At 39.8% G+C, this 144179-nt stretch overlaps 5 protein-coding genes across 24 annotated transcripts in view; 2 read left to right on the forward strand and 3 right to left on the reverse strand.

Annotated features, from left to right (window-relative positions):
• Window positions 1–588: 588 nt before the first annotated feature.
• On the reverse strand, window positions 589–2661 carry LOC117595865 (interferon tau-like). The gene is made up of 5 exons (XM_034298646.2): window positions 2539–2661; window positions 2133–2207; window positions 1648–1794; window positions 935–1018; window positions 589–856 (listed from the first exon to the last, which is right to left on the reverse strand). The coding sequence occupies exons 1-5, from the start codon at window positions 2659–2661 to the stop codon at window positions 749–751; spliced, it is 537 nt and encodes a 178-aa protein (XP_034154537.1). The 3' UTR covers window positions 589–748.
• A 1952-nt stretch (window positions 2662–4613) lies between these two features.
• LOC117595866 (interferon a3-like) lies at window positions 4614–10761 on the reverse strand. Of its 3 annotated transcripts, XM_053228232.1 has the most exons (6): window positions 7058–10761; window positions 6454–6562; window positions 6190–6270; window positions 5570–5719; window positions 5290–5382; window positions 4614–5169 (listed from the first exon to the last, which is right to left on the reverse strand). In XM_053228232.1, exons 2-6 carry the CDS (start codon window positions 6529–6531, stop codon window positions 5065–5067), a joined length of 507 nt encoding a protein of 168 aa, XP_053084207.1. In that variant the 5' UTR covers window positions 6532–6562; window positions 7058–10761; the 3' UTR covers window positions 4614–5064. The 3 variants fall into 3 exon arrangements, with proteins under 3 accessions (XP_053084207.1, XP_053084205.1, XP_053084206.1); XM_053228230.1 differs by having other exon boundaries at window positions 6454–10761; XM_053228231.1 differs by having other exon boundaries at window positions 5262–5382; window positions 6454–10761.
• A 151-nt stretch (window positions 10762–10912) lies between these two features.
• On the reverse strand, window positions 10913–43545 carry LOC128317230 (interferon tau-6-like). Of its 10 annotated transcripts, none has more exons than XM_053228241.1 (9): window positions 43407–43440; window positions 35944–36034; window positions 21719–22376; window positions 18366–18458; window positions 16545–17898; window positions 16126–16200; window positions 15413–15559; window positions 11352–11435; window positions 10913–11257 (listed from the first exon to the last, which is right to left on the reverse strand). In XM_053228241.1, the coding sequence occupies exons 5-9, from the start codon at window positions 16662–16664 to the stop codon at window positions 11150–11152; spliced, it is 534 nt and encodes a 177-aa protein (XP_053084216.1). In that variant the 5' UTR covers window positions 16665–17898; window positions 18366–18458; window positions 21719–22376; window positions 35944–36034; window positions 43407–43440; the 3' UTR covers window positions 10913–11149. The 10 variants fall into 10 exon arrangements, with proteins under 10 accessions (XP_053084216.1, XP_053084214.1, XP_053084215.1 ...); XM_053228239.1 differs by having other exon boundaries at window positions 16545–17901; XM_053228240.1 differs by having other exon boundaries at window positions 18366–21051.
• On the forward strand, window positions 25288–70127 carry arhgap27l (Rho GTPase activating protein 27, like). Of its 6 annotated transcripts, none has more exons than XM_053228229.1 (19): window positions 25288–25971; window positions 34038–34954; window positions 52678–53118; window positions 54029–54208; window positions 55924–56004; window positions 56164–56244; window positions 57526–57612; window positions 58233–58310; window positions 58836–58903; window positions 60131–60218; window positions 62320–62421; window positions 62719–62817; window positions 65206–65290; window positions 65600–65722; window positions 66018–66116; window positions 67201–67278; window positions 67403–67537; window positions 68108–68213; window positions 69286–70127. In XM_053228229.1, exons 2-19 carry the CDS (start codon window positions 34124–34126, stop codon window positions 69461–69463), a joined length of 2940 nt encoding a protein of 979 aa, XP_053084204.1. In that variant the 5' UTR covers window positions 25288–25971; window positions 34038–34123; the 3' UTR covers window positions 69464–70127. The 6 variants fall into 6 exon arrangements, with proteins under 6 accessions (XP_053084204.1, XP_034154286.2, XP_034154285.2 ...); XM_034298395.2 differs by having other exon boundaries at window positions 34078–34954; window positions 52681–53118; XM_034298394.2 differs by having other exon boundaries at window positions 25289–25971; window positions 34078–34954.
• Window positions 70128–81991: 11864 nt separating this feature from the next.
• Window positions 81992–144179, forward strand: part of wnk4b (WNK lysine deficient protein kinase 4b) — a 70998-nt gene continuing 8810 nt past the window's right edge. The window contains exons 1-18 of one of the 4 annotated variants that reach the window (XM_053228332.1): window positions 81992–83084; window positions 111243–111415; window positions 111753–111973; window positions 114105–114262; window positions 127767–127855; window positions 130563–130782; window positions 132797–133205; window positions 135344–135546; window positions 135796–135869; window positions 137236–137371; window positions 137801–137917; window positions 138228–138401; window positions 140270–140324; window positions 140724–140843; window positions 141283–141411; window positions 141595–141723; window positions 142546–143333; window positions 143984–144062. In XM_053228332.1, coding sequence (XP_053084307.1) covers window positions 82449–83084; window positions 111243–111415; window positions 111753–111973; window positions 114105–114262; window positions 127767–127855; window positions 130563–130782; window positions 132797–133205; window positions 135344–135546; window positions 135796–135869; window positions 137236–137371; window positions 137801–137917; window positions 138228–138401; window positions 140270–140324; window positions 140724–140843; window positions 141283–141411; window positions 141595–141723; window positions 142546–143333; window positions 143984–144062 — 3910 coding nt within the window. In that variant the 5' untranslated portion in view covers window positions 81992–82448. Of the gene's footprint in view, window positions 83085–111242; window positions 111416–111752; window positions 111974–114104; window positions 114263–127766; window positions 127856–130562; window positions 130783–132796; window positions 133206–135343; window positions 135547–135795; window positions 135870–137235; window positions 137372–137800; window positions 137918–138227; window positions 138402–140269; window positions 140325–140723; window positions 140844–141282; window positions 141412–141594; window positions 141724–142545; window positions 143352–143983; window positions 144063–144179 lie in introns of all 4 variants that reach the window. The other 3 variants (XM_026946022.3, XM_053228333.1, XM_053228334.1) reach the window with 3 other exon arrangements.

Consider the following 144179-nt stretch of genomic DNA (forward strand, 5'->3'; position numbering starts at 1 on the left):
AGAGTCGGACTGCTGCTTATTTAGGCTGTAAACTCTTTAAGCTACAGACATTTCCCGCGTTTAAAAAAAAAAAAAAAAAAACCTGCTTTACCACGTGACTTGCAAGTCCTGGTGTGTTTGTGGTGACACAATCCGCATGCCCTGCTACTGGACACTGGAGACCCACTGAATTCATGTCTGGAAATAATAATCCACATTAACTAAGGGCTAGAGGATCACTCTCTTCTCCAGCTGATGTTAAATGTGTTTTTCAGGGAAGCAAAATGGAGGGAGTTTAGCCCACCATGCTCGATACTACTCGTAATAATAAGAGACTTTTTGACATTATGCTTTTTATGTTAGGAGAAAAGCTCTTATTTGCAGGGCTTGCTTGCTGTAGAGCTTTCGTTATAACCATCACACACAGGTTTCTCAACGTTTTTGCACATAATATCCTAATTTCAGTTAACCCCTTTCTTCCTCTAGCCCAATTTTACATTATTCAAATAAGAGTAACTGAATAGCATAGGACAGACGTGTGTTGTAGATGAAACGATTGGGTAGGAAACACACACACACACACACACACACTCACACACACACGGTCTGGATTGTGAAAACATTTATTAGTGGTTATATGATGATTATTATCATGCTGTACGTAAGACTGATTCTGTACCATGAATGAATCAATAAATAAACAAATAAATAAATAAACAAATAAACTAACTAACAAATAAATAAATAAATAACATTGTGACAGTAGACATTAACAGCTTCTGATGGGTCTTGGGGATTTTGTAGTGGATCTGTAGAAACTGCGCATGACCTGTAGAATGACAGGGCGCGCGCTTTCCCACGCGCACGAGCTGAAACTCTGCAAAACAGTTCAAACCAACATGGTGAAACTGAGTGAAATCTCGCTGGTGAATTACAGCCACAGAGACACTCTCACCTTTTCTGACAGAAAATCAGCCAGACTGCTCCAAAAAGCGCTCCACTTTTCCACTTCAGCAGGAGCAGAGCTGGCAACCGGAACCTGCAGCACAAACAAAGCAAACCTTCAGCAGCAGTTTCAGAGCACATCTTCATTTCAACCAACAAACACAGCCGAGCTCTTTATCACCTCTAGTGAACAGAGTAAAGGAGTAAATCTGACTAAACACAGCCTCCCTGGAAAGAAAAAGAGTCAGGGGGGGTTTTATTGTTATTCCTCTGTATAACTCCAGACCCATGGAGCAACACATAACAATAACAGCACTGAGATTAGACAGCACTGAGATTAAACAGCACTGAGATTAGACATCACTGAGAGTAGACAGCATTGAGATTAGACAGCAATGAGATGAGAGAGCACTGAGATTAGACAGCATTGAGATTAAACAGCACTGAGATTAGACAGCATTGAGATTAGACAGCACTGAGATCAGAGAGCACTGAGATTAGACAGCATTGAGATTAAACAGCACTGAGATTAGACAGTATTGAGATTAGACAGCACTGAGATTAGACAGCAATGAGATGAGAGAGCACTGAGATTAGACAGTATTGAGATTAGACAGTATTGAGATTAGACAGCACTGAGATCAGAGAGCACTGAGATTAGACAGTAATTAGATTAGACAGTAATGAGATTAGACAGTATTCTCCAGGTTTGGAAGAGCTTACACATGCTGTGTAGAATTGTCTCTGCTGTCCGAGTGAATCCTGTAAGTGCTGCAGCTCACTGGACTTCCACTCGGTGGACGCGTTCTTCAGCAGGAGATCAGAGACAATCCGAAATGACATTTCCAACACCAGCAGCCTGCTCTCCTCCTGTCCTCCCCCAGACACCACACACACACATCACACACTAATGCTCAATCAGTATTAATTAATTAATTAATTAATTAATTAATTATCAATTTAACGGATTTAATTTGTTAACTAGCTGATGAAAAATAAAGAGAGAGTGATCCCTTCATCCACGAAGAAAGTAATATAGCTCCATTCCAGTATAGCCGTATTTTTAGGATGTCTTTTTCCTCCAATCTAATTTTTTTATTTTTATTTTTTTATTTTATTTTATTTTATTTTATTTTTACAGGTAACTGTAATCTGTCTCACAGTCCTGTTCGGTCTAGAGAATAAGAGAAACTCTTCCCATTGCTCACCTGTTTCGGGAATTTTGGACTTTGGAGGTTCATATTTTCCGCCTCGGTCTGACATCTCACAGGTCGCGTTTTACCCTATAAAAAAGCACAAAAATAATCAAAAATATTAATTTATGTGGTTATTAATTAATATATTAATAAATATTAAAATGCATATGAAAATTAAGCCCTAGATAATGGCTTGTTTAAGTAATTAATCATTATATTAATGAGCAATTATGAATTGGTTAATTAATTAGCAGAAGCTCTTATTCAAAGAGACATAAAATTAAGTTTTAAATTAATTATTAATTATAATTAATGAAGAAATTCTACAATCAATACAGAGTAGGCGCGGACCCAGGACACGGCTCTCCAGTGTATACACACACACACACACAAAGTGAGAGATTGTATGAGCTCTTACCAGGCTGCAGAGTTTCTGGATGATTTCTCGTGTTCTTTTAGACTCCAGTTCTTTGGAGCATCGTGCAAACACAGCTGGGCAAATAAGAAGCCACAGAAACACACATCGCAGAGTAATAACCATCCTGTCTGCTCTCAACTGCTCTGAACTGCTCTTGTATTCTCACCAAGAGGTCAGCTGAGGAGTGAGGAGAGGAGCTACCTGCAGAGGGTTTATATTCTCCCAGCAGTGAGTGCTGTGTGTAGGGCACGAGCAGAGGGAAAGCCCAGGTTAGGCTTGTATTAAAGGTTCTGCCTTCTTCTACAAGCATGATGACATAATGCTCCTACTTTTGGATTTTATCTGAGTGAGGGTTTTTTTTTTTTTGCTCCTTGGTGTTTTGTGTTTGTGCATTTCTCTTTGCTCCGAAAAAAAAACTGCTTTTTAGGCATGCGAAAGTAATTATCCCAGTGGAACCTGTTCTGAATTTCCGTCATCCCGCAGTGATGCAACGAAAAGGCGTGGCTCGAGGGAACTTTCATTTTCGCAGAGCCTGATGACGTAGTGCAGCATTAGCTAAACCGCACAATTCCCGTGTAATGGTCTGTCTGTGATTTTTTCTTAGTCATCCAGGTCTTTTTTTTTCAGCAATATTAAAGCCGACTGGACGAGTTTCACTCGCTCCTGAGTCAGTGTGTGCACAGAGAGGGTTACAGCCTCGCTTATTACTGTGCACTCCACTCAAATAAATACCATTCACTTTTCACAAAACATGTAGAAAAGTAATAAAATAGTTACTCATTTTAAAATTGTTTTCACTTGTTTCACCAAATATCTTTCCTCACATATCTATTAATCCTAACCAGACTATTCTCTATAAAATGAGGTCAGACAATGCAGAAAAAAATGGGTTATTAAAATTTAACTAAATTGCGGGAACTGGAAAATCCTGCTGATGTCATCCTCCTTCCCTGTCACACTCTTGCTGTTACACTCTTGATCCGATACTCTTGCTGTTACACTCTTGCTGTTACACTCTTGCTGTTACACTCTTGATCCGATACTCTTGCTGTTACACTCTTGCTGTTACACTCTTGCTGTTACACTCTTGCTGTTACACTCTTGATCCGATACTCTTGCTGTTACACTCTTGCTGTAAGCACAGTGATCCACTGAAGCTGAAACAAGCTTTTAGTAATATTTATTGTTTTAAAGCCAAAAATGTTTTAAACATCTGTTTTTTTTTCATTTCGAACAAACAAACAAACAAAAAAAAAATCCAAGAGTGACCCTAATAACGACCTGAAGAAATCCAAAGTTATATCATTAACCTAGAAACAGCATGTTGTTGTGGTCAGAGGGTCCAGGGAAGAGCTCTGCTCTGTGTTAGCCTGCTAAACTATTAGCTAGCTGAGACATTAAACTAACTGATCATCCTCGTGGTTGGAGTTGGACTGTGTTTACTACTACCACTACTACTGATAATAATAATAATAATAATAATAATAATAATAATAATAGCTACTATCACTACTACTACTGATAATAATAATAATAATAATAATAATAATAATAATAATAGCTACTACTACTACTACTGATAATAATAATAATAATAATAATAATAATAATAATAATAATAATAATAGCTATTACTACTACTACTACTGATAATAATAATAATAATAATAATAATAATAATAATAATAATAATAATAATAATAATAGCTACTAATACTACCACCACTACTACTATTATTACTACTACTACTACTACTACTACTACTACTACTACTACTAATAATAATAATAATAATAATAATAATAATCATAATAATAATAATCATAATAATAATAATAATAATAATAATAATAATAATAATAATAATAATAATAATAATAATAATAATAATGTCTTAATGGAGTGGCCAGAAGGATGCTGGAGAGGCCAAGATGTTTTTTTTACTTCCACAGTTACAAAATGTGATTGCCTAACAGGGAAATGAACATGGACTGAACTACATGACCCATACTATGAGTGAAACAATATTGTGTGCATATTGTTTGGAATGCATTACACATTTAATAAGCAAATATTAATATAAAAAACATTTTTATTTTATTTTATAAAATGTTTCATTTAAAAATAATAATACAGCATTCCTAATGATGGTGTTAACAGACATACTAACAATTACATACACATAAATACCTAATGTCAACAAAAATGGCTTATATGCAAATTACCGTGAGATATGTTATGAAAGAAATAAAAAAAAATAGGAATAATTAAATCTTTAAAACTATATCTTTAATTGATGCCTACTATTAATGCCTCCAAAATGCACTTAAATCCCGATAAACATAAATACAATATACTGTTTTTAAAAAATGGACCTACATATAAATAATTAATACTGCCAGAATTTACCGAAATCCAAAAAACCCATGAAGACATAAATAAAATCTAAGTTATGAAAGGAAGGTGACAGGGATATGATGTGTTTTGGGTATTAAGAGGAATCTGAGCAGGTTTCTGAAGAGCAGTTAATCCTGAAGGTCGCTTTTAGTTTTGGTGGCCAGCAGGTCGAGTCTTCTCAGGTGTTTCAGCACCACTCCTGCGAGCTCATTCCAGCCCTCTGTGCTGTAATCCTGCAGGGAGAAAAGGCACATCAGAAAGCAGTACATTCTGGTTTAATCAGAAAAGGAAACTCAAACTGCAGCCTGGGGAGCTCCTGGCTCACCACACCACAGCTCCTCCGGGATGCGCACTGTGCTCTTCAGGCGAGAAACCAGACTCCTGAAGTGCAGATCCATCTTTTTAGATATTCTCTTCTGCACGTTGGTGGCCAAGATATTTTTTTCCTTTAATGAAAAGAGAGGAATTATTATTATTATTATTATTATTATTATTATTATTATTATTATTATTATTATTATCATCATCATCATCATCATCATCATCATCATTATTATTATTAATATTATTTACAAATCTCTTTATGGAAAGCTTTCTGTTGTCACTTCATGCTGAGGAATGAATCTGACTCACACATTGCTCCAGCTCCAGAATCTGACGATCCACATCGAGCAGGAAGATCTGCAGCTCGCGCTGGTCGCAGTCCACCTTCTCATATTTCTTTATATAGATCCTCCTGATGCTCTTTAGAGTCCGCAAAATGAACAGAATGTGATCCTGTGCCTGTTGAGCATAAGCACCATGTCGAGCACTGTGAGCTGCATTCATCAGATCTTCCTTTCATTTTATTTATTATTTCATATTCTTCTGTCTATAATAATTAATGTCTTGTACCTGGGCTGCTCTAGTTAGGAGCTTCTTGCTGTAAACCCCAACACTGGCTCACTGACTGTCGTGGGATTTGAGCTTATAACTTTCTGATTAGCACAAAACACCTACTGCCCAGACACCACCCGCTTTTTTTGTTTGTTTGGTTTATTTATATTTATATTATTCATTAATTATAGATGTAAATTTAATTATTGTAATGTAATTGTTTTTAATCGTTTAATGTAAATGCATGAATGAACGAATAACCTTCAGAAAGAATATTTTTCCTACCTGATTGGTGCATTTCTATTCATCATTTCATATTATAATAATTCAAAACTATTACTGTTCAAAAAGTAAGCTTAACTAAAGCGGTACTTTACCTGTAGCTGGTGTATGAGGTTGTACTGTTTGTGTGGAAACTCCATGCTGAGTGTGTCATGACTATGCACAGAATCTTTGCACTAAAAAAAAAAAAAAAAGAAAAATTAAAATAGAGGATACAGATCAGCTCACAGTGATGAGTTATATCACACACTGTGCTCTTCCAGAAGTCCAGCTGAACGCACATAAACACTGTATGAGTTAATCACTGTAACATTAATCAGTTGCTTTGAATAGCAGTTTGTCTCTCTGTCTTTACTCACCGCCTGCTCAAGGTGAAAAATGGAGCTGCTGCTTAAAACCTGGAAGCTGCTTAGAGATGCTCTGTTCTGCGTCTTCATCCATGTGCATCCAGCTGCGCAGCTCCAGCTGCTGAGAGTGAGCATAATAAAACCCCACACATTTACCACTGCCATCATCCTGAAGCACGCAAATCAAGCAATGCAGAATGATCAACAGACGTTATCTGGAGGACGTTCAGTGCACAAGTGCAGTGCAGTTTTCTTTTCTTTTATAGGAGACCCACTGAAAAGCGAAAAGACGAAGCGCTTTCCCAGCTCTTTCACATTAAAGCCAGCATTGAAAGGTTAAGCACATTTGCATTCTTTGGAACTTGGATTTACTTTCTTTTTTAGCACGTTCCCATGTCAATCATGCCTTCAGGCTAGGCAGGACGGGTGATTCCAGGGTGATACCACCGAACTAAAATTGCCCAGGAGAATTAAAACGACAGGTGATCCCATGCTGTTACTGAGATCTGATCTAATGCAGTATCAGATCAAACTTCACACAATTAGACAGATACACATCAAAATCCCCAGTGCTGAAGTAACGTCCACACTCTCAGAAAAAAGGACTAAACTGTACCTTTTCTTGGCGCTGCTGCTGGTGGTGGTGCTCTCTACATCATTTGTAGCTTTAGTGTGTATCTTTTACCTGGTGTAGTGTATGCAAAATTATCTTTACATCATTGGTACTAAATGAGAAATTCACTCACACACATAGAATTGCCTATGAAGGAAATTTAGATATACAAAACCCCAAAGTTTGTTTTTTCTTAAAGTAGAAAAGTTACAACCATTTCATATGAGAATGATTAGAGATGATGAAACATCCAGGTGATGATCCAGATGCTGTATGGTGTAACACACTGCAACGCATTCAGGTCAGATCACATCACTTCAGAAGATCACTGAAGAAGGAAGATGAGACAACTTGTAAAAACTTGGTAGTTTTATTGGATAAAATTTGTAAAGGTAATTTTTTGACACCCTATCACTCTAAAAGTTAATTAAAGGTTCACGATGGTCCTTAAGGTTCAATTTTACATTAAACTGTTTTAAACATACCCTAAATGCACCCAAAAGATATGCCCCCTTGAGGGTACCACCACAGAGACAAGGAAAGGTTAATACCCTCTTTTTCTGAGTGTGTGTGTGTTAATGTATTTTTTTTTCTGAGAGGGGAATTTGTGTCATCTCATGAAGATTTTGATTTATTGGGGGAATTAGATCTGGACCATTAGCTCAGACTGGTTCTCATGGACTATAGAAAGTACCAGGGGGTGAATTTCCCAAAAGTTATCAAACTTAAGATCATCTTACCTGGGAGAGAGAGTGTTCAATACGATGCTAGCTCCACCATGTAACAATGACCGCTGTGCTGCGATGCTTTGGAGAAACCCAACTACTCACTGTTCAAATGTGTTCCTCTACATTTAACCATGTCTGACAAGCAAACAACAAAATCATCAACAGTACTGCGTTCCCTGTCCAACACTCCACCTCAGTCTAACCAGCTACCCTTTGCTAAAACACAGGCTGAGCTGGTCCAAACTTAGTTATTACTTAGCAAACTTAGGACAGTCATGGCCTAATGGTTAGAGAGTCAGACTTGTAACACAAAGGTCATGGGTTCGAGTCTCAGGTCTAGCAGGGATTGTAGGTGTGGGGAGTGAATGACCAGTGCTCTCTTCCATCCTCAGTACCCCGACTGAGGTAAGACCCTTGAGCAAGGTGCTGAACCCCCAACTGCTCCCTGGGTGCTGCAGCCAAAAAGGTTGCCCTCTGCTCTGGGTGTGTGTGTGTGTGTTGGATGGGTTAAATGCAGAGCACAAATTCTGAGTGTGGGTCACCATACTTGGCCACATGTCACTTCATTTAACTAAATGTATCTAATAGTCTTAGTGTCTTCATAATAATGCTGGAATTCAGAAACGTTTTTTTTCCCTTTCTACCGGCACTTAGTTGACAAAGTGTCATCGTGCTGGTCACCAGTTTGAACAGCTCGACCTGTGTCTGGTAGCTGGTTGTTCAGTAATAAAGAATTGATCTTTGACTATGCTCACTCATAGAGTTGGTCTAGTTGGTCCAACTATTCATAAGCGTTAAAATCCAGCACTGAGAACTTTTGGGTGGTGTGTGAGGAGGCAAAGACTTGTGAAAACAAAAGCAATTGGTTTACAAAAAACAGTTAGGTTTGGATATAGTGTTATTTTTAAAAAATTCTGAGGTTGTGGGAGTTAAAATGAAGTGTGTTCCCGTTATTAGCTGAAAGATTTTTGTGGAATTCGTGTGAAGCTGGTTGTGGTTCTCAGTTCTCTTGACCTCAACGCAGTGTGAACGCTTCCTTCCTCCGTCTTCACTCAGGAAACTAATACTGAATTCAACTATACAGTAACCTTCACTTTGCACTTACACAAAAGGATGACTCAGAAGGGAATCTTGGGCCTTTTTATGTGGTCTGGTACAATTTTTTTGGAGCTTTGCACAACAATAACAACAAATCTGACTATCAATTTTCGCTTTCTTTTTCTTGTTCTAGCAACATGCTAGCAACTAACAGGTATACCATAACAACCTTTAAACATTTGTAAAACAAAAAATGTAAAATGTAACCATTCCAACCTTTTACCATTTCAGCCGTTAAACTCTTAGTTGTTTAAGGTTTTAACATTTTAATATCAGTAACAATGATAGTAGTATATTTTAACTCTTTTAGAAGCCTCTGTCAGGTTCTCTACAAATGTTCCACTTATTATTATTATTATTATTAGTAGTAGTAGTAGTAGTAGTAGTAGTAGTAATAATAATAATAATAATAATAATAATAATAATAATAATAATAATAATAATAATAATAATGGTAGCAGTAGAAGTAGGTACCAGTATACTTAGGTACATAGGTTTCTTAGAGAACCTTTTGACTGATGGATCTTTAAGGCCATGGTATTCAGAGTGGGGTCTGGAGACCTCCAGTAGTCTGTGATGTACACTCACAGAGCTCTTTATTAGGAACACAGTACTAATACTGGGAAGTGCTTCTCTTTGCTCTAAAAATAGCCTTGATTCTTTGTGACATGGATTCCACAAAATGAAACATTCCTTTGAGGTTCTGGTCCATGTGACATCATCGCATCATGCTGTGAATCTCCTGCTCTACCACGTCCCAAGGGTGTTCTACTGAATTCAGATCCAGTGACTGGGAATGCTACTGAAGAGCACTGAACTTATTGCCATGTTCATGAAACCAGTTTCAGACAGCTTTGTGACGTGGTGCATTATCATGCTGTAACCTGCCATTAGAAGATGGTAAATTGTGGCCATGAAGGGATTCACATGGTTAGCAACAATACTCCAATCAGCTGTGGCATTCAAGTGATGATTGATTGGTATTAACGAGCACAAAGTGTGCCAAGAAAACATTCCCTACACCATTACACCACCTCAACCAGCCTGGACTGTTGACACAAGGCACGATGGGTCCATGGATTCATCTGTGCGCCTCAGTAGAAATTGAGATTCATCAGACCAGGCTATGTTTTTCCAGGCTTCACCTGTCCAGTTTTGGTGAGCCTGTGCCCACTGCAGCCTCAGCTTTCTGAAACTTGTTTTCAGCAGTTATAGCAATACTCAAACTAGCCCATCTGGCACCAACAGTCATGCCACGCTCAAAATCACTCAGGTCACATTTTATCCCCGTTCTGATGGTTGATGTGAACATAACCCGGAAGCTGCTAGCCATATCTGCATGATTTTATGCATTGTGCTGCTGCCACATGATTGGCTGATTAGATAATTGCATGAATGAGTAGATGTACAGGTGTTCCTAATAAAGTGTTCTGTGTGTGTATATCAGATGAATATCACATGTATCATGTATATCATGGATATCATATACCTGACTGTATTGCTTTTTTTTAATGACAGTGAAAGTAATGATTATGATCTACTAATATCAAAGTTGTTATGATTATTATTTAATCACAATAGTTGTGAGTGTAATTAGTCTTGTAACATAAATGTTTAAATTGAACTGCTATCAGGAAGTGATGTAAATATGATACAGGCTGTTTCAAATCTACATCTGGATGAGTGGAAAGTTCTAATGGCTGGAATTTAAGATTATGATGGAACATTGTTGCTTTATTGTACTTAAAATTAAATCTGTAATATCATCATAAGGAGGGGGTTCTTGGAAATTCTTTTACATCCTAGGATGCAAAAAGTTTAAGAACCCCTGCTTTAGGGAACAAAAAAAAAAAGTTCTTTAGGGAAACAAAAATAGTTCTTCCACGGCATTGCTCTAAAGGTGCTTTTCTGGAACCTTTATTTTTAAGATTGAGTAGTAGATTAGATTGGCTAAGGGTAGATTAGATGCGTTATCACTTTATTCTCCCCCCACACACACACGCACACACACACACACACACACACACACAGATGAAAACACTGATTATATTTATATCATTTACATTAATGTTCCTATATTCATACATGTATAACATTTCAATCAGGAATTACACACTTCATAATAGTGCATATATTTTTTTTATATAAAATGAATGCATTAAAATTACTCAGGTGTAGAAACGATGTTAATTCAATCAGATAGATAGATAGATAGATAGATAGATAGATAGATAGATAGATAGATAGATAGATAGATAGATAGATAGTATTAACAGCTTCTGATGGGTCTTGGGGATTTTGTAGTGGATCTGTAGAAACTGCGCATGACCTGTAGAATGACAGGGCGCGCGCTTTCCCATGCACACGAGCTGAAACTCTGCGGGAAGAAGAAACCGCAAAACAGTTCAAACCAACATGGTGAAACTGAGTGAAATCTCGCTGGTGAATTACAGCCACAGAGACACTCTCACCTTTTCTGACAGAAAATCAGCCAGACTGCTCCAAAAAGCGCTCCACTTTTCCACTTCAGCAGGAGCAGAGCTGGCAACCGGAACCTGCAGCACAAACAAAGCAAACCTTCAGCATGACAAAAACTACCTACAACAACAAATGATCATCATTATTATCATCATCATCATCATCATCATCATCATTATCATTATTATTATTATTATTATTATTATTATTATTATGATACCTAACTGTACCTTTCCTTGTCTCTGGGATGGTACCATCAAGAGTACATCTTTTGTACCTTTATTTTGTGTGTTTTACAAAAACAGAAGCTTTATGTAGGCTACACTATATCCACATTTCCATTTGAAAGATGTAAGGCTATATATTAAAGGTATGAAGGATACCCTGGAGACAGCCTTGAAGAAAAAAAAAAAACAATAGAAACCATCACAGAGATTCTAATAGTTTCCACTACAGATACCATTACAAACCATCAGCTAACCATTAAAACCATTACCATCACCATTACTGGTCCTTAATGGTGTCCACTAGACGTAACATGCCACCAGTAGAAGGCAACAGATTATCAGTAGACACCCACAGGGTCCAATAAAAACAGTTTCCATTAAAAGCAATACAATTCCCATTATAACCATTAAAAGCATTACACTGAGGGTTTCTATGAGGGTATTCTGTTGTTGTTGTTTGTTTGTTTGTTTGTTTGTTTGTTTGGAGCAGGGAGGGAGAAGGGTGCTGTACATGGGGAATGCTCTATGTTTAAGAAGCACACATGGGGCGTGTGCTATGACGTCACCCCGGAGGAGAGTCAGATCATTTTTCTTTAGCAGAGATTGGGATTATTGATTAGAATAATTACAGCACGGCTGAAATCTCGGCTAATTTCCTGTAACAGCGCGGATGTGAATGTAGCATGAACAGCATGCGCAGTTCCACAGTAACAGCTCATTCACTGGGACTGCGCTGTGCGGGAAGCGCTCCGCACTCTTCGGGTAGAAATGCTTATTTAACGTGGAAAGAGTGTCACGTGTCAGCACTTTGTAAAAGTCAGTGAGTTTCCCGGCACGGAGGTTTCTGTTCCCACTTACATTAGATCTGTAGCAGCTACAATCGCTGGCAAATTTGCATTTACATGTATATCATTTGCTCTTATCCATTTACAGTTACCTCATTTTATTTCCTACAACAGAGCAGCTGAGGGCCTTGCTCGAGAGCCAATGCCAGCTTGGCCTCTAATTTCTACACATAACTCCTCACACTAACACGGTGTGTGTGTGTGTGTGTGTGTGTGTGTGTGTGTGTGTGTGTGTGTGTGTGTGTGTGTGTGTGTGTGTGTGTGTGTGTGTGTGTGTGTGTGTGTGTGTGTGTGTGTGTGTGTGTGTGTGTGTGTGTGTGTGTGTGTGTGTGTGTGTGTGTGTGTGTGTGTGTGTGTGTGTGTGTGTGTGTTCCTTTCCAAGGCAGCTTAGTTACCTCCTAACACCAGGGTCCTGGGTTCGAGCCCCAGCTGGGGCGACTGTCTGTGTAGAGTTACACGTCTTTCCCATGTTAGATGCACGAAATTTATCATGTTAGATGTACAAACTATGAGCATATGAAGCAAACTTCATTTAAGACTTTCCTGAAAAAATGCAACATGTGGTCAGTCAGATTTAAGAGAGCATAATGCATATAGTATACATAAAAAAATATAAGGTTTCTCATCAAAACGTGATTTTATTGCTTATACTAAACGTAATTTACGCAGGATTGAATTATGTAGAGTGAGTGTGATCAGGTCGAGTAGTATTAAGGCAAAACATTCTGAAATCTTGTGAGGATGCTGGAATAATGAAAAGACGGGAATAAATGATTAATAGTATTAACCGGAGCTGAATGAAGCGCGCGCGCAGGGAAAGTGCAGTGGAAACATGGCTGTGACCCCATGGCAGGGATGCAGGGTCACTTCTCAGCTCCAGAAACAGTCCTGGATCGGGTTTTATTCAGGGTTTTAATCCCTGAATAATCATGGATGTAGGGAAACAAACTGTGTAGCTGTAACTCAGTTCAATCTCGGGGAAGCGACATGCACAACTGAATTAAACCCACAATTTCAATTAATATTTTTTTTTCAGTCAATTCCCATGAAACTGACAAGTTAAGAAGTTAAATAAAGGAGATGAATTTATGTTGAATTAACATGTTTCATTTGTGTGGAATTGATGTATATATTGGCATCAAGTAAATTCAATGTTGTTTTTTTTGTTGTTTTTTTTTTTTTAGTGTAGCTTTTGGTCCTTGTCCTGTACCATAGAAAAACAAAAGGTTCGTTGAATTTACTTGATTCAGATGTGAACACTGATTCCTCGACAATGAACAGGTTTGCATTATGTTGTTCTACAGCCAACATGATTTGATCATAAGCTCTGGAGTAAAACTGAGCTTCATGCAGTCACAGGAGCTCTGTACTGACTGTAAGACATTTCAAGTTGATTAAACTTCGAAACAAAAGCTCACCTGCTGCCTTAAAGGTGAATAAACTCAACTTGAAGATAACTTTTGTTTCATCTCAAAGTCAAGCCAAGACAATGGATTACTTTCAGTTTAATTTTTGAAAACTTATAAACTTGAGTTCAGTATCTAAAACTTGTCATGCCTATTGGAGTTAAAGAGAAGAAATAAGTTCTCATAACTTAATGGGGCTCTCATGTATAATTCATACATAGATATATGTGTAGATTTCTGTTTACATTTAAATTCAGTGCAAGCAATGAAATCATGTTTTGATGAGTAATTAAATAGTTTTATGTAAACTATAAACTCTAATGGACAGTGGATAGGTTTAACAAACCGGACTTCATCTGAAAACTGTGATGAATTTAACGGTTACACAACTGCACAACTTGTCCATGTAGTACACAGTTACAGAAGGGAATTATTCATAATGGCACTGTCTGTTATCACCCAGATGAGGATGAGTTCCCTTTTGAGTCTGGTTCCTCTCAAGGTTTCTTCCTCATGATGTCTCAGGGAGTTTTTCCTCACCACTGTCACCTCTGGCTTACTCATTAGGGATAAATTCACATATTTACAATTTATTTTGAATCTGTTTATTTCTGTAAAGCTGCTTTGTGACTGTGTCCACTGTTAAAAGTGCTATACAAATAAAATTGAACTGAAATTGAACAATAGTTTCTCTTAAATCTGACATTCCCTTTTTCCACTCTAGCTCTTCCAAACTAATTTTGGTTGTAAATTGTTGGTTACTCTTGTGTTTATCATCTGCTGTTCATACATCCTGTCTCTCTGCGTCTGTTCCTGCTGATTAATTCTCTGATTCATCTGTTTAATTTACCTCCAGATTGTGAATCGATCATCTGACTCTCGACTCATGCGGCTCTGCTCCAGGTTCGGGGTGGGCGGAGCCAACAGAGACCTGATCCAGCTCCTTCATTAAGTGTCTGAAGCAGTTCCTACCTACCACACGTCCTCCTTCAAGCTGTTCACTGAGCTTCATCTTTATTCCCCGGAAACCCACCCCCGCAAATACAACGCAAAAACCGTGTGCGGGAAGAAAAACCCCTTCAGTCCTGGTTCGACACGACAGCGTTGAGATTAGACAGCACTGAGATTAGACAGCACTGAGATTAGACAGCATTGAGATTAGACAGCACTGAGATAAGACAGCATTGAGATTAGACAGCACTGAGATTAGACAGTGTTGAGATTAGACAGCACTGAGATTAGACAGCACTGAGATGAGACAGCACTGAGATTAGACAGCATTGAGATTAGACAGCACTGAGATTAGACAGTAATGAGATTAGACAGTATTGAGATTAGACAGCATTGAGATTAAACAGCACTGAGATAAGACAGCATTGAGATTAGACAGCATTGAGATTAGACATCACTGAGATTAGACAGTGTTGAGATTAGACAGCACTGAGATTAGACAGCACTGAGATGAGACAGCACTGAGATTAGACAGCACTGAGATTAGACAGCATTGAGATTAGACAGCACTGAGATTAGACAGTAATGAGATTAGACAGTATTCTCCAGGTTTGGAAGAGCTTACACATGCTGTGTAGAATTGTCTCTGCTGTCCGAGTGAATCCTGTAAGTGCTGCAGCTCACTGGACTTCCACTCGGTGGACGCGTTCTTCAGCAGGAGATCAGAGACAATCCGAAATGACATTTCCAACACCAGCAGCCTGCTCTCCTCCTGTCCTCCCCCAGAAATGAATAAAAAAAACGAGAGGAAGAATGATGAGAAAACATTTAACAAGTTTTCCTCACTGCCTGATGGTGAATGTAACTGCAGGATTGGGTTCCTGTAATCTCGCCTTCACATTTCAGAGAAGAAAAGGGTACTAAAGTGTACTTACTATCTTTTGAATATATTTTCACTAATCTTTCTATCTTTTGAATATTATTAATATTATTAATATGTATCATTCACCTGGACACGTGATCATAGTGTACACTTAAAAACATCCAAGGTTCATCACTGGACTTTAATTAAAGGATCAGGTAGCTCTGATTTGGACATTAAAGGTGTGAAGGTGTGAGAGTAAAGCTATAAAAGTACACTGGAGGAACTTTTCAAGGTAAAAGGCACTAAAGGTGGACGCTTGAGGGTTGAGAGTAGCAAAAAAAAAAAAAACTCTGGATAATTGCTATTAGGAATTACCTGTTTTGCTCAGACAAGATTAAATGGTATCACAGTCTTTTCTGGGCTGTATTCACTACACAGAGTTCACACTTCAGCTCTTCATCCGTATTTCTCACCTGTTTCGGGAGTTTTGGGCTTCGGACCTTCATATTTTCCGCCTCGCTTTTGCACCTCACCGGCCGCGTTTCCCCCTAAAACAGACAAACATGCAAAAGTTCCGACGATTCTTCATTTAAAATAGTCTTCTGTTATTTGTTATTGTGTTATTTGTATTTGTTTTTTATAGTTTTGAAAATTAATCCATTGTATTCGACATTTGTTTTACAAAATGCTATATAAATCTGTTTCTTCTTCATATTATTATTATTATTATTATTATTATTATTATTATTGTTAGTAGTAGTGGTAGTAGAATCTAATAAACTGTGCAGATGAATGTGATGATAATAAAACTGGTTCTTTGCTCAGGCAGTAGAATGATGCGCTGTTATAAAGCTAAACTTTGATTCTTTTAGATTTTAGTAGTAACTCTTACCAGGCTGCAGAGTTTCTGGATGATGTCTCGTGTCCTTTTTTGCTCCTGATTGTTGGTGCATTGTGAAAACACAGCCGGGCAAATCAGAAGCCACAGAAGGAAATGTGGAGTGATAAGCATCCTGTCTGCTCTGCTCTCGTGCCGACACCGAGGAGGTGTGATCACTGGCCTAAAGACGAATCAGGCTAACAAGAAGTACAGCAGGCTTTATAGCCTCAAAACAAGAAGCGGGACTGACATGGCACGAGCGCGGGAACGCGAGGGCGCGGGGCTGTCCCGGGCTGCTGGACCGGGCTGCTGGACCGGGTTACAGTACTGAGCTGCTGGACCGGGTTACAGTACTGAGCTGCTGGACCGGGCTGCTGGACCGGGTTACAGTACTGAGCTGCTGGACCGGGTTACAGTACTGAGCTGCTGGACCGGGTTACAGTACTGAGCTGCTGGACCGGGCTGCTGGACCGGGCTACAGTACTGAGCTGCTGGACCGGGTTACAGTACTGAGCTGCTGGACCGGGCTGCTGGACCGGGTTACAGTACTGAGCTGCTGGACCGGGCTGCTGGACCGGGCTACAGTACTGAGCTGCTGGACCGGGCTACAGTACTGAGCTGCTGGACCCGGTTACAGTACTGAGCTGCTGGACCCGGTTACAGTACTGAGCTGCTGGACCGGGCTGCTGGACCGGGCTACAGTACTGAGCTGCTGGACCGGGCTACAGTACTGAGCTGCTGGACCCGGTTACAGTACTGAGCTGCTGGACCGGGCTACAGTACTGAGCTGCTGGACCCGGTTACAGTACTGAGCTGCTGGACCGGGTTACAGTACTGAGCTGCTGGACCGGGTTACAGTACTGAGCTGCTGGACCGGGCTGCTGGACCGGGCTACAGTACTGAGCTGCTGGACCGGGTTACAGTACTGAGCTGCTGGACCGGGCTGCTGGACCGGGTTACAGTACTGAGCTGCTGGACCGGGCTGCTGGACCGGGCTACAGTACTGAGCTGCTGGACCGGGCTACAGTACTGAGCTGCTGGACCCGGTTACAGTACTGAGCTGCTGGACCCGGTTACAGTACTGAGCTGCTGGACCGGGCTGCTGGACCGGGCTACAGTACTGAGCTGCTGGACCGGGCTACAGTACTGAGCTGCTGGACCCGGTTACAGTACTGAGCTGCTGGACCGGGCTACAGTACTGAGCTGCTGGACCCGGTTACAGTACTGAGCTGCTGGACCGGGTCACGGTACTGAGCTGCTGGACCGGGCTACAGTACTGAGCTGCTGGACCCGGTTACAGTACTGAGCTGCTGGACCGGGTCACGGTACTGAGCTGCTGGACCGGGTTACTGCAGTAGCTACTCGGCTGCTGGACCCAGTATAAGAGAAGAAAAGAAAAGGTTTTACCGCCTGACGAGGGTCGAGCATGTATGCAGGACCAAAGTGTCCAAATTATTATAAACAAACAAACAAATAACTAACTAAATAAATCGTTTTACTTTAAAATTAGTTTATTAAATACATAATGTTAAGAGTAATGATATTATATTTTCAGTTGATAAAATTCTGCCTTCCAAAATAACGATTTTCATTTTACAAATTTATTTATGTATTTATTTACACTATAGTGATTGATGTGTGTGTGTGAGAGAGAGAGAGAGAGAGAGAGAGAGAGAGAGAGACAGAGTTAAGCGCGAGATGTGGAAGTCCCTGGCGTTTTGCGCGCGGAGTGCGGGACCATGGAGTGACGTCAGCGAGGCTGTGCGTGAAGCGCAAAAAAACGTGCATCTGGTTTTATTTATTTGTGGATCTTACGTTATATTTGTAACTCACCTACTGATTATTTGTGGATCTTGTTTCTTTGTGTAGACCTCCATGAGCACTCTCTTCTCTCTCTTCACCAGCTAAGATGAGTTTAATTTGCTTCTGAGAAATTGAGATTAGTTTGAACTTGTAGTTAGGAATGGATAAACAATACGATTTATTAAAATAAGCATCGGATATAAAAAGAAGGGAGAAACTGTGTAGTACCCCAGGTCCCTCCCAAAACCATATAATAATAATAATAATAATAATAATAATAATAATAATAATAATAATAATCAAAGATTCACCCCTTGTATGGGACCCTTCTATCCCTGCAGAAATGATCTAATAACCTATTACTATTGATTAAAAAATATGATACTCTGTTATAACCATACACAGTGTTAAAATGATTACATTTCCTTTTCAGAAATATTTATTTTTATTTGGTTGTTCATGTTTTTTCTCCCTTTTTCCTACTATCTGTACTTTGTTTTCATGTTCCACTCATACACAGTCCGTACTGTAGGTCAAAATTATACAGGAAATCAATTACATTCCATCATTTTAAAACTTGTTAGATACAGCTATTCATCTTTAATGTCAAACATCACGCTACAAAACCCACTAATGAATGCATTTCTCCAAACATGTCAAGCTTGTAAGCTGTTTCGGCCACATGATCACAGCTCTGGTGCCATCGTGTGGCAGAAGTAAGTACTGCAGCTCTGAGTGCACTCGAAACCACGCCCACTTGAATTCAGCCAATCACTGCTTAACAAGCTGGCCAATCCGTTTGGAGAGAAGGATATAACTGCATGGATTTTCATGCACAGCAGTCTCTAGAGTTCAGAATGGTGCAAAAAAAAAAAAAAAAAAACAACGCACACTCAGAGTGCATCAGTTCTGTGGTTGACGGTGAGAGGAGGTGAGAGGAGGTGAGAGGAGGATGGCCACATGGGCTCGTGCTGACAGGAAGGCTAAGGTAACGCGAATAAGCACTCTTTACAATCATGGTGAGCAGAAAAGCATCTCAGAACACACAGCACGTAGAACCCTGAGGTGGATGGGCTACAGCAGCTGAAGACCTCATCAGGTTCCACTCCTGCCAGCTAAGAACAGGAGTGTGAGGCTACAGTGGACATGAGTTCACCCAAACTGGACAGCTGAAGACTGGATGAAGATCAGACGACGTTTCTCCAATCTTCAGCAGCCTAGTTTGGGTGAACCTGTGCTCTTGATGCATGACTTCATGATTGGCTGACTGGATAGCTGCAAGAATTAACAGGGGTACAGGACAGGTGTTCCTATTAAAGTGGCCAGTGAGTGTATAGTGCTGATTTTAAGAACAAAGGAACGCAAGAAATTGTCCAAATTATTTTTGTTGCATTTTTGGTAAGAATAGATCCCAGTGTGAGCAGTGTAGTGAATACAGAGTAAGAGTTTACACTTCCCTTGTGTTCATTATGGAAAATAGTTGGTACTGAAACTGAAGGTCTTTATTTCATGTTGTGCCTGTAAAAGCAAATTCCTTTCCAAAAAGTGAATATTAATATTTTCTCACATCTCCCCTCTCACTGCTGAAACTTCTATTTTTCTGTTAGTGGCTAGTTGGTATTGTTTTCATCCCTTGTGAGAAAATAACTTTAAATAAGTAAAAAAAAAAAAAAAGATGGAAAATATATATTTTTTTGTTTCCTCCCGAAGTGAACATCATTCATTACATTCAGTACATTACGCATTATTATGCTTACTGTATCAGTGTGTGTTTATACTTGTTCTCTGATCTATTGCTGATTGATTGATTGTTTACATGACCAAAATCAATCATTCTAGTCACATCAGCATTAGTACTGAGGTCTAAAACATATTATTGCCACTGAAATTCCATTAAATCAGTAGCAAATGAAACAGGAAAATGCTGGCATAAATAACGGTTTGTTTTTATTTATCAGCAGGTGATTTTAGTTGGTGTTCATCCACTTCAGCATGCTCTTTAATAAACAGGTATGGTAGATTTGAAATCATATTTCAGGTATATGAGTGTGACCTGTAGAGAGCAGCAGAACCCCTCAGCTGGGAAAAAGACATTCCTGCCAGTAACAGAAGCTCTAACCCTGTTTCTAAACTCGCTCTTGTGTGTACTCATATCTAGGGGCTAGACCCAAGATTTTATTTTTAATACTTGTATTTTTAGAGGTGATATTTTGAGCTGTAATTACATGGCCACTCTCAAGCACACTTAAGAGTACTTTACTTTATGGGTTTTGAAACACAGCCAGTGTGTTCTGGTCAGTTTGACAGTAGACTATTTGCTTGTTTGTTTTGTGAGGGAAAAAAGTAATTGCCTAGTTTTCAGGGGAGTTTTTTTAAATAGACAGCTAATCACAGCTGTAGTTATCATATGAGAAATAGGTTATTTTGTTTGGAACATTTTTTTACATTCCCGAAATTCCTTAAATAAAGGGTGGTTTGTATGGAATCTGGAAGGAGCCATGTTCCAGAGTGAGCAATACTAAAAATAATATTTAACAAAAAAAATTCTAGAGAGAGTGATGGAAGTTTGGGCAAAAGTAAAGTTCCTCATCCATAACCAAAATCAGCAAAATCAGTCATTCATGATTCACCAAATCACAAATAATGTAGAGGTGCAGATATTTTTCACTGATTATTCACCAAGCTCTGTTATTACAGCCGTCAGCATGTCCGCTAGCTGCAATAAATAAAAAAAAAAAAGACACAAAAGGTCATTTTCCACACACACATGCACACACACACACACACATGCACACACACACACACACATGCACACACACACACACACATGCACACACACACACACACATGCACACACACACACATGCACACACACACACACACATGCACACACACACATGCACTAGCCTTCACTCCTGAGTGAGCTCATCATGAGGATGTGTGAATCCCAGGCAGGAAATGAGATAGTCAGTGCAGGGGAAGAGCTGTGTAGCTGGACAGGAAGCAGGTTGTTTCTTTCCACACAGACAGAAGGACAGCGACACAGTTCTACTCAGGTGTTGTACACTTACAGTATAATTTACTATAAGTTACTCAGCTGCTTTAGCTGTATTCAGAATTCAGTCAAGGCTTCGTTCCTAACTGGAGTTGAGTGTTAAGATGCTCAAAGTGTCGATTTCCAGTCAGCTACAGCAGAGTGTGCATGCAAACTGTCCAGTGACAATATTTCTAATGTTCATTCATTAATCTTTAGTAACTGCTTTGTCCTAGTCAGGGAGGCAGAGTCTATCCCAGGAACACTAGTCCATCACAAGGTAACAGGCACACACACACACACACACTCATTCACACCTGGGGTATTTTAGCATAACCAGTCCACCTACCAGCACGTTTCTGGGGGGTCAGAGGAAACCCACAAAGACACAGGAAGAAGATGTGAAATTCAACGTAGACAGTAATCAAAACTCAGGATCAAACCAGGGCCCTTGGAGCTGTGAGGTGGCAATGCTACCACCTGTACCCCTGATTGGTGGATCGGATCCTGTCACCCTGGACCAATTAGAGGGTATGGCTGTGAGACATGCCACTGCTGAACAATTCTGTACTTAATATTCATGTTACATTCAAACCCCAAACAGTGTATTCCTGCCTCGTCCCAGCATACACAGGACCGAGACCCTGTCCAGGATGAAGTGCGAATGAATGTGGTATCAATATCACTCGACCAGAGTTATATTGCTATGGTTGAGTCCTTAAGCAGCACTTTCATCCATCAACTGCTCACTCGTATCCTGTCTCAGATGATAGTCACTTTGGATAAAAGTGTCAGGTGAAAGTTGTGATTCTGTAGGAAAGGGAAGAAAAACACATTAAGGTTTTAAGTTTACTTTAGAAGTACAACAGGACTACACTCTTGTAGCCTTTATTCATACTCCCCTAGGGTTCAGTTTCCACTTTAATCTGCCTGATGTTCAGGAGTTTGTTTTTCAGGTTCAGCTCTAGGATTCTCTTGTACGGAGCCTTTAGACTGTCTGTTCCCAGCTTTAAAATAAATATATAAATAAATAAGAATTAAACACTAACGGGAGGTTTGAAAATGTTTTCAGTAGTTCTGATTAGACATGTACTTACCACTTGGTATAATATATTTATATTTTATATTTGCTGTTACCAGCTAATGCTGTTGGGATTGCAGCTGAGATTAGCAATGACAATTTATTAATTTACTGCTAATAATATTCTTTGCAGTTAATTCAAGTATGATGTGAATTGAAAAAATACCTGTCTATATTACAAGTTACGCATTTACCTGGTCAGATCTATATATATTTTTGTCAGTGACTATTGCTTTTTGCTGTTATTATAGACCCCCATTAACCCAGCCTGTGAATGTGTGCTTATGTGAAGCTAGCCATCACACTGAGTCTGAGTTTGTTGAGCTTGGATCATGGTAGAGCCCTCAAAGCTAATTTCCCAGCTAACAATTTTAGGATAACAGAAAGTGTGTGGAATGTTCAGGTTTTAGAAATATTATGGGTTTATATAAATTTTTTAGAAATTTTAGAAAAATTTTGCGTCATTGGGAAAACAGTGTGGAAATTGGATTATATCCTGAATAACCTAAAACATTTGTTTTAGGCCAGCAGCCAGTTAATGTGTGTGAAACCCAGGATGCTAAATTAAATATAATGATCATGACCAGGACTATTGATGACCTGTTAGCCTATATATATTTGCCTTCTTCTAATTACGCTATCCTATTCATCTAAACTTCTTATAATTCTTCATTCTTATATTTCTAATTATTAGTTCTACTCTTGCATTTATGCTACAGTACATAGTAATTGATTTCAGTCTATCTTTTCCTCAGTTTTTTGGGCTTAAAGCAAGCGATATTTATTTAAGGAGTGATTGTCTTGACCTGGGGTGTCAGACTCATGTCCTGGAGACATTTATTTTCTTCTAACACACCAACAAGCTGATGAGTTGAATCAGGTGTGTAAAAGAGGTAGGAAGCTACATTTCCAGGAATGGAGTCTGACACACTTGGTCTAGACAATGTAGGTCAAAAATCCTGCCCAGACACCACTACACAGATTTGTGAACTACATACAGGTCATTTTAGTCATCTGAATGGATCATCCAGAGCATCAAGTTAAGCACTGTAAGCCGTCTCTGAACACAAAGCACTTTCCCAACAAAAATATGGATGTATGTTTTTTTTTTTTTTGCAAACTTTGAACACGCAGCATTTTGAAGCAAATCATGCTTACATCACCACTACTGGAACATTAGTTTTGCAACATTTCAATCTAACCCTCTTTCTGAAGATTTCATTCAAACAATTCTGCCCTTTTTGTGTTTTTAGCATTAATATCGCCATGCGTGCCGTCCACATGCAGATGAAGTTGACGTGTTGGCTGATCTCCATCAGACTTGTTCAGACTGATGTTTCCTCTGACACATTTCGACTGAATGCCAACAGAACACAGAGTACAGAGTCCATTCAGAACTGTGTGTTTTTATTCTGCCTGGGTGGGGTGTGTGCGGTATTGCTATGGTTTTAGTGGTAAAGGCACTCCTCCATAGCACATCAAATAGAAAGTCTTTGTAGAAATCTGTCTCCCTGCCGTCACACGCCAGTTTCTCCTCGGTTGCAGGCGCAGGGTTTGGGTAACTGCAGGGAGGGGAAAAGCCACCAGAGCCCATACGGCTGGGATTCAACCACCACACGTTATTATTAGAAACCACACGGGGTCTCCTGGAAGACGTTACAGATTTCAATTCAGTGGCATTGGGAACGGCAATGTTTAGAGCATCGCATGCTGCAATTAGAGTGACTAATTAACTCTGCTGTTTGTCAGTAATTAACCCACATGAACCTTTGCTTAAAATACAACACATCTGTGGCGGCCTAGGAAAACCCTTCACATGGTGAAATTTGCATTTATGGTATATACAGCTCTGAAAACTACAGAGTGTACTGAACTACCACTAACACAGTTCTAGCATTTTAACAGCCAATCAGCAACGAGCATGAGATGTTCAGTAAGAACCTCCCCTTTCCATTATGCGTTAATGTTTGTGTTTTTGGTTTTGCTGCTGCATTTTCACATTCGTTATGGTGTTTTCGATTTGCTGTTGCATTTTTGCTTTGTGTTTTGTACTTATGGGCCACCGTACTTGTCTCCATTTCACTAGGGCACGTAGCTATCCAACAGCTTGATCATAGCATGACATTCACTGTGTTTTAGATGTTTTTAGACACACTGACTTTACCACTGAGTTTGTTAAACTAGCTTCTTCTACAACATGATCTTTGCAGAAATACACTGAGGCAAGGTTAAAAAGTTCATTTTGTGTAATATATTTGCATTTTCTTAAATCTGAGACATCATAGTATGTCAATGGCTAGTTAATCCCTATTTTTTTTTTTTTTTTGCCCCAAAACCGATTTTTCATCTTTTTTGTCTGTTTTCCAGATTCATCCACAGCAACAGCTGAGGGGTTGCTTTGGTTTGATAAGTTTCCTGACAGAACATGTAGGGTTTTTTATTTTTATTTTTTTATTTTTTTTAAGAAAGTGACAGCCAACAATTTTGTTACAAACATACAATCCACTGATGTCTACAATAAACAGAAACATCCCAAAAATGATATTACCTTAAAAAGAATCACTTCCTCGTTAAACAAAACGCAGTATTTTTTGAAAAGATCAAGCGAATGTTGGGAAAGCAACCTGATCATTGCTTTTTTTTAAAAATTAGTGTGTGAATAACTCACTAGTCACATGCTCTGATGGAACAACAATGCATCATCACGATACCCAAACTTATTCATGAGTCTCATGCATGCCAAGTTTCCCCTCATTAAATATGTGACCATTGTGTTTTCTTCAGCAAGGATGGATTTCCTGTTCAGAGTAATGTTGCGATGGCAAAAGTCACTGTTGCTAAGTGCCAATTACTGCATGTGAAACTAATAATTTTTTTTAATTTTACATAATTGTAGGCACAGAAATATACCAAAGTGCAAAATAAATACCCACTTTACACGACAATAAAGATAAATATAATCAATAAATAATATAGATTTTTATACTTCACTAAACTTCATAGTGACTCAACTTAACCCCTCTCTGTCTCTCTCTCTCTCTCTCTCTCTCTCTCTCTCTCTCATTTTTTCTCTCTCTTTCTTTATTTCTCTTCCTGTCTCTCTCTCTTCTGTTGCTGTGATGTGTGCTCTGTGTTGTGGAACAGGAAATGAGTGCAGACGGAGGAGGCAGGCTGAAACCAGCAGAGTTCTAGTACACACACACACACACACACGCATGCTCGCTCTCTCTCTCTCTCTCTCTCTCTCTCTCTCTCTCTCTCACTCACACACACACACACACACACACACACACACACACACACACGCACACACACACGCACACTTTCACCAGCACTGGAACTTTGAGCCCCAGGTGGACGGATAAAGCTGTGAAGCAGAGAGGAACACAAACACTCAAAAGGCAAAAGGACGCTGAAAGACGAGAAGAAAGAAAAAGAGAAAGACGGATACCTGTGTGTTTTTGCTGAAACTGTTGAAGAGCATGTATGGTTAGGATGGTGCTGCAATCTGGTTCCAGCAGGTAAATGTTCAACTACTAATACACACTTCCTTTTTTTTCCATCCTGTGTGATTTATTCTTAGCCTTTCTTTCTGTCTTGCTTTGTGTCATTTTTGGCAGTTTTGACTGGTTTGGTTTATTATATACAGATAAGTGTTTGAAGCAGTTTTGGCTAAAAACAACCAACCAACCAAAAAATTCTTTTCTGTACTTTGAACAGGTATTTGGACAAACAGATTTTTGCCCAAATAGTCTTTCAGCTGACACATCATACTGCATCTTCTTAATCCTCAAGACAGAAGCCACAATTTTTAGCTTCACACACGAAAGTCAAGAATGAATATTCAACAAATGTTGCGCTTTTACAACCGGTACACTTTATTTAAAGCCTAATATTTAAATGTTGTGAAAATAATAGCAGGTATCAGCATTAAATGTACAATATTGATAATACCTGTCCGTCAGGGGTGTTTTCCTGGGACGGGTTGGTGAACTCCCTGAACACCTCCATAGCTAATAGCAGGTGTAGAGGTTTAGATTGACAAAATTTAATTATAATGTTGAAGTGTTGATTTTAACAGTGTTTAATGATGTGTAGTTGCAGTAGTAGAACGTCCAATTTCCTCACCTTACTAGTCCCAGGATGACCTTCATGGACATATTTGATATCAGGAGTTTGTTTTAATGTCATGGTGTGTGTACATACACTGGTCTCGTTTTGGATGTGAGTGGTGCATGAGGGTTTGTTGTGAGTAGTGTGGTGTTTTGGTGTGATTTTTTTTTTTTTTGTGTGGAGCGTGGTTGTGTGTAGGCTGAAACTGTGCTCATGAGTACGTCGCATTCCAGAGTTAGTGGAGCCGAGGTGGGTGTGGATCGAGGGCGGAACACCGCAGGCTTGCAAAAGCAAGCCACATTCCACTCACTCCACTCACAAACACCATGTCTCTCTGCCCAAGCCTCAGTCCTCCTTCGAGTTCCAAACCAACCTGTTGTGTTTGAAGTGTTGTGTTTAGGTTGGTTAGATTGATGGCGAATGAAGCATGCTAGAACCTTCTCTGGTTCCTTACCAGGTGAGAGGAAGGAGGTGGTGTCACGTGTGTTTTTATTTAACTTCTGCTTTAGAGCAACTAATTGTTCCGGTTAAAGAAACCTGAACGGTGTCTATCTAAAACATATTGTGACCTGGTCTAACATAGGAACCAGTTTTGTCCTTCATCAGAGCTCATTGTAAAGGTTTCCGTCCATCATGTAGGATCTAGCCCAACCTTCCCAATGCTCTGTGCAACCTTGGCCTGGGCTAAACTTGGAAACGGGTATGAATTATGAAAAACGTGGTTCACAGCTCCATTTTATCTCCTCCAGTGTGGACATCCTGCAGACGCGGCATTGCAAGGTCACAGAGAGGAAAAGAAGAGATTTCCGTATTTAAACATGGGCTGAATGGAAACGGCCTCCTCCAATTGTTCTCTTCTGACTGTAGCGCTTTTCTGCAGGAGGGTGTTCCCTTGCTCTCCTCCACCACCTCCGCCTGCAGATACTAAGGAGAATTTTTTTTCAGGCCAACTTGCTCCAACTTGATGAATCATACCGGGGACAGCATGGCTGTCATTCCAGCCCTGCTGCTCATCCACCATCAGGAAGAATAATTACCTGAAAACCAGAAAAGTGACCCAACAGGTTTCTACTGTACTTAAGTGTGTGTTAAACAGCACACACAAACACACAGACACGAACAAGGCCTTGGCTGGGGTGTTGAGCTGCAGTAAAGTCACATCGGGTTGTTTGCTGCTCAGCCGGTGTGACAGCAGCAGGTCCCGTTCACCACTCCCTCTCCAGATAACACTGTGTTTCTATGGCAGATCACAGAGCCATCATTGCGCTTGACTCCTCCCCCATCGCCCTTCGGGTTAGAGGTGGCTGTTGTTTGCACTTGATTCTCTCTCTCAGCGGGGGGAAAAACACATCTGTGTTTTGTGAGCTGCTTTTTGCTGAGCTCAGAGGCGGCGCCTTGCGTCTCACTGCACTGTCACAGGCATGTTGGGGCAGGCTGAGAGAGAGACGAGCTATTTTTTGCAAGCAGAGTTAAAGCAGATCTTAAGAGATCAGTGTGTGTTGGAGAGGATGATTTTCTACTTAGTACAAAGTCAAAAAAAGGCCTTAAAGTCTTTTTTTTATCATTCTGACACTTCCTTTTTCTTACTTTTATATATATTTGTATATTTCTGTATATTTACACCACAGAGCTGCTGAATTCTGACAGTAGTGCAGCTATAAATCACAGGTTTATATTAATGCACTCGTTCTATGTACTATGTTGGAGTTCCTAAACGATTAAATCTGTGGATTTTAAAATAATTAATTTTGAGTTTTGTGTAAGGAGATGTTTTTTTTTTTAACATTTATGGAAGGAGTCTCCAGTGTCAGCACTTTGCAACAGTCAGAGGTAAAGCTGAGGTAAAAGTTTTCCAACATCTTCAGTGAAGTGACAGTGTGGCTTGTTTAAGAAAAGTCAGTGGAAAAAAAAAACAATGTTTAAGATGAATAGACAGAGAACAGAAGTATCTCATCTGTTCAGTGACTGTGGCTCTAGTCAAAAGTGGTAACATGAAGTGTCACTACGAAGCCAAAACACAAAATAACCACTTTAAATTGTCTTATTTATAGTCATAAACTAATCAGTAATCTTTAAGTATTAAAAGGTAACTGTTGTTGCCATTCGGTCATGTTATCCACTTATCCACTTATTTGCTGGAAGCAACAAATGTTCTGTCACAAATTTTAGTTGAATACCCCTTCTCTGCATCAACCTGCTGCTTATTCACCTCCATTTTGCTCCTGGGTGATGCATGTGAACAATTCTATCCTATTTTGAGTATTTTTATGGCTTGACTGTGGCATGTGGCAGCCATGATCACAAGAACGTTGAATCATAGCCATATTCTCACTCTCACGCTCTCTCACACAAACTGACTGTGTTACACTACACACCCAATGTACATCTAGTTTTCTCCATGACTGTGTTGTCACTCCCTTTCTCCAGTGACGGACTGCTAGTCCTGTCCTCTTTCTGCCTGTTTTTTTTATCGATTACAGTCAGAACCTCAGAAGCAGGTGGCTTCAGAGATCGACCTCAGGTAAAGTTTCTATTTTTCTTTGCTTGATAAGTATGAGAAGTACACAATGGCAATTCCAGAGACAGGAGGAGAACCCAAGCCATATAATGCGTTATTGTTTCCTGACCAATGTTCAAACTCTAGGTTCCAAAATGACAACCTATAGATCCACATAGTATAACTGCTTGCTAAAACAGACTTGTATTCTTTTAAGGTGCTATATAGAGAATTTGTCAAACTAGCACTGCGTCACATAAGCTAAAAAAATTTGCTAGCTTTGCCCATGTGGGGTTTTGGGGAGTTCCTACTTTTAGACATTTGGCATTTCCTTGGACTTGGAAATGATCCAGGCTCTGGCAATCACCTTTAGCTTTAGCTTTCCTGTAGCTACATAATGCAGAGTTATTTGGAACCAAAGCTAAACCTGGAAAAGTCTGATAAAAGATTTATTTCCAGAAGCATGGGGCCACTTCTGAGTTGTGAGAGGTCAGGCACACCTCTAGTCTAGCATAAATATTATCAATAACCCTACATCCACACTAGCAGGTGACTACTCTCATTTTTGTCTCATATAGTTTGTCTCCTGTGGGTGTGAAGCGACCGCTAATGTTGTCACTTGTGGTTGTGGCCTGTCTAGTGTTTCTTTTACTTCTGATGAGAAATGGTAGTAGTAACATATAATATTACTATATATTATATTACATATAATATTAAATATTAGTAATATTTAAAAGCTAACTAGTAAAATAACATGCCAATCAGTGTGAGAATTGGTTGTTGAATTTGCATGTTATGTGCTTGGCACCAATGATCTCTTCTACATCCTTCCAAGCTTTATTTAATCAGAGGTCATGTATGACAGAATGAAGATGAAACCACGGTTATGAGTTTTTGAACTGAAGAAAAAGTTGGACCACATGTGTCGTAGGAATCACTTGAACCGATCGTTTGGATTTGTCGCTTTTGAGCAGAATACTTAATTTGCATAGAGGTGAGGAAAATCTCAACTCACATATCACGTGCTAGTGTGAATGCAGAGTCAAGCCTAAGGTTTACCAAGACATCTTGGTGATCCCCTCTGATACATCTGTTGCATCTAATGCATTTACCATGGTCAGTTTTCTCAGCTAGAGAATTACAGTCTCCTGTCTTTAACATAACCTAAACATTATTATTAATAACACAAGATACTTTATCTGGAAAATTGTAACAGATGTTCTTTGAGAAAGCTGAGGGCTGCTGCTGATCTGTTAAAGCAGTCAGGAACATCAAGATTCCATCACTGCCAGGTCTGGTTTGTACGTTAGTCCTGACATAAGAGATAAAAGCCACAAATAAAAAGGCCCCTGGAGAACAGAGAGCTTGAAGTGAAGCTCCATCTTTGATGCCAATCGGAGAAAATTTGGTACTACACTAACATTACAAGGGAGCTGCTGAGGAACTGCGGAGGTGTGCAGCAAGCTCCAGGATGAGGACAAGGGGGCGAAGGGACTTCCTGTTGTGTCTGGCTGCAGTGCATTCTGAATAATGCTTTGTTTTGCTTCCTAATCTAGAAACAGATTTCTCAACCCATAACCACTATTAGAGTAGCTAATCTAGCAAAAAGTAGGGCAGCATTTTTTTTTCTGTGCTAGATTACTAGCATCTGTGTTGCTGAGGGTAGCACAACAAGGGTAGCTTCCTGCCCTCCTTTCTGCATGCTAGACGTAACGGGTGGAGGAAGTCTGCTTAGTAGGTCACCACAAAAAAAATCAAGTGACGCAGATGGTGGTCATAGAAAGAAAACCTGAATTTGGAGTAAAGCTCAAACGGAGGAAACTGTTAAGGAAACACTGCTGAGAAGCCATTGTGTTCATGCCTGCAAACGTGCTTTTGGTTGCCAACTCGATGACTGTTCACTGACATTCTGTTTGGAAACACATGGGTAAAAATATTTTATGCTGATGCATTTTCTCTATCAGTGAGTTACAGTTGTAACCAAATTGACCAAGAGAAAGTCTCGAAATGCTAAGTGGCCGCTACAAGTGTTCATTCACTATCATTCACCAACATTATCAATTTTGTGAAGGATTTCATCAATAGTTTCCAGCCTTTTTTTTAAAGATACATCGCTGATTATTTTCTAAAAAGTTTAAGGTCTTGACAATTAGTAAATATTTCCCAGTTTTTCATCCATTGCTTCACGTTTAGACTTTATTTCCAAGAAGATGGTGATATCACTCAGTGATGATTGTAATACTCTGACTTTGGTGAAACCAGGCCCAGATCCATCAGGCAAGACAATATAAGCTTATTTTCATGTTCTACGTTTTTACTACCACAGACAGCTGTAATAAGTTTAATCAGGGGCAATAAAGTAAAATGACCTGTAAATGGATTACATTATAGGAGTAAAACTGCAAGTACAAGCTATTTAGTGTGTACCAAAGGCTCAGTACATGAGTGCTTTAAGTACTTTCACACTTTGTGGTTTTATTTTGCATGTTTTGCATGTAATGCTCTGGGAAGAGGCCAATTTTTTTTAAAAAAGTGCTTTTTTTTCCCCCCACAGTGGAGCTTCCACCATAGAAAAAAATGCTGAGTGATATCAAGCACTTTTTACCTCCTGACCAAACAAGTTGCAGGTTTTTGGAGCAAGCGAGAAAAACAAACATGGAGGGCAAAGTGCTGGTGGAAAAATGAGTCTCGTTAGTGAGTGAATATGAGGAGATTTATGACATGCTGATTGGAGAAAAATTACAAAAAAAACCCAGTTTGTGACGTTGACCAGTACGTGATGTGACATCACACTTTAACCGTAGCTGCGTATAGTGCAGTCACACAAGCAGCTCGAATTCTCTACAGCGAAGAGAACAACCTCCTCAACACCAGAGTTACAAAATCTTCATCTGCATTAGTGAGAATAGTAAATCTAATGCACAGCAGAGAGCAACTCTCACACACACACACAGTGTATAAAATGTATGCACTGTACATAAAAGCTAGCTGTATATGACTAGCAGAAAAAAGGCAAATGTGAAGGCAGTGTTCTTTGACAGTTCCACGTTTCCTCTAGATACAATCAGCATGCAAATGCAAAATAATGATAAGGAGATAAACTTTGAACAAAAAAGATTAACAAAACATCTTAACGAATGAATTCATAAGAGAAGATTTCATCTGTCTTGCAGGCTTGGAGTCAGTGTAATTTATCTAGTAGTTAAACCAGAATCTGTTACACGAGGCACTGAAAACTACATCCAGAAATGTAAACATGTTTCAATTTCTTTCATCTTACATATTTCCTTTAATATGGCTAAGTATATCTCAGAGACATTGCACTGCAAATGACATGGAAATGATCATGTTTATCTAAGAAATGCAAAATGTGTCACCAGAAAGCTTAAAGCATATGAGAATCATCCTCATCCTCATCCTCAGCACTTCCTAAAACCCGAAAGCACACACTCAGCCCTGTGCAGTTTGGAATGAGCTCCGTACCCATGAGAACATTTCCACACAGCTATCTTTCATGCATTCCTCAGGTTAAATATTAGCTGTGGACTCAAGGTGTGTGTCTGGCCATTCATGCTGTTTTTAGTGTTTACATAAAAGTGTAATTGCAGGCGTGTGTGTGTGTGTGTGTGTGTGTGTGTGTGTGTGTGTGTGTGTGTGTGTGGACGCTGTAGAACGCAATGCAACTGCTTAAAGAAACGCTTCAAGAAAGATGTTTACTGAAAATGCTAGTAGTCAGAGCTAGTAGTTGAGGTGGGCGAAATGACAAAAATATCACGATACAAGACAAACCAAAATAAGAGCGTTGCATTTAAAATAAACCTGTCAGAAATGATCAATATACTGTAAATATAAACCAAGTAGTAGTAATAATAATAACTACAACAATTTTTTATATATATATATATATATATATATATATATGTGTATATATATATACAGAGACATAGAATAGGAGAGGAAACTGTAACACATAATATAAAACTGTAACATTTTACAATTTTAAAGATTCTGTACAAAATTCTGTCTATTCAGCAGCTTCCAATCAGTTTATAATTACGGACAAAACCTCTGTTATTCTAGAAAAGTGTCCTGTGACATAGTTTATCACAGTATCAACATGATATCATCAGGTCACCCAGCCCTAGTGTGTGGATATGAAGCAGCTGGGAGATGGCAGTTATTCACTGTTGGACTTTTGTGCTACTGGTTTTCTTTCAGCGATTCTCTTTAAAACTCCCTCCTGTGTGACAACAGTGTTAATATTTGGAAGCGGAGTGGGTGGAGTCCTGATTCATCGCAAAATATCACCACTGACAATTTATTTATTAAAAAACAAATCATTGTACTTTTATCCCTTTATATTTACATTTAATGTTGTGGAACGTCCACGAAACATGTTTGTTCAGTTACAGCTGTACCACTGACTGTTACAAAGCACTGACACTGGAGACTCCTTCCATAAATGTTACATAAATAAACATTTCCTTACCGAAAACTTCACCACCATACGAGTCCCTGTGAGTGAGCTGTTACTATAGAAACGATAACGTATAGGAATGAGTGCATTAATATAAGCCTATGATTTGCAGCTGCACTACTGTCAGAGCTGCTGTTATAGAAAATTAATCAACACCTTCTGACCAATCACAGCCCAGAATTCAGCAGCACTGTGGTATATAATATGGTATATAAATTTGGCCCAGTCTAAGAAACAACATGGAGTTTAATCCTTTGAAATTACATTAATTTAATAAAGGCAAAGATGAAGTTCCCTGGTTCACTTTATCCTTTTGGTGTAGTAGTATCCTCACTCTAATCCCTCGCCCCATGCTGATCAGAAATAACTTTTTTTTTTCTAATTTTCATTTGTGAGCTCGGTTATAATCTGCTCTTGACTCTACATTTATAAAAACAGGTGCATCATCTTTCTGTTTTAAATGAGAGAATTTGAAACTGAGTGTCTCTTGTTTTTTCCAGACCTTCTCTAATGTTATCCTGATTTGTCTTTGACCTTCAGGGGAGCCTTGCTCAAGTTCGTGACCCCAGTGTGACCTCCGCACGTGATGGGCGAGACTGGTAAGATGGCGAAGCCGTGCATGGGCCTGGTGCTGGTTGAGTTCGGGTACGAGTACCAGAACCAAGATGGCTGCATGGTGTCCATCAAACCCAATGAGAGGTACACACTCTTGGCCAAGACCAATGACCATTGGTGGCACGTACGCAAAGACGAGTACACCAAGCCTTTCTACATCCCTGCCAAATACGTCAAGGAGCTACCGTCCAGTTTGCCATCGCCCCTTGACTTTGTCGACGCCCCTGTGCCCAAGCCGACGCCTCCCGTTGTATCTGACCTTGCAGAGAAGCCCAAGTCCAATGAGGTAACCATCAGGACACGCTCTCCAAAGAACCACCGCAAGACAGAGAACCGCATGTCCACGTTTGGCGTCCCGTTGGACATCCACGAGCATTCGATGTACACGTACGGAGGTTTAGTGGACCCCATCATTTCCCTACACCCAGTCCCAGCTTCAGAACCGGCGAAGCAGAAGAGGCTCAGTCTCTCTCCAAACTTGTTACTAAGCTCCCACGAGTCGTCACAGAAGCCTCGTGCACCAAGCCTGAGCCCCGTTGACCTGCTGCTTCGCCAGGTCAAACCTGTAGAGCCTCCGGTACTCAAGAACCTGATTGACACCAGGCCTCAGGGACTGCTGCTAAAGCCTGAGCCACTCATCGAGCCAGAGGAGGAGTCCAGCCCGGAGCAGACCCCTTCCTCAGACTCGGAGAACATTTATGAATCCATATCGGATTTGAACCTGGATGATTTGGTGAAGACAGAACCTGCTGCTCAGCATGATCCTGCTCAGAGTCCACCCTCATCTACACCGCAGGGAAAGGTAATAACTAACACACACACACACACTCACATTCAGCGTCACCAGAGTGAAAGATTCTTGACTGGTCTTCTCTCAGGAATCGTACTCTACTTTTGCAGTTGGAATGGTTTTTATTTTTTCCTGTTTTGAGTAACAGGTTTGTGTTTGAAAGTTTAACAATTAATTCCAATGTTCCTGTGCTACTGAGGTTAAAGCTTTCTTTCTTTCTTTCTTTCTTTCTTTCTGGGTGGCAGGTTACTTTTCTCTATATATAAAAGCCAGACTGTCTTGGTGTCTTTGTGTAGACATTGTGTTTGCAGTGTGTATGTTGTGTGTGTTGTGATGACGGCTTTCTTTTCCTTGAGTTGAGTTTATTATACAGTAGAGAATTCTTGAACACACTGAACTTACAGGTTCTATAACTTTACACATACACAGTGATGAGACAAGATACACAACACAAGGCTGTACACCAGTACATACTAAACCACACAATACCCTGTCTGTCTGTCTGTCTGTTTTTCTGTCTGTCTGTCTGCCTCTCTTTCTGTTTGTCCTTCCTTCCTTCCTTCCTTCCTGCATTTCTATCTTTCCCTCTGTCTTTTTGCCTGTCCTTCTCTTCTTTCTTTATTTCCTTCCTTCCATTTCTGTCTGTCATTTTGTCTGCTGGTCTTTCTTTTCTTTTCCTTTCTTCTCTTTTTTCTTTTCTTTTATGTATGTCTGAATATTCTTCCTCCCTTGTTACCTTCTTCCTTTCTTACCTTCCTGCATTTATGTTGTTTTGTCTTTCTTTTCTCTTTCTTTTCTGACTGTCTGTGTTTGTCTTTCTTGCCTTCTTCTTCTTTCTTTGTTTCTTTCTTTCCTTACTTACTGCATTTATGTCTTTTTGTCTGTCTTCTGTCTGTTATTCTAACAAATCACCTTTTCTGTTGGTATTAAATATGACATGTGCATCTACACAACACACTGAGTCCACTAAGAGGCGCTGTGTGCATGCTTCTCTTACTGACCTCTGAAAGGACAGCCGCACAGCCGCACTGTTGCTTATCTGCCACGTGCACGGGTCCCACCAGCCTCATCAGCAGCTTACGATGAATTTTACTGAGAGGAGATCAGTGGAGAAAGCAGTGAGATTTTACTGAGATGAGAGCAGTGAAGAATATAGTGAGATTTTACTGAGAAGAGATCAGTGGAGAATATAGTGAGATTTTACTGAAATGAGATCAGTGGAGAATATAGTGAGATTTTACTGAAATGAGATCAGTGGAGAATATAGTGAGATTTTACTGAGATGTGAGCAGTGGAGAAAGCAGTGAGATTTTACTAAGATGAGATGAGTGGAGAATATCGGACTGGTCATTTGTTTGAAGCTTTGTTCAGCTGAGTCATGTGAAGTGAAGGCAGTACAGCGCTGTGGGACCGAAATAAAAACTGAAACCATAAACATGGAGGAGAAAAGGAACTGAGCATGAGCTGGGATTCTCCAACTGTTTTGTCCAGTGACCCCGGTTTAAGGGCTCAAAATTTGCACAACCCACAATAACTCCTTTAGTGGGAATTAGTAGAATTTATGAGCCCTTTCTTTAAAACTTTATAGTACATTACTGTAAAATGCAAAATTTACACAAAGCTGAATAAATTTCGTATTTAAAGATTAAAATTGATCTGAACAAATCAGTATAAAAAACATAAAATGCATATAACATGAAAAAAAAAACATACTGCAGCCAACACTGTATATTGGAATTACAAAGATAAATGTGTGTAACCACGTGGTTGAGCCAGCTGTTAATTAACTGAATAATTAATTGATGATGAATAAATTTGCTCTTGATTTATATACTTGTCTATAGCAACACACTGTACATTTCGAACATATACAGTATGTATATGATATATAATGAAATCATTAGCATGTGTCTGACTCTACTGAGTCAGGATGAATATCTTACAACCTAACGATGCATGCTAACAGGGAAAGAAAGCTAATCACGCGAGTTAGCATGTATACGTTTATATTTGTAATGACAATGATCACGTTTGCTAGGTCCTAAATGATAATGTAAATGTTATGTTAATTCTTCTGCCAAGCAAAACTGCCTGAAAGTGAGAAAGTAACAGACGTACATATGTGGTGGAGATGTTTCTGGCCTCATCTTTACAGCATGAGTTAGCACACGGTGGTGTCTTAAGGTTTCAGCGAGCTCAAGTTTCGAAATGCCGTGAGCGCTAAAGCTGTGCCACTAATGACAGCTTGAGGCTAAAGGACAAGCTGTGACACGACTGAAGGAAGCCTGCTGGAGCATTCCTGGAATACATTAGCATAAAAAGCTAGCATGTTAATGAATAAAGCTGTGTGGTAAAGATTAGCACGTTAGGTGGAGCTCAGCTTCAGTACGTCCATCTGAAGTGTAAGACTGTAGTGGTGGACGTGTAGAAGCGTGACTGAGGGAGAAGTATTCACCACACTGTGCTAATCATTAGCATCCTGACCTTTTCTGCGCTGTTAGCGTCATTTTTCACATGTAGGGAATGTGCTTTTATTTTCCCATGTCATTTTTGTTTTACCTGATTCAAATATTTTCATGAAATATTTGTTTTCTTATGAGCATATGCTTTTATTTTCCCCATTTTTTCCACATGATGAATTTATTTTCACATTTTTCACACGCAATTCATGTTTTTTTTCCTCAAACGTGATTTCATGCATTATTCATATAATTTCAAATATAATTGTACATGATTAATTACTTTTAACATGATAATTTTTCACATGACTAATGTTTTTCGTCATGTAGGGTTTTATCATCACGTGATTTTCTCATGTAAATGTTTGACATGTAGGAGCATGTTATTTTCACATGTGATTTTATATTTCACACATGTAACTTTTTTCACAGTTTCATTTGTTTTCACATATTTATTTTTCACATATAGAGCATGTGGTTTTATTTTTTCCCCCCACATGTGATTGTCTCTCACAATGAATTCATTTTCACTTGTTGATTTTTCAAATGTGATTTAAAAGATATTATTAATTCATTTACATGTGTTAATTTTTCACATGTAGGAGCATGTGGTTTTATTTTTCCCACATGTTCTTTTTGTTTTTAAAATGGGAATTTCACACAGTTTGTTTATATTCTCATATATTTTTCATATGTACGACATGGTTTTATTTTCGACTAGTGATCACGTATTATTTACATCATGTCATGTGCTTGCTTGAATTCAGGACACGACATGACAGAATGTTTTATGCGTATGACTATCTATATTTTAATAGGAATTCACTGAACATTATTCACTTTCATAAAAAAAAAAATTCAGATGGATAAATATATATGACTTCTCCTTTATGGCATATCATTGTTTTTTTTTGTTTTTTTTAATCTGACCTTAACATCTAATAGGACAATGAAACAAGCCTACTCTGGCAATCTGGGCAAACATCTGTTGATTATTTATAAGGATTACTTTTAAAAACTTCATAAAACTATCAGATATCTATAGCACATGACTTATGGCTTCCACACTTATGGCATTTGGCAGATGCCCTTATCCAGAGCAACTTACATTTATCTCATTTATACAACTGAGCAGTTAAGGGCCTTGCTCAAGGGCCCAGCAGTGGCAGCTTGGCAGGTCTGGGATTTGAACTCTCAGCCTTCTAATCAGGAGTCCAACATTTTATCCAACATCTTATAGCTGTTCTCTCTCTCTCTCTCTCTCTCTCTCACTCTCTCACACACAAACCCCCCCTGTGTGTGTGTGTGTGTGTCTACATCAGATTACACAGTGACTGTGATAGTGTCAGGCCGCTAGCTTGTGACACACAAAGCCACTGGAGTGTGACGTCTCTCAGCTCTGTGCTTTAGTAGAGAAGACGAGTGAGGATGAGGCACAGAGAGTTCTACGAGCTTGTCCAGTCTCACAGGATGTCTTTAGTCTGATTTACTTTTGTAAATCAGTTGTGTGTTATAGAGAAGATATTTTGAGGAATCTATAAGTGACTGTAATTATGACTGTCTTCCAAATTTCATAAAATTAGCATTTATTTTCCCCACATGTGATAGCACCAGCTTTGTTCTGAGAGATGAGACATGATGAGCACTGGGAAGCCAATCTGCTGAGAGACGGAAGTCCCACATCATCGCGCGTGTGTGTGTGTGTGTGTGTGTGTGTGTGTGTGTGTGTGTGTGTGTGTGTGTGTGTGCGTGTGCGCACGTGTGTGCGCAGTCCTGGAGACTCACTGCTCTGAAGCGTATCAGGTTTTCACTCCTCCTGACAGACACCTGAGCCGAGTGTCAGAACAGGAAGCTTCTTTATCTCAGAAAAGGCTTGCTCAGGGATTTGTTGGATAGTTATGGGATCTTATACACAGCACCATCGAATTCTGGATTCTGATTGGTCAGAAGGTCTTGATTAATTCTCTATAACAGCAGCTCTGACAGTGGTGCAGCTGCAATAATCACATGTTTATACTAATGCACTCGTTCTAATACGTTATCATTTCTATAGTAACAGCTCATTCACAGGGAGTCGTACGGCGGACGCTCCACGTAATCAGATTTAAAAAAAAAACGTGTGTAGTCATTGATTTGTTGAAGTCTTTTTATAAGGAAATGTTTGTTTAACATTTATGGAAGGAGTCTCCAGTGTCAGTGCTTTGTAACAGTCGGTGGTAAAACTTTAAGGACAGAGGAGTTTAGGCTTCTTTGCAGTTTTCAGTAACATGACAATCTGTATTTTTTTTCTCTTATTAACTCGAAGAGAGAGAACTTGTTTCACTGAAGTTCCATTATGTTAAATGTAACAATAATTACATTTAATTAAATACAATAATAAGTAAAAAGTATGACATGACGTCATTTAATAAGTACAAAATTGAAATCATTGTCAAATTGCTGTTGTAAAAGAGGAATAAAATGCTCTATCTGGCAAGTTCTCTATCTTTTTCTGGTTACAAGGTTACAATTAAAACAAGCGTGCTGTTAGTAAAATAATCAAGAGTTACCGTTATCATTGTGAAGTTGATTATTTTCCTATTACAGCATGCTTCTTTAATCCTGGTGTGTAGAAAAAGACTAGATAGAGTTTAGCTCAGATGTAGTGGTTGCAGTTTGGGATGAGTTGTAGACCGCTGGAAATGTTCTAAACTGTGAGTGGAACAGAAACAGTCACCAATCTGGCAACCCTGATTACTACACAACCACCTCATATGCAAGTGACCGATTTGAACTTTATTACTGTGACATCAAGAACTGTCGTGTGTGTGTGTGTGTGTGTGTGTGTGTGTGTGTGTGTGTGTGTGTGTGTGTGTGTGTTTACCAAACACAGACAGTGTCTGTTACTACAACACTCTGAAGCACACATCTCCGCTTATGTACCAAACTAATGCAGACGAACATGCGGGACACATTGTTTACACACACACACACACACAATGCTGCAAGAGTGGAAGAGCAATAAGGAGTTAAATGCAGTGTGTGTGTGTGTGTGTGTGTGTGTGTGTGTGTGTGTGTGTGTGTGAGAGAGAGAGAGACCACACCCCTCTGTCCAGTACACACTCAGTGAGTTTGTGCTTGTGCTCCGGCTGCAGTGTTGCCAGATTGATAATCCTTAAACCTTTTGGAACTGGAAAGTGCAGCTTGTGTTATGGTTCAAGTTAAACTCCACCCTGAAACATATTAAACATGTTTATGTTGCAATAGTTCTGATGTGTTTAGGGATTCTGGTGTTAGTTTGTTGGTTGGTGCTGTATTTTCATTATTCCTGTGAGAAGTTAGTGGTTGTGTGTCACGCTGATGTCACAGCGACGCTGTTATTGTTAATGAGGTTACACTGCACACAACCAGGAAAAGGGCCAGGTTTCACTGTTCTCTCCAAAAAAACAAAAGTGTAGAAGTGTAGACGCCAGAGCAAACACTGAATTAAAGGTCTCAGAATGCAATGCAGCTATACCACATAGTGGAGACTTGGCTAGTTAGAGATTTTTGAGATGACGAACGCGATGTTGTTGACGGTGATGTTAGCGTGAAAGCTGAAGCTTTGGAAGCTGATCTGTTTGAGCAGAGTATACAGATGAGGAGGAGAGAGAGCTGGACAGACTGAAGGACTAAAGCGCTGCTGCATCACTCTCTTTAGCTAGAGATGAAGCGAGGTTAAATTATAAAGATCGGTGTGTGGATCCTAGCTCATTCATGGTGGATTTTCCCTTTTATTTGTCTGTAGGATCTGAGGATGAGCTTTATTATACTGTAGGCAGAAAACCAGCAGATTTATTTCAGTGCATGAGATCATCGGTCTTGTGTTTATGCGAGCCTGTTTTCTGCATGAGCTGATTATCTGGATGATTGACGACTTAAATGTAGCATAATTATCTTCTTTAATCACTATCGTTAAAGGACCTTCATTGTGTAATCTGCCATGGAGAATACATGTAAATATATCATACAGTCTGGTACAGAATTCAGACAAAATTGTATTGAGATCTCATACAGTGTGATGAGTAATAATCTTAAAAGAGCACTGACATCACACAGTCTAAACCTGACTTTAGGTGACGATCCACTGCATTTTACTGACAGGTTTCTAAACCTATTGTTGGATTTTAAGAGACAAAAACAATGGACCAATACAAAATTTTGTTAATGATTAGTTTAGAAGGTTCTTTGTGTTGTACTAGACATTTTGGATATAAAGAGAGCTGCGTAAATTTGCAGAGGTTTAGGAGAATAGGTTTGTTCTTGAAATGAATGCCTATCTAGACTTTTTATATTTACAATAATACAACAATAAAGCTATTTTTTTTAAGTCAAAAAATGTATGTCAAGTTTAAATGACAAAGCACTAAGAATGGTGAAAGGGTGGAGTTCCTGCACTCTGGCAACCCGGCTGTGAGGGGGCGTGGTCAGCTGGCTGTGAGTGGCAGCCAGGTAACTCAGCCAGGTGTGGAATTTTTTAGCACATTGAACAGGTGGGAGTGTGTGAACTCCAGCGCTCAGGGACTTCAGACAGGTAAACTTTTCATTTCTACATTCAGCTGTGCTTTTAGTCTAGACTCAACATTCTGACACTCACACCAGTCTGTATACTAACACACTACACAGTATGCACACACTGTACTCAGTCACAGGATACTGTAGTTACTGTACTGGACATAAACCTGCTGTTTCCACACCTGAGTCTGATTACAGTGGATTAAAAAAGATGAATTAGTATCTGGGTTTGCTGTATGCCGCACATATACTGCATAATACATGCTGTTACGTGTAGTAGTATGACTTGTGTGACATTGTTTATTAGCACAGGCTAATAAAAGGTAGTCATGTGACCCAGTCAGGCAATTACACTTGTGGAGGCAGTTATTCTCGTTGTTGTGAAGTTTTCAGAGTTCCTGTATCAACCTTTTAGTGGTTAAAAAAAAATTTAGATTCAATAAGCAGAGAGATGATTTAAAGCATCCTTACATTAACTGTTATTGCTCTTGTCTAGGTATTATTAGCTCTTTATTTAATTTGAATGTATTTTCAGGTTGATTGTTTGGATTTCTCTTAGGCTCCATATACAGATAGATCAGAAAAACATAAAACATATGCGACATAGTGCCTTAGTGATTTCCTGCCAGAGTAATATCTTAATATTTTAATATCTGATTTGTTACTAATTCAGCTTTCTATAGGATTTGTTGATAGGGCAAAGAAATCATATTGTGATACAGTAAGACTTCACAACACACGTACATGTTATGTATCACAGTATTTAGTTCCTTAAGGTTTTGTCAAAAAAACAGTGCAGCCACAATAAAATCAAGAAAAGGACTAAAATGTAATGAAACTTTTTGTAGATCAATCCTAATCATTCAGAAAAATAACAGGAAACAGTTAGCACATAAATACTAATTATTTAACCAAATAAAATTGAAGATTTACTCAGTTTAAGCAGTTAATCATTACAGTGTGCTACAGCGACGTTATAAAAGCACTGATATCAGAACAAATTCTCACAATACTCATAAACATGTATAATGCTGTTGTTATAGAGTAATATTAATATCATATACGCTCATTGTTCATTGTGTGATTCAGCATTTGGAGACCTTTTTAACTGTAGGATCTGTTCTGAAATGTATATTAATATCTCAAATGATATCCAGCAATTCACTGATGTGAGAAGAGCACAGCAGTAAGATTGTCACACTTGTCATGTGCTGCATACTTTCTTAATACTGTGATGAAGGAAATAGATTATAAGTCAATATGCCCATGTGATAGTAATATCACAGTATAATAACAGTATTATACACTCATCAGCTAGCGTTTCATCGGACCGACCCGAGTACACCGTAGCGAAGCCGGTAAACTTGTGGAAAAAAAGGGCAATAGTTCAGCAGCTCCAGATTTCTAAACATAAATGATCATGGTTTCTGTAGCAGATCTTCTGTTGCCGTTTAACAATCACATGTACTTACGTAAATGATTTAGCTGAAGGCAGCTCATCAGTTCAGAGACTAGTGCAGGGCTGGAGAGGTTAGCGCTGAAAGGACCGAGTTTCCATGAACTTGCATTGATTTTTCATTTTATTTACTGTCTCTGGACTGATCAGAGACCTCGTGACATGGTTTGTGGAAAAACAACTCATTATTCCAGGTTATCTCGTTTCTCCACATGTAAACATGTCCTATTGACTTTTCTGCACATCATCAGCACTAAGTGTTCTTTTGATTATCTGAGGCTGGTGATTAGTTATAAAAAGTGCAACTCGGAAGAGGCTTCTTTCAAAGAGTACATACAAGATTTAAGGAAATGAACGTTGCTGCTTGATGTTATTGTGTGTGCAGCCTAATGTTCTATAAAGTATTCATTTCCTGATAAGAAGCTGTTGAGCCGGATTTTCTAGGGAAACTAGCCAGCTTTAATAACCGGTGCAGGAAAATGAACTCCACGTGGTGAAATATGGTATGACTTTGATCACCAGAGTTACTAATGAAAAGTGTTGACGGTTTTATGTGATTTCTCAGTCGTATGCACAGCATCCCAGTTTATGAGTTGTTGTGAAAATGAGTCCAAAGACCAACTTTTGCTACTTCCTGCTTCCTGCTCTCTGTGCGTCTTGGGTTAAAAAGAAATGTGCCGTATTGCTGCACACATCACAAGCAGGGTCAAAATACACCGGAGAAGAATGTCACGTCCCAGGAGTCTTTGCCTTCTGAACACGCGAATCACTGACACAACAAAGGCTATGACCAGGAAAGCACAGCCTCACTATTATTATTTCATTTATTTTAATATTATAATAGAAACTAAAAGTTAGACCTAATTCTGGAAATGTAACTTTTCTGTTTGTGACTAGATCCTCATCACCAATCCTTAAATGTAACTGCAATACATTAGTGCTTAAGGGCAGTAAGTCCCTGATGGACGTAGCATGGTACAATGCTAACTCTAAGAAAAGCAGTAGACTGAATTCTGGATTCTGATTGGTCAGAAAGTGTTGATTAATTTTTTAGAACAGCAGCTCTGACAGTAGTGGTTTAACAGGTTTATATTAATACGTTCTTAATACGTGCGCTCGTTCTAATACGGTATCATTTCTATAGTACCGGCTCAGTCACGGGGAAGTGTACGGCGGCGGCTGTACAACGTGTGTAATTTTTGATATGTGGAAGTTTTTTGTAAGGAGATGTTTTTTTTTTTTTAACATTTATGGAAGGAGTCTCCGGTGTTGGTGCTTAACAGTTTTCAGACATGTTCAGAACAGAGGACTTTTTTTTGCTTACTATTTTTTGATAGCTGCTATAATGTGAGAACCTTTTGTGGAAATTTTGTGGGAGTTCTGTAACTATAAATGGATAAAAAGTAACTATAACCGGTTAAAAAGTATGATGTTCTGTAATTAATTTATAAACATTGTCTGCAAGTTGCTGTGGTATAAGAGGAATAAAACACTCCTGTATGTGCTGTTACAGGAAAAGAACTCTGCTTGATCACACTGATTATTTTCGTATACTATTATATTATATTGTTTTATTCATTATTGAAGTTCTATATTAATGCATATGATTCAGGAAGACTAATATGATTTAATTATGTTATTACTCACTGTTTCTGTATTTGTATGTGTATAATATTATGGGATAACGTGTGTGTGTGTGTGTGTGTGTGTGTGTGTGTGTGTGTGTGTGTGTGTGTGTGTGTGTGTTTTCTCAGCAAGTAAGGAGGATGTTTTAGAGCTCGTTAGAGGAATGTCAGCTGAGTCTCTGAAAGGTCACGTATAGAGAACTGACCCACTTTCATGTGTGTTACGTGTTGTGTCGTGTGTGTGTGGTGGCTGGTTAGGTGTAGAGGCAGTGTGTGTGATTGACTGGTAAAGCATCATAGAAAGTTACCGGAAAAGGACAAAAAGTTGTTTTTCAAAACATTCTTTTTCAGGAATGCTTTTATTTGATTAGTTTTTTATTGTATTGTTGTGATTTATTTCTTGTTGAATTTATAGTATATTGTCTTATATTGTTGTGTTTTCCTTTATGTAAGCTTTCATGGAAAACGCCTTGAGAAAGCAACTTTTAAAGGCACTATATAAAATAAATGTATTATTATTATTATTATTATTATTATTATTATTATTGTTTGCTTGTATAGGTATTAATTGGACTTGTGTCTGTATGTCAGAGGACGTCTGTAGTAATCATAATTATAATCGATTCGCATGATGGGGATGGGCGTGTCTTCGTAATGTACACATTATCATCATCACACCATAAATTCCATGTGTACTACACACACCAGATTTTAATACACACTGATTTAATACAAAGTGCTTGTTGTTGATGTTTAGTAGGTCACATGACCATTAACATGTCTGTAGACTATATCTGTGCTATGAGCTCAATAACTGACAGGAAGTGGTTTTAAACATCGTCCAGGGGTGAGGGCGATGTGACAAAAATATCATATTGCGATTCCTGAAGACATTTCTGCAAAACACGATATGTATTATGATTATATAATATAGCTACCAGCAATACAGTCGTGTATATATTAAATGTCTACAAAATACATTTTTATTTAAAAAAAAATTATATTTTGTGGTGAAAAGGAGACAAAAATAAAATCTGTTAAAAATTGTAACATTTTACAATTTTAACACTTAGCCTAAGTACAAAATGTTAGCATCACATCAGCTGCGTAAAGTCAATAAATTGTAAACTGTCATTAATTTTTTTTCACAGTATCTACGATATCTCAGAAAAGCATACTGTGACACATTTTATTATGACGTCGCTATTATATTGTTATATCATCCAACCCTAACACTGTCCGTATTTTATATAATTTATATACGGCATAATCTTTCCAGGCACGTGCACGTGCAGTCTGTAAAAAAAAAAAATTACTGACATGACGGATTGTGATGTCACTACAATCCCAGTGATACTCTGGGAATAATTCCATTACTCCACCTCTGCATGGAAAATGAATCCCGTATGAACAGGGCTTAAATATGGTGTGTATGCACTGTTTGTTTTAGTGTAGCAATGTGTCCCAACTTGAGTCACTTCACTTTTGGTGAAGGTTTGGCTCACCTGAAAATAAATATGACTCATCACTTTGTGTGTACAACACACACAAACAGACACACACACACACACACACACACACACACAAACAGACACACACCAAATGAAACTTCATAAAGAACAAAAACTGTATTGTAGACACAGTCACACAGTGCATGTGTTTAAAATGGCACAATAATTACAAACATTGATGCGATGCGGATGAAGGCGTGGACTTTGTGTCCTGGTTTGGTTTAGTTAGAATTGTGTAACTGCCGTTCACAAGCTGTACATCTTTACCTCCGAAGACACCACTGCATTACACACTGTTCCACTTTTACACACATTTCACATTTTAAACCTTCAGTTTAACCTTGGGGAAGTCATAGCTCTGTGGTAAAGGCTTTGGTCTGCTGATCAGGAGTTTAAATCCCAGCACCTCCAAGCTGTCACTGCTGGCTCTTTCAGCAAACCCTTTAACCCTTTAACTGCTCAGTTGTATCTTGTCTCAAAGTGGCTGTGGATAAAAGCATCAGCCAGATGAGCATCATGTTAATGTAAAGATGGAGGATGGCTGATATGACATCGAAATCTCAATCTAAAACCATAATTGTGATACATTTTCTAGAACAGGGGTCAATACTTTTATAACTCGAGGGTATTTTACTGTAACAGTAGCTGATTGGATAAATACTGTAATATTGTGTAAATGTTAAGTAACAAAATCAGTGAATTTCTAGTATTTTCAAAATACGGCTCGGCTGATTAGTAAACAAAACTAAACAGAGTGATACGCTTCAGTGTACACAGTATACATCAGGTATTACGAAATGATCTTTTCTAGCCAGTTACACACTCCTGTCTGAAAGCCTTGATAATGAATTATAAAGCAACAATGCTGAAAAGGTCCTTTAGACTATAAAAGCACTGTTTTAGATCTCTATAGCACGGATTCTCAAATGTTTTAGATCCAGGTCACCCTTTAAGTTTCAAATCAATTCCACTGACCCCCTTAATCTAGAATTATTTCATGAACATAATCTAACAATTCAAATATTAGATTATTTTATAAATGTGGGACAAATAATCAAATAATTAAAGAAAAAGATCATAGCATTGTACAAGATACACAATATGTAGCATGATATTTACGTTTGCCAGCAAACTGCCAACAAATCAGCAGTGAATATTTAATGTTTACAAAAGTAAGGAAGGAAAATAATTTTTGTCAGTTTAACATTTCAGAATTTCAAAGATTCATTACATCATTTTAGAATCACATCAACTGCATAATTTAATTTTTTTTAATTTTGTTATTTTGGAAAAGATATTGTGATACTCTGCCTCAGAAAAGAGAAGTAAATTTTGTAATTAAATTTGAACATTTTATGATTTTAAAAATTCACTACAAAATTTTAAAACCAAATCAGCAGCTTCCAAGCCAAATGTGTAATTTATTTATTGTTCAGTTGTCGTAAAGATGATATTGTGATACCCAAATATCTCAGAAAAGTAAAATAAATTTTGTTAATAAATTTTAACTTTTTAAAACACAATTTCAAAGTTTCAGTACAAAATTTTAAGATCAAATCAGCAGCTTCCAAACTGAAATATATATAAATATTATGTGTGTATTTTTTTTTAATTATTAACAGAGAAAAATCATGATACTTAGAAAGGTAAAATAAACTTTGCGATTAAATTTCAAGATTTTATAAAAAATAATTTTAAAGATTCAGTACAACATTGTAACATCAAATTATCATCTTTCAACCTGAATTACCAAAATATCTCAGAAACACGAAATACATTGTTGTGATTCAATTTGAACATTTTTCAAAACAATTTTAAAGATTCATTACAAAATTCTGAGATCAAATCAGCTGCGTCTAATCAGAATGTGTAATTGTTATTGAAAAAAGTATACAAAGATACGTGAAATGATTACGACAACCGTGACGAGAAAAGTGTGATGTGACGTAATTTATAACAATATGGTTATTATATCATCACATAATAACCCCACCCTAGTAATAAACAATTATTTATCATAATGCTTAAAGAAGCACTTAAAAGGTTTCTCAGAGAGGCAAAAATGGTTCCTGCAAAAATGGCATCACCCTGATGTTTTTAAGGATGGATTTTAAATGAGATTATGGAGGTTTAAATGGATTGTCTACGTCTTTACTCGACCCGAATGAGACGGCCGTGTAGCTCGACGGAGGCGCTCGTGAAACCGAGGGTGTGTCCGAGTTGGGCGTGTCCAGGTGTCATTTGAATAACAACGAATAACAAAGCTGTTGGTGTTGTGGTGAGCCGGCGCTCTTTCAGCTTCTCGCTGCCTGAAGAGCAAAGAGAAGCTGAGGTTTATGTTTTTTTGCTTCCCTTTCTGGTTGCAGGGATGTTCCCCTGTTCAGCCACCTACACTGATATCAGGTAGAGGTGAGCGTAAGTTCATCTCCATGTTCCAGGTTACAGAGAACGTGTTTTCTTTTTTCTTCCTTGTTTCAAGATGAATACAAAAATGTTTGTTTACTCTCAAGTCCTCGTTCCTCGTCCTGCAGAGGAAATTGCTGTTGTGCAATCAGTGCGCCCTCCACCCACTAATAGCATCCACGCCGCTCCGTCGTGTGTGTGTGTGTGTGTGTGTGTGTGTGTGTGTGTGTGGAATCCTCCAGAGAACATCAACAGAGCACCCCATTTCAGTAATATGTGGGTTTTTTTTTTTTCACATACACACACTCACATATACAGAAATGCAGTTTTGCTGTTCCTCTTGTTGTTCAGTGAAAATGAAAAGTGAGAAAGGAGCAGAACTTCTGTTTTTCACTCTCTACTGCACATGTGGTTGAAACTCTTGACAATTTCATTCCACTTGTGTTCCACATCTTGGTCATTTTCTCATGTAAGGACTCCTAGGCACTTTTGGCCACAATGCCAGTGGATGAAATGATCCGTGGTGCTTGCCGTAGGTTCGCCCCCGGCCTGGTGACCTTCCTGAGGTTTCCCAAGGTAAGCTGAGAACAGGGCTGTGGTGTGTGTGCCTCTCGAGAGACAGAGGGAACATTACTACACGCTATGTCACTGCAGTAGCTGAGAATCACTGTGTGTAACATTAACTCTAGATGCTGATTTATGTAAATGCTCACAATGATCAAGCGCTCGAAAATGTTTTATTTAGGAAAATAAATTACTTTAGTTTCATTTATCTTGCCAAAAAAGTGTCATCTCTTAGATTATCAGTTCATTCCATTTAAAAAGTGTGCGCAAGTGCTGCAGTCTAGATCATTTTATCTGTAATATTCACATTTACTCGTTTGATGTATAAATATTGATGTGAATTAAAGAGTTAAAGGTTTTCCTGGAGGTCCCAGCAGCCTTGGGATTTGAAATGACAATCTTCCGGTCAAACCCACGACCCTATCAGGCTTGGCAGTCTATTACTCCATCTGTGTTGTAGAAACCATCGTGAAATTGTTAACTTCATTTGCTATTCAGTCTGCTTCGGTTTTAACTTATTTAAATTTAAAACAGACAAAAAGAGGTGAGTGATGCGTGGCTTCTTCATACTTGAGAAATTGTTTTTTATTGGTCAGAGATATGACGATGGAAAGTGTTAGCAAAGCGCGGAGAATGAGGAGCCTATGCAGAGTATGTAAGGACTAAACCTCTGTGTGTGTTGCGCCGTTACAGCTAAATAATCAACATCAGGCTGGTGTGATGAAGCAGAGTTACTACAGCATCATGTTCAGAATTGTTTTATTTGTCTTACACCACAACGATTTGCCCAGATTACAATTTTTTGTTTGTTAATGAACATGTTGTACTTTTTTTTATCTGTTTATAGTTACATTTAATGTTCGTGAAACAAGTTAGTTCATGTTAAACAGACGACTCCTATAAATTTTAAACAAACGTCTCCTTACAGAAAACTTCACTGTATCAACAGGACTGTGATGTAATTAATAATAACTAGATAATAAACATGTTTTGTGTGTTTACACATTAGAACACATCGCACATCTGTAGCACCTTGCCTTTCAGTTTAGCAGCGAATGTGGTAAAAAAAAAAAAAAAAAAAAAAATTCTGTTTGGTTGTTTTGCTGTTCTGTTTATTTTTAGTGCAGAAGAATCAGATTTTGGGTTTTCCTTGGAAGAAGACTGATGCAATCTCTCGCACATTGCATGTGCCATTGCATGTGCTCACAAGAGCACGTGAACCAGGGTCCAATCCGAATATGTAAAAAAGCACTTTTTTTCGGTTTATTTGTGTTGAGATGGCATTTCTGTGTGTCAGGACAGGACACTCAGCTAGGACTGAGCTACACACAGCGGAAAGTTCATCAGAACTGTTTGGCTCTGCGCTTCCTCTCCCCTGAGGGGAGCCGATAATTTGGAAAACACATTAGCTGGACATTTCCCCAGTTTATGGAGCCTAACTAGCAGGATGCTTGCAATATTTCGAATATGCGTGGGGTTTTTTTCTGACTGAGCACCTGATTTAAAAGAGAAAGACAGTTTCATCAGCATTCTGTTGAACTGAACTTTTTTCTTTCATTATGCAGCTGTTGCAGTGATGCTGGGGGATTTCTGCATGGTAAAAAGCAGTTTTATGACATTGTCTGTTCCCCTGAGTGCAGCCCGGACTGTGTGCAGGTAGTGAGTTAAGAGGTTCAGCTGTGTTCCTGAAAAAAAAAAAAAAAAGACACACACACACACACACACACGCACGCACACACTCTAGAAATATTGTTTCACTTCCTTAATGTAACTAGTGCATTCAAATAAAATTTTCCCATCTGAATATTTTCAATTTTTTAAGGTTTCAAAAGTCAACTCATTGTGAATTGAGTTACAGATGGAAAGTCAGTGTACCAAAAGTGAATTTGTTTTTCATTTCAAAATGAAAATAGGCTGAGCTGGACTGGCGTCTCATCCAGGGTGTATTCCCTCCTCACGGCCAGTATTCCGGATAGACTCCAGATCCGCTTGACCAGGATAAAGCACTTACTGAAACTGAGTGAAAATCGGAAAACAAGGAAACAACTTTCTCTTTTTGTTTTCCTTGGCACATGCTACAGTAGGAATTGTCTGGAGATCCATTAGGCTGTATCACATTTATTTATTATTAATGATGTCATACTTTTTATCCATTTATAGTTACATTTAATGTTGTGGAATGTCAGTCTGACGTACCAGAAGTCCATTACATCCAATAGCTCACTAATGAACCACATTCTATTACCATTAAGGACTATTACACTTCTGTAGCATGCTTTTCCCTCTCATTACAAAACACTCAGTGTGCGTGGAACCAGTCACAGGTCAACCAGTAAACCATTACAAGACCAGTAAGAACCGAGAGAAACCTGTAATGGTGTCCGTGATCTGGGTGAAACTGTGTGTGTGTGTGTGTGTGTGTGTGTGTGTGTGTGTGTGTGTGTGGGAGGCTGAAATCAGGGATGGATATCTGATTCCTCTCCTCTCTGTCTCTTTTGTTAGTGCTGAATAAAGGGAAAGGCTCAGGTCAGGGATTTAGCTGCTCCACTTCGCTTTGTCCTGCCCAGGTTTCCATGGCTTTTTGTTTGAGCTGACGATGGGAATACTAGCGCTGGTATAATATTCGCACGGAGAGCAGGAACAGTGCTGAGGTCATGATGAAAGCGGCAGAGTGTTTGATATTACAAAACGGCCGTGGTGGAGGTTCTTGGTCCTGTTCTGCCTGTCCACATCCACTGATCTCTGCACTGATGAAAGAGAATTTCCTGATTTGTTTTTCTGAAACCAGATTTTTTTGCAGTCTGGATCTTGGTTTGACGAGTAGTCTGGACAAGTTCAAGCATGATCTCAGTGTGCCTAGTGCATCTTGTGTAACAAGTGTCTTATGTAACAACTGTCTTACCTGCTAGAGTATTCAGTATGATCATAATACTTTGGACTACAATGCTTTTGGGAAATTAAGCCATAGGCACTCCTGAGCACTTTTTCATCTTCAGTAGGTGAGGCTAACGTTGATGGATCAGATTCCTAGCTCCATTTTTATTAGTCTTAAATTAGGCCATACCTTAAAACTGCCACTTCCAACATGGGAGCATTTTAAAGCATTACCACTCATCCTCTTGCCATCATTTTGATTCTCTTGCTAGCTTACTTGCTAAAATGTCTTTATTTTTGCCCCCTCCAGCAGGAGCGTGAGAACCCCACTATGGCGGTGTACGCTAACGTCACTGAGCTGAAGAAGCTCATGCCTCGTGTGCCTCCCTCATCCACCTCCACCTGCTCGTCTCCCGGCCTCCCTCTCAGCCCAGCTCCAGACTCGCCTGAATGGGAATCACGACCTGAGCAGGACAACAGCAAAATGTCCTACCCTGCCACACACCCTCAGAGCCCCACTCTGCCCGCAGGCATGGACGCCTCGGCTCTGCCCATCCCAGCCATGCCCGCTCCATCCGTGCCCGCTCCGTTCGTGCCCGCTCCATCCTCACTGCCTCCAGCTCTCTCACAGGGATCAGACTGGGAACAGCTCCTAGACAGCACCACGGGGAGACACTACTACTACAACGCCATACTGAATCAGTCATCATGGGTCGCTCCTGAGCTGCTCAGCCCTCATCAGGAAGGACCGGTAAGGAACATTTGGCATGTTGGCATCAGCTTTTTTATGTGTCGAGTCTTATTCAGGCTACACTTCTTGTGTATGAAGGTCCACACTGATTACAAAGTCCTGCTTATGATGTTTAAATCTGTGAATACTTTTAGCTCCAGTGTAAATTGCTGATCTCCTGAAGTAGTATAACCCATCCTGAGCTCTTCGCTTAGCTGAAACAGACCTGATATTAGTTGAGGATCAGTGTCAGTTTAGCCAGTGGAAGATCTGATCCTTATAGCTCTGGAAGAGAACATTAGGAATGCTCTATGGCTCGAAGTGGTTTTAAATCCAGATTAAATCAGACTTTTTTTAACCTGGCCCATTTGTAGTTCTTGTGTTTTATGTTGTAAGATGTATAATTTGATGCGTTATGGTGTGATTGAAAACTTTGCAAACTGTTTGAATGTAACAGAAAAATGTTAGCTTTGAGAAGTGGGCGAGACAGACAGGCACTAAAGCCACGCCTCCTTCGCTGGTACTGACAGGCACAAAGAGGCCACGCCTTCTTTACCAAATTGCATAAAAGCCACGCCTCTTATACTGCACCCGGCAGGCTCACAGGCCACGCCTTCTATTTGAGTGGTACTGATGGGTCTCACATTCTTGGAAGCCAAGAAGCACAAGGCCAAAAGAAATGAATTTAATTATGTTTGTAAAAAATAAAAACAAGAGTAAGAGCAGGTCATGTGATTCATTCCGTCACCATCAACAAAATACTTCTTCCTTATACACACTGTTTTTAATTAGTGCATCTGGATTGTAAATAATGCTTAAATCATTTGCTTTGCACACCTGAGTTATTGTTCTTATTCTTCTTCTTATTTTCTTATCTCTCCATTTTCTCCTCTCTCTCTCCCTCTCTCTCTCTCTCTCTCTCTCTCTCCAGCCCCCTTTACCAGAGGAGGATTACCCCACAAATGAGCATGACACGACCCTGCCCCCGGTTAAACATCCCGTCCTGCCTCGGGTCACTCTGGACCCCGGAGCCCCTGTACCACCCGGCTGGAGCTGCTCCACGGAGCCTGGAGGGAAAACAGTCTTCACCAATGACCACACACACCAACAGGTAAACATCGATGCTGACGTTTATTTCCTACGGACGTGCATGTCATGGAGGTGCAATTTCAGCAACAAAGTACATTAGGTATGATACTATAAAGCGTCAAATCCAAATGATTGGCTCAAATGATTCCTTGGATCAACTCTGTAGTGCATGTGGTCCGACGTTTCAGTTCCCCACTCATGACTTTACTTTACTCCTACATGCAGCTAGTTCCAGTTTACTGTTTGACGTATAAAACATAGTAGACAAACGTAGAACCGTTGGTTTCATCGTATCCTGTCATATATGCAACCTCTCATTAAACAGGTATAAAGACATTACAAAGAAAAATAAAGTTTGGAAGGAAGTAGCAGAGATCGCTGGTGCCTCTGGTGAGTGTACGTAGCTAGTACAGTTAGCTCGCTTTGCTAATCTAATCTGAAAATAAAGCGAGTACGAAGCCGAGGACGTAACATGTAAATCAACCTTAAATTCATTTTCAAACAAAAGTAGTAGTTAACGTAGTTAGCTGTAGGCTGTACAAAATGGCTACTACCGTGTCTGATCTAAAAAATAAAAAAAAACACAGGCCACGCCCACACACGACAGCAGTAGTGGTTGATACACTCCCTTAAGAGACGGACTACAAGCGACATGAGTGACATGTCACCTGCTAGCCTGACTGGCTGTTCATATGAACGAATCAGATGTGATATGAGACGTAGGTTTTGCCATTCCACAATACTGGTTCTTACTGTTTTATTTATTTACATATGGATATTGCCCCCTCCTGGTGGGGAGAGGTACTACCTTTCACATGTGTTTAGCATGTTCAGCTGTCGTCCTTGCAATGTGTTCAGTGGAACTTTTCACAGATGACGTAAGGTAATCATTAGCTTGTAGTGTCTGGGATGTTATATTTAAATCTGTCCCTTCAATTTTCCTAGCTTCTCTTTCAACGCCACAGTTTCTCCACATTCAAAAAGAAGCAAATACACAGATATTTGGGGTTTCTTCTGTAAAAACTAAATAAAAATATTTTTTTTCAGAGATGGGTGTGATTGTATACGATGATAAGGAAATCTAAAATAGTTATACCAAACAGTTCAAACTATAAATGATGATCAGACAAGAAACTGGTTCCTACTAGAGAAACTAGAGAAAGTGTTTCTACATTTCTCAGATAAACCTTTCTCTGTATGCAGCACTTCAGCAGCTTCCCGTCTCTGAATAACTGAACCGCTGAAGTCTTTATGGCACTTGATATCATCCTTTTTAAAAAATGTGACGTTGTGATGTTGTGAGTAGATACCATAACGTACCGGAAACCGTAATACTTCACTGGACGTCATTAAAACAATTATTGATCGCACATTAACTTTCACTTGCTCTCATTACAATTAGCATGAAGCTATTTAAATCCTGATCTGTTAATTGCACTACAAGTAATGGACTGAAACTCAGATTAATGAAACGCGCATGTGAACAGGTCCCGATCGTATTCATAGCTGGGTGTAATATCGTCTTCTCTTCCTCTTGGCTCAGAGAGGGCATTTCTGAAGTTTTAAGCTTTAGAAACTTTTTAAACTTCGCCCTCTGTTGTTATTATTTTGGCAGCTTGAAGACTTTGATAGCTCTGCGTGTCCATCTCACACCAGTTTTATATTTCTGTACAGAATGTGTCCATGTGAAATCAGGTTTATGACAGAGCCCGTGACTACGCTTGTCTTTTTCCACAGTGGATCCAGTCGAAGGACGAGAAAGGAAAGACGTACTACTACTTAAAGGGCGGCTCTGTGTCTCTGTGGAATCTTCCGGAGGTCAGTGTGTGCAGCTCTGTTTATCGGAAACATTTTCACTTCTCAACCTTCATTTGATTGTCTGGATTAACATTACTGCTTATTACACTTCATATTTAAACTTCTTTTATTTGTATTAATCTTTCTTTCTTTCTGTTTTTCTGGACTCTGTATGAACAGGTATCAGTGTTGGGGAACGGTGTGGAGCAGGATGGACAGTCTGTGCTTAAGAACTGGAAACCCGTCCCACAGGAGGACACGGTGAGACAGAGACGTTCTGCTCACCAGCAGGGGAGGAAAATCCAGCACTTAAGATCATGGTCTAAAATAAATATACAACACACACAGGCTCTGTCAGAGCTCTCTAACACACTCTCACACTCTACACACACACACTACACACACTCACACTCTAACATACTCTCACACTCTACACACACACACTACACACACTCACACTCTAACACACTCTCACACTCTACACACACACACTACACACTCTCACGCTCTAACACACTCTAACACTCTACACACACTCACGCTCTGCACACACTACACACTCTAACACACTCTCATACTCTACACACACACACAATCACACTATACACACACAACACACTCTAGCACACACTCGCACAACACACTCTAACCCACTCTCACACTCTAACACACTCTACACACACACTACACACACTACACACTACACACTCTACACACACACACAATCACACTATACACACACAACACACTCTACACACACTCGCACGACACAGTCTAACACACTCACAGGACACACTCTCACACACTCACACTCTACACACACTCACATTACACACTCTACACACTCTACACACTCTACTAACACACTCTCACACTCTACACACACACACTCTCACACTCTACACACATGACACAGACACTCACACTTTATACACACACACACACACACACTACACACACTCACATTACACACTCTACACACTCTAACACACACTCACACGACACTCTAACACACTCTCACACACTCTCACACGACACACTCTAACATACTCTAACACACTCTCACACTCTACACACTTTAACACACACTCACACGGCACTCTACTCACTCTAACACACACTCACATGACACACTCTAACACACATTCACACTCTACACACTCTAACACACACTCACATGGCACACTCTACACACACTCACACGACACTCTAACACACACTCACACTCTACACACTCTCACACACTTTCTCACAGAAAACAAGACAGCTCTTATTTAGTTGTTTATTTTGCCAGTCAGCTGAGAGGTTAAAGTCCTTGCAGTGAAAACATGTTTGAGGTGAGAATGATGTAACAAACATTCTGCGCTGTTCTAAACGTAACGGCTCGTTGTGAGTGTTTAACTGCAGCACTGTTCCGCTGATGATGTAGCGGCTTGTTGATGATCCACACAGATTTGTTCATTAGGTTAAATGCCGTGTAGACTGAAGGTGAAAGCACAGCTGAGTCATTAGCATCACTCTGCGTTTCTGCTTTCCTTACAGCAGAAGTTTTTCCCGTCTCACCGCAGGATCGCTTCTGATTACAGCACTGATTCATCGAGCACAGGGAATTCAGCAGACCTACATCAGGCATGTACACAACCCTCCTTCCTCCTCCTGTTACATTAACACGTAAACTCAGTGAGGCTGTACGCTCCACATGGTTCCCTTAACGTTACATGCACGTGCCCATGAACAAATCCAAAGCAACAGCCAGAGAAACAGGAAAGAATACACAGGAGGAAGAAAAATGCTGTCATTTCATTTTTGCTCATTTATGTGGAATTATTTTGACTAATGAATTGAATATAAAGTCAGTGAGAGTGAATTTCATTAACATTTCAACCAGCGTAAATTAACACGTGTTAACTTGCTGTGTTATTTTGTTAACATTACGTATGCTCTATTAAGATTAACACTTGTTCATGTTCATTAATGCAGTAAATAATGTTAATTAAGGGACGCTTAATGTAAAGCGTTATCATTAAATCTTTAACGATGTTTTCAGTTCTGAATATTTGCTAGTGCTGAATGAAGCAACTGCATATTTCCGCAATCACACTGAGTCGCTCTGATTTATTGCTTCTAGACAAAATGTTCTCATTATTCATCCTCATTTCATCTGCTCTTTTATTTTCCCAAATGCTTTCCTGAAAATCGTTTGTTGAGATTTCGTGAGTGTCCAAAAACTGTTGTGCTTTCCCTCGAAGGAGGACAACTCGAGGCCGAGGAGGAATCTGTCCAGCACAGACGCGCACCCCCACCACCTCCACCACCCTCACCACCATGTGCGTTAAAGTCCACAGGACAGAATTATAATACGATCAGTTCGGTCATATTCTAATTCTGTGGGCTCGGGAGTCTAGACGCGTTCCGCAATGCTTTTACCACGACTTCGCTGACTTCCTCTGTGTTTCACCCGGGCTGCTTACTGCCACCTTTACAGTCCTTTCACTACTTTCATATCTCATGTGAGCTTTGCTGGATGAGTCTTTGGAGAGCCGACAGATCGAATCAGCATGACTGTGGATTTCATCTCAATCTCAATGCTCAGTCTCACTAACCTTTCAGTTTTAAGATGGAGACAGTCTGAAACGCTGAGTTTTCCATTTGTGGGGTGTGTGTGTGTATTTGTGTATGTATATTTGGTGTCTGTTTCTCTCGACTGCATTAACCAATTATCCAAAAAGTTTCATCGTCATGCAGCTATAACACTTAGCTTCAAAAGGGTGGAGGGCTGAAGTGGTGTTTGCATGTTCTGTCATAGCGTTATGCATTTTCCAGAACGTTCTCTCTCTTACTTCCTGTTCTAGGCTTCGGTGCTGGAGAAGGCTGGCATTCTCAACAAGACCAAAATAGCGGATAATGGAAAGAAACTGAGGTACAGTAAGCAATCTGGAATCTGTTTGTGTAGTGTAACTGGTTTCGTAGTAATTTTATGTCTAATATACTGTACGGATCTGAAAGCAGGAGGGAAATTGTTTTTATTTTGTATTCTTTTCTAATTAAATACAACATTTTTCATTACAGATTATATCATAAGCAATTTGGGGGGAAAAGTAGAATCTTAGAAATAGGTACATGAATTTCAGAGTATTTTAGTATTTGATATGTCCTGCCTTTGCTTTAATGGCGCTCACCATGGCACAGACTCCACAAGTTTAAGGGTCAAACCTGAGGTTAGATCAGCTCCATCGGAGTGTTGTTTAAAGACGTGCTTCAGTGGAAGAGATAAGACTCGAGGAAAATCAGAGCTTCAGTACAGAGGAGTTAACATGGTCAATGTCACACATTTGCAATTAATTAATTAAACACTGACCTGGATATAGTGCGGAATCTTGAATATTGACTGCTGAACTAAAATATTAAACACTTCCTCTCTTTGTTTTACATTTTTAAAAATTCTAAAATTCTAAACAAAAACAGTTGTTAATGCGTCATGTTTAATTTGGATTTATCCCACAGCGCTGTGGAGTTCGGGATTCCGATTGGTCAGAAGGTGTTGATTAATTTTCTAGAACAGCAGCTCTGACAGTAGTGCAGCTGCACATCACAGGTTTATATTAATGAGCTTGTTCGCAGGCACTTATACAGTGGGCGCTCCACATAAACAGATTAAAAACGTGTGTAATCATTAATGTGGTGAAGTTTTCTCTAAGGAGATGTTTATTTAACATTTATGGAAGGAGTCTCCAGTGTCAGTGCTTTGTAACAGTCAGATGTAAAGCTGTAACTTTAAGATTTCCGAAATCTTAAGGACAGAGGAGGTTTTTTTTTTTTTTTTTTTTTTTTGGTTTCTCTGTAACATGACAAGCTTTTATTCTTGTTAACTTGGAGAGAGAGAGAGAAAGAGAGGCTGGGAGAGAACGAGTGTTTGTAGCTGCTATAATGTAAGTGAGAACAGGAGCTAACTTGTTTCATGAACATTCCACAGATAAAAAGTATGATGTGTTGTTCTTTAATAAATGGAAAAAATTGTAATCATTGGGAAATTGCTGTGGTAAGAGAGGAAGCAAACACTTCGGGACATGCTGTTATAGGACAATAATCATGATCAGGATTTTCCATGATGTGCGCGACATCAACATGACTTTGTGTGCGTTCTCAGGAAGAACTGGGCTCAGTCATGGACCGTACTTCATGGAGGAATTCTCACCTTCTACAAAGATCCCAAATCCACTCCGGCTGGGAATGTGGTGAGATCACTGATCCTAGCACACCATCACTGATCCTAGCACACCATCACTGATCCTAGCACACCATCACACACACACCCTCACTGATCCTAACACACCATCACTGATCCTAACACACCATCACACACACCATCACTGATCCTAGCACACCATCACTGATCCTAACACACCATCACACACACCGTCACTGATCCTAACACACCGTCACTGATCCTAACACACCGTCGCTGATCCTAACACACCGTCGCTGATCCTAACACACCGTCGCTGATCCTAACACACCGTCGCTGATCCTAACACACAATCACTGATCCTAACACACAATCGCTGATCCTAACACACCGTCGCTGATCCTAACACACCGTCGCTGATCCTAACACACCGTCGCTGATCCTAACACACAATCACTGATCCTAACACACAATCACTGATCCTAACACACCGTCACTGATCCTAACACACAATCACTGATCCTAGCACACCGTCACTGATCCTAATACACCGTCACACACACCGTCACTGATCCTAGCACACCATCACTGATCCTAACACACCGTCACTGATCCTAACACACAATCACTGATCCTAACACACCGTCACTGATCCTAACACACCGTCACTGATCCTAGCACACCATCACTGATCCTAGCACACCTTCACTGATCCTAGCACACCGTCACTGATCCTAACACACCGTCACTGATCCTAACACACCATCACACACACCATCACTGATCCTAGCACGCCGTCACTGATCCTAACACACCGTCACTGATCCTAACACACCATCACACACACCATCACTGATCCTAACACACCGTCACTGATCCTAACTCACCTTCACTGATCCTAACACACCGTCACTGATCCTAGCACACCGTCACTGATCCTAACACACCGTCACTGATCCTAATACACCGTCACACACACCGTCACTGATCCTAACACACTGTCACTGATCCTAACACACTGTCACTGATCCTAACACACCGTCACTGATCCTAACACACCATCACTGATCCTAACACACCGTCACTGATCCTAATACACCGTCACTGATCCTAGCACACCGTCACTGATCCTAATACACCGTCACTGATCCTAACACACCGTCACTGATCCTAGCACACCATCACTGATCCTAGCACACCGTCACTGATCCTAGCACACCGTCGCTGATCCTAACACACTCTCACTGATCCTAACACACCGTCACTGATCCTAACACACCGTCACTGATCCTAACACACCGTCGCTGATCCTAGCACACCGTCACTGATCCTAATACACCGTCACACACACCGTCACTGATCCTAGCACACCGTCGCTGATCCTAACACACCATCACTGATCCTAGCACACCGTCACTGATCCTAGCACACCGTCACTGATCCTAACACACCGTCACTGATCCTAATACACCGTCACTGATCCTAGCACACCGTCACTGATCCTAACACACCGTCACTGATCCTAATACACCGTCACACACACCGTCACTGATCCTAGCACACCGTCACTGATCCTAGCACACCATCACACACACCGTCACTGATCCTAACACACCGTCACTGATCCTAACACACCGTCACTGATCCTAACACACCGTCACTGATCCTAGCACACCGTCACTGATCCTAATACACCGTCACTGATCCTAGCACACCGTCACTGATCCTAACACACCGTCACTGATCCTAACACACCTTCACTGATCCTAGCACACCGTCACTGATCCTAGCACACCGTCACTGATCCTAGCACACCGTCACTGATCCTAACACACCGTCACTGATCCTAATACACCGTCACACACACCGTCACTGATCCTAGCACACCGTCACTGATCCTAGCACACCATCACACACACCGTCACTGATCCTAACACACGGTCACTGATCCTAACACACGGTCACTGATCCTAGCACACCATCACTGATCCTAGCACACCGTCACCTATCCTAACACACCGTCACTGATCCTAACACACCGTCACTGATCCTAACACACCGTCGCTGATCCTAACACACCATCACTGTCATGGTTTTAAGAAATTTCTCTCAGTTTAAAAGTCATGTTGCTTCTTGCTTGTTCTCTATAGACTAAGACTAATCAGATCGTCCCGGAGTTCACAGTGGAGCTGAAAGGAGCTTCAGTCGGCTGGGCGTCCAAGGACAAGTCCAGCAAGAAGAACGTCCTGGAGGTGCAGTAACCAAAAAACGCATTTCACTCAACAGCTTTATGTTTCACCTTTTTCCAAAAGTCTCTAAAGTGTAGTGATAATTTCAGCATTACCTGATAAACGCCAGTGTGCTTAGGGAGTTTAGTTGCTGAGCTTCTTTATGTAAGTGCTGTATTTTAGTGGAGGAATTTGGTTGAATTTAGCATCAGCAGCTCGCTGTAATCATGGTTGCTTAGTGCTGACGCCGCATCTCTAACAGGAATTATGACTTCTGAAGTTTGTTATTATGAGCTCAACATCCCACATGTCCTTCTGCAGCTAAAGACTCGTCATGGCTCAGAGTATCTGATACAATACGACACAGACAGCATCATCCACGACTGGCACAAGATCATCCAGGACACCATTAAACACCTGGTGAGTGAGACGGCGCCCTCGTGTGACCAAGTCCACTATTACACTTTTATTAAACTATTACACTTAAACTTTAAACAATGGGCTCATTTTAAAACAAGTAGATCTACATAAGGAGCAGGTTTAACTGAATAATGTAAATTTAGACTGAATTTGTGAAGTTACAACCCCTGGCAAAAACTACGGAATCACCACACTTAGAGGATGTTCACCCAGCTTTTTTACTTTATAGCAAACAAAGAAATCACAGATATGACACAAAAAAGATTTTGTTCAATAGCTTAACATTCTGGCTTTGTGGAACATACATAAAAAAAAATTACTGACATTTTTTTTATTAATGGCATGTCTTTTTCCAAATCAAGTAGAGGACAAAAGTATGGAATCACTCAATGTTGAGGAAAAAATTATGAAATCATCAACAAAAAAAAACACAATTAATACTTTGTTGCTCGTCCACTGGCTTTTATTCTTTGAGGCATAGACCTCACTAATGAAAAACAATATTCCCCATCAATCTGGTTCCAACTTTCTCGAATAGCAGTTGACAGATGAGCTTTGCAGGGTGGAGCCTTAACATGGACCAGTTTTTTTACTTTCCACCATAAATTTTCAATTGGATTGAGATCCGGACTGTTTGCTGGCCATGTCATTGAGTTGATATGCCTTTCCTGAAAAAAAGCTTTAAAACTGTTTGCTCTGTGGCAAGATGCATTGTCATCCTGAAAAATGATTTCATCATCACCACCAAACCTATTTTCTCTGGATGGAATGAGAAAATGTCCAAAATTTCACTGTACAACTGTGCATTGACTGCTGAGGTAATGACTGCCATCTCCCCTGGTCCTTTACCTGACATGCAACCCAATATCAGAAATGAGTTGGGAAATTTGATTGATTCAGGCAGTCATCTTTATATGTTTTGTTAGAACGGCACCAGACAAAAGTTCCAGCATCATCTCCTTGGCCAATGCAGATTCATGATTCATCACTGAATTTCACTTTCATCCAATCATCCACACTCCATGATTGCTTCTCCTTAGCCCACTGTAACCTTGTTTTCTTCTGTTTTGGTGTTAGTGCTGGTTTTCTTTTGGCTTTTCTACATATAAATCTCATTTCATTCAGCTGGTTTCTTACAGTTCTGTCACAAACATTGACTCCTGTTTCCGCCCATTTGTTTTTCATTTGTTTTGTTGTGCATTTTCTATTTTCAAGGCATAGTGCTTTGAGTTTTCTATCCTGATGCTTTGACATCTTCCTTAGTCTGCCTGTATATCTACCTTTCATAACCTTCCCATTAAGTTTATACTTGCAACAAATTTTAGACACAGCTGACTGGGAGCAACCAACCTCTTTGGCCACACTCCATGTAGAAATTCCTTGTTGAAGGAGTTTTATAATCCTTTCCATTGTTTCAACTGACAACTCTCTCATTGGAGCCATGTTTCCTTTCAATTAGCCAAGTCCAACAGCCCATTAAAGTGTGTAAGCACTCCCTTTTAATTGCTGATTTATTAGTATTTTTAGACTTGTCCCAGTATTTGTTTTAGAAATGGAAATTAAAAATTGATTCCATAATTTTTTCCTCAACATTGAGTGATTCCATAATTTTTTCCTCTACTTGATTTGGAAAAAGACATGCCATTAATAAAAAAAATGTCCTTGAATTTTTTTTTCTGTATATTTCACAAACCAGAATGTTAAGCTATTGAACAAAACGTTTTTTGTGTCATATCTGTGATTTGTTTGTTTGCTGTAAAGTAAAAAAGCTGGGTGAACATCCTCTAAGTGTGGTGATTCCATAATTTTTTGCCAGGGGTTGTATGTATTTCAAAACATACATATATTAACACATACATGTACATTTGAGGGCAAAAGTTTGGTTTTGAAATGGACAAATGGTAAATTTACCTATATTTTACTATTGATTTTAAAAAGACTAAAATTTCAAAAAGTTAAAATTAAAATCTTGGCGTATCCTGCAACCAAAATAGACCCCATAAACCAACAGAAAATACTTTGAAAATAAATTTCACGTCTCATTCTACTGAAGTGAAGAATCAGATACAACTGAGAAGATCCAAAAGCTGCTCAAAGGATATGAAAGAGATTGGAAGAGACTGAAACAGTGGATACGAATCCTATAAGAGAATATTTATCACATTCAGAAAGAGAGATGCAAGCTAGTATCATGTTTTTCACTATTAAAGTCTTATCATACATTATTCAATTGTGATGCTCTGGTGCTTTTAAATTTCTTTGTCTCTGTTTAGTCCTAAGGGGGTGAAAACTTTTGCACTTGGTTGTACGTAGGTTTTTCTGAAAGTACAGTGAATCAGTGCATCTTTTAATATGTGTGTTTGTGTGTGTGTGTGTGTGTGATTACAGGATCATGAACATTACTCAGAGGAAGAGGATGATGAGGTCATGGAGAAATCGACCCAGCCTGTAGAGAAAGAGAAGAAGAACACCAGTGAGTGACACACACACACACACACACACACACACACACATTAAAATGTTGTTTTATAGTCCCTCTCACACACACACGCACTCAAGTAAAGACATTAATCATTTAAGATTAGTGAGCATGTACATAAAAGTGTAAATGCATTCATTTGAAACAGATTTAAAAATCTTTAGCTCAGAACGCTTCAGAAGGTCTAAGATGTCGGATAGTTAGAATTATATTAAAGTGTGATGTAAGTGGAGTTTTATTAATGATATTAGTGAACAGTTTTCTGTAGAAAGCTGTTTTATTTTCTGGTTTTTTCTCTCACAGCGACGAGACAGAGCACCTCAGGTGCTGCAGATTCTGAGCAGAGCCGCGTTCGTACCAAACTGCGCAAGTTCCTCCAGAGGAGACCTACACTGCAGTCGGTCAAGGAGAAGGGCTACATCAAAGGTGAGCGTTTGAGTTAAGATACTCCATCAGACATCCAGATGTAGATTTTCATCCATAATAAACAAGACAGAGTCGAGGAAAAACTCCCTGAGACCACATGAGGATGAAGCGTTGACTCCAAAGGGAACTCGTGGTCTTCTGGGTTTGCAGCAGATAGCAGGATTCTAAATCATTACACTATAGAGGTGTAGAAGAGGAAAGGTGTTCAGGGATGTTCAGGACAGTCTTCATGATTACAGCAGCAGATCTTCACAGGTGCACTGTCATCGTCTTTTTCTCTTCCACTCCCTTTTAGACAACGTGTTTGGCTGTCACTTGGACACCTTGTGTCATCGGGAGCTCACCACCGTCCCCAGATTTGTGGAGAAATGTATAAAGTCAGTGGAGAGGAGAGGTAGGAAAGAAGGCTGCTGCTTTTTCACACTATTTTCCTTAACTTGAGCATTTGCACTCATGTAAACATGTTCCATGGTGTCAGACTCAGTGACTGTGACTTGTTCAAGATAAAATTTACCAATTTGAGACATCGACACCATTCAGTGCAAAAGTTTGTACCCTCCAACATCCTCCCCATATGTTTTGAATGGAGTAAAACAAAACGTACAACTATTTTACAATTTATCTACAAACAAAAGAAACTCCAAGTAGGTAAAAATGAAATGTGGGTGCATCCTGCAACAATATCACACCACAACACAATAATTCAAGGTACCTCTGATCTAAATATTACAACAGAAGAACAGAGAACAGATCCAAAACTAGCTCTGAGGATATGAAAGATGTTGGAGGCAATTATAAAGGAAAATGGTGGACATACAAGTTATTTATTATAAAATAGAAAAAACCTTTTCTATCTTAACGTCCTAAATCAAACACATTAAATATCCCGTTGCTATAAATTACATACATTACAAAAAGGGTGTGCTAACTTTTGTATTCTGGTGTATATAAGAGAAAGTAACTGGCATTATTTTTGCTCACACAAAAATGCTGTCAAATTCTGCATTCTGATTGGTCAGAAGGTGTTGATTAATTTTCTAGAACAGCAGCTCTGACAGTAGTGCAGCTGCACATCACAGGTTTATATTAATGCACTCGTTCTAATACGTTATCGTTTCTATAGCAACAGCTCATTCACAGGGACTTGTACAGCAGACACAAACATGTAGTCATTGATATGGGGAAGTTTTCTGAAAGGAGACGTTTATATTATATGTATAGAAGGAGTCTCCAGTATCAGTGCTTTGTACCAGTCAGAGGTAAAGATGTAATTTTAAGTTTTCCTCTTCAGGACAGAGGAGCTTTTTTTAAATTCAAGAGAGAGAAAAAAAGATGCTTATGTGGAGTGTTTGGAAAGCTAATAGTACAACAGACCATGCTTTAAAAATAATAATAATAATAATAATCATGAACCAGTGGGAGAAGAATGCACATTGTGTTTGCATCATGTCTCCTCTAATGTTCTGTCTCCTGATCAGGATTAAACATCGATGGGATCTACAGAGTGAGCGGGAACCTGGCGGTCATCCAGAAGCTCCGGCACAAAGCAGATCACGGTACACAAGCACTCGGATCCATTTGTCTGGAATATTCACTGATGCTGCATGTGAAATGCGTCATGCTGTGATATGTTTAATTCGAATCATAAACCTCCTCACTCTGGCTCTGTGCGTGTTTTAGAGGAGGATCTGGATCTGGAGGATGGTCAGTGGGAGGAGATTCACGTCATCACTGGAGCGCTGAAGCTCTTCTTCAGGGAGCTTCCCGAGCCGCTGTTCCCCTACAGCTTCTTCGACAAGTTCATCGCTGCCATCCGTGAGCCAACTACACCCGCTTTAATAAAAAATACAGGAGATTAACACAATTACACAGTAATATGATAATGGTCATAACAGGAAATGAATTAGCCACCAATTAGTCAGATTTTAAATCCTAATAGCTGTCTAATAGTCTGGATTCTGATTGGTTGTCAGGTGTTGATTAATTTTCTATAACAGCAGCTCAGGCAGTAGTGCAGCTGCACATCACATCGTTTCTATAGTAACAGCTCATTCACCGGGACTCGTGTGGCAGACGTTTGACGTAACCAAGCACCTGTAATGATATGATATATTGATAAACAGATTAAAAAAATGCTGTTATTTAACAGGGAAAAATGTCGACATGGTGAAGTTTTTAAACCAAAATGTTCAAACCGAAATTTTGCACCGCTGCCGCTAGATCCAGAGAATAAAAAAAAAAGTCATTTTATTACTTACTGAACCATAAACTCTTTAAAATATATCACAGGATTTATTTACACGTCCAAAAGTCTGTGTGTAATGCCACTTTGCATATATTTGCATATATATATTTGCATCTACAGATATTTGTATGTGTTTGCAGAAATCAGCGATCAGAGTCAGAGGGTGTCGTATATGCGAGACTTGGTGCAAGCTTTGCCTTTACCCAACCACAACACCATGGAAGTGCTTTTCAGACACTTACGCAAGTAAGCTCATTCTGTTACAATGTCACATAATCAATGTCACGTAATCACACTGAATGTTTTTCCTCCTTAAGATAAGAGATTTGAGCCGAGGTACTCGTGCTGGTCTTTAAGCTCTCTGAGCCGCTCCACGGTTTTCACTCAGAACACGCCGAAACTAAAGAGGCTGATGAGCTGGTCTGGGTGTGTTCAGAGTTTACAACAAGAAGAATAGAAAAAATGTGGACTGGCTAGGAGTTTTCTGATCAGAACGAAAAGTCTATTTAAAGCATGCTTTATTGGATTTTATTTGAAAACACGAACATGCTTTTTGTTTTTGTTAAATATTTTAAAGAATAATCTGGTAAGGAAGTATGAGATCCTACAGTTTCATGCACCATTACAGTTTCTTTTCTTAATCAAGAATGACCAAAGACAAAGACGCTGTTCAGACAGGATCAGATTTACACAGTGCACTGGATTCATCCATCGTGAAAAAGCAGCTGTTCCTCTGTGAATTTATTTACATCAGGATCGGCCATGTCACTGTTTTCTTCGTCCTCCTCCTCCTCCTCCTCCTGAGAGGATCACACACCACATTACAAACACATTACTGATTCTTTCTAATCTCTCTGTCTCGCTCTCTGTGCTCATCTGATCATTTTAATCCAAAAAGTCCAGATCGAAACGTCAGTGATTTACGGGCACATTCTACCTCTTACAATTGAAAAGTATTTGTTGATTGCTGTTCGTCACTGTATTTACTCAGTTAGCATGCGTATCCACTTCACGAATCACGAAACGATGAAAGTCAGTTAACTTTGTCCATATTGCCTACACTGGCAGAACATTATCAGGAGAAAGAAAATAAAATTGATCCTGAAGGAGTTGCTATAACATCGGGTACAAGTATAAACCCACTTCACATTCACACACGCCACAATATCGTACCATGTTTAATATTCTAGAAATGAGCAAGCAGCCGTACTGTATCACCACAGGTAATCATCCAGTGTTACAGATCCTGTCTGAACAGAGGTATAGACTCATATGCTCTCACTGCGTTATGGCTGAACCTCTTGTTCCTGTCCTGCAGGGTGGTTGATCACTGCGACTCAAACCGGATGTCTTTCCAGAGCATGGCCATAGTCTTCGGTCCTACTCTGCTCCGGCCCGAGGAAGAGTCAGGAAACATGGCCGTCCATATGGTCTTCCAGAACCAGATCGTGGAGCTCATCCTCAGCAAGTTCGATGAAGTTTTCTCTTCCAGATGAGCCGTCCAGCCTGAGTGTCGCACCTGAAGCTGTGCTTGGGCACTGCTGGACTGAGCTTTCAGTGGATTCTCTGGATCTGAAATGTTTCTGCTGTAGGATAGCAAATGCGCACACTCAGGCTAGAGCTCATTAACTCTCCATGTGGATTTCCTGTGGAATTGGAATGAAGAGACCAGGATGGATTGCACAGCAATCACAGGCGTGTTTGTTTGGCTGGATTAGCTGTTGGATTAGCATGGGTTATCAAAACATGGACTTGATGAGATCATTCAGATCCACAGTCTTGGGTGTCTTGGATGGGGATGCTAATATGAACACACCAGTTTTGCGTTGGATGGAAATTTACTCTTGCCAAAAAAAATGATAACTGTTAAAGACTGATAGAGAATGTGCTCGACATGTTTAACCTCCGTCTGGATTCACAACTCAGCAAGCGGTTGTCTAGAAATTGCCAGTGGTGTATTTTATTTTATGTCAGTATCTAGACTAGGCTTGTGCGATGTAGATTTTTCCCTGTTCGCAATTTTTAAATTTAATAAGCGATTTAATCATCCAGAGCTGCTAGCCTAAAAAAAAAGACAGGAAAGCGAGCATGTCCAGCACTTCAGGTTTAGAGGAGGGCGTAATAATATTAGCAGCTGTGCAGTCGGGAACTGCGGCAATCCATACATGTCTAATGTTAGATAAGCTGAACATACACTGATAGATTTCATTTTGCATTATTGAAATCAACGTATTCTCCATTTATGTTGACAGAAAGAGAGTGAGAGTCCAGTTGAGTGCAAGTGAGATTGAGGGAAGGGGGCGGGGCTTCTAGCTGCTGTCAGTTAATCCCGTTTTATGGGAGAGAATATGCGTAAAGGTGAGCAGGTCTGGAAACATAATATGATCAGTGTAGTGATGATTAAATCATTATATCGCACAAGCCTAATCCAGGCCTTTTTTTGGGTGCCAGAATTTGTGTTTAAATGCCAAATGAGTGAGAGTTTGCTGCCTTGCCTTTTCAAACGATCTAATAATCCAGATGCACATTAAAGACCCCAGGCTGGAGGTTGTGAGTTCAAATCTCAGAATGTTTAAAGAGCCATGGCCTCGCTTTTGAATCACTTTGTCTAGATGCATCTGCCAAAAACTAATGAATAAATATAAAAACATTAAAAAAAAGAACACAACTTCCTGCCTGAGGATTTAAATCTGATTTTCTGCCATGCACAATAGATTTGACCTGTGATTGAATATTAAACAGGTTTAGGGTGAGAGAGAACATATTATACACATTACAGCGTAATAATGTTTAATGTTAAATAGATCATCTATATATCTATATATTATCTGCAGATCTGTACATAGACTGATGTTTATATGGAAGGAGGTTTATATCAAAGTGAACACATTTCATATACTATCAGTGCTCTGTAAATAAGCAATACTCAGAGGTTCCACCAAATAAATATTCTTTTAAATCAACAATTCAAAGTGTTTTCTATGGTGTTGACACCGGGAATCATATTTTAATCTAAACAAGAGCAAGAGGGGACATAAAGCGACATTTGTGAACAATGTGAAGACAAAATACAGCATCAGGATGAATTATTGCACTCTTCCTTATTACGCTGCAGTTCACACTCAGTGAGTCTGGTATAAAATGCACTGTTAAAAGCACACTCTGTCACTACCTGGCTTTGGTTACTTCTGCTCAAGTCCTCTTTTACATTTAAAATGAAATAAAATATTTCTACATATTAAAAAAATGTATGAAGAGAAGTGAACAGTAATAAACTAAACTAAATCAGTATTTAATTGACGGTTCTTTAATTTAATTGACAATTGAACCTCGACAGTTCTTCTGGAGATTCTGGCTGTCACACTTGCTTCCGTTTCCTCCATTACGCTTTTATCTGAACATCACTTGGAGGTGTGATGAAGCGGAGTTGCTCTTACCACCCTGAAGATGATTATTTTCCTATAACAACCCGCCTCTCTTTTTCCTTTCGCTCTCTTGAAGTTAATAAGACAAAAAAAAAAATCACAGTGTCATGTTACTGAGAAACTGCAGAGCGTAAACACTTCTTTCTTTTGTTCAAGCTTTACCTCTGATTGTAACAAAGCGCTGACACTGGAGACTCCTTCCATAAACTTTATATAAGCATCTCCTTACAGAAAATGATTACACGTGTTTTGTTAATCTGTTTATGTGGAGCAAGTCCCAGTAGACGAGCTGTTACGTATTCTAGATACGATAACGTATCAGAACAAGGACATTAGCTGCACTACTGTCAGAGCTGCTGTTCTAGAAAATGAATCAACAAAACAATCATGCTAGGTGTTCCTCAGTGCACTCAGTGTATGAGTATATAACATTTGATTGGGTTTATACTCAGCAATAGGTGATGAGAAATCGCATGTTTCTGCATGCAGTGACTTTAAACAGAATGAAGAGTTTCTGTGCTAGTGACTGAAAGGTTATAATCTCACACACCTGCTATACCACTCACAAACAAAATCTCCTTAATGTTTGACGGTTTGTCACTTTGGCAGTAAAAGTGTCTGCAGGAGGAATCATTGTAAGACTGAAAGGCTTATGACTGCTGTATGAGCAGCTCACCTGTCTGACCTGCAGGTGTCAGTACATCAACACACTTCCGCTCCATCATGGCCCTCTCACATGCTACTGTGTTTACTGTGTTTACACTGCAGCCTGCGTGCTGTAAATAGATACGTTTACAGGACAACAAGGTACCTGATTCCACTGAAACACACACACACACACACACACACACCTTATCAAATGATCCAGCTTTAAACATTTCAAATCATCACATCACAACTTCTTGGAAAATAAAATGCCAACTAATAATGCTACTTGCACAACACCACATATACAACTTGTTAATTATTATTAATTATTCATTATTATTATTATTCAGTCTTATTCTGAGGCATTTCTCACCTTTATGTGTTAATCCTTAAAATCCTGATTATTAAAAATATGTGTGTACTTATTCACAATTTCACAATGACCTACACATACTTGAATTTAACAGGTCTATTTGTTTAATTTTATTTCATCCTTTTTCCTTTTATATACGTACACATTAGTTTTAGGATTTCATAGTTGACTTTCTTTCATCACTCTATTATTTACTTAACATTATCTTTAAAATTAGTTCTGTACAAAAAAAAAAAACAATACATTAAAATAGATAATATTTTTAATAATCAAATATTATATGGGTATTTTTAAATATTTAATTCCAGATTTTTAAAAAATATATGTACATGTGGATATACTGTATATACATTGATCAGCCATAGCATTAAAACCACCTGCCTAATATTGTGTAAGTCACCTTTGTGCTGCTAAAACAGCCCTGATGTGTCGAGGCATGGACTCCACAAGACCTCCGAAGGTGTGTGGGGTATCTGGCACCGAGACATTAGCAGCAGATCCTTCAATTCCTGTAGGTTGTGAAGTGGAGCCTCCACAGATCGGACTTGTTTGTCCAGCATATCACACAGATGCTCGATCAGATTGAGATCTGGGGAATTTGGAGGCCAAGTCACCACCTTGAACTCTTTGTCATGTTCCTCAAACCATTCCTGAACAATTTCTGCAGTGTGGCAGGGAGCATTATCCTGCTGAAAGAGGCCACTGCCATTAGGGAACACCGTTGCCATGAAGGTGTGTACTTGGTCTGTAACAATGTTTAGGTAGGTGGTACGTGTCAAAGTAACATCCACATGAATGCCAGGATCCAAAGTTTCCCAGCAGAACATTGCCCAGAGCATCACACTTCCTCTGCCAGCTTGCCTTCTTCCCATAGTGCATCCTGGTGCTATCTCTTCCCCAGGTAAGCTACGCACACGCACCCGGCCTTCCACATGATGTAAAAGAAAACGTGATTCATCAGACCAGGACACCTTCTTCCATTGCTCCACGCTCCAGTTCTGATGCTCATGTGCCCACTGTCGGTGCATTCAGTGGTGGACAGCATCAGCATGGACGCTCTGATCAGTCTGCAGCTACACAACCCCATACACAGCAAGCTGCGATGCACTGTGTGTTCTGACACCTTTCTATTACAGCCAGAATAACTTTTTCAGCAGTTTGTGCTACAGTAGCTCTCCTGTGGGATCGGACCAGACGGACTAGCCTTCGCTCCCCACGAGCATCAGTGAGCCTTGGGTGCCCATGACCCTGTCGCTAGTTCACCGGTTGCCCTTCCTTAGACCACTTTTGTCAGTGGATTTAATGTTATGGCTGATTGGCGTAGGTTGTCCTTTGCATACTTCATTATGAGAATTACATTTGTTTAATTTTTTTAATTTTTATTTTGTATGTATATGCATATTAGTTCATATTTATTTATTTGCTTATTTTTTCACTGTATTTATTACCTTTAATGTTAATATTCTATTTTTAATATTTTTAATATTTCTATATGTTCTACGTGTGATTGTGAAATTAAACTTAAAACCTTATCTCTTCACATCATAGCTTCCTGAAAACAAATGCAACATTTATGTGAAAACTTTTATTTGAAACACACTTGACTTTCCTTTCCTGTGTGTCCCGGCCTTGCCCTCGTTACCTCTTTGCCCTCTGCAGTTAAAGAGTTACTGCCCTGCAATAAGAGAGTTATTTAAATCATTTACTGCACTATACTTAGATCTCCTTATCTCTTCTCTAGACTGTGTTTAGAACATCTCACTAACATCTCAGGCTTTAATCTGAGCACTGGTTTTTATTTTAAAAGCCCTATCTCACAGTCTCTGTGCATTTCTTTCACACTGATCCAGGATCAGTCAGTGCTGCGTCCTCTATCTGGCCAGGTGTAGGATTATAATGTAGTGTGTGAATGTACTCACGCCGCTGTAAACTGCTCACAAACATTTACAGAATCAGCCTTAAATCTGAGTAAAGGTCACAGGGTCAATGTTTCTGACAAATTACTCCATGCGTTCCCAACACATACACATCACCACTTTATTAGGAACACCTGTACACCTGCTCGTTCATGCAATCCAATCAGCCAATCATGTTTCAGCAGTACAACGCATAAAATCATACACATGCAGAACAAGAGCTTCAGCTAATGTTGACATCAGATATCAGAATGGAGAAAAACCTCAGCAATCTCTGCTGATCTTCTGGGATTTTCACACACCATAGTCTCTAGAGTTTAAAAAGAATGGTGTGAAAAACAAAAAAAAAAACCATCCAGTGAGCTGTGGTTCTGTGGTCGTTGATGAGAGACGTCAGAGGAGAACAGCCAGACTGTCGAGCTGAAACAAAGGCAACTCATATAACCACTCTCTACATCCGTGCTGAGCAGAAAAGCATCTCAACACGTTGAACCTTGAGGTGGATGAGCCACAACAGCAGAAGACTACATCGGGTTCTGCTCCTGTCAGCCAAGACCAGGATCAGTTATGTTTGTATATTTGTAAGATTTCTTATTTATAAAAATTTATTTTTTTAGAAATAAGAATTTATTATTTATAAAAAAAAATCTTTGGTATGTATTTTAGTCATTAACATTTATTTATTTATTTATTTATTTATTTACTGTTTTCAACTATTATTACTATTGCTATTATTATTATTGACTTTACCGACGTCACTCCACATGGTTTTATGGGTATTTTTGGCTTTTTTTTCCCTCTGGTCACGCACTTCTTCTTTGCAAATGTAATTTGAAACTCAGTGGCTGAGGGGTGTCTGTGATTATTACACAAAATTAGCTCGTTTGAGAGGATGTTGTGGCAGTGTGACCTGCACAAGATAAGCATCATGAGGAAAACATTTAGCATTGTGCTGATGTTGCTATGCAGAATGGAACGTGGCTGGACTTGAGAAACACGTTCAGAGCTGTGGAACAACCTGCCATTAAATAAAACTATAAAATCACAATCAGAACCAAAATCAGACGATAACTTATTCTCACAGATGCACTATTTGACAGATAAAAGCTGATGTTCTGCTGCTTTGGCCAATCATGGTGCAGCGTGATCACTGCCCCTTTTACCTCCACAGAGTAATTATTGCAGTTGACCTAGTGGTCAAAATGGGAACTGCAACAAGCTCTAACTGAGGCCCATTGAGCCGGGAATCACGCTACCCCATGCTCAGAGGAGGAGCAGAGGACAGGACAGTTAATGACAAGGTTTCCAGGGTCGAAGATTTACACCAAATTGGGCTAGTTTAAAAATACTCTGTGGCCACCAGGACCTTGTTTTATAGCAAATAAAATCTAATAGATTTCTGCAAATAAAGGCAAAGTGTAAATGCAGACAGTGTGTCTATGATGGACAGAGACATTTCTGTTGGAAGATATAGTACATTGGAAAATTATCTAGTGAATAATGGATAATGTGTCTACATCAGAAATGCGTGCGCACCACAGTGACCTTGTTTCCTACACAAAGGCATAAAAACTAAAATTAAAATGTGGCTCATTCAGTGTCCAGATTCTGGTCTTTCGTGTGGGTCTAAAACCGTTTAAAGTGAGAATGTGCGCTGGATGACTCTATGGTGTCGACTCTCAAATTTCTACTACACGGTTACTTGCTAGCATAAGTCATGTGTGATAGCCTCTCCACTTCATTTTGTTTGAGGCTGTGTCATTATTAACGTTGAGGCTATGTCACTGAGTTATATATTAGTAGCTGTTAAAAAAATTAATAATTAAGTATTAACATTTACTTCATTTACATTATTAACATTATTAATTATCTTTATGTACACAGTGTAGTTTAAACCATACTATGATTATTTAAGTAAACTTGGGGTTTAAGGGTTTATATTAATTAACAGTGTGAGTAAACAAAATTTTCTAAATAACTATGAGCAATATTAATGTGTTTATATATGACTCAGATTCATCATTAATTAATGCTTCATTATTTCCCGAGAATTATACTGCATGTATTAATTAATCATTATGAAATATTAGAATTAGTTAAATATTAATATATTCCTTATGTGTGAATCTTATAGTAAATGTATTCAGAAGAGTAAACATGTAGAAATGCCAACCTGCTTCAAGGCCTGGACATCTGCATTTTGAAATGATTTAAGAAAGAAGCTTGTGTGTTGTGGGGTGAAAAAAAAGATAAATAAATAATGTTGTTTTCTCAAATCCGTTATAAAATGCAACAGTACACGATGCGAATGTTAACATGGATTAGCACGTGGAGAGGCCCAGCGGCGTCTAATCAATGTGTTCACACACTGATAAGAGCACTGTGCACATAAACACACACAGCCGCATGCACGCACACGTTTGCAGACGTGCTGCACACGACATACACACACACACACACACACACACTCTTCTGACCTCCTTTACTGGATGAGGTGTGTCATTTACTGACTGCACAGAGGATTGGTGTGAAAAGTACTTGAGCTGCACAATGAGGAGGAAAAAAATGGATTATATGCATCATATTCACACCAAGAGTACCATTAAGAAGAAATGAAAAAACTTATTAAAACCTTTGTACTGTCATGAAAATCATAACTATAAACCTAAAGTAGCCCTCTAGTCATGTGATGTTTTATATACAGTATGTATATAATACAGTATATAACCTGCCAGTTAAAGGTTTCTTATGTTTTATTCCAGTTTAATCAGTATTATTGCCAGAAAAATATACAAAACAGTAATTAAATAAGGAAAGCTAAATCTGTGTGGAAGTTATTAAATGCTCACTCTCAGATATTAAAATGACTGTAAATGAGAGCTTTATTAAAGCCACTCGGAATATAAAAAAAAACAATTACAGATAAAAACAGAGCTAGTATTATCTCTAAAACATAAACATGCAGTGTCTAAAGTGTTTAATTAGATTTGTTTTTTTTTTACAATTAGATTAGATCCGGATTGTTCTAATACAATAGTCATTTCTAACATTTCCCAATTCGCTTATATTCAATCCTTGGTTAAGTGTTTAAACCAAAAGCCTAAAGAAAGTTCCAAAACTTTTTGTGTGTATACGGTATATACAGCACTTGCATAAGTATTCACCCCTCCTTGAACTTTCCCACATTCTGTAGTGTAGCTGTAGTGTTCCAACCTGTAGCTGAAATGGACCTCATTGGGATCATATCCCATGAATCTACACAAAATATCCCATAATACTGAAGGAATAGAGTCTGCAAAATTGTTTATAAATATAAAATGTGAAATTATTCACCCCATTAATTAGTTCTGGTGCAAACAGTTATCATCAGAAGTCACATAATTAGTTCAATTAAAGCGATCGACACAAGTCCGGGACAAAGTTCTGGAGAATCCCAAACTTTCAACCTCCCACAGAGCGACCTTAAATCTGTTCTTTTAAAAAAAAAAGAAAAGAAAGAATTTGGCACAACCGTGACTCTGCCTAGTCAGAGAAACAACCAAGCGGATATTGCTTAAATATTGCAAACTGGTTCATTTTGTTTAGTTTTGTTTTGTTTTAACGTGTGCTAACGAGCAAGCTACAATTCGCTAGTAAACACCAATACCCTGCAGTTTTTCATTCATAAACATGGAGCTGGATTGTTTTTGACAGAAAGCCAGTGTTAGGGACTGCCTCACAGGGCAAGCTGCTCTCAATCGATATTCACAGCCCCTTTTCGCTTCTATCAGTGAATGATAAAACCTCATATTGGTTACTATAGTAACCATTCAGATCCTGCTTCCAGAAGATTAACAGAAAACAAAAGTTTTAGTAAACATTTGGCTCGTCCGGCTCATCATGAGCAGCACTGTTGTTTTGGTTGTCATGTATTTATGCACCATTTTTCTCTGAATAGCTAAAATTAGAAGCTACATTCAACAGCTCGAGCTTAAGCTGAGATTCGTTCACCTTCAGCAAGCATTTTATCCTTTTTTTTCTGTGATGGAGCCGGAGCTTATCCGGGAAACAAAGGGCATGAGGTGGGAATACACCTTGAATGGGATGTCAGTCTATTGCAGGGCACCACACACACACACACACGCACACACACACACACGCACACACACACACACACGCACGCACAAAGAGGCTGGTTAATCTAAGTTAATCTTTAACTTAACATCTTCAGGACAGAGATGTTTATGTTTCGTGGTTTCTCTGTAACAGCTGTTTATAGCTGCTATAACATAAGTGATAAAAGGAACTAACTTGCTTTGTGGACATTCCACAAGATTACAGTGTAATTGTTGGCAATCTGCTGTGATGTAAGAGGAATAAAACACTCAGCGACATGCTGTTGTAGGAAAATAATCAGCTTGGGAGTGGTAACAGTAACTCCACTTCATCACACTACTCCGTCATTGATTATTTCATTATAACTGCATGACCCCTGTGTGATTTATTCCTTACTTTAAAGCTGATTATTGACTGCTTATTTGAGATACTGTACTGATTTAGGAGTCTATACACTGTTGTTTTGGTGTATGCATTATTCCACATGAAGAATTTACAGATTTATTTATTTTTTTCTTTAATGTATATTGGATTGAAACATTGATTTGCTGATCTGTGCTGTAGTGTAAATATATGATGCACAGACTGGCTGAGTCACAGGCTGAGTCACAAGGAAGAGAGAGAGAGAGAGAGAGAGAGAGAGAGAGAGTTGCCTCAGGGTTAAACCATGACATTAAGTCAGATAGCAGAGGAACACACAGATGATTGTTTTTTTTCCTATCTTTATGAGGACCTTCCTTTGACAGAGTCGTTGTTTATTTAGTTAGTTTTCAAATAAGAAAACACTGTATTGTTTGTGAGGACCGGGGGATGGTAAGGACATTTGGTCCTTTTTGGGGTCCTCACAAGGCAGTTCCCGGGTCGATCCTGAGCTCGGGTTGCTGTCTGTGCCGGGTTTCACATGTTCTCCCCGTGTCCACGTGGGGTTCCTCAGGGTTCTCTGGGTTGCATTTCTTCAGAATCATGCCAGCAGGTGGATTGGTGACTCTACACTGCTCTTAGGTGTGAATGAGTGTGTGCATGATGCACAGTGATGGTTCATCCTGGGTGTATTTCCACCTCACACACAGTGTTCCCGGGATCGACTCCAGATCCACTGAGACCCTGATCAGGATAAAGTGCTTACTGAACGAACGAATGAATGAATGAATGAATGAATAGTCCTCACAAAGGGCTAAATGCACGTACACACACACACACACACACACACACACACAGTATGTATCAGAAGAGCACTGTGGTCTGTAATAGGGTGTTCTAGTGACCTAACCTCCTGCTGCTCCACATGATCTAAAAGGCACAAGATGAGTAACGTAATATTTTCTGGACTCGATCAGTCAAATCAGATTTCAGCTCTTTTTCTCCATCATTTAGTTTTGACGCTGGTTGGGGGAGGAGGTGAATCTGGAGCAATATCCACTCTGCTGTCTCACTGGACCTGATGTATTTTAACAGAATTATTTCAGAACCTGTCTTTTTTTTTTTTTTTAGTTTCCACCACAGTGTCATTGAATTCTGGATTCTGATTGGTCAGAAGGTGTTGATTAATTTTCTATAACAGCAGCTGCAAATCACAGGTTTATATTAATGCACTCGTTCTAATATTTTATGGTTTCTATAGTAACAGCTCTAACAAGTTCACAGGGACTTGTACAGATAAACAGCTGTTAAATCCAGATTCTACAGCTTTCTGTAAGGAGATGTTTATTTAGCGCTTACAGAAGGAGTCTCCAGTGTCAGCGGTAAAGCCGTAACTTTAATTTTTCTGACATTTTCAGAAGTTTACGCTTTGCTGTTTCTCAGTAAAACGTTTTTGTCTTATTAACTTCAAAAGTGTGAAAAAGAGAAGCTGTTGAGGGAGCGACTGTTTATAGCTGCTATAACGTAAGTGAGAACAGGAACTAAGTTGTTAACATTAAATGTAGTAGCCATGTTTAATCCTACACATAAGACACGTCTTCACTGACATCTGAAGTAACATTCACATTATCTCGGTGTCTTTGTTTTTATTTAAAAAAAAAACAGTCCTTTCTGTAGTCAAACAACACACACACGCACACACACACTCACACACACACACCCTGGAGTTTGCATGCATGCATACAGACACACCTTCATTAGGCTTTAAAGATCAACAGGTTGCTTCTGTAACACATGTATCACATGTCGTGCCATCAAAGAGGGACGAGTAACACAATCACGCCACACACAGTTACAAGCTTTTAATTTCACACAGGAGGTGTCGTGAATGCAGCTATTGGAAAAAAAACACATATGATAAACAATATCGAGTGTCTTAAAGCATTTACAGTCCCATTAGGACCTGAGATCGAGCGGTTAATTAAAAAACAACAACAACAAATTACCAGACTATTTCATGTAAAATATTTTGCAGCTTTTATTAAACATTGTAGTAAACTTTTACTGCACTTTACACCACTTTACAACAGCAGCTCTGACTGCAGTGCAGCTGCAAATCAAAACAACATTTCTATTAATGCGCTCTTTCTAATACATTATTTTTATAATAACAGCTTAAAAAACATCCAGTGAAGGTTTCTGTAAGGAGATGTGTGTGTGTGTAACAGTTATGGAAGGAGTCTCCAGTGTCAGCGCTTTGTAAAAGTCAGAGGTAAATCTGTAACTTGAAGTTTTCCAACATCTTCAGGACAGAGGAGTTTATGCTTCGTGGTTTCTTATTCATCTTTTTGTCTTATGAACTTCAAGAGCGAGAAAAAAGAGAAGCTGGTGTGGGAATGATTTTTCATGTATGCCATAACAGGAATTAACTTGTTTCATGAACAATAAATGTAACTATAAATGGACAAAAAGTAAATAATAATTGTTTTCCTACAACAGCACCCCCCCCCAGGTGTTTTCCTTACTTTTGACACACTCCTACCTCATTGTTCACTTTGTAAATATTCAGTTCGAGACAAAACATCATGTTTTTTTCTCCATGCACAACCAAAAACCATCATCTAACCTCTTCATGAGAGAACCGGATTGTTGGTTGGTGGATTGTTTCTCAACCCAGGAGTGACACTGTGATGTTTAAAACCCCAGCAACAGTCATCAGTGTCCAGTGTCACTCAGATAAAATACTGCTCCTATGGTCATTGCTTCCCAGTCGTGGATGAGGTGGGGGGCCAATACTTTGTGCAGAACAACAGATGGACTATAGTTAGTAACTGTGCATTTGCAAAGTGACCTGACAAAATGGACAGTGATGTATGTAGATATATGTTTTTTTTAATATTCCATGTTATGCATATTCCATATGATTACGTCACTATTGTGTTATGATATGAAATTGGAGGTAAAGAGCACACACGCGTCGTTATTATGACGATGTGTAAATATTTTTGTTTTGTCTTTCATATTTCAGGCTCTGAGTTACAGAGCCTCTCCTCTGTGCTGTAATAAACACACTGCGCTCCGCTGTGCACATGAGCAGGAAGGTATGTCGGTGGGAGGTGCACAGTTCACCCAGTCAGCGAAGGCAGCCACAGGCTCGAGCGCACGCTCCATGTAAGCCGGTGTGTGCGTGTGTGTGTGCGTGTGTGTGTGTGAGAGAGAGAGAGAGAGAGAGAGAGAGAGAGAGAGCAGTGTTAAAGCGCTGCAGAACGCTGGAACACGCCGACGTTTGGAACTCCTTCCAGCGTTCTAGAACAGGAATGCTTTTGATCTGACGCGGAACTCGGAAAAAGATTCGAACTCGGACATTCGAACATTCAAACAAAATCCGGATTCTTTTTCTTTGATCCGGTTGTTGCTGTTGTTGTTGTTTACTTTTTTTTTTTTTTTTTTTTTTGCTCACACCTGGCGGATTGTTGTGCTGGAATATTGCATCAATCGGATCGTCTGTTGTTGTTGTTGTTGTTGTTTTCTTTTTCTTTCTGTTGGAATATACAGCATGCTGAAGTTCATCCCCGCGCATAAATAAACGATGGACTGATTTCTGAAGCTCTGAAGCGCGAGCGTCGCGGTAGAAGCACCGAGCAGGAACCGAGGAAGCTTCACGATGTCCCAAGCCGAAGTGCACGCAGCAGGACTCTTCCCCAAGCTGCCCTCCAGCTTCGACGCCGATTCGTTCCTCCCCGCTCGTCTGGCGCTCAGGCGGCGGAGACACTCGGCGAGCTCGAGGCGGAACGCGTTCCGGTTTAACAAAATGCCCACGGCGGAGGAGAGCACCGGCTCCTCCCGCGAGCGCATCTCGCCTATCCTGAGCAAAACCCTCTCCTGGTCGGCGGACGACATTTTATCCGCCGAGCAGAAGAAGAACAAGAAGAAGAGCAATGCAGGAGCAGCGGCGGCGGCGGCGGCGGACAAGCAGTGCGCGCGCTCGTCCCGCTCCAGCTCGAGCTCTCCTCCGCGCCGCGCGCAGCGCAACACCGGCAGCGCCACCGCGAAGGGCTCGAGCGCCACAGCGCCGCACGGCAGCACCGACTCCGAGGAGGAAAGCGCGCCCAAGAAAGCGCCCGAGATCAGCAGGTGGGAGCAGGAGAAAGAGGACGAGGTGGAGACCAAAGCGGTGGCCACTTCACCGGACGGGAGGTTCCTCAAGTTCAACGTGGAGATCGGGAGAGGTTCCTTCAAGACCGTGTACAAAGGACTGGACACCGAGACCACTGTGGAGGTCGCGTGGTGCGAGCTACAGGTACAGCTAATAATAATTATTATTATAAAGGTACCTAGCACTTTAGGGTTCTTCAGGTTTTTTCCTTCTAGAGGAACCTTTAAAGGTTCTACACTGTAGGACTCTGCAGGACCGGTTTTGCTCCCCACTGGTTCATATGTGTTCCTCGAGTGTTCTTAGGATGGTTAATGGTTCAAACTTTCTAAAGATGGACTCTGCTTGGAATCTTCTGTAAGGGTTCTACATAGAACAGGTTCCCCAGAAGGTCCAGGTGTAGTCCAGTTGTACATTAATAATGATCATCTACAATTATGTTCCTCTAACGAAAGATACACTCTTAGAAAAAAAAGGGTTCCTTAATAGTTCCTTGGATGATTAATGGACCACCCTTTGGGTTCTACTTAGCTCTACTGAAACCCTCTGTTGTAGGGTTATGCATAGTTCTCCAGGTTTCCCCCAGAAGGTCCAATTATAGTCCAGTTATGTATATTAATGAGGTTCCACTACAATTATGTTCCTCTAATGAAAGATACATTCTTAGAAAAAAGGGTTCCTCATGGGTTCTTGGAACTTAAATGAGAACACAGAACAGGCTCCCCTGGATGATCCAGTTATGTACCTTAAGGACATCCTCCTACAATTATGTTCCTCTAATGAAAGGCGCACTCTTAGAGGTGGGTTCTGCAAGGATTCTTAGACGGGTAATGGTTCAGCCTTTCTAAAGATTCTACTTGGAATCTTCTGGAAAAGGCAAACCCTCTATTATGTGGTTCTACATAGAACGGGTTCTACTGGATGGTCCAATTGGTCCAACAATACATTAATGATATTCCAATAATGAAAAGATATACTCTTAGAAAAAAAGGGTTCCTCAGTGGTTCTTAGGATGGATAATGGTTCAGGCTTTCTAAAGATGGGCTCTGCTTGGACTCTTCTGTAAGGGTTCTGCATAGAACAGACTCCCCTGGATGGTCCATTTGTGTATATTAATGATGCTCCTCTGCAAATATGTTCCGCTAATGAAAGGTACGGTCTTAGAAAACAGGGTTCTTCGGGGGTTCATAGGATGGGTAATGGTCCAGGCTTTCTAATGATGGGTTCTGCTTGGGAGCTAAAAGGGAGACCCTCTGTTGTAGGAATCTACGTAGTTCTCCAGGTTCCACCAGAAGGTCCAATTATAGTCCAATTCTGTACATTAATGATGTTCCACTAATGAAAGGTACACTCTTAGAAAAATGTTCCTCAGGGGTTCTTTGGATGGTAAATGGGTCAGGCTTTCTGAAGATGAGTTCTGCTTGGAAACACTTTGTTGTAGAATTCTGCATAGAACAGGTTCTACTGGAAGGACCAATTATGGACATTAATGACGTTCCTCTAATGAAAAATACAGTCTTGGGGGGAAAAAAGTTCCTTAACAGTGATTTGGATGCTTAATGATTCAGTCTTTTTTCTTTTTAAAAATGGGTTCTCCTTAGAACCTTCTGTAGAAGGGAAACCATGTGTTGCAGGGTTCTACACAGAATAGGTTCTCCTGGATTGTCCAATTATATACATTAATGATGTTCCTCTACAATTATGTTCCTGCAACTGAAGGTACTCTTTGAGAAAAACGGGTTCCTCAGGGGTTCTTTGGATGGTTAATGGTTCAGGTGTTCTAAGGATGAGTTCTACCTGGAACTAAAAGAGGAACCCTCTGTTGCAGGGTTCTACATAGAACCGTTTTCATTTGGGGACATGCCGTTATTGGAAAATAATCAACTTCAGGGTGGTAGCACTGGGGTCGTGAGACACTCTGGAGTTCTTATTGTTAAGCGTTAAATTACAAAGTCTTATAAATGTTCTTATAAGATCCCTCGCCTCATTGGGTGGCCTTTTTTTCCAACTTTGTTTCCAGCTTTTTTTGCCTCAGCACCTTGCGGTGGATTTTTATTATTTTTACAGTCACATTCCTGAGCAGCACTAATCCCTTTTCTCATTTCAGAGTGTGACATTTACTCCCTGCTGAGTCTCGACTGAGCTAATCAGCTCAAAAAAAGAAACAGGAGGTTTATTTTGCCCACAAAAGAGTGCTTAATTAGCTCTGTAAATTGCTAGCAACAAAGAGTCGCCATGGTGACGGTGCCTCTAGGTCTTCATCCAAGAGCAGGACAAGTGCAGTTTGGTGAGCCGGGTAAAAAGAAATGGCCAAAAATGTGAAAATGTCAGTCTTCACTGCTCAGCCTTGAAAGTGCCTCTTTCACCCTTAGCATAGCCACTGTTGCGTGCACACGCTGGCGTCTTTGCTAGCATGAGAAAGTGAGTGTACACCTTTTTACTGAACCAGAACTAATGTTCCGCTGTGCCAGTACACTCTAGTACACACACACACACACACACACACACACACAAGCTGGGTAAACACCATTTAACATAGTGCTCTGTCATTAGCATGGTTACTGTTTATCTTTAAATATTTTCATTGCCAAGGTGCAATCGAAAGCAGACGCCATGTTCATATCCTATCTTGTTTGTATACGATGTTAAACATGTATGCGCTGATGATTAGCGGATCTTGCACCACAGTATTGTTGAATTCTGGATTCTGATTGGTCAGAAGGTGTTGATTAATTTCCTGTGACAGCTGCAAATCACGGGTTTATATTAATACGTTATTGTTTCTATAGTAACAGCTCAATCACAGGGACGTGCTAAACAGATTAAAGAATTAAATCAGTGATATGGTGAAGTTTTCTGTAAGGAGATGTTTGTTTACCATTTATGGAAGGAGTCTCCAGTGTCAGTGCTTTGTAACAGTCAGTAAGTTTTCCCAAATCTTCAGGACAGAGGAGTTTATGCTTCTTTGCGGGTTTTTTTTTTGTCTTATTAACGTCAAAACTGGTGATGGAACGACTGTTTATCGCTGCTATAGCATGAGCGAGAACAGGAACTTGTTTCACAGTCATTGAATGTAACAATAAATGGATAAAAAGGACGATGTGTTGTTCCTTTATAAATAAATAAATAATTTGTTATTCTTTGGTTTGCTTGTGCCATGAAAATTTTCTTTCTTGTTCAGAAATTCTCCTCTTGGGAAATTTAGAAAGCTTTACGGAACCGTGTTTTGGAAGCTAAGATGTGTAATGTAATTTGCTAACGAAACCTTGATGAGTGCGAATTACACGTTTGTTAATTTTTTCTTTTTGTGTAACTCTGCCTAGGATTTCGTGCTGCAGTGAGAATTTTGGTCTGAGAACTGAGAAACACTCCTGCCTTTGCTACTTGTTGTGAACTGTGTGTTATCCTCTAGTTTCCTACACATGCTACATGTGAATGATAAATAAAAGCAGTTTTTATTGTATAGTTTTGTGTAATAGATCACTCAGATCTCTCATTTGCTAATTAAAGTTATGTAACGACAAACTAGCAAAAGAAATATTGTCTGATATTAGCGATGATTTGTAACGGTATGTAGTGAGGCCTGTTAGCTTAGCTAGGCTAATCAATTCCAATAATTAGTGACCAGTGGACATTATGTGAACGTGTCTAAGTTTTCCACAATCTGAATTTCAACATCTTAAGCCCAGATCTGATGCATTTGACATGGTGACACTCCCGCTACGTCATAATGACACAGCCTCAGGACAGAGATGAGTGTTTAGTGTGTATTTAGCAGGTGTTGAGTTCTGTGCGAGATTTTCGATTCTGGAAAGTTTCATGGTGTGATGAAGTTGAATAACACGAGCGGCAGAAAGACTCAGTGCCTCCCCACGGCGAAGCTTTATTACACTTTACATTATTCACAAGCCTCTTAGCGAGCAAGAACAAAGTCTCATAGCCAGGAAAATTTAATGTAGCTAAAAAACCGGCAGCTACTGGGTTTTATTTCGACAGGTTTCTGGGATTAAACAGAATGCAATGTATTCAGTTCATGATAAAACAGCAGCGTCTCCAGCCCGTGTCCTCGGCTGAAGCGACTGAGAAGCGACTGAGACGTGTTTTTGAGGGATCTCCAGTCAGCCATCCTGATAGCATGACTCACTGCCGATGTGCACCCTATCGCAGAAACAAAACTGCATGTGGAGATTTTTGAAAAAATAATTCACAAATGAAAAAATAGCGAATAGCTACAATAGACAGATTTAAAGAAGGAACAAATGTCACTTACATTCAATACACAGATCCACACAGCAGACTAAGCACACCCACATCAGATCAGTCCAGATGGATGAGTGTGTGTCTGAGTGTGTGTCTGAGTGTGTGTGCGGTTTATTCTCCACACACTCCTCCTGCTCATCCACATCACATCCTGTAGTAAATACTAACTCTCTGAATATTAATAATAATAATAATAATAATAATAATAATAATAATAGTGTGAATTAAACTCGTTAAACATGTGGTACAATGCCAAGATACTGATTCTTATCTGTGTGTGTGTGTGTGTGTGTGTGTGTGTGTGTGTGTGTGTGTGTGGATCTACGGCTAGTTGCAGGTGTGGATGTGAGCAGCTGAGCTCTGGCTCCTTTACTCAAATCAGTAGGCGTGCTCTCTCTCATGATGGCGCTGTGTGTAATCTAACACCCTGATTGTCCACTTCCTGTTTCCTCTGTGGAAATGTAATGTAAACTAAAACACACAGACATAAAATGATGAGGGAATTTGTGCAGATTTGGGGATTAAAATAAATCACTTCCCAACCTGCATTCATGTAGTGTGTGTCAACAAACACACTCTTAGAATGTTAATAATAATAATAATAATAATAATAATAAGTAAAGAAAGAAAGAAATAATACATACTACTACTACCACTAATAATAATAATAATAATAATAATAATAATTGTTATTATTATTATATATTTATTTATTTATTCTAAATTTCCGATTTTAAATAAAAAAAAAAAAAACCCAGATTTTCAATGTGATCTCAGACTTTTGGAGCCCACTGTATGATTCGTATTTTTTATGCCTGCAAAGTTTCAAAACACTTTATATTAGTATAATGAATAAAAAATTCATAGAAATTTCTTCTACAGACCAAATGAGGTGAGACATCTGTTAAAATATCAGGGTTCAGAGCTCAGTGTGCTTTTTAACCTTCTAGCAGGAGCTTTGTATGCTGTGTGTAGCATTGCTTTTTGTCGACTTGCTGTAGGTCTACAAGCGTGTTGATGTTATTGTTTACATGATTTTGTGAATTGATATGTGCCTTTTAAAAAGATTACACCTCACTTCCTGAAAATCCATCTGAGAACTTTGTGCAGTTTGGTCTGAAGATGATCTGAGCCAAAAGTGGTGAGGATTTGAGAAAAATTGAAGGATGTGAAAAGTTTTTGAAAGGGTTTTCAGGAAATTCCAAATCGTTCATAAAATACAGAGGTGGCCATGAATTTTTAACATCAGCTGACCTTAGAAGCTTCTGCGCACTCAGGTGAAACAAGTATCATGATGCTAAACCAAACATATCAAAAGTAATGGGCAAAACCATGTTTTTTTAAAAAACATTTTTTAATAGCGCCTAGTGCTCAAATGAGATTAAACTTATTAGTGTCTCTGAAGATATCACTCCTGATGGGTCTGCCAGGCTTGATGTGAAAATGTCAAAACCTTGAGGAGGTATTGTCAAACATCCTGCCTTGTGTTACGCTGGAAATTTGGAAATGGTGGATGGAAAACTTTTGCAATGACGTGACTTGGCATCAGGTCAGGAACCAATGCAAAAACCCCGGTAATTCCAAAGGGTTCACAAACTTTTTCTCTAGCTATCTGTCTGTCTTTTAGAAAATTAACAAACAAACAAACAAAAGTTGATATTACACAAATAAACTTACATTTACTCAATAACTTAATGTTGCATTTTTTTTTGCATAAATCCATAATTTTTTATCAGAACGTACTTTATTTTAAAATGCCATCTACACATATGAGTGTTGTTTATGTTTTTCCAAAGATCTACAATTCCAGGTTAATTGTCCTAATAAAAATCCCGAGTGTCCCGAGCTGAACTGATGTGGATGAGAGGTGAGAGGTGAGAGGTGAGAGGTGGTCAGTCAGTCAGTTGAGACAATTGAAGATGAGCTCTGTACCTGGATTAAACACACACACACACACACACACACACACAGTCATGTAAAACCAGCTCAGAGAGGAAAAAGACGTTGTTTCTACTAATGTTTAACTGAGTTTAGCTGACTGTATGAAAACCAGGTGCTGCACCTCACTGTAGGTGTTTCTAAACGATAAACGAGGCGAGTGGAGATGTTACACAGTAAATGTGAGGTGAGTTTACGTGTGTACTTGATCGTTAATGAAGGAGGTGATGGTACTTACAGACGGCACACAGCACTGAAATCCAACAATCACAACACCTGTTACAGGACACCTCAGAACAGTGGGAGCACAGGTCGATGGACGGACACACACAGTCCTCTTTCTCTCTGTATCTGTTCTCCTCATGTTCCACCTGAACGTCACTGCTGCAGTAGCTTGCCATCCTGCTCCTACACCACAGCGCTGATTCTGATTCTCTCCAACAGCAGCTTTAACAGCAGCGCAGCAAAAAAAAGCACCAAGGCTTTATACTGATGCTCTCATTCTGCTTCCTTCTGTACCAGTCAGTTGGCGTGGCTCGGTCTCGTGATGGTGGTTTGTGTAACTGAACATCCTGTCACCTAACCAGTTCCTCTGAGAAGAAGTGAACGAAAAGTGAAACGAATGTGTCAGTAATGCAGATGAGGATGCCAGCGCAGGTGAACAGGTTTTTAATAATCCCAGAAATTAAGACAAGAGTCAAGGTTCAGGCAAAGGTCAGACCATCCACAAACAGCAGTAACTAGGTCAGGTGAGAGCAAGTCGAGGAAACCAGAAACAAGATTTAAAAAAAAACTCACTATTCCAATGATGGGTAAAACACATAGGTGGGTAACACATGGGTAACATGACAAAATATAAAAGCTCACTGAGACAAACAGTTTAAGAAAAGATAAGTGATAAGAAACAGTTTCTTATCACTCAGAGTTCTCTGGAGTGGCACTAACAGTTCCTCAGAGTTTCTTCTCCAAACCTGTTCCCAGAACAGCCGAGAGGAACGTTTACTAATCAGCTCCTGCGTGAAGAGGACATTATATTGCAATTAAAAAAATTTTTAGTCTTGAATTCATGCTCCTTCCATAAAGGTTAAATAAACGTCTCCTTACGGAAAACTTCACCACATCAACGACTTATTAAATCTGTTTATTTGGAGCGTCCGCTTTACGAGTCCCTGTGAATGAGCTGTTACTATAGAAACCATAACGTATTAATATAAACCTGCGCAGATTCGCAGCTGCGCTACTGTCAGAGCTGCTGTTAGAGAAAAGTAATCAACACCGTCTGACCAATCACAATCCAGAAATAAACAGCGCTGTAAATGTTTGTCTAACTGATGGGAAAGTCGTGGATTTGTCAAAACCTTGATATCCGAAGGTGCTGCGTTATTTGTTCAGAATCACTGCAGAACGCTCGCAGTTGAGACGACAGCTTTTTAAAACTTGTTCTTATACCGTATATTATATTGCAATATTTCAACTTGTTTGAGCCAGTAAACGCCATGAGCAGCCATGTAGGATTTGTTTATGATTATGATTTGGTCTATGATTATGATTATGGACCTGTAGACGTGGGAGTCTGTGTAGCTTACCTTAAGCAATGACTGAAAATGTGAATTAAATGAAGATATATATGCTCATATATAGAGACTTTCTGAAAAATCTGTCAGTTAGGAGCTAAAGCCGCAAGTTTTTTGCACTTAACTTTTAAATGGAGTTGCTCCAGCCCAAAGCTACACTCACACAGGATGCACAACACTACGCTGTGTATCCGGGTCCGAAGTGGGCGTGGCCTGAACTGGCAGTAGAAATGGCAGCAGAGTCAGCATGGTGTGTGAATTTATCTTCTGACAGTTCCTCAACCTCAGCTACATCACTCCACTTCATAATCTAGAGATTTTTTTAAAAATCCCTCTCACACAATTATTCACGATATTTTCTAACAAATTTAGTTGATTCTGTTTCACAAAATATAGAACACTAGTAGAATTTAAAGCACCGAGACATTGACCAGGCAGTTACTAAGCATGAACGAATGAATGAATGAATGCTGTAAATGCATCACACATCTCTGCACACTCATGCTAATGTTAATGTTTATGCTAATGAACGCTGGTTTCTGTTTGTCCTATGAGATTTATATCTGATCGCTCGCTCACGCCCACACGGACGTAAAAACCTCCCACTCGTACACCATTTTTGTTGCGTTTCCATGGGATTTCAGTCTCAACGCACACCTCTAGTCTCAACCAAATTAAAAACAAATAGTGCTCCTCCTGTTCATAGGCGTATTTGTATCCATTTAGAACACGTTATCTGTTCATTCAGGATAAAGTGTTCATATTCGGCTACTTCCTACTGCCTGCTGTTCTACAGTGTATTACTACAGAACTCTGTGTTCTGTTCTCGAGTCTGCTTCTAGCCACATGAACGTGTGTATTTAACAGGAATAAGAGGATAACAGGAACAGCTGACGCTGTGAAAGTGGTCAGCAAGGTCACAGAGGTTAACTAGGGTTCCATAAGGGGGAAGGGGTTCAGGAAGGTTAATGCCTTAACCTCCGAATAATCTCAGCATGAGGACATACAGTACGCAACACAGCCAGGAAAACCATGCTGTTCCAGAGCAAAACATATCCTACATGCAGTCGGGAAGAAAGCAGTGCTTGTCTAAGGTTCTGATAAAACTGTTCAAAACTAGCCTCTGAAAATAACTAATAATAATAATAATAATAATAATGTTCTTTATTCATATAGCTCCTTTCATACAAACACAGTTAAAAGTCCTTTACAAAATGACAATTATACAAAAGTAAAAGTAGAAATGGTGAAGGATGGAGCATTTAATATAAGAAAAACTTAAATAGAACATTAGAACATTAAAAAGCTATATGATTAATAATTATCTAATTAAAAGCTAAATTAAAACAGAAAATGTCTGAATAATCTCATGAATGATGTCATGCTGTGACTCAGACGCTGTGACTCATTCTCATCGCAGCTCATTCAGATAAAATGAATATTTTAATGAGCCGTTTCTGCACATATGACTGACCCTGTGCTGCAGAAAACATCTCAGTTTGTCCGCTGAAAACATGCTTTCAGGTGTATAATTATCCTAAAACTCTAGTTGATATATTCAAGGTGTTATGTGAATAAAAAAATTATGAATTCAAGTTTGGACTAAGAACTTCCTCTGCTGATTAAAACACCAAAATAAGCCTCCAGTGTGTATTTTTAAAGACGAGGGAAAAGAGCAGTGGATTATTTTTAACCATTAAAACTCCTCAGTGCAGTTAAACCTCGACTTTGAGCCCCTGAGCTGCTTTGTAGCTGTGAGACTAAGAAGCTTTACATGGCTTCTTCACACACACACACACACACACACACACACACACACACACACACAGCAGCTTCAGAGCCAATATGCTGATGTTCTGGAGATGTTTATTTCTGTTTATTTAACACTTATGGAAGGAGTCTCCAGTGTCAGCGCTTTGTAACAGTCAGAGGTAAAGCTGTAACTTTAAGATTTCCGACATCTTCAGGACAAAGAAAGTGAGGGAGAGACTGTTTAGAGCTGCTATAATATAAGTGACGACAGGAACTAACTTGTTTTGTGGATGTTCCGTGACATGAAATGTAACTATAAATGGATAAAAAAAGTACAATCTTTCATTCTGTAATAAATTTTAAAAATGTAATCGTTGGTAAATTGCTGTGGTGTAAGTGGAATAAAACACTTCAGGACATGCCGTTACAGGAAAATAATCACACTTGCGGTGTTAAAGGTAACTCTGCTTCATCACATCACCTCATGGTTGATTATTTTCCTGCAACTGCACCACATGCAGTGGTTTATTTCTCGCTTGAGTCACCTTGTGCAGTGACAGGGTCCTTGTGCAGGAATGGAAAGTTTGGAAATGTTCTGGAAACGTATGGACATTCTGTTTCCCCGTTTAAATACTGACATCAATTTTGAACTTAATGCTAAATACATCAACACCATAATTCTGGATTTAATACCAAGTACCACATTATAGCAAATATTACAATACCCAATAGCAAATTTACGCTTGTCATTGTCTTACATTCATCTCACTATGTTTAATATGCATACAAACCCGCATGTGTTACACGTTTGTGATGGCAAAACCCATGTGCTCAAGCTTTATACGAATCTATATGAATTCCTGGTGCATCTCCAGGACATTTACATTAGCACAATCTGTCTCTGCTTTTAGACTCGGCCCACTGCACGAGATCTTTAGCTGAATTCTGTAAGTCTGTGTGTTAGCGTGTGTTCTCCAGGTCAGATTATACGACGAAGATCCTCTAACGATAAACCTGCAATAAAAAAGCAATTACTACGATCTGCTTGGGTCATCAATCACCATGATCCGGAAATCAGCTCCTGCAGGAACACAAACAAAGTAAGCTTGAGGTAATGAGGAAATGTTTCCTTTGCCATTGCCATTACTGTATTTGTAGCTGTCCCGTGCACAGAACTTTTAAGACAGCAAAATGGGGCAATTAAGACAGCAAAATGGGGCTGAAAATCATACAGGATAAAACCGGTTTAAATGTAATACATGATACATGGAAATTATTACAATTTGTCACATTATAGTATTACTAAAGTATTTTACTTTTTGTACTTTGTGCAACACTGTTGTAACAGTACTACATTACTACATGCCAAACGCATGACCACATGATTTACCTTTTGGTCAAAAACTTCCGCTAGCTCTGATTTCACTACCAGATTGTCTACTCACGCTGTAAAGATTTTACCCCTTCCCCTTTATAAACCCTTCAAAACTTCCTGTATGTACAGTGGATCCAAATTCAAGCAGATAACCAAATGAAACCTGTGTAGCTTTTTGAGCAGCAATGTTTTATCACTTCCTGTTTTACAATCTCTGGGAGCTGTATTCTGATGCTGCAGAGATGTGCAATGAGCTCACATTCCCAAGTGTGTAAATCACACCGACAGCGAGGAAGTGGCCGTGTGAAAGGGTTACAGCAAGCTGTGGCTTTTGTCGTCATCGCGGCTTTCCCAGATCAAACAGGCGTGATTGCATTGCGCTGCTAATTCTCAAACTCGGAATGAAATTAAGAGATAAAAGCAGCAAAATGACAAACCCATGGCTGCTGTTGGTTCCCAGGACTGGAGCTGATTAAATCAGTGTTGTATGACCACCAAACACTATTACGCTCCAAACCTCAAAACCTGTGGTATTATTACCATCAGGGATTAGAAACAAAATCAAAACCTGAAAAGAGCAAATTAATGTTTTAATCGATCAAAATTGTTCCAGAGTGAAAACATTATTTTAAAAAGTGCTTAATCGTTTATACCATTAGAATAACTATCACTTAAACCTAAACATTTTCTCAGTAGGCCTAAATTCCTTTCCAGAACTCATCACTTCCTGTCTGGAGATCTGATGAGAGATAGCTGCTATAGCTGGGGCTGAAGATGGGGAAATGGCAGGAAAATCAGTGTAGAAAGTAATTTTCCTACGATTCTGCAAACAATGAATCAACAAACAAACAAACAATGAATTCTGCAAAGTAGAAGGATGCTCTGAAAATGTTACAAATAAATATTTCTGTTTAAATGCAGTGTTTGCTCTTATTTGTACCCGAGACCTCCTATAATCAGAGTCAGCTATCTTATGTAAAGAACATTATTAACCTTCTTTTGTTTCATTCTTGTTTTGTTTCATTCTAACCGGTTTTCAGCTAAAGAGAGAGGCGTGGAACACTTGAGCCTAAAAATATCATTTCTATTCAGAATGAACCAAAAGGGCACGTGAATCCTTCCATACGCAACTTTCTGGCTGCTAATTGCCTCATAATGCGAATGTGGCCTGATTACTAAAGCGTTCAAATGTCCAAACATTACTTCTGTTCTTATTCTTCTTCAATGACTTTAGACTTTCTCCAGGTGTAGCGTCACTGCTCTAACATTTTCAGTAAACTTTAAATTTTGTATGACGTCTTTTGTCTGAAAGTCAGAAAAGTATTTGCTTTTGTTCACAAATAAGCCTCTTAATAATCACCCATGTACTGTACTAGGGTGCCGCCCAAAAACTTGAACTGATGTCTCCTTGATTCCTCGATCTTATGTATACTGATAATGATTCATGATTAATGAGTCCATCATCTTTAAGGACGTACAATTTCAGGCGCTTTCTCACACCATTAGTGTGTTTGCTGAGTCTGAAGCTTAGTAAAACTGATTCTCTTGTTTTGTTTGCTATTTGGTTTGGTTTGGATTCACAATGCACATTTTTAACCAAACCACAAAGCAAAAAAAAAAAAAACCATTGATTGAGGGGTGTGTAGGATGAAAATGTCCTTGTAAGTCTCCTTTAACAAATCTGCATAGAAATCACAAAAATTAAGCATGGTGAACAGGGATCCAGCGAACACGGATCCAGCACTAAATAAACTAATAGATAATTAAATAAATAAGTATTTTAAACCTCTTTTGAATCATCCAGCATTTATGTTTTGTTTTTTTTTTTATTTTGACCGAATCTCCAGATCACATGGCATTGCTGCAGCGCTTACAGCTCTGTTCTCTGGCTTAGTTTAGCAGCTCGCATCTACAAAAAAACCCCCAAACACATGGCATGTTTGATTCACTTCCTGCAGTCGAGTCCATTCAGAGTCACTAGAGTTTAGTGAAAATAAAGAGATTAGTAAAAATAAAGAGAAAGGAAGAAATTGAATTCAAAATTCACTAAAACAATGTTACCATGGACAAGTAAGGTGATGACTAAAATCTTGTTTAGGACATAAACTTTAATTCAGATTGAATTCATTAAGTCTCTTTAAAATGACTCAGTCAGTGAGCGAGGACGTGTCATTAGGGTTAATACGTTTGTCCTTGAATCCTCAGGAAGGAAATCAAGGACAGGAAATGAGGAGCGTAATTAAAGAAATAAGAAGCGTCCTTGCTCTCGTCTCGGTTGATTGCCATGCTAATTTTCCTGGCATTTCAGTCGCTTCCTGTTTAATTGTCCTTAAATTCCTGCATTGAACTGCATACATGAAAGGGGCTCGTGGGTCGTCACATATGTCCCTGTAGGAACAGATGCAATGCTTAATGTCTGCTGGGATCCTCAGACGGATACATGCAGAATGAAAGACTGTTGTAGCGTCTAGCAGATGTTCCCATTTTAGCACTGATTACAAACTGCTAGATGAGAAAAATGTGCCATGATTACAGGCTTAGGATGTGAAAGAGTCAAAGCTAGACCTGTCACAATTATCTGAGATGATCATGGTTACACAGACATACTTTAATAGAAATATATCATCTTTCTTTTATAAAATCCAAAAGATTGCGCTATCATATGTATCTTAATAATGATTCTGAATCAGAGCCTGTGAGGTTGTAATGTAATGTTTTATTAGATAATGAATTTAGCCAAAAAATATCAGAGAAAGGCTTTTTGATTACGTAAGGAGTTAAACACCCCATGTTGTGCTGCTATAGGAAAATAATCAACGACGCAGTGGTGTGATGAACGGAGTTACTGGTACCACCCTAGCACATCCCTAAGTGTTTTATTCCTCTTATACAACAGCAATTCACCAACAGTTACAGTTTGCATTCATTAAAGAAGGACACGTTGTACGTTTTATCCATTTATAGTTACATTTAATGTTGTGAAATGTCTGAAAAACAAGTTAGTTCCTGTTTTCATGTACGTTATAGCAGCTATAAACAGTCTGCTGTGAACGAGCCGTTACTATAGAAACGATAACGTGTTAGAACGAGCTCATTAATACACATAAAGCCATGATTTGCAGCTGCACTACTGTCAGAGCTGCTGTTAGAGAAAACTAATCAACACCTTATCAGAATGAATCAACAGCCAAAAACTCATTATTATTATTATTACAGTCACAATCCAGAAGACGCTGCAAAACTGGTTGGAAGTGAAAAATAGAAACGTCTGTGCTATGTACAGTATCTGTCCTGGCAACGGACATGTTGTACCATTAAACCAAATTTAACAGCTGTTATTATGTCTAAAGATGAACGCATTGTTTAACAGGCTCAGTACATTTTACTGCCTTTGTCTCTGTAAGAATCCGGTCGTGTTCCTTTCTCAAAATTTCCATGTGTACTCATCCGCTGAGCGTGATATTATCCAGACACACTGACGATCCGGCACAGCTCCTAATGGACAAATGTGGTGTTTTCATATCGTGTATATGCACACACACACACACACACACACACACACACACAGAGTTAATTCTGGTTGGTTTCAGTAGGTAGTTATTCTGTTCGGTTCGTGGGGTGCACCGTACAAACGTTGCGTCATTCTCCGTCTGTGTCTGTACCTTCAGTCCCTCATACCTGTAATAGGCGTAAATCACTCTAGGAGAGGAACTGCGTGTTTGCAGGTCCTGACAACTACACGTTCTGTTTCTGTGTGTGTGTGTGTGTGTGTGTGTGTGACATTCACAGAATGTGGCTGTGAAAATAGGATTTTGACAGCAGTACAAATATGGGAACAGAGCTGCAGTCAAAACATCATGCCCTATTTTTTTTTTTTACCCCATTACCTGTTTGAACAGGCCACTGCTTTGTAGAACAGGTGTTTGCTTACGGCATAAAGCACCTACAGTTTCGTGATCTGAGATATTTTCACGATGCAGAAAGGACCTCTTTCCTATTTGGAAACACTGATGATATCAATTAAAATCTGGAGGCTACAGATCTGTGGCCTACACTGGAAAAAGGATTTTTTTTTAAAAACTATCTTTTCAAAGATATTGGACCCAGAACTGTCAGAGTTCACTCAGCATGAAGGATTATGATGAGCGCTTGAACACAAAAATGAAAAAGTAATTGATTTAAAATTCCACATGCTTAACCGTGTGTGACTCTCAGACATAATATACAATGGTCAGATATTTGCACACACCTGATGGAGAGACTAAATGTGAGTCCTAATGGAAATTGTTAAGAAGACCATGACATGAGGCATTTACATGTGGGGAAAAAAGCATGTGATGAAGTGAGCACTGCATAAAGGAGTTTTCAGTTATTAAATTTGTCAGTGTGTTTTATGCTGCCTTTGAGTAACTCCTTTTCCTGATGGTATCTGATGAAAAGTAAAGTGCTGTTGCTTAGGTTTTTTTTTTTTGTTTTTATAGCCAATCCAGGGGTATAAATAAATGGCGCATGGATAGCTTAGTGATAGCAGCTGTTTTGCAGAAAAAAAGTTCAGATGCAGACCTTGTTAGGTGGTCTACATTAGAGATATAATCGAATATGAATCCATTCTTCAGAATGAACAGAATGTGTATTGTAAACATGTACAGTACAGGAGGCACAATATGGTGTGCTTCTGGTTCTGCTTGTTTTTACCACTTCTACACACACACATGCAGGAAATGTAGCATGCATTTGTTTTTCCTGGCCAAGAATAAACATCCTCATAGCAGGAGAAAGAAGACACTCAGGACATCTGCAGGATAAAATCTCTTTGTTCAAGCACCTGTAACCTATTAAGTTACTGACACAGCCTGTAAAGGTTTATTGTTTTCCAACCATAAAGGCCGATGCTTTTCCCCTCTTTCTGACTGTGCTCCAGAGACCGGAACGATAAAACATGCAATAGAGTAAAGAAGTAAGCCAAGTCGAAAGTTGGGTTATATCACTGTTTAACTGCCTGGGTTCTAGCGTTCTAGATTTAAATGATGGTAATGATGTTACAGTAAGTTAACCAATCTGGTCACCTGCCATTTCCCACCCACCAGCCAGCTCTCCCCTTTCACACAGCAGCTACAAACCGGGCAGGGTGACACGTGCTTCCTCCAAGACACGTGAAGCCAGCTGACAGCACCTTTTCGAGGTGCTGCTCATGCAGCATCACACTCGGAGGAAAGTGCTATCTACCCTCTTCTATATACATAAGCTCACAAATGCCCACAAATGTCTAGTGTCTCTGTGATTGGCAGGGGAGATTATTCCAATTTCAATTCAACAATGGACATTCTAACAAAGCGGCTTTACAGAAATATATAAAGTCAAGATATATATTTTACATTTATAAATTTTACAGGTTATACTAGTTATATAGTTTATGCCTCTCCCACCCAGAGAGCACGGCCAGTTTTGCTGTCTTGGTTCCTGGCCATGGATCGTTTTGATATTGTGATTATCGGAACCCTGACCCTTTAGAAAAAAAATAGTTAAAGATTCTGCATATCACAACATGTGAGCTCCGTACATGTAATATTCACGCGTAGGTGGAGTTCTTACTAGAAGTCGCACCATTCAGAAGAAAATACACTCTTAGATTACATCTTGCACCATAAAGTGTTCTTGGGCTTGTCCCAACAATGGCTTCCCAGAGTGCTTCCCTATGAGAGAGGGTTCCAAGTAAAACCTTTTTTTTGGAAGATTAAAACATTCAATTAAACAATGACTCCTTAAAGAACCTTTTTAGAGGGTACCGTGTACCAAGAGGTACTTATTAAAATTCCTGATAGGTTCTAGATATTAAAAAGAAAATAATAATAAGCAAAAGGAACTTGTACTGCACATTTACCCCAGTTAATAAATACACTCAAAGAACAAAGCATTCTTAGCTTCCAAAAAAGGTTCTATTGAGAAGGAACCTACGCCAGTTCATTGGATAAGTAAGCATTTTAAGCTTCCAGAAAAGGGTTTTATTGGAAACCTTTCTCATAGGAAAACACTTTGTTGTAGCGTTCTACATAGACACAGAACCTTTACACATTCCCCTAAAGGGATAAACCCAATGTCTTGCTTATTCTTCTGAATCCGTTGACTTAAGGAACACTACTTAACCCAAATGTTGAAGAAACCTTAAGGTGTCTACTTTTGCTAAAAGTGCAGCTATGACATGTATAGTCTTTACTAATGTTTTTGTCTAAATGTCTGGGTTCTTATAAAGGTTCTCCGTTGTAGGGTACTGCATAGCTCTACATCGTTCTGCAACCTGAACCTGCTTTTTAGTGATTCTCAGCAAGGGCTCACTACTGCTTTGCGAAGACATTTCAAACCTAACTGCAATGAATTTCTCAAACAAATAATAAATGCAAATTGTTGTCATTTCGGGTCTGGATTTATTTCCAAATGTAAAGTGCATTATAAAGTAAGCACTCCATGATAAACCATTGAGGTTTAGATCCAATGAAGTACTTCCCTGGTGATCATCTGCAGCTCTAAATCATCTTCATCTACGACAAGAGTTCCACACAGGACGTAATTGTCCTGTGAGTCATAGCACATCTCCAACAGAAAATCTGGAAGCAATGATTTATTATCCTCAAATACTGCCCAGGGTTTTATGCTGATGTATGGTGCCAGATCTCACAGTTCTGACGTCATGAAAGTAGGTCGAGCATTCAGTGCAAAAACAGGAATCAGACTCCTACCATCAGGGCAGAAGAAGAAAAAGGAAATAGTAAAAAAAAAAAATAACCTTGTCAAACAATTCAGTGAACAAAGACATGAAGACAGAAATGCAGTGGCCAGGGAGAAGAATGGGAAAGGATGGGAATGTGGTCCATTGTTGGATGGACAGTCCATACGTTCCCCATCAGGACAGGGCAATCTTCTGAAAGCAGTATGCTCAAGTGTCAGTGTGTAGTGGGGTGTGAAATTTTGCTTTTCTTCACCCTGCAACCATGGGGAGGGGGATACAAACTTTTGCACTCAACTGTACCTACTACTTTTCTTTAGGGTTCTTCAGGGTTCTCCAAATGATTCCTCATTTTTGTCAGGTGTCTTACATTTAGCTTCTAGATACTTGGTAGACTTTTAGAAAAAAAGGTTCTTCAGGGGTTCTTTAAGGGGATGTTGGGAAATTAAGTGCCTCCTAAAGGAACCATTTTGGATAAGGAGACACCCCTTTACGGAACAACTTTCTAAATTTCCTAAGAGGGTTGCAAAATTCTAGCACTGCTTATAATTAATATACCTCAGTAAATACTCATTAGTGTTCCACGTACAGACATCGTGGGATTATGCAGATGGTTATCCAGATGGTTCTCTGTGAGCTTTGAGCAGTTCCTGAGTGAAAGGTGGTTTTTTTTTTCCTTGAAACTCAAAGGTCTCAGCGCAGCAGTCACTTTAGCAACACTTTCTTGTGTTCTGCTCGTTGCTAAGTTGCTGAGTCGGGTATTTCCAGCACTTTCAGAGCACCTGTTGTGCACACATAATCTCGCCAGTTGCAAATCAGACAACTGTTAGAGAAACCAAAGGGAACCTTTACAATTTTTCCCAATATAAAAAGGTAAAAAAGATAAACAGTGGCCTCAGGGACATGTTAGATCATTGGTCAGTGTGGGGATAAGACAACCTCGGGTCATTTTAATAATTATACAGAACAAAACAGACAATAAACAACTGCTGTTGTTCCCAGCAAGTGGCTCTTCACACACACACACACACACACACACATTAATGCCTTTAAATGTTTGAATGAATGAATCATGCTGAGTTTCGACCCGCTGTGTAGGAGAGAATTTTTTTTAAAAAATGAAAATTAAAAATAACCGCAGCATGAGTCAGCGGAAGCCTACAGCCTCGGCACGATGCAGTTTGTGATGTGTAAGGAATAAACCACTCTGTGTCCTGCTCTTCTAGGAAATTAATCAACGACGATGTGGTGTGATGAAGCGGAGTTACTATTATCACCCTGAAGTAGATTATTTTCCTGTAACAGCACAGCCCCAAGTGTTTTATTCCTCTTACGCCACAGCGATTTACCCACTCTTACAATCTTCTCATACTTTTATCCATTTACAGTTACATTTAATGTTTGCAAAACAAGTTAGTTCCTGTTCTCACATACGTTATAGCAGCTATAAACAGTCGTTCCTGCACCAGCCTGTCCTATTTGTATCAAATATTTGTCCACATTAGAACCCATTATCTGTTCATTTCGAATATTTGTATTCGTATTCATATATTCCAGATATGATTACAATTTTTAAATAAAAAATATTCATCTAAAACATGCTGATTAGATGCTTTAACCTAGGGAAAGTTTGGATAATTAATCTTTACAGTAAAAAGTTGTTGTTTCACTGCGAGGGAGGAAAACTATATGACTGCCATAAAAACACAACAGCGTTATAAACCCTCTCTTTAGTAAACAAGTTACATGGTCCACTTTCAGCTCAGACATGTTACGTGCGGCTCAGTGGACGAATGCAATGTGGGCCACACGTGAGCTCAGATGAACCATTGTGCCAGGCTTTTATCTTATTTTCATTCCATCTCTGGTGTGTCATTAATCTGTGTTTTGGAGACTTCGGAGTAGAAGAGGGGAGGGAAACTGCTGGCAAGATGAGAAGCTGTGAACTCAACATCAATCCTCATGTTACATAACACACAGATCATCCATCCTTCCTTTAGTGCTTGTGAGAGACAGACCTTTCTCCCTGCCAGACAGAGGTTTTAGAGACAGAGAGAAAAATTATTAGCGTCCTGACCTTAAAGGAAAGAGACAGAAAGAAAGAGGATTGGATTGCTGAGGGTTTTTTTTTTATTTGGACCCACTCTTATCATCCTCAAGTTCCATCCTCTGGGATTCAACTCGTAAACACTTTTTCCTCACAAATATCGTAACAGAATCAGCGAGTTATGTTCGACTGGGAAAATAAAGCGTAGTGTATTGTATTGAAGTATTAAACTTATTGTAGTTATGATTGTGAAACATAATTAACATCAACTGTCTCAGTGATTCATCTGCACTGTTTCATTTCAGACCTCATTATATAAGGAATAAAGCACTCCGTGCCATGCTGTTATAGGAAAATAATCAACTACAGTGGGGTGTGATGAATTGGAGTTACTATTTTCCCCCTGAGGTTGATTATTTCCCCATAACACCATGTCTCGAAATGTTTTATTCCTCTTATAATACATGAATTTTCCTACAATTAGTAGCTAAGTAGTAGCTAAGCTTTTATTGAAGTGGGAATGGAGCTCATTTCTGGACCAGAAAATTTTGATCGAACTCCTAAAACTAGCCATTATTATTATTTGCATGCCAATTTTACAAATCATATCATCTAAGATATCTTTCAAATAATATGTTTGTTATAGGTCTAGATAGATGACAGACTGCACCTTTAATCTAATCCAAAAGTCCTATAGCATTTGTTGTTCACTATCGTCAGAGTCATGAGCATGTAGATGCAGGTAGAATAATTAATGACAATCCAAATCATCAGGCAAAGGTGGAGTCAGTTTGGCAAAGGTCAAACAATCGTACATACAGTGTGAAATCGAAAAAAAGCGATCAAAATGGAGAGAGGAAAAGAGGACAAAAACCAGAAAGCCAAACTGGGAAAACTGCTCAGAATTGCAGATGGAAAGGACTGAGAAAAACCCTCACAAGAACTGCGGAAAGTGAGGTGATTAAACATGCCGAGTAACTGGCAGGAAACAGGAAGTAGGTGCGTTAGAGCTCAGGTGAGTTAGAGAGTTAAATCTACATGAGGTCTATTTAATTCTTTTCTTTAATGTATTTAGAAATTATTAAGCAAATGGTGGGTTTTTAGAGACTAGTAGCTAATTATTGGAGGACCATGACATGTGTCGTGGAAATAATTAGCAAACCATGTCTGAAACAAAACCTTCAGCTTCTAACCTTAGCCATTTTAAGGACACACACACACACACACACACACACACACGTGATCCCACACCAGCATAAACAGCACAGTTCAGAACAGACAGAACACATGGCATGTGGCTTTCATACACTTCCAGGCTAAAATATTACGATCTCTGCCTCATTTGATCTGAACGCATCGCTGCCTGTTGATCTCAAAATACAATTAGATAAAGCTGTGCTAGTGTTTCTTTAAACTCATGTGGGTGACTAGCCTAGCTTATTCCAGCTTCATGCTCGTTTACAGTGTGCTATTAGCACTGTGTGTAAAGTAGCATTTCAGGAAATCAGCTGTGATAACGTGTATCTGCTGAGACACAGCTGTCACTCAACACCACCCGAGTCCTCCTTAAACTACAGCGTGTGTTCCTGATAAGGCCTAACACACACACACACACACACATCGCATCATATTCCTACACTCAGAAGAGTCCCACTGCATGCATATTAATGTAAAACACTCAGTGCTGTGCTGTTATAGGAAAATAATCAGCAGTGGGTGGTGTGATGAAGCTGAGTCAATGTTACCACTCTGAACTTTATTTAATTTCCTATAAGAGCATGTACTAAAGTATTTTTTTTCTCTTATACATGCAATTTCCAACGGTCTAAAAGGAATTATATTGAAGAATGGCATGCTGTACTTTTTATCCATCTATAGTTACATTTAATATTGTGGAATGTCAGATATACACTTCAGACTGGGCAGCTGCAAAAATGTCACCTGATCTTTTCATAATCTTCATCTGTTCGGTTTCAGTGAGCCTGTGCCCCGTGTAGCCTCGCAGTTGTAGCCCATGCGCTTCAAGGTTTGATGTGTTGTGTGTTCTGAGATTCCTTTCTGCTCACCACGATTGTACAGAGTAGTTATTTGAGTTGCTGTAGCCTTCCTGTCAGCTCAAACCAGTCTGGATGTTCTCGTCTAACCTCTCTCATCAACAGCGAGGTGAAACCAGTCGATACGTGAAATAGTTGATGATGTAATAGCTGTTGTCAAAACAGCTATTGACATAAAGTGTACATGAGCTCCTTCTTTCTGCTTTTACTCACTTCACTGCTCCCGTAACAACTAGCAATACAAACTGAGATGTTGTTAATTTTTATATCTATCATTGTTGTGGTGTCAGGAACAGCCAGTGTCCTCTTGGGTTCTAAGATGTTTGTAACTTTTTTAAACTCTTTATAGTGGGTGCCAATAATTATGGAGCTGACTGTAAGCAAATTTGATTTTGCCTTTGAATAGTTCAACATTATAAATATGTGAAGTGTTCAAACAGTGAACTTTGTAATGACAGCTGCGCTAAACATAATGTTTTGCTGTGTGTGATTCCCAAATCCAGACTCACACCACACACACAAACACACACACACACACACACACACACATACGCTGGAATGAACTGAAATATCCAGACCACAATCTTAAACTGTAATTACAGGCTGTGCTCGTCTGTTTTGACATGGGTTTGGAATTCCATGTGCAATACTCTGTATGAAAGCATGAGCCCCTCTTCAGAAAACCTAGCCAAGAGCTCATATAGCTTCTTACATAAAAAACAAAATTTTACACAGTCACACTTTGTGCTTCCTTCTTCTGTATCTGTATTTCCTCCCAGCTGTGCACCAAATCTCTGGAGAAAATAAAAAAAGTCTTTCTTTCGAAGCACGGCCGGTGATTTAAACAAACGAGCCTCAGTGTGATGTCGAGTCGAGGCAGGAGATGTTGTGTGGGACTCTTTCAGAGGTGACGTCAGCACAAATTGCTTTGCTAAATGGCTAGTTATGTTCAGGAGTGTGAAGCTCGAGCCACCTCCTGTTGAACAGCAGCTCCAGTCCAGATGACTGGATTCCAGCCAGCTCATCAATGCCTGAAAAAGTAGTTCTGCTTACTTTACACTTTCCTGAAGGTTGTGTGATATCCATACACCATCAGAGAAAAAGTAGTTCCAGTAACTTTCCTCTTTCCTGAAGGTTTTGTGATCTCCATACACTGTCAGAGCCACACAACTACACCACAAATTCCTCCCTCTGAAAAAGTAGTTCCAGTTACTTTATGTTTTCCTGACAGTTTTGTGATCTCCATACACTGTCAGAGCCACACAACTACACCACAAATTCCTCCTCCTGAAAAAGTAGTTCTGGTTCCTTTACATTTTCATGAAGGTTTTGTGGTATCCAAACACCATCAGCAAAAATGTAGTTCTTATCACTGTACACTTTCCTGAAGGTTTTGTTTGCATTTTTTTTTAGCACAGAGAAATGTATCAAAACTTTCTTTGTGGTAATCACACACACACACACACACACACACACACACACATAGAGATTTGGTTAAAAAAAATGCTGGAGTATTCCTTTAACGTGTTTGAATCCAGCTCACAATGGAGACCAAACATCTGTGTGTAATAAAATGGGCTTTGTACATGGGCTGTCCACTGTGTCTGTGTGTGTGTGTGTGTGTGTGTGTGTGCGTGTGTGTGTGGTCATTAAATCATCAAACGATATTCAGTTTGATCACTAATAGAAGGCCAGGAGGGACATACCTGGTGAGAAGTGAGAGAGTCAGGATCTCTTCAACACAGCTGTTTTTCTAATCTGTCTTTAAATAGCACAGGCACGCTTTGACCAATAACCCTGCATGCTCTCAACCCCCAACACACACACACACACACACACACACACACTTGATCACATGCACAGTATGTTCTCACTTTTCAGTCCCTGTTGGTTTTCCCTGTGGCTGTCTGTCAACAAGCCATACTTTCATTAGCCACAGCTCAGTGTCAGCTCTGAAGTCCAGGATCAGTGTCACATTTTCTGTTCACACTCATAAAAAAGTCGAACAGTGGGCTGTCTGTTATAAAAGTGGGGTTTTTGGAACATGTTGTTGTTGTGAGCTGAAAAAGCGAGGCAGGACATCAATCACTGTGCTCAGGTTCCTGCTTTGAAGCTCTGCACCTGAGAACAGAGCCAGTGATGTTTCGGATCTTGATGTCATTTCATTTGACGAGACGTGAAGCGAGCTGTGGAAACCCAAATAAACGCAGCAGACATGCTGTCATGCATGCATTTCTTTTTAAAATGCAAACACGGCGGAGTGGAGCGACAGGCCACGCCTCCTCACTTATATAACAAATAAACGCTATTGCAGATTAAACTAATGAACATATGAAACTGTTTATGTGAGCAATAAAACACTGTCATTCTGTTGCAGGAAAATAATCAACAGTGTGGTGGTGTATTGAAGCAGAGCTACAGTATGTTACCACCCTGAAGCTGATTACTTTCCAAAGCCAATACTGTTTTATTCCTCTATTACCACAGCAGTTTGCCAAGATTACAAGTTAATTATTTATTAAAGAACGCCATGCCATACTTTCTATCTGTTTACTAACCCTAGTTACTTACGATGTTGTGGAATGTCTATGAAACAAGTGAGTTCCTGTTGTCACTTACATTATTGCAGCTGTAATCATACGCTCCATTACCAGCCTCTCTTTTTTCTCTTTCTTAAAGTTAATTAGACAAAAAAACACACTAGTCTTAAGGTTACTGCTTTACTTCTGGCCATTACAAAGCACTGACACTGGAGACTCCTTCCGTAAATGTTAAATAAATGTCTCCTTACAAAATAAACACCTTGATCATGTTTGTCATACAGTTGATAGCAGCTTCTTATCTATATTTTTAACTTGTTTACTCCTCAAATGCACAGTCCTTAAATGCACAGCTTTATGTTGGTGGAACACTTGTGTAATATTTTTCTTTATTTAGCAGGATGACATAAGAAACATTCACATAAGACTCTCCAGTGTGTACAGTATGTACCAGCTTACCACTGTGCCTTGGCCATCACTCACTCATGTCCCAAACTCCCAGAAACTCTTTAACTGTTCTTGGCATGGTCCCTCATTCCCTTAGCTGGTACTTCACAAGAAATCTAACGAACCCATCAGTGTTTCCATTCTGTAATTACAAGTTCTGAGTTGTAATATGATGTGCTGAGTTCTGAGTTTTTGTGGTTTTGGGGTTTGGCACTGCTCGCTCATATCCTACACACACCATACTCAAATCCTCTGTTTTTAAAACACCGTTTCCTTTTCCAGCTCATTAAAGCACCAGTTAGAATAATCCATATCATGAAATGCTAATCTGTAGAGAGGAAGATAGAACAGCAATCACACCAGGGGAAATGTGAAATGCCGTACACAGACAGTACAGCTTCGTATTAATCACATCACTGCACTGCTCTTACATCGCTCGAAGAATAATGCAGGTTTTGCTGTTTAAAGAATGAAAACCCGACTTTGCATGAGAAGTGAATGTTATTTTCCGCTGTAATGCATTTCACTTTCAGCAGTAATTTGCAGTCATGCTACACTGAAATGCAATCACTGTCCAATCTCCGCCCTAAGCCGTGCTCGTGGGTGTGGTTGTAATCAGACAAGTGGAGTACCTGAAGGTGTCATTTATAGTTTCTTATTGGTTTCTTCGTTCCTACTGCAGTAAACCTTAAATCATCAAGCTTTTCAGAATTATTACTCAAACATAATAAAAGTGTGAATCTAAACAAAAATACATACACTTCACAGCAGGGCCTGGGAGTTATCATAATTCTGGGTGTGTTTATTTTTGTAGATTTAAAAGTTATCCTCTTTTCTTTTAGGCCCTGATTTACTCTAGGTTTGTTGCAATTCTACCTAAAGATGCATAATACAGGGTGAAGTCAATGCCAATTTTAATATATTTCTACCTGCAGCCTGAAACTTATCTAGGAACAGCTATTACCTGTAGAAATTAGTACATCAGACGTTCAGGTATTACATTTGCAGAAGCTTATTTCAGTCTGAATAATAAGAAATATTTTCTAAATGATGTCTTAGTGTCTCAAAACAAGCAGAATGTTTCTCAGAATGATGAGTTGGTTGGTATCATATTAGAGATTCGGCATAGTTTCACACCTCAGACACGGACAGCATTTAAACACAGCTTTTAGAAAGGTTTTCATTGACAGTTACCTTATTAACAGAAAGCACTCTCATGTCTACACTCTAGTGTAATGTTTTCTGACAGATTTTCGACACTACGTCATCTTTAATCAGCATTATACTCGTGTTTCAGTTTCAGTTTGAGGTACGAGAGTCTCTTTGACGTGATTTTGCCTCAGATATAAGGAAGAAGTGACGCACGCAGACGCCTCATTTACATATTTCATTCCACCCCTACACTGCACATGACATCATTCAGTCATTTAAGGCATCTGCATGTTTAACGCAGAGATGACGTGTGCAAGTTGCGCAAAGACAAATCCTCCTTACAAGGTTGTGTGCTCTCTAGGGTTTTGTATTGACCAGTCCTGGAGGTGGTGCTGTTGTAAAATCACGACAGTTACCATGACTACCGGATGAAGATTGCCTCTCCTCAAAGTTGGAACGAATCAGCCTGGGATACGCCTCGTTTGTAACGACCAATCACAGGCATGATCACATAGTATGTTCATACACAGAGTTTGTTCAGCTGTCATGTGCACGATACAGTGAGCGCATAATATCTGTTTGCTTCACATTTACGTCACATTGTTTGTCAAAGCCTGACGAATACTGTCTCCCTTTTATTCATTCTTTTATTATCTCTGTTTTATTCTTCGTAAATCACCTGTGAAAACTTGCATTCTCTGTTATCTGATAAGATTACTGAGCAATTAGTGGCAGTTTCCCGACAGTTATGATTCAGAGAGACATGTTCAGATCTGTCGCGTACAGGTCGTCATGACCTGTAAAATCTAAAAGCGCAGTAACAGATGTGAAGAGGTTTGTATGAAGAGGTGTGTGGGAGGCTCTCCAGAGCCCTCATGTCACCTACATTAAACCACTCCACAAAGAGCAAACCATCAGCGCCAGATCCTATAAAGGAAAAAACGTTTGCTCAAATTGCTATTTCGTAACAAGCGACAGGAAAGCAAATGTGCTTACAGCTCTGCTTACAGCTCTGCTGGAGAGGTAATAGTATAATGGCATAATAGTATAATTGTGTAATAGTGTAACTGCTTGTAGATATTCTACATTTATATATAGATTTAGATTTAAGCGTGTTCATTGAGCAGATGCTTTTATCCAAAGTGGTTTAAAAGTGACACAGAATAGATTCAAAACGTAGAGGTGTTACCGGAGCTGACAGTAATAAAGGTGCTGCAGGACTGACTTTCACCACCAAGAAAATAAGAAATAGAAATAATCCTAACCTTAATCTTAACCTCTGTAACTATATCCTCAGTAACTCAAACATTAATCTTAGTAGCCTTACCCTTAACCCTGATAACCTTAACCTCAGTAGCCCTAACTCTAACCCCAGTAGCCTTACCCTTAACCCTAACCATGATAACTCTAACCATGATAACTCTAACCCCAGTAGCCTTACCCTTAACCCTAACCATGATAACTCTAACCCCAGTAGCCTTACCCTTAACCCTAACCATGATAACTCTAACCCCAGTAGCCTTACCCTTAACCCTAACCATGATAACTCTAACCCCAGTAGCCTTACCCTTAACCCTAACCATGATAACTCTAACCCCAGTAGCCCTAACCCCAGTAGCCTTACCCTTAACCCTAACCTCAGTAGCCTTACCCTTAACCCTAACCATGATAACTCTAACCCCAGTAACTCTAACCCCAGTAGCCTTACCCTTAACCCTAACCATGATAACCCTAACTTCAGTAGCCCTAACCCTAACCCCAGTAGCCTTACCCTTAATCCTAACCTCAGTAGCCTTACCCTTAACCCTAACCATGATAACTCTAACCCCAGTAGCCTTACCCTTAACCCTAACCATGATAACTCTAACCCCAGTAGCCTTACCCTAACTGCAGTAGCCTTGCCCTAAACATGATAACCTTATTCTCAGTAACCCTAACCTTAACCTCAGTAATGTTGGCTTTAACTTTGGTAACCCTAACTCAAACCCCACTGACCCTAACCTGAACCTCACTGACCCTAACCTGAACCTCACTGACCCTAAGCTGAACCCCACTGACCCTAAGCTGAATCTCACTGACCCTAACCCGAACCTCACTGACACCCGAACCTCCCTGACCCTAACCTGAACCCCACTGACCCTAAGCTGAATCTCACTGACCCTAACCTGAACCCCACTGACCCTAAGCTGAATCTCACTGACCCTAACCTGAACCCCACTGACCCTAAGCTGAATCTTACTGACCCTAACTCGAACCTCACTGACACCCGAACCTCCCTGACCCTAACCTGCTACATATCCACATCAGTGAGCAATTACTCAGCCTGTGAATGATACTGTCATGGTTTTAATCATGTAGCTTCCATATGCTCTGATAAAACACACGTGGTATCAGAAGTCTGAACACTCGTGTCAGATTCTCAGTACGTTGTGTTTTTCTTCTCAGACGCGGCGGCTGAGCAAAGCGGAGCGTCAGCGCTTTAGCGAGGAGGTGGAGATGCTGAAGGGGCTCCAGCACCCTAACATCGTTCGCTTCTATGACTCATGGAAGTCCACCGTTAAAGGCCACAAGTGCATCATCCTGGTTACTGAGCTGATGACGTCAGGAACACTCAAGACGTAAGCTCAGTCCTGTCAGGAATAAAGACACACACACACACACACAAACACAGACACACAAAGACAGACACACACACAAACACAGACACACACAAAAACACAGACACACAGGCACACACACACAAACACACACACAAACACAAACACATACAAACACACAGATGAAAAACATTCTTTCTTTCTTTCTCTCTCTCTGCCTGCCTGCCTTTCTGTCTGTCTGTCTTCTTTCTGCCAGTATGTCTGTCTGTCTGTCTTTCTTTCTTTCTTTCTGTCTGTCTTTTTATTTCTGCCTGGCACTTAGAGAAATGGTTCACTCCTCTCTCTTGCTTCCACTCAGATACCTGAAAAGATTTAAAGAGATGAAGTTGAAACTTCTTCAGCGCTGGAGCCACCAGATCCTGAAAGGCCTCCACTTCCTGCACACACGAACTCCACCCATCATCCACCGAGACCTCAAGTGTGACAACATCTTCATCACGGGTCCCACTGGATCGGTCAAGATCGGAGATTTGGGTCTGGCTACGCTGAAGAGCGCCTCCTTTGCTAAGAGCGTCATCGGTGAGTTAGTGTAGCGGCCGGGGGTTTGTTAGGGTGAGCTACATACTTTCACTCTGCTTCTGAGTGAAGCCAATCGATTCTGAATCGACTCACTGCAGGAAGCATGCTGCGTGTTTTGTTTTGTTTTGTTTTGTGTTGTTTTGTTTTTTGTTGTTTTGTTTTTTGTTGTTTTGTTTTTTTGTTGTGTTGTTTTTTTGTTGTGTTGTTTTGTTTTGTAGACGTGGGCTGCTAACTGAGCCACAGAGCTGTAGCGCTCCAGAAATGCCATGTGTCCTGGAGATTTGAGAGAAAATAATCACAGGATGTGACACGAAATGTTTCAAACTAGTTATTTATTTAATTATCGAATCATGTATGTGGCACTGTGTCTGTGTTTTCTGTGCTCTGGGGATTTTTGTGATTATTACGCACTTGTGAAAAGTTTAGATTTTTTCGTCATTGTATTTCTGAACAGTGAATGAAAGAGTTTTATGAGGATGTTCTCTCCTCAACACGCCTCTCAGACAACGTTTTTCACTTTTCGATCAGTTTAATGATGTTTAGTTTGAGAATCAATTTCAATTCAAAACAATCAATTTCACTCTGATACAGATTCAGTAAATGGACTAGTAGGTGTGAAAGCAGCATAAGAGACCATTCATGCTCTGTATTATATTCTCATAAATGCCACAATAGCCACGGCAGCACTTTTTGTGGAACCGCCTCTACACATTCCTGTAACTCATTTTGTCTAGGGATACATCAGTAAAGTTAGAGTAACTGGCGACGTAGCAAAAGGTGGAAATACGGCTAGTCCCTTATTACGGCTGTGTACGCTGTTATCTCAGCGGTGAAACTGACCTTCACAGTTATTACTGTAAACATCACCTGCACCGCCTCTGCCACCGTCCGGAGCGTATGTTTATTTATTCATTCTGCCATATTTACGCCAGCACACTGCCAGACAGAGATTAGATTTAAAGACGTCAGCAGACACGGGCTGTATTTACACTGTGGGCCTCGATGCACAATTCTGACATTTTGACACTGATTTTATACGTGGCCTGTGTTCACTTCGCCCCATGGTTGTAGAAAGGAAGTGAATCTGTTGTTTCCACTGCGATTATTGTGAGTACCCCTCACTGCAGACCAGAAATGTCCATGGGGTGGAGTCTGACCTGATCTGACTCCTCCTACCTGGGAGGAGTCAAGCCAGAAGTCCAGGAGTGGAGTGTGTTTCAGGCTGGATTAGCGTGTTTAATGTGTTGTTTCGAGTTGTAAAGCATTGTATAAGTTAGATTTAGGGTTATAGGAAGAGTTGGATCAAATCCAGCTCCACCCCTTGGAGTTCTGCAGTGAGAACTTAATTTCGATTATTAAGCTCTTTTTATTGCATCTTTATATTTTGTCTCAAGGCCTTTAATTTTATGTTGGTTTTGGAGTCAGACCCCACTGTATCCTCACTCTGAAATGTCCTCGAACACGGCCCGGTCTCTGTAGCTACCCTGCAGGTTTTTAATGCCTGTTTCCCCTGACAGACTGATAAGACCATTTTTTTATGTCTGGACGCCACTGACTATCCTTTGTGATGTCATGTGTGTTGTATGAGTGCCAAATGATGAATTTTGGCCTAAAAATCATCACATGACAATGACAATAGCTTCAGAATGAGCAGGAAAAACAGACATAAGTGTTTAGATTTGAATCAAATGACCAGTTATCTGATATGTTTGGGATTTAGAACCTGTGGCAGTTTCTGATGTGAAAAAAAAATCCAATTCGAGGTGGCCACATCTGTAGGATGTCTCTCAGCAGCAAGATAAACAATAAAGTCACCTCCTGCACTGTTGCCACTTTCACTGCTGACAAGTAGTACTTAAGAAAGATATTCCAGCTCTGGTCAGAGATGTTTCGGCGCTACCCTGCCTCCTAGTGGATATATTTTTATTCTCTGAATGCACATAAAGTACGCAGGCGACTATATGAACAATGTGTAGCAGCAGGGTGCATGAACAAAGCCAGAGTGAAACTGAAGCATATTTGCAGCTTAAGGTGTTCCTCAAAGTCCTGTACTGGGCCCGTTACACATTATGCTAATTTTGCCTCTTTTGTGCTCTCTCTCTCTTTCTCTCTCTCTCTCTCTCTCTCACAGGCACTCCTGAATTCATGGCTCCAGAGATGTACGAGGAGAAGTATGACGAGGCGGTGGACGTTTATGCCTTTGGGATGTGCATCCTGGAGATGACTACATCGGAATATCCGTACTCAGAGTGCCAGAACGCAGCCCAGATCTACCGGAAAGTCACCAGCGTGAGTGAAGCCTTTCATCCATGTGTACATTTATTACTGCATCACAGATTAAGGTTGTAGATTAATGTGTGTATCCATTCAACTTACCTCAATGACCTCAAACGATTCGACACGACCGCCCTTTGTACGACTTTATAAACCACGGCGATGAAGCAGAGTCAACGTTACCACCTCGAAGTTGATTATTTTCCTATAACAGCAAGTCCTGGAGTGTTTTATTCCTCTTATACCACAGCAATTTCATAACGAATTTCTATTTACTAAAAAATGACACATCGTACGTTTTATCCATTTCTAGTTACGGTTTTCCCAGAAACCGCAAAGCATTAACTCCTCTGTCCTGAAGAAAAAAGTTACAGCTTTACCTCTGACTGTTACAAAGCGCTGACACTGGAGACTCCTTCCATCAGTGTAAAATAACTGTCTCCTTACAGAACATTTCACCGTATCAATCATCACACACGTTTTTAATTTTAATTTTAATGTATAAGAATGAGTGCATTAATGTAAACCTGTGATTTGCAGCTTCTGACCAATCAGAATGGAGAATTCAGCAGCACTGTGGTATAATGTGCATTTCTATGGCACGTAAAATCTCTTTCATCAAATCATTGTCATTTCTTTTTTCAACATTTTTGTGTTGCTATGCTAACGTCCCTGAGACTGTTTCCTGACAGAGCTCTCAGTGGGACATTGTGTGTGCAGCTGGTTATCTTCGTGCAGCCGCCCACACTCCTTTTTCTTTTACTCGTCTTTGCAAACGCTCCACTCTCAGGCTGTCTGCGCTTTAATTACCTCCTTCTCTGAGGTTTTCACGAGCCCACTAATGGCCATCTGAAGCCTATATGAATGTCCCAGTGATCTTTCTTCACAGCAGAAGGGACAATTAACACGTCTCACCAGAGCTCTAATTCTACAAACACAAAAATTGTGTTTCATCCATAGCAATAATCAGGCTCGCTCTGACACCGCAGGATTGTAAGTTACAGGAGGAGAATGTGTCATTAATGACGTCGACAGATCCATAAATTTGACGCCAGCATGCCGCAGTCTGTCGCAAACGTCTGATATGGGTTTTGGTGATCTCACAAATGTCACCTCTTCCGCAGTAGGGAAGCCTGAACGGGAGTTTCTGGATCTTTTTAACCTGCATTACGGGAATGAGATCATGTGAATACCATGTCTAATGGTGGTGTAACACTATCTGTATCCGATCTAATTAGTGCTCCAAATATCCGTATCTGTATCAGTATTCAGATTTAAACCCGTAGTGGGTGTGGCCTAAACCAGAAGCATTTTTTAAAATGATATTTTAATTAAAAAAAAAAAAAAGACAGAAAAAGCAACTTCTGGTTTAGGCCACACCCACTTTGCATTTAAATCCGAATACAGATATTTGAAGGCACTGAATAGATCAGATACAGACAGTGTCATTGTGTTACACCCATGATACCCCACAGTACATCACTTTAACTCAGTCAGTAACAGACAGGAGTGTGTGTGTGTGTGTGTGTTTGAGGTCCTCACAGCACTAGTGAGCTTGCTTTACCAGCATGTCCTTGAGCTGCGCTTTGTTCCTGCTCCGTGTCACATATTTATATTCCGACAAGAACAGGTCTTATCTCGGTCGCCTGATTATAAAAGAGGAAGGAAAGATATGAATGTACACGCGTGTGTAATGCTTTCGTAATGCTTCCTGAACCACACAAATCCTGACAGCGGTTTATTTGATTCCTGTCTCTGTCTCTGTGCTGTTTGTATGTTGTGTCTGAGTCACAGGATTGGATACAGGGACAGCGTGTGTGTTTTCCTGCGACAGGAGAACAGCGAGAGTTAAAACGAGAGACAGTCTCTACCTTTCTCTTTTATACACACTGCTTTTGGGAGGAAATGAACGTCTAGATACAAATCGGGAAGACATCACAATCACCAAAACAGCAACATGTAGGACAGCTGAAGATCACACGGGTTAAAGAAACAGTGTGTGGCATGTCGAGAAAAACATCCAGTCTACAAGAACAAAACCCACCAATGCACACATAATGTAAAAAGAAAAGATAAAAAACGCACGATTTTCAGCTAGTGAGTAAGGAATGAAAGACTTGGTGTTGTGCTGTTATAGGAAAATAATCAGCGATGAAGCAGATTTCCTGTTACTATCCTGAAGTTGATTATTTTCCTGTAACAGCATGTCTCATTGTGCTCTATTCCTCTTATACCACCGCAAATTATCTTACACCAATTTTTCATCTATTGAAGAACGATATGCCAGGCTTTTTATCTGTTTATAGTTACATTTACAGATGTGGGACATCCAAAATCCAAGTTAGTTCCTGTTCTCTCTTACGTTATAGCAGCCCTAAACAGTCGTTCCCTCACCACACTCTCTTTTCTCTCTCTCTTGCAGCTTGTTACAGAGAAAACACAACTTTGGAAAATTTTAACTAAAGTTACAGCTTTACAGCACTGACACTGGAGACTCCTTCCATGAATGTTAAAGCAATCTCTCCTCACGTATCAATGACTACACACGTCTTTTTAATCCCTTTTTTTCCGTTTAACATATTAGAACGAGTGCATTAATATAAACCTATTATAGAAAATTAGTCAACACTTTCTGACCTTCAACTTATGTCATAACAGGAATAAATTGATGTATGGACACATATTAAATGTAACTATAAATGGATAAAAAGTGTGTTGCGTCCTTTTTGTAATGAATAAGAAATTGTAATGGTTGGCAGATTAGATTTAAGAGGAACAAAACACTCAGAGACATGCTGTTATAGGAAAATAATGAACTTCAGGGTGGGAAGAGTGACTGCGCTTCATCACACCGCCCTGTCGCTCATTATTTTTCTATAACAGCACAAGACAGAGTGTTTTATTCCTTACACATCACAGGGAATAGATCAGCATGCACATAATGATTGTTTATGGCGGAGGCTCTGTGCAGTGTGTAGGTGTTGAAGGATTTGGCTTTGGATTGTAAAGTCACTGAGAAATTCGCTGTTGTTGTTGTTGTTGTTGTTGTTGTGATGGCAACATGACTGGAAAGTTGTTTCAGTGGCAGTGCTGAGGGTCGGGAGGGGGTGTTACAGCTGCTCGAGGTCACTGAGGGAAAGAACGGCATGATGGGAAAGTAATAACAGCCCGCGTGTCAGCTGACGAGGGAATGCTGCTGATAGACAGATTCATGTGTCTCTCTCTCCAGCTCAGGCCAAAGCAGGAGACGTCTCTCCACAGGGACGAGAGGGACATAATCGAAACCTTACTAATAAACTCATTTTAAACAAATGTGTTGATGTCTAATCTTCAGGACAGAGGAGTTTACGTTTTTTTAGTCTGATTAACTTCAAGAGAGAGAAAAAAGAGAGGGAACGACTCTCTAGAGCTCTATGACGTAAGTGAGAACAGGAACTAACTTGAATCACAGACATCCACAGCATTAAATGTAACTATAAACAGATAAAAAGTATGTCATGTCATTATTTAATGAATAAAAGAAAATCAGAATTGCTGTCAGATTGCTGTGATGTAAGAGGAATAAAACTCTCCAGGACGTGCTGTAATGGGAAAATAATCGATTTCATGGTGCTACCGGTAACTCCTCTTCATCACACCTCCCCGGATACTTTCTTCATGTTTTAGTCTTTAGTTCTTAACCTCACCACGCCAAACTGTTTAGGAATAAATTATCGTAGTGATGACTGAATGACTGAGAATAATCCAAGAGAAATCCGATTCTAAAGTGCTAAATTTTCCAGTGAAGGTACAAATCACCTTCCCCTATGTGGCCCTTTTTGATATTCGTTACTCCTAATTAACAAGTTAAACTATCCAGCTAACGCTAACCTTCTGTTCCATCATAAATCACCAGAATCCTTTGTAAAGACCTGTTTTTTGTGAAGCACATGGTGAACGGTACAGCATGAGCGTTGCTGAAATTGTCCAGATCACATTCGTAGAAACACAGAGGACGTGTTTGTCTTGTCTTGAACGTGGCACTGAGAGTAAGTGACTCTTTTTAACCCTCGCTCTGGGTCTACTGTAGCATTTTTGGTGACGAATGCACAAAAGAAATGACAGATGAACATCAACACACATAAGTTTCAGAGAAAGCAGAGAACATGCTGACAGGTTGACAAACGAGCAAATCCGGTGTGGGGGAAAATACCAGAGTAAATAAGACACTGAGAATCGAAAAGCAAGCGTCTGACGTCCAGCAGGCGCCGGAGTGTGAGCACGTCCCCGAGCAGCATGGGAACAGATTTTTTATATCTGTTACGCAGAGAGACATAGCAGCCTGCTGAAAGCTTCTCATTTGGCCCACGGTTTCGTCCACATGTTTTCCAGCACGCTGCTCCACTTTTAACACGTTAATGCCATTAAGGCAGTTCTTCCTTTCAGCTGTGGAGACTTCCTGTCCTGAATGTGTGTATACTTGGTGTGAAAACTTGTATCCAGAGTCACCTTCGGGCTTATTAGAGGGAAAGTTTCTGGAGTTATCTGGAGCGAATCACTTTACACCAGCAGTTACCTGGTTTTAAATAGACCAGTTGTTTGTTTGTTTGTTTGTTTGTTTGTTTTTTGGGACAAACACTTGAACAAAATATATTTTTAAAAATGAACTCTTTCTTTAATCAGGAGTTGAGTGTAAATATCTTTAAGTAACTTGAAGTTTGAGATTTGTTTTCTTTTTATAATGAATAAATAATTTCATAATAATTAGAATACTGTAATAATTTAAATAATTGAATAATTTAAAGCGAGAGAAAAAGAGAGGCTGGTGAGGGAGCGATGAATGTTTATAGCTGCTATAACGGAAGTGAGAACAGGATCTCACTTGTTTCTTGAACATTAAATGGATAAAATAAATTCTTGTATAAAATTCTGTAACTTCTTTAATAAATAAAAATTGTAATTGTCAACAACACTTTGCAGCATGCTGTTCTAGGAAATTAATCAACTTTGGGGTGGTAGCAGTAACTCTGCTTCATCACACCACCCTGTCGCAGTTACAGAATAATATACAGTATATGAAGATCGAATAAAAATCCAGGAGAAATGAGAAAAAAATTTGTCATTCAGAAAATCAGATTAAAAAACAATAATAAAGATTTACGATGAAATTGCAAATTCATCTGCTACTGTACATGTTTTGTGTTATAAAATCACATGATCAGTGTTTGAGTGTTCGGCTGATAAAGTGCACTACAAAACAGCAGAAGTTTTTTTCTACGTTAAAATGAGCTCACTTGTGTGAGTTAGTGTGTGTTTAAAAACGCCGGTTTTTCCTGCTGCTCTCGCTCACCTGGCTCGCAAACAACATTTACAATTAGCGTAATTGTCGCGAGCTAATTTGGTTTGGGTTAGCTCGCTTCACGCAATTAAATCTGGTTCAGAACCACTTTTGGGACGAAGCCAATTACAAATGGCTGTGTAGAGCACTCCCTGATGTAGCATTAGCACCGTGAGAGCGCTAATGCTAATTAAGCAGAGAACATGACAATCAGCTTTCAAGGTCCTGTATGGGCACGGCTGTGGTGCTTCTCTCCATGGGTGTGTGTGTGTGTGTGTGTGTGTGTGTGTGTGTGTGTGTGTGTGTAAAATGTGGGGGCGTAACATTGCGTAACACTCCTCATCGGCTGTTTTATAATTATTGTGATGAGCTGTGGCTATGGTGAAGCACATCACCCTACTCAGAGCCATTGATCAAATGTAAATGAAATGGATTTTGTGTGTGTGTGTGTGTGAGTGTGGGTGAGTGTGTGTGTGTGTGTGTGTGTGTGTGTTTGGTTAAATATGGCTATTATTACACCTTGCTGCATTGGACTGTGTGCACTTGCAGACGTGTGAAAGAGAAAACAGAATGACACAGAGAGAGAGAGAAAGAGAGAGAGAGAGATTTTCAGAGAGAGGGAAAGAGAGACAAAAACAGAAAGATAGAGAGACAGACAGAGAGAGAGGGAGAGAGAGAGAGAGAGAGAGAGACAGAAAAAGACAAAGATAGAGAGACACAGAGACTGCCACAGAGAGAGAGATAAAGGTAAAGAGATTGAGGGAAAGACAGATCTGGGTCTGCTTCATCCTTACAGATGTGCTTCAGTTCATTCCCTCCACATGGTCGCCTCTCTTCTCTTCCTTCCTCTACACTCCTGTCTACTAGGTGGATGGGGCGATACGACAAAAAATCATATCATCATATCACGATGCACAATATGTATCAGGATATATAGTAATGTTTCCAAAAAAAAAAAAAAAGTTCAGTGATACTTTTATTAAATGTGTTCAAAATGAAAATGTTTATCACTGAATCAGGTGCGTCCAATCCGAGTTTGTAATTGTTATAAAAAAATAATAAACAGAAAAAGTTATAAAGAGATATCGTGAAAGTGTATTGGGATGTAGTTTATCACCGTGATGATTTTATATCGTCATATTGCACAGCCATCTTGTTGACGTTATGGCAGTTCTCTGCATAGACAGGTTTTTTCTTCACATCTCACACTGATACGGTGTAAAGTCCTGGTAATAAATTCGCTTTTCTTCTGTCCATGATCTATACTTTTTTTTCCAAACTCACCAGACCATCATCTTCATCTGGATAGTTGTTGACGGTTATAATTTCACACCACTGCTGCTGAATGGTGCCCAACGTTCCTCACCATTTCAGCTCTACACACAGATTTAGCGTCGCAGTGCCATGTGAAGGACCAACAACATCCCAGGATTTGCATAAAATCACAAATAAAGGCTCTCGGTTGTGTATGTGCTGTGTATGAAGTCTTACCATTCATTTCGACAAAACGGAGGAAAGAGGGAGAGGTGAGCTGAAGGCGTAAACAGCGTTTAAACACAAGTGATTCATTTATTTTCTCGAAATGTGCTGGATACAGATGCTTGTTTATCCACGGATTACCCATCGTTTAGCTTCTTCTTGTAAGTTCGTGCTATTTAAACCAGGCAAACATGATGGACTTGTTGAGGCTTTTTGCTGAGAATGTGTTATTTATGTGGAGTAGGAGCTTTGGCCTGGCGCTGATGGTAATGAGATATAACGAACGGAATGTATTTTCCTGCTCTCCAAAATTTTCCATCAGGCTTTGATGGATTTCTCCGGCACACAGCCCCTCATTGAGACGTGCCAGGTATAAAAGGTCATCATGTGATTTCCATGGAGACTGTCTGCAGCTTTCATCTCTCTCCGCCTCCACCGTCCTGAATGGACACTGCAGCTCTGTTTAGGTCGTTTAGCTTCTCGTTCCTGATTCGCACCAGAGGTGAAGGATTCTTCTTAAAGTCAAAAATCTTAAGAACAGACTTGTATTCCTGGGGAAAATGTTCTTGCCAAACAATCTTGTAAAAAAAGAATTTGAGAGAACTTTAGCACTAGTGGCACTCCGTGACAGAATCGCGTTTAGCTTTAGCACTAGCAGTTCCTGTGATTGATTCGCATTTAGCTTTAGCACTAGCAGTTCCTGTGATTGATTCGCATTTAGCTTTAGCACTAGCAGTTCCTGTGATTGATTCGCATTTAGCTTTAGCACTAGCGGTTCCTGTGATTGATTCGCATTTAGCTTTAGCACTAGCAGTTCCTGTGATTGATTCGCATTTAGCTTTAGCACTAGCGGTTCCTGTGATTGATTTGCATTTAGCTTTAGCACTAGCGGTTCCTGTGATTGATTCGTGTTTAGCTTTAGCATTAGCGGTTCCTGTGATTGATTCGCATTTAGCTTTAGCACTAGTGGTTCCTGTGATTGATTCGCGTTTAGCGTTAACACTAGCGGTTCCTGTGATCGATTCGCGTTTAGCTTTAGCGCTAGCTGCTTCTGTGATACTGACAGCAACGTAACCACAGTTAGTTATTACTTGGCTCCTCTTGATGAAAGTTGGTGCAAACGTCCAAACCAACCATTGCTTGTTACTACAGTAACCAATAAAAACTGTGTTTTTAGTTTAATGCATAAATGATCTAAAATAAAACAACTTAAAACAGTTATGTCATCTTGTTTACTCTCGCACCATCATCATGTTGTCATAATGAATTATTGGTGTTTCAGTTTGTTCTCTAACTCTGTCACAAATCCCCTCAGAATCCCCTGCTCTCATTTATCTTGAATTCACGACATTTTTTTTCCACGTTCACGTTTGCTTTCTGGTTCTGGCTCCGCCCCTGTCCCTCACTGGTCTGTTGCCTAATGTGTGCACCTGTTTCTTGTTTTCCCTTCATTACTCAGTGTATGTGTGACTCCTTCTCTTATGTTTGTTGCAAGGTTTTGTTCTTCTATTCTGAAAGTTATTTCTGATTGTTTTCCCCAGCATCGATCCTGTTTGTTTATTCATCCAGGTTTTCCTGCAGTTTATCCTTTTCTTTGCTCTGCTACCCATTTTGGATGTTTTTTAAATTAGCTCATGCTTACATCCAGCTGTGCCAGAACTTGTGACCAACTGATGCGTCGCTGATATATCACTGAGATCAAGAACACTTCTGATTCTCGGTACTCATGTTCCTTAGTGTTTTGCAAGATTGAACAAATTATTTATACTGAGAAACATGTTCAGTTTTTTTTTAACACAACAAACAAAGACAGCTTATTCACTCTCATTATGGAAATGAGATTCAGTTTGGCTGTGCTGCTTTACTGAACCTGTGCCAGATGCCCTGACATGAAGTGATTAGCTGGAAAAAAGATGGAGGCGGCAGGAAGAGTGAAAGACGGATGAATCTGGCCGGGTCTGTTAGAAGCCACAGGGTTCTGATGTCAAGGGCATCCGACAAAGCAGCCTTTGCAGAACAGCGGCGTCAACACACTCCTACATAAACCTCAAACCCCAGGAGCATGATGAAAATCCTCCACATTGTTCAGTCCAGCACTTTTGGCTCAGCATTTGATGCAGGGAAACTGGACGACTGCCTGCTTTTAGTCTTCTTGTTTTTGTTTTTCACGCAGCCTCTGCTTTCAGATGTTTGAAAGTTATCCATTATCTGATCAAGTAGCACTGTAGTCCCCTGGTTACATAAACACTCCTCGCTTACACTTCTCGGAAGCGCAGGACACTTCTGGGGTTTCTGGGGACTGTCGTACCTGCAGAAACATCCTGTCCCGTGGCCAGGAGAAGGGATCTGATACCTTTAAATAGCTGGAGGCTTTGATCCTTCTGAGCTCTGGAAGCTTCCAGACATTAAAATGATAGTTTAAATGTAGAAAGTGAGACTATATTTAGAAAGCTTATCACATGGATAAGCATATCTTCATGCCGTTCTATTTCCTGTACTAACAAAAAAAGTCAGATGTTATCATAAAACAATATCTTAAAGAGTAAGGACACATTGCAAGTTACATACCTACGTAGCAACATTAAGGCCAAATTCAACGTCAAGGGCAAAGCGGGCTAACTTGTAATAATAATAATAATAATAATAATAATAATAGTAGTAGTAGTAGTGTTAGTGGATTACCGAGCGCTACACCTCATCAGTCACATCACATCAACCTCAAAGTTTTTGGACTCATTTGGCTTTGGAGAAAGCTAGCCCTTACTTCATTTTTGTGCTTGTGTCCAGTTCAAACTTTCCACCTCATAAATTTTACACAGCTTTGCGCTTGGTGTTTCCATCCTGGAGACTCGAGACATTAACTGTGTTTTGCGTCCCTTTTTTCCAGCACTGTGGCGTGGTGAAGTGTGAAAACCAGCGCTGCTTGTCAGATTTCCGGCTTCTTTTGTGATGTTGTCAACTGAGTTCATTGTTTGCAGTTTTACAAGCTCCAATTCTTCGACTGTATCTTATTGGCTTCATGGATTCCATATGAAGAGATTTTAGCCCAGTGTTTGCATCTCCAAAACACAGACCTGCCAGCGTTGATGCATTTTGCGTAGGAACTCTGCAATATTCTGATACATGATATTACTCAAAACTATGCAAAAAAAGAGCAGTCTCAGCACCCCAATACTTCCCCCCCATAAAACAGCCAAACGACATATGAAACTACAATGATTGACAGTTATGTAGGAGTTTTAAACTCTCCAACATTACTCCCTGTAAGCCCCGCCCACCTCCCCTTATCACACATTAGTAATCTCTCATCTCCTCTTGATTTTCTCAATTGACAGGTGTCTCTGCCCTTTCTTTCACAGTACATGGAAAATGTTTTGAGTTTATTCATTTGAAATAAAAGCCATCAATGTATATTCAATTTAGCTAACATTAAACAAGCATATAATTTACATCAGTTAACTATCAGTAGATAGTAGAAACTAGAGGGTGCGTATATACAGGGTTGTACAGTAACCACCAGCCGCTGGTCTCTTTTAGTTTATTCTACATTCTTATATATATATATCTTTTCATACATCTTTACTGAAACAGACGAGTGGCTGCTTTTTTGCCCCTCTGTGCCTGGTGGTTACTGTAAAACCCTATATGTACATGCACAACAGTTTCTACCTTAGACAAATGATTGTGAAAGGACTAAATTGAAAATGTACTGCATTTTTCCTATTCCTCCCCCACCCAGTCTCATGACTATGCATTATTCCTCTTCAGGATCAGCAGGTTCACAGTAAACAGTGGAAATACATGCTTTTGAGCACAGGTGACCCTCAAAGTTCTATTCTAAGCCCTTTTCTGTTTACACTTTACACAAATGTCTGCATCAGGCCCTTTGCCAGCCTAACATATATATGAACTCCTCTGAGAATACTGCCATTCCTGCGCTCCTTAAGGATGAGAAAACTGTTCTGGACCGCATTTCACCTCGCCCCAAGCAGTAGGGTGCATATCATTACCTCGAGAGTAATGTCTCTATGACAAAAGAGCACTAACTTTTGGGGTCACGTTATTCTGTTCTCAGCCCGACTCTTAGAAACAAGCAAAGTATCTGAGATTTTGAGTGTCCAAAATTGCAACAACAAGAGAACACACAACAACAACAAAAAACAAGAGCAAAAACACTTGTTTAATTATATAACCAACAATAGACACTGGCTCAAAGCAGCTTTACAGAAATCCAGATGTAGATTTAGATCTCTAATGAGCAAGTCAGGGGCAACAGGGCAGAGGAAATGAGGCAGAAACCTTGAAAGGAACCAGGCTCAAAAGGGAAGCGTCCTCTCCTGGGTGAAGTATCTGTTTAGTACCCTGGTTAGAAGGGACTTGTTAGTGGTCTGTAAGGGATACAGTGAGGAGTGAATAACAGTTAGTTTGGACAACTAAATCATCTATTCATCATCTATGAAGCTATTCATCAGGCCTCCTCGCTCTCAGCACCACATGTGTGTTCAGTCACGCTATGTTAACATGCAGTCACATGGGATATCAGTGGTATGTGGGTAACTATTTAACCTCACATTCTGTTAAACACTTAGCAATGGAGCTCCTTTTGACCCAGAGCAAGAATTTTTAACGTACACAGCATTCAGTGTATCTATAACTTCATCTCCGTTATACGCAACGATGAAAATGGAGATACAGAAGGGACTGAGCTGGTGCATGAAGTAGTGTGTTGGAAAAAAAACATTTTCAGCATGAGAATGTAGTATTTTGAACTCAGAATGAAAGTTTGAAAGAACTGCAGGGAGTTCAGTAAATCAGTAGGTAAAATTAGCAGCTCATCTGCATATGCATGTTGTTAGGCCTGGCTTCTATCACGTCCTCTGATAATTTGCCAGTTTTATCAGGTCCACCTACCCCACAGGTCATTTTGTAGGTGTGCAACTACTGACTATACCCCATATGTTACTCTGCACAAAGTATTGGCACCCCCCTACCTCATCCATCAATGGACAGAGACCACCACTGCAAGACTGTATTTGCAAAGTGAATCATTCTCAACCTACAAAGCACACCTACACTAGATGCTATAAATTTACAGCTCAGTGTGTAAGTAGTCTTTGTGAGGAAAACTGTTTGGTTCTGCACAAAGTATCTGTCAGGAAGCGTCTCTGCCATCTTTGTGTTTCATTAATGTGTTTATTTAAGCTCTGCTTCAACTAGGGCATTATGCTGAGAGGACTCATTTAAAGAGATAGTGTAAACTGTTTAAGAAAAAGTGTTTTAAACAAGTAGTTCCTGCTCTCACTTACGTTACAGCAGCTATAAACAGTTGTTCCCTCACCAGCCTCTTTTGAAGTTAATAAGACAAAAAAAACATGCAGAAAAACTGCAAACTCCTCTGTCCTGAAGATGCTGGAAAACTTAAAGTTACAGCTTTACCTCTGACTGTTACAAAGTCCTGACACTGGAGACTCCTTCCATAAATGTTAAATAAATGTCTCCTTATTCCCTGTGAATGAGCTGTTACTATAGAAACGATAATGTATTAGAATGCATTAATATAAACCTGTGATTTGCAGCTGCACTACTGTCATAAGTGCTGTTATTCAGCAGAATTCAACAGTGCTGTGTGTAAAGAGGTTTCTGTGTCCTGGTGTGTGTGTGTGTGTATGTGTGTTTGTGTGTGTGTCTTATTGTTTTAGCATGTGGCTAAACAGCTTCATTAGTTAGTGAGTGTGTGAGAGACATGGGACAGACAAACAGAGGGACATATATACACAAAATCAGACATGCAAAGAGACAGCTATTGTTCGTTTGGTTGATGTATCAATAAGGTCAGTGTGTGTCAGTGTGTGTCAGTGTGTGTCGGTGTGTGTCTGTGTGTATATCTAAGAGCAAAAGATTAGATATACAAAGAGACAGACACACTGGTAGACAAGCGTATGTGTGTGTGTGTGTGTGTGTGTGTGTGTCTTCTTTCAATACATATGATACTTGATCAACAGTCCAATGTATGAGAAAGTTATTTAAAGCAGGTTTAACACTAACATTATTAAAATGTGATTTTAAACTTTATATATTAGGAAACTTTTCTCACGCAGACTTGGCAACTGTGATGTAATTACTGCTCAGGACCTGCTTAAAGAGCATTCATCAGGCCTTAATTACTTTACACTGCGTACAAAAAGAGGATATAGCTGGGATTTCACCTGAGCTCAGGGTATGCAGCACAGAGGTCATATTGCCTTATGTAATGGGATTCAGTTTGATTTTTGCTCTACTATAATGTTTGATTGCAAGAAAATTATCAAATAAGGGTAAATCAACATGACTTACATAAGACAGAGAGAAAGAAAGAAAAGAAGGAGAGAGAGAGCTACATTACAGTGAGATTCTTCATATTTTGATTGTTATAATATTCTTAAATTATATTCTAATATACTTTTTTCCAAAAATCAAAGGATAAAAGCAGTAGGTCAGGCACTGACTGACAGGCACTGAAGCCACGCCTCCTACACTTGGTCTGAAAGTACAATAGGCTACTCACTCTTTGATTGAGCGCATTTGATTGGATTTATTACAAGGACTTTCACTGGAAATTATCTGAATTAATTTAAATTGTCATTAACGAAACACCCAGACCCCAGGTAGCATGGATACATATAGATACTTAGAAATCGCTAACTTGCTTCTTCTTTCCCCCGTCTATTTCTGTCATACACACAGGGCATGAAGCCAGACAGTTTTTTCAAAGTGAAAGTGCCGGAACTGAAGGAGATCATCGAGGGCTGCATCCGCATGAACAAGCAGGAGAGGTAAAATCACCATCACGCAGAAAAACCCTCGCACAACTGCTCATGTTCACATGCACACTTCCACCACTGGGAAAATGATTAACCTAAATGCTGTAATGCGTGTATGTGTGCATGCATGTGTGTGTCTGTGTGTGTGTGTGTGTGTGTGTGTATGCATGCACATCAGCCAGTCTTTCCATCTTACAGTGGTGTAATAACACAGTCCTCATTTGTGTGTTTTTGACATTTAAACAATGAGCTCTGATGGCGATGAAGTGGCACGAGCTGCTATTCCTGTTCCCCAGTGAAGCAGGGGGAGTTAAAAATAGCCATGTGACTCACACTCTCGTGAACTCGCTTCACAGTCACCACATTACCTGGACCTCACCTGGATTAGCCAGTGTGGGTACAGTTCTAAAATGCACCGGGTTAAAATTAAAATGAAGTTGTAAGACGCCTCCATCTGATAATTTGATGTAACCACAATATGTCATGCTGAAATCATTGTTTTATATGTAAATACATTCAAATAGCTGTGGAATGTCATCCAAGGCCAATATTAAATACATAAATAACTTTAAAGTCCATGATTTTTTTTCCAGATGGAGGACATCGAAGGAGACGCATTTTAATCAGAAACATATCTCAAGCAATGAATTTTTTATGGAGAAAATTATGAATGAACTTGAAGTGAACTGTGAATGTAGCAGATGAGTACTCAGTCAGCTTATCCTTCAAACCCTGGTCATGTCTTTCCAGGTGTTTACAGGAGAGCACATCGAATTCACAAAAGTTCTGGCATTATTTTTAAATCTCAAACATTACCATTTCATGACCTTTAGTATTTTATTTAGTTTTTTATTTTTTTATCCCTGATTTTTAGGGTTTAAATGTGAGTGGTCTAGGTGCTGTTGAAAAACTTCAACACTTCAAGAAAAAGCTGATCGTAGCCTGATTCTGAATATATGCAGAAATATTCAGCAGCAGAGTGTTTGTGCAACTACAGATTTGCATTTAGTTGTTTGGAGAAATTCAGAGTGGCTTAAAATTGAGGTTAATTGAGAATTGTGGTGCATTGTTAGTGCAGGGCTCACACTCTATTACAAACAACAGGGTATACGCAGGTCATTAAAAAGTGTGACAAAAGCGAGAAATCAATCTTCTCAAATGGAAGGCCTTAAAATAACCTTCGAAAGTATGAAAGATTATCCAAAATTTCTCCATTTAGAAAGTATGTCCAGCCGTGACTTCTGTTAGTCCCGTCCCTTTCTGAAGATTTGAACAAAAACAATGTATACTTTTGCAAAATGACAAAATTACAAAAACTGCAAATATATCTGCCTGTTTATATTGCATACAGTATATGTCCTGAAATAATACAGATAATCTTATTAACAGTAATCATGACTGAGTAAATCTGGCACTGAGTGAACCCTGAGGCAGGTGGTGATTGTTTGATCGCAGCTTTTTATTCTCTCAACATGTCACTGTGGACAGTCAAGCACACTTCAGATTTAAGAGAACATATTACGTATAGTTAACATAAAAATATTAAGTTTCTCATCAAAAATGTGATTTCATTGCTTCTATGAAATGTAATTTAAACAGGTTTCTAATTACTAGATTAAATTATGTAGAGTGAGAGTGATCAGTTCACGTAGTATTAACCTAAAGCAATCACATTATGAAATCACGTGAGGACGTTGGAACTGACGGGAATAACTAAAATAAAATGAACGCAATTAGACTGTGTAGAAGAATAGCGCAGTGGTAATGCTGTTGTTGCAGAACTCCAGCAATCTGGGTCTGATCCTCAGTTCAGATGAGAGCAGGAGTTCAGTTTTATTCAGGGTTGAAAATCCAAGATCAAATCATGTTGGATGCATAAAAACAAATAGTTTTATTTTCAGTGTAGCTTTCGTAAGAAATTTCAGACGCAAAACATGTCTCGGCTGATCATTCAGACTGAAGAGAAACAATGTGTAACTTGTATTTTTTATGTTTTTGTGTTAACTTGTATTTTTGTTTGTGAAACCCAAGGTAAAAGGTTGTTTAAGGCATCATTAATGTGTCAGTGTGTCTTTCTTAATTTTTAATACTAGTTGGTTCATGTAATTTCTGAAGAATTTGCAGTCTTCTCAGTGTCATCTGTCTTACGCTGGAACCGAGAGCCTCATCACTTCCAGATTAGTGATTGCCTCACTGTCCTCTGTTTCAGCTCGGATCTCTTCATCTGATCCGTGTCCATGACTCAGAGACGGTGGTACTGTTATACTTTCACTGCTGTGCCACACCTGCGCTGTCTGAGCCTCGATTTCTCAGAACGATCACACCCATGAGAAAATATTTCTGTAATGAAGGAATTCGTAAATGAATGAGGAAGAATATACACGAACCTAGAATAATAGCTACTGAGATCACTCCCAAGATGATAACAACACATTCTGAAGTGTTTTATTCTTCTTAAACTGACAGGGATGTTTAAGGTCTTTGCTACGACTCTGCAGCTTTATCCATTCGAGTCTTAATGTTGTCCCTGAGAACTTCAGGAAGCTCCTTCACCTTCAGTTTGCTTGCCACTTTGCGTGACAACTCCCTGGCCGGTGGTGACGTCTTTTACAATGACACCATTATAAAAAGAACATTTATCCAAGAAAACTGCCCAACATTTGTGTGTGTGTCGTGATTTAATGCTCTATTTCAGCTGCTCTCTTCTCTCATTGGTCAGGTACACCATCCAGGACCTGTTAGAGCATCCCTTCTTCCAGGAGAACAACGGCGTCCACGTGGAGCTGGCTGAGGAGGACGACATGGTGAAGTCCGGCCTGAAGCTCTGGCTCCGGATGGACGACACCAAGAAGCTCCACGGCAAGTACAAAGACAACAACGCCATCGAGTTCCTGTTCGAGCTCTACAAAGACGTCCCCGAGGAGGTGGCCCAGGAGATGGTGAGCGGATTATTTCCCTTCTGATCAAATACGTACATACAGTGTATTGTAATTAACATGATATTGTTATGGTTTAAAACAAGAATACAGTATGATGATATTCAGAGATTCAAAATGTTTTTTTTTTTATGTACTCGAGCCAACATTTAGGCCACGCTTTATTCTACAACTCTATTAAACCCATACACTATATGGCCAAAAGTTTGTGGACACCTGACCATCATACCCACATGTGGTTCTTCCTCAAACTGTTGCCACAATGTTAGAAGCACACAGTTGTATAGAACGTCTCTGTGTGCTGTAGCGTTACAATTTCCCTTCACTGGAACTAAGAGGCTCAAACCTGTTCCAGCATGACAATGCCCCTGTGCACAAAGTGAGCTCCATGAAGACATGGTGTGTGAAGGTTGGAGTGGAAGAACTCGAGTGTCCTGCACAGAGCCCTGACCTCAACCCCACTGAACACCTTTGGGATGAACTGGAACACCGACTGAACCCCAGACCTCCTCGACATCCCAACATCAGCGCCTGATCTCACTAATGCTCTTGTAGCTGAATGAACACAAATCCCCACAGCCACGCTCCAACATCTAGTGGAAAGCTTCCCAGAAGAGTGGAGCTCATTATAACAGCAAAGAGTGGAATAAATCTGGAATGAGATGTTCAACACACACATGTGGGTGTGATGGTCAGGTGTCCACAAACTTTTGACCATATAGTGTAGATTTAGGAATATTCTCACCCCCACACATTGTTTCATGGAAATGAGACCCTTAAAATTCAAGCTTATTATTTGAATTACTGAATAATATTTAATTATTAAAATATTATTCAGTATGTCCTGTCAGGTCCTGGGAATTTAAAGCTTTTAAAACAGTGCTACTGATCTTATAGGACAGCTGGTCATTTAATTTCATTTAATTTCTTTATTTGTTTGTTTGTTTGTTTGTTTATAAAATTATAATTATATAATAATTAATATTTTATTCTATTTTTAATAGTTTTATCCTTTTAAATCAATTTTATTTACAGTTTCCATTGTAATTCTGGATGCACAGTAATGCTCAATATAAACAATATTAGGTTACTATATTTATTAATCGAATTATTTTTAATCATATTTAATAAATATTCAATTATTAATCATTCATCATTCCATCTCCCTTTATTATTATTATTATTATTATTATTATTATGTAAATTTACGGTTATATGGATATAATTGTGACTGTAGTTCTGTTTATATTCATTATTTTTATTTTTTTAAATCAATTTATTTTACATTCTGCATTATAAAACTGGATTTATTTTATCCAAGATGAGAAACAATTGTACTCACAATTGTATATTAATGCAATTAAATAAATTAATTAATAAATAAATAAATAAATAGACAGTTAAAGCATTTGAATCTTTTCTTTTAATACAAGATAATATTTAATGCCCAACTGCTAATTCTAGCTAAGATCACCCATGTAGCAGTCAGTCACGTTTAATTAATAAAGGAAAGGAAAAATAATAATCATTATTAAAAGGTGAATAGGTAGAGTTTCAGCCAGAGTGTGCTTACTGCTGCTGTTCTGAACACAGGTAACTACAGTAATAGTTACGATATGAATCCTTTTTGTCAGGAGGGATGATTGTACACTTTGTTCACTCATGATAGCAACATGGCTGTTATACAAGAGCTTCAAAAACATGACCTGCAACATGACTATCTTGACCTTTGACCTTGGCTAGTCTCATCTAATCAGACTGTCCAGCTGCAATCCAGAGGTCAAGGGTCACAGATCAATAAGAGTCTCAAAGTCTGTGATTCTATCTGAAATGAGAAACTTGTATTGAATAAACAGAAGGATTCCTTATTCAAGAATTTTTTATCTAATAGTCATAAGTCAAAGTGATTGGATTGTTCTAATCTCACAGACGTTCCCACCTGGCTGAGGAGCTTCATTGCTTCATCATTGGTTAAAAATTCATTCTCTCTCTCTCTCTCTCTCTCTCTCTGCTTTAGGTGGTGCTTGGGTTTGTGTGTGACGCCGACTACAAGCTGGTGGCTAAGGCCATCCGTGACCGTGTCACCGCCATCAAGCGGCAGCGTGAGAAGCTCCGCCGGCTGGCCGACGAGGAGCAGAGGAGACGTCAGGACGAGGTGATCGAGGAGGAACCCGAGTCCGTTCCCGAGGCAGAACCTCCCGTATCAAACCTCCCGTCTCTCCAGCCGCAAATGTCAGTGGAGAGCGGCATGTTCAGCCCGGTCCAGATGACCCCCACCGTGACCGTCTCCGCACCGCTAGTGTCCACCGCTAACAGCTCCATGGACTCGGGGATTAACGCCAGCTTCACCACCGAGCCCGAGGAACTGGACACAGAGCACCAGCCGCACTACAACATCCACCACGCCTGCTACTCCTCCGCCACGTGTAAGTCCAGTGCATGTCTAAACGCAAAAAGCTAATCTTAAACTTTTATTCACTTTTAATCAAAATACTGCAGATTTAACCAGGTATGGAGCGTAACCAAACTTTCACCTGATCAGTCACGTGAGCTTAATCCTTCATCAGAGGAGGACAATCATGAATTCATTATCGAGCTCAGTGTGCTTGGATTAAAATGTGGAAACTAATGAAATTCATACCACAGCACCTTTGAATTCTGAGTTGTGATTGGTCAGAATCTCATGGGCAAATTGATCAAAGCATGCATAGAGCAAGTTCTAAATTTGTGCGTAAGAACCGCACAGAAAAACTGGCTTATCACTCATATGCAGTCACATTGATAGATCCTACACATTCTAACTGCTCTGCTCATGCATGGCCACTCTCATTTGCATAAACACACACCCACTAATTCCCATATATGGTAAACAACTTCCCTTTGAAAAGCCCAGTAGCCTGCTCGAGGTACTGCTTAGTGCACGTATGACTGAAACCTGACCTCAAAACACAGGGTTGGGACTCTGAGAATACTCTGTGTGTGTGTGTGTGTGTGGCTCACAAATCACTGTTATAGAGTGTGTGAAACATTGTTCCTGTCTCCCAGAAATGCTTCTGTGAAATTCTTCCTCATACTTCTTACCAGTTATACGGCTTAACCACACATCGAGCAGCCGAGCTCTGAACTGCAGTGTGTGTTTTCACTCACCACGTCCAGGTGGTTAAAAACTAAAACAGATTTATTGCTGGTGAACAAACACAGTATGCTGTCGTACAGCACACTAAACTGTAAACAGCCGAGGAGGCACACTTCTTCAGTGCTAATCATAAGTCATAATAAATGATGAAGTAAAGGTAAAAATGTGTCTTTTTCTGCATCCAGATGCTAACAATAGAAATGCAAATAAAGCTTTCTGCCATAGTTTTTTCTTTAGTCTGTAATCTTCAGTTCAAGACTTTCCTGAACTGAATTGGCTTTCTCTATTGCATGTATCTCAATCACAATTAAAGTGCAAGCATTTCAATTCAATTCAATTCAGTTTTATTCACATAGTACTTCTAACAGTGGACATTGTCACAATGCAGCATTACAGAAATCCAGATATATGGATTTTGACTTAGATTCCTGGCATTTCAATTAGAATTAGCATTTAAATTTCATTCAAAGAATTTCAACCCGACTGGGGTGCAGGAGCAGGGCGCACATTTTGATTGAATTGTTGAGGCTTCTGTTCATTTTGCATTGACATGGAGCTATCCTGCAACTTCATTAAAACCTGACAACTGAAACGTGAAAACTGATTTAGGTCAAAAAAGTATTTTTTAATTTTTAATTTTTTAAATTTCCATATTATGTAAGAATGTAGGATACTATGTAAAAAAAAAAAAAAAAAAAAAGCATAATCTAGTGAGGTATGCAGTAGGGCTGGGCGATATGACTACATATTTTTGCTATATATTATATTATATATTTTTGAGATGCTGTGGATATTGTGCTAAATAATTGCTTAAATAAATAATCATATTTTTTAATAATTGCAAACTGATTGGAAGCAGCTGATGTAATGTTAAAATGTTGTACTTAATCTTTAAAATTCTTTTTATTCTCTCATTTTCAGTGTTAAGATTTTTTCTAAATTAAAATGACATTTTATTAAATATAAAAAAATAAAATAAATGTATTTTTGTAGCCATTACATCATTCATCAGGTTTTGTTAATGCAACAATATTTTGCTAGCAGTTTGTTATGAAACTTAAATATCATGATGCATAGTGTGAGACTTGTGATGGGATTGTGATTTTTTGACCTCTAGTCTGCAGTGATAAGAATGTGGATGTACGTAGTTGTGTACTGACATACTTCTGGCTATGGTTATCATAAGAGTGTGAAATAATAATGCTGTGTCTGAGGGGAGGCCTGTTCCTAAAATACTGGAGAGGTCTGATAATTGAACCCTGAGGAACGCCTTGAGTAACAGCATCAGGGGCAGACATGATAACAGGAACCCGATTTCTGTTAGCGAAAGGAGAACCAACACTGATACTGGGATTAGTCCAAGGCTAGGCTTATACACATTATAGTCCTTGCTTAGCATTAGCAACTGTTTTCTGATGTTTCTGGCAGCGGATTGCGAGACGGATGGCTACCTCAGCTCCTCTGGCCTCCAAGAGCCGCTTGAAGCTTCGTGCCCAACGCCAAGCTCCGTCCCCTCAGTCATAGCACCGCCCACTGAGGCGATGAACACTGATGTGCCAGTTTTTGAAGCTCCACCCACAGAAGCTTCACCTGTAAAGAATGCTCCAATCCCAGCACTCCGCTTTCCCTCAGTGAGTAGTGGGCGGAGCTTAGGCTCTATAATTATTAATAAAGAGCATAGCAATTGCTTACATCTCATGGTAAAAAGAACAATTTGTGATTCTGAGTTCTCAATCTGCTTCAACATTTTACATGCATTACAGTTACCTCATGGCCTCTTTAGGGCTCTTTATTGTGCTTTACATGGATTTTAGATGCACTAAACCTGTGCACATTGGTATGACATTAAACAGTGTTTTTCTGTCCTCCTGCTCCTCTAGAGCATCGCCGTATCCCACAATTCTGAGCGAGTGCAGTCCGGCAGTGCCAGCGGCTTCTCGTCTCCCGTCGACAGGTAACCATGGCAAACCAGCTCTTTCCATCACGGAAAACTCATTCTGTCATTAATTAAGCTGCGCTGTCAATTCCAGGGCTTTTAGGGCAACGATTAACTCCATAAACACTTCATACTTCATGATAAACTTTCACTTCAATGCAACAGATGCTGTGAGTGTTGATGGATAAATGTTAGTGAGGCTCATTTCCTTTTACGCTCCACTCAAACACTTGTAAGAGGGAAGAGTGTGTGTGTTTGTGTGTGTGTGAGTATAAAAATATATACTTTTCCACATGTTTTGGTGTGACGTGCTTTTTGACGTCAAGAGCAGATATGAGCCGAAAGCTGTCTGTGCCCGTGGCTTTACTTTCCGCCTGAGCGATCTGCTTTGGGCATGTAGCATGGCAGATGCTCCATTTAGCAGCGCCTTGACTCCTGTATGACTCACACACACGCACACACACATGCAGAGAGAGTGGTTACTGCATTAAGCTGAGGCTGGCTGAGCTCAGTGTGATGCGGTTTGTCCTACACAGTAATCTCATATAAAAAGTAACATTTCCTTCCTTAAAGGTGCAGATCAGCGATGCAGCGGAATAATAATACATTCTTCAGATTGAACAGATAATGTGTTCTAAATATATACTAATACAGATACGAATAGGAGGAGCACTACTCTTTTGCCAGAAAGGTTTACAGGACATCTGGTTGAGACTAGAGGTGTGTATCAGGACTGGGATCCTGCATGACGCAACAAAAAAGTCGCATGAATGCGAGGTTTTTACTTTCATGCAGATGTGAGCGAGCGGTCAGATATGAAGCTTGCAGGAGGAAGAAAGACCAGAGATGTGTGATGCATTTACAGCGTTTATTCATTCATGCTTACTAACTGCCTGGTCACTTTAATTCAGCTACTAGTTTATTTATATTCTGTAAATAAAATTTGTTAGAAATATCTCGGGCAGGTACAAACAAAAATACTAGCTGTGTGAGGGTGGGGTTGCTTTCCATTGTTTCCATGGTAGGGTTCATATTTAATTAAATATATATAAATATATATATATATATATATATATATATATATATATATATATATATATATATATATATATATATATATATTATATTTCTGGTTTAGGCCACACCCACTTTGAGTTTAAATCTGAAAAATTCAGATATCATCAGCATCAACAGCACAGACTGATATTATAAAGATGTAAAGATAGGTACGTAAATAAGTAAATGACCTTTCCTCTGACCTTTCCTCTGACCTTGCCTCTGACCTTGCCTCTGACCTTTGCTCTGACCTTTCCTCTGACCTTTCCTCTCATCTTGCCTCTGACCTTTCCTCTGACCTTTCCTCTGACCTTTCCTCTGTTAACAGTTACGCCTCTGATGTGACGTCTGGTTTGAGTGACGGAAACGAGGGCCTATCGGAGAGGAGCAGCAAAGGTCCCAGTAAACGCACAGGAAGTAAACTGCTGAGGAAGAGAGCTCGCTCACGGCTGCGTATTACAGGGGTATTACAGAACATCTGCAAGTTCAACTACACACATCTGTTATTCTTCATTATTTTCTCAACAAATGATCATAATTATAAGGAAAGATCAACATCTTTCAGAATCAAAAAATATCCAAATTTTACATCAGTCCACAAGATGCGTGCTTTAATTAGTATAAAACATGCTCAGCTGTGTCTCACTCTCTGTCTCACACTGTCTCTCTGGCTGTCTCACTCTGTCTCACTCTGTGACTCACTCTCTGTTTCACTCTCTGTCTCACACTGTCTCTCTGGCTGTCTCACTCTGTCTCTCTGGCTGTCTCACTCTGTCTCACTCTGTGACTCACTCTCTGTCTCACTCTCTGTCTCACCTAGTGTCTCAGTCTCTGTCTCACCCTCTGTCACACCTTGTGTCTCACTCTCTTTCTCACTCTGTGTCTCTACAAAGTTGTCAGATAAGGTGGACCGGGTGGTGGAGTGCCAGCTTCAGACTCACAACAGCAAGATGGTGACATTTAAATTCGACCTGGACGGAGACAACCCTGAGGACATCGCCACCGTCATGGTGAGCTCACACCTTCGAACACTATTCACCCTGTCACTATTACCACATCAGTGCAATATCAAAGATATGTGCTGCACCTGACTGAATAAAGATTTACTCACTCATTCAGACGAAGTTTCATGGACATCAGGCCTCCTGTCTGTAACACAGCCTGGGTGTGACTGGATGTAGGAGTGTGTGCTCGGGGGTCTTTACTTACAGCCAGGCTTTTAGACATGTGTAGCATTATTGAGCCTTATATCAGGTCAGGGTTGCAGATCAGCAGGTCAGCACGCTGCTCCAGGCTATAATCCGCATCTCCTGCGTGCAGGCGCATAACGAGTTCATCCTGCCGTCGGAGAAGGAAGGATTCATCCACCGCATGAGGGACATCATCCGCCGCGCCGAGGCCCTGATGAGGAGGGAGCCTTTAGAGCCACTCGGGCCTGGAAACGTCCTCCGGCTGCCCTACCTGAGCGGAGCAGGAACTCTGTCAGGCTCTCAGGTGTGTTAGAGAAGCTTCCGGAGTGTTCATTATCTCACAAAAGCTCTGTGTCATGAAGATACAGGAAAATAATCAAGGACAGGGTGATGGGATGAAGCAGAGTTACTGTTTCCACCAAAACGTTGATTATTTTCCTATAATAGCACGTCACTGAGTGGTTTATTGCTCTTATGCAGTTATAAGGTTTTCAAACTTACAGCTTTACCTCTGACTGTTACAAAGCGCTGACACTGGAGACTCCTTCCATAAATGTTAAATAAACATCTCCTTACAGAAACCTTCACCATATCAACGACTATTTTTAAAATCCATTTATATGCTGAGCATTCGCCGTACAAGTCCGCTGTGAATGAGCCGTTACTGTAGTGTTTATTTATTTTTGACCAAGGTCATTTGTAGCCCATCTGTTGCGAAGCGCAAAGTATTGGCACCCCTCTACCCTGTCTATCGGTGAAAAGGGACCAGAACTGAGCATGAATCTAATGTAAATACATTCAGTTTATGTCATTTATGTGAATTAAAGGACTTATGTAGCCTTATGAACACAACCACTAAGTAAAGTGTTATCATATATTCTATGCCTTTGTATTACTCATACTTGTATTGTACTCATACATGTATTACTCAAACTTATATATTCCTAACTTTGTTAAGCAGTCTACTAGATGGGTAGAAAGGAGAAAGGTTAGAAGGTCAGCTGTGACTCAAAGCAATACGGAAATGATTTTCTATACCAGGAATAACTATTTTAGACACAGAGTACACACATTGATCCCTGGAGCACTGGACAATACAACAGTGTGATTGTGATCTGAGCTCGTACTGAATGTTTTTCTCATCGACAGCTATTAATACACTACACAGAGTCATGAGACGAGTGAAATGGAGAAATATTTGTGAAAATATTCTTTGTGTTCTTTTTGGGGCCATATCCCAGTGCTCATATCTTCCTGTTTTTTTCTAATAAAAATAAGGAAAAACCTGCGAATAACAGCATCACATGTCCTTAGAACATATATACCACTCTATATTTAATTATAATATATAATTATAAATGTATTTAAGATCTATGACATACATAAACATAACATTTCTAAAATGCCCATTTTGAACCTTCAAATGTTCCTTAGTTGTCCTTCTCAGGGACTCTTTAACAGTGTTTCTCCTATCTTCATTAGCTCAGATCCCTTAATTAAAAAAGTGAAGTTTTCTGTAAGGAGATGTTTATTTAACATTTATGGAAGGAGTCTCCAATGTCAGACATCTTCCTGACAGAGGAGTTCACAATTTGTGGTTTCTTGGTAACATAAGTTGTTTTATTAACTTTAAGAGAGAGGAAAAAAAGAGTCCCGACTGTTTGTAGCTGCTTTAACGTAAGAGAGAAGTGGAATTAACTTGTCTCACGGACATTCCACAACATTAAATCTAATTCTAAACGGATAAAAAGTATGACGTGCCATTCTTTAATAGAAATAATATCGTAATTGTTGTTAAATTGCTGTGGTATAAGAGGAATAAAACACTATGGGACATGCTGTTATAGGAAAACAATCAACTTTGGAGTGGTAACAGTAACTCCGCTTCATCACACCACCACGTCACTCAGTGTTTTACTGTAACAGCACAATATGTGTTTTATTCCTCTTATTCCACAGCAGGTTGACAAAACTTACAATTTTTTATTAATAAAGATCAGACTTACCTCGCTACAAATGAATAGCTACAAATCTTTTTGTTATTTTGTTATTTTGTTATAAATATTTCGGGTATAACCATCAGACTGAGCATCGTTTTCAGTATCGCTCCCGGTTTTTTATTTAATGATGCAGTGTTTAAATTTGATTGCATTCTCTGTTTTTATTTTTCAGCCCAACCTGCACACACAGGGGCTGGCACGCACACACTCGTCCTCCTCGCTGCCAGGTAACTCAGCATTATTTCATTTGTGTTTAACTAGTTAGTTTTAATATGTAGATACTACTGTTTCTCATTGGAAGTAAAAAATGCTGGACAGGCCACACCCACAAGCGACAACAATAGCAGTCAAGTTAATGTTACAAATTTTAAACCTTTATAAATGAATTGTGAGGCTTGAAGAACCAAATTCAAGGCAGAATGATGTGGGCATCAACTGAACTGACTAATATTAGTGTCTTGTTACACTCTGACTTGCTGTTGTCATGGTAACAATGACACTAAATCTAGCTCGTTTCATGTACTTACATGTGCTCCTCTGCGTGTAAACATAGCCCTGGATGATTCTCTCACTAACCCATCATGTGATCAGTATTAATGACTTGTGCATGTGCATGTTACACTCAGATTACACTGTGGGTCAGGTAACTCGAGGCCCCTCCCCCGGAGTGGGCGGAGACTATTACCTCGATCCTGATGCAGCTATACCTGTGCGTCCTCTCCGCTCACAGTCTTTCCACACCTCAGGTATCTACTAATACTTTATTAACCCTCCTTCCATCTGTCTGTTCATTTGTCTGTCTGTCTGTCCATCTGTCCATCCATCTGTCTGTCTCTCTGTCTTTCTATCCATCTGTCTTTCTCTCTGTCTGTCCATCCATCTGTCTGTCTCTCTGTCTTTCTATCCATCTGTCTGTTTCTCCGTCTGTCCGTCCATCTGTCTTTCTCTCTGTCTGTCCATCCAATTGTCTGTCTCTCTGTCTGCCCGTCCATCTGTCTGTCTCTCTGTCTGCCCGTCCATCTGTCTGTTTCTCTGTCTGCCCGTCCATCTGTCTGTTTCTCTGTCTGCCCATCCGTCCATCCATGTGTCCGTCTGTCTGTGTCTTTTCCATTTTCTCATTTTTAACTCATAAATAAAGCAGTGTGTCACACTGACATTAAACAACAGCGTGTGCGTATCACACAGATTACACAGCCGCAAATATGGTTCAGGTAAATCGAGGCCCCTCCCCCGGATTGGGCGGAGACTATTACCTCGATTCTGATGGGGCTGTACCCTTGCGTCCATTCCGCTCACAGTCTTTCCACACCTCAGGTATCTACTAACACTTTATTAACCCTCCCTCTGTCTGTCTGTCTGTCTATCCAACTGCCTGTCTGTCTATCTGTCTGTGTTTGTGCCACTTTCTTATATGTAACTCATAAATAAATCAGGGTGTCATACTGATATTAATCAACAGCGTGTGTGTGTGTGTGTGTGTGTGTGTGTGCCACACAGATTATACAGCCGCAAATGCAGGTCAAGTGACCCGTGGCTCCTCCCCTGGGTTGGGCGGAGACTTTTACCTGGACCCTGATGTGGGACCACCTGTCCGCCCACTTCGCTCTCAGTCCTTCCACACATCAGGTACTTATATCCATCTATCTATCTATCCATCCATCTATCTATCTGTCTGTCTTGTAACTATTTGTGTAATTATTTAACCACACTCGTTCTTTGGTTTCTTGTGTAGTGATTAACGTCACCTTTGCTGAGTCATTTACGTAACATGAAAACACAGCGACGGTGAAACCAAGACAGAGTCTCCCCATTATTTTCATCCTGACAGTTAGCAAATGGAAATTTCCATCACATCTCTTTTCATCTTCTGTTTATCAATACTCCAGTTCTAATTTCTCTCTCTCAATCTTCCTCTTTCTCTGATTGCCCCTAGCAGAATCCACACAATGATTATTTCATTGTCAGTAGCACTGAGAGCAGGTGTTATTGAGCAGTATGCTATTTTCCCATCTGTGTGTGTGTGAGTGTGTGTGTGTGTGTGTGTGTGAAGCCGCAGGCTTGAGTGATAGACGACACCAGTGGTGTTCCTCTGGTTAAAATTCAATGCAGCAAGCAGAACAAAACATCTCATTTTCATGGAGATGTGTGACGTGAGCACTGAACCCCGCCAGCGTTTTAACCTGTGTGACAAATTTGGTTGATTTCATTAGTGTAGAGGACATGAAGGGAGAAGTGTGTGTGTGCCGCCAAGACCCACTCATCTCTACGATTTACATACAGATCAATTATCCCATGAGAATCAATCAGAATTACTACAGACATCTTCTGGCAACATTACTGAACAGACACATGTCCAGAATCTAATCCCCCAGGAGGAAGAACAACTTTTTTCGAGCAGCATAGTCTACTGAGTAACTCAACTGACTCTGTTATCTGTTCGTGTCTTAGGTTCATCCCAGCCCTACACTCCTTCTACGTCCCATTATCCCCAGTACCCCAAACCTGATGCCCTGCCCCTACTTCCTAATCAGATACCCACAATTCCTCCTCAGTACCCCAACCCCCAATACATCCCCAACCCACCCTACTCGTACCCCTTCATGGTCAACCAGACTCTTAAAGGCTCCATCAACCCAGCACCAAACCCTGTCCCCCAAAACCCAAGCAGCTCCAACCTCACCCCATATCCCACACCTCCCACACCCCAGCACTTGGTGGGTGATGTGGTTCCACCTGAGATCAGCCCTTTGCCACCGCCTGGTGGCCACCCCATGCCTCCGAACACACAGACGCCAGGAATCTGGCCTGCCCATTCCCAGCAGCCACTCTTCTCCCTGGCCAATGTGCTGTCTCTGGCCATGACCATGGCGCAGTCCTTCATACCCCCAACAACCATGCCAAACGGCTTGCCCCAGGCTTACATGCCCCCGCTGGCACCCCAGCCAGGTTACCCAGCCATGTTTGGAGGCCAGCACCCTGCAGCAGGTCAGAAAGAATCTCCACCTCACCAAGATATGTACCAGCATCAGGAGGCCCAGTCACCAGCTCAGGCTCCAAGTGCGACCATCACTACTCCAGATGTGCCAGGACCACAAGGGGCAGGTGGCCAGACCGGCGTGAGCCCTCAGGAGGGGCAGGAGAAGAGCTCCTCCACTTCCTTCTCATCATCATCATCATCCCCTTCACCATCCTGCAACTCCAGCGATTCGTCCAGCTCAGCCACACCCCAGAACACAGTGAGAGCCCTGGATATGGTGAGAGTGTGTGTGTGTGTGTGTGTGTGTAAAGAAAGGTGTCATAACTGTAAATACAAATAGAAACTAGTCACTGTATTCAGAGTGGAGTTATGCACGCACTTAGGATTTGATACCGAAATTAATACTGAAATACACTTCACGATGTCACGACCTCGATTTGTTATCTCACGGCTTCTTTAAGTTGTTTGCAGAATAATAAATAAAATGCAAAAATAACAGGATGTGCTGGATCACATGCTATTCTATAATATAATATATATAATATTCTATTGTGGATATATTGCCGATTTTTTTATCTACTCCTTCATGGATCAAGGATTGAATCAGTGAATTGTGTTGTGTATTACAACAACACCCTCATACACACACACACACACACACACACACAGCATGACCTTTACTCTCATCTCCTTCCAAGCCCAAACCTGTGTTTAACATAGAACGTTTGTAAATAAGGGCATTCCGACACACACCATCCTCAAACCTGTTCTGTCCACAGACACACTCATACACACCCTAACACACAGCGTGCTTGCTGATCAGGGTGTGTTCACTCATATCATTTACAGCTTCTGTGTGTGTGCGTGTGTGTGTGTGTGTGTGTCTGTGTGTGTGTTTGCCTCACTCAGGTATCTCCGCCCAGCCCCAGAAACTCTCAGAGTGTGTGTGATGCCATGGCTAAAGAAAAACTGTCTCCTATATCAGAGGGTAAGCGCGGCCGCTAACACACACCACACAGAACACAGCTGATCATTTATTTTAAAAACGGAATTTGAATTTTAAGCAAATTAAAATTCATTTACCCATTTCACAGTCCAATCAATT

The sequence above is a fragment of the Pangasianodon hypophthalmus genome, chromosome 23, assembly GCF_027358585.1.
Source record: "Pangasianodon hypophthalmus isolate fPanHyp1 chromosome 23, fPanHyp1.pri, whole genome shotgun sequence".
Taxonomy (NCBI): Eukaryota; Metazoa; Chordata; class Actinopteri; order Siluriformes; family Pangasiidae; genus Pangasianodon; species Pangasianodon hypophthalmus.

What these genes read in the sequence shown, in the direction of transcription:
- LOC128317230 (XM_053228236.1), bottom strand. Translation starts at nt 16,664, where the DNA reads ATGCTTATCACTCCACATTTCCTTCTGTGGCTTCTGATTTGCCCGGCT. An exon ending in GCCCAAAACTCCCGAAACAG is followed by an intron (nt 15,560 to 16,125) that starts GTGAGAAATACG and finishes GGGGGAGGACAG; the next exon opens with GAGGAGAGCAGGCTGCTGGT. An exon ending in GACAATTCTACACAGCATGT is followed by an intron (nt 11,436 to 15,412) that starts GTAAGCTCTTCC and finishes TTTGTGCTGCAG; the next exon opens with GTTCCGGTTGCCAGCTCTGC.
- LOC117595866 (XM_053228230.1), bottom strand. Translation starts at nt 6,609, where the DNA reads ATGATGGCAGTGGTAAATGTGTGGGGTTTTATTATGCTCACTCTCAGC. An exon ending in ACCTCATACACCAGCTACAG is followed by an intron (nt 5,720 to 6,189) that starts GTAAAGTACCGC and finishes TATGCTCAACAG; the next exon opens with GCACAGGATCACATTCTGTT. An exon ending in TTCTGGAGCTGGAGCAATGT is followed by an intron (nt 5,383 to 5,569) that starts GTGAGTCAGATT and finishes TTTTCATTAAAG; the next exon opens with GAAAAAAATATCTTGGCCAC.
- arhgap27l (XM_053228229.1), top strand. Translation starts at nt 34,124, where the DNA reads ATGGGCGAGACTGGTAAGATGGCGAAGCCGTGCATGGGCCTGGTGCTG. An exon ending in CTCTGTGGAATCTTCCGGAG is followed by an intron (nt 56,005 to 56,163) that starts GTCAGTGTGTGC and finishes CTGTATGAACAG; the next exon opens with GTATCAGTGTTGGGGAACGG. An exon ending in CTTTTCAGACACTTACGCAA is followed by an intron (nt 68,214 to 69,285) that starts GTAAGCTCATTC and finishes CCTGTCCTGCAG; the next exon opens with GGTGGTTGATCACTGCGACT.
- LOC117595865 (XM_034298646.2), bottom strand. Translation starts at nt 2,661, where the DNA reads ATGGTTATTACTCTGCGATGTGTGTTTCTGTGGCTTCTTATTTGCCCA. An exon ending in GTCCAAAATTCCCGAAACAG is followed by an intron (nt 1,795 to 2,132) that starts GTGAGCAATGGG and finishes GGGGGAGGACAG; the next exon opens with GAGGAGAGCAGGCTGCTGGT. An exon ending in GACAATTCTACACAGCATGT is followed by an intron (nt 1,019 to 1,647) that starts GTAAGCTCTTCC and finishes TTTGTGCTGCAG; the next exon opens with GTTCCGGTTGCCAGCTCTGC.